Here is a 144,179-nt window from a genome sequence, read left to right as displayed (position 1 = left end):
GAGATGTTGAAAGAAAGTAAGAAGGAAGGAAAAGAAGGAAGGAAGGAGAAAAAGAGGAAGAGCAGAAAGGAAACAGAGAAAGGGAGGGAATGAAGGGGACCCAGAAAACCATCAATTTCTCCCCATCTCACTTCTCCCCCTCTGTCTGGGGTGCATTTTGAGTTCAAAATAACTTCATGGTGGCAGCGATTAAATTCTAGCAAATGAGGCACTTGTATTCATTTCTGGTAAGTGCATAGGTGGGAGCCAATCTAATGCTTCAATTTCTGTCTTCCACTTTATTGAATATAACATGCTGTGCACATCACAGTTCTTTACGACAAATGCATTTCAAAAGTAAAATTAGCCTTGAACATTGAAACTTGCAACTGCGTATATTTTACCAAATGTCAATTGCCATTTGCTGGGTAATTTGAGTTAGTCTGATTCGTTATATAATTCTAAGCCCAAGAAAGTTATTTCAAATAGAAAAAAAAAAAGAAGATTTGTCCCAAATTTTGGACGACATGCAGTTTCCAAAAGTGCAATTTAAGCCATTATCTATAATTCAGTTAAAATTTTGCTTTCTACTCCCCCGCTTCCAGCTAGGTTTCAACCTCCTGACCATAAGAAAAATTGCCTCAAGTCTTACCTTAATTCTGCCATTTGAAGATAATTTTAGATAACAGCACATATTTGTCCAAGTGTCTATTGTACCATTCTCCTTTCTCTGCTTAAATACTATACTGGATTTCTTATTATTTCAAGTTCCTCTTTAAACTTTTATCACTCTTGTTAATGATCAAATACAACATTATTTACATTATAGAAGAATTCTAGACATAAAATGCCTCAAGACGTGGGTTTTTATGTCATGATTGTCAAATTATTTTCTGAGAGAAGTTTTAAAATAACAGCGAATCAAATTAAACTTATTATTCTCTGTAACACAATAATCTACAGGATCACTACTAGCATGAATTCTGAATATGTTTTATGGCTTAGATTTGTTTCATAATAATAACATTCATTTTGTCTTTATATGTATCAGGAAATATAGTACATATGGTAAATATTGAATGAATTATCTCATTTAAATACCAAAATAACCCAAGGAGGAGTATCTTATTATATGCTTCAGATTATTTCCTTAGCTAAAACTTCAAGATGAGAGGTTTCTAGGTCACTGAATATGGGCAATTTGCAAACTCAATACATAGTTGTATCCGCAAAGATTTTATTTATGTTCGCATCAGCAACGCATGTAAATCTTCTTTTATTCTATACTTTTGTCATCATCAGGTTTGACTGTAATTCTTGTTCAAAAATCTCCTAATCTGACAAGCAAAAAATGAGACCTCCCCATTATTTAAATGTACATGCTGATAAGTTTCTTAACCTAATTTATTTCCTAATTATCTATTAGTATCTTACTCTGTTATCTATGAAGATCTCCTTAATGCTGTTGTTCTCAATTTGAATTGAATTGAATCTTTGAATACTAAAACTATTAGCCTTTGTCACATTCATTATAAATAGTTGACCCAGTTTAGCTTGCTTCTTAATTTTAATCTTTTTTATTTTGGACCTGAAGCCTTTTAATGTTCAAATAATTAAATCTATTGGTGTCAGTCTCTATAAATTCTTCCGTTATAAAGCGATCTTAAGAAAACATAAATTGTTCATGTCACTCCCCTATTTCTTTGACCTTAAGTGCCACACTCCTCAGCATAATAATCAAGACCTTTCATGATTTAGGTCTCCTTCTCTTTTATGAATCATCTTTCCTCACTTTCCCCCTCAACCCTGTGCTCTTACCTTGCCAAGTTCTTTTCGGAAAAGCAATCTGATTTTTCTTCCACCTCTGGAGCTTAGCTCTACACTCTTCTTTTGCTACCAACACTCACTATCCCCAGATCCATCCCATTTACCTGATTACCTGATTAACTCCTCCCTGTAATGACGAGATTCAAATCATATGGTCTCTTTCAGGATTCCCTTCCTAAGCCACTCACCCTAATAGAGATTGGATGATTTTCCCAGGTCATAGCATTCCAGGCTTACCTCCCTCAGAATACCTATCACAGTATGTCGTACTGTCCCCTTCCCAACCAGATGCTGGGCACCCTATGCAGATGTCTACCTATTTGCATATGTACATTATTTGTCACACACTATATGCCAAAATGTGTTTGATAAATGTATGAATGAATGACAAACGTTTGTGGTAAAGGGTACTGGCACATATTTAGAAATACTTTATTTGTAAGTATTTAAGATTTTTATTCCTAATCCATGATGTGAAGAGAAATAATTTGGGACAAACTAAACAGCTTCAAATTATTCTGTTACTTAAAAACATTTCCTGGGAAGTAAGTACAAAAGGAAAAGAGAATGCTACATGAAGAAGTATAAACATGTTTCAAAAATAATGGAACATATAATTCATACTATAGCATGTAGTTGATGTATCAGTAAAGAATAACTTATTATAGCTTTTTAGAACTTTTTTCTATTTTTCATACTATATCTATTTTATTTAACATCAAAACAGCATATTAAGTGGACTCAAATGTTGTATCGAAGCAGAACCAAAAGATAATACTCTAACAAAGACTTTTAAGAAAATAAAAAAAGAAAAATTACCAAGATAAATCTTAGGGTGTTGCAAAGAAATATCAGGTATAAAGTAATTTTAAAGGGAATTCAGATGGGTAGAAAACAAGGTTCCATTTCATTAGATACATAAACCATTTCAGAGTGAAGACCACAGATCAGAATTATGAATCTTCCCTCTGGCTGCCAGGTAAAGTAGTCACCAATATTTATTTTTTCGGTCTGCTTCATGGATTCCGGCCTGATGAAAACTTTAATTGACTCTCTGAGTCTATTCACAAATCACTAAACTGAAAAATACAGTGGGTGGCTTTGCAGGGGATGCAGGAACCTGGGTTCTTAACCAAGTTTCAAGTTTCAATAAAGGGCTTTATCAAAAATGAATACTTTGCCCTAAACAATAAAAGTGCCCTCAATAAAACAAAATATTGATACCACCTCAGTGGGAAAAGCTATAAAATCAAATAAGCATTTCATATTGTAACTGTAAAGACAAAAGTCTGGATTTCTTTAGTGTTTCTGTGAGGCACATTTCTGAAAAATAGTAAAGCAAATATGAAAGCCATAAACCTTTCCAGGGAATCCAGTTTAAAAGAGCACAATATCCAACATAAATCACTAAATATTTGTTTATCTCCAATGACTTTTACACTGGTTTAACCTCAGATCTTTGCTTATTTTTTAAATTTAACATAAATGTTGAGTCTTTGAACTGATTAACATACTATTAAGGACTTCACTAAAGCAATTGTATATTATTATTATATAAAGCTATTACATATTATTATATAAGGTTATATAACTTAAGATATATAACCTTTCTAAGGAGTTAATAATTTAATAAAAATATAATAAAGCAATAGATAACTTTAAAATCAACAATTAGAAAAGATGGTAAACCAACTCAATAATTTTACTTCGTTTAAATTAGAATTACAAAAATAAGTATTTGACCCACATGTTAAGAATTTAAAATATCTATAGCCATTTAAGAGGGCATGGAATCTCACTAACAAATTAATGAAATTTAGACCATCAGATCAGTATGTTTCATCTACCATATTGCAAAATAATAAATAAGATTTAAAATGCCCATAGTGAATGAGAATGTGAGGAAATAGACACTCTACTTTTCTGATGAGCAAAGAAATTAGTATAATTTTTATCAAAGACCATCTGACCATATTAACTGTCTATATATAATATATATACACATACATACTTATATCCTGTAACTTCAACCTTTTTCTTAATATTTTTTCAACTTTTTGGCCAAGGAGAAACCTATCTCCTAATGACACTGTTTCTTAACTGCACTGGAAGTAAAGCAGGTTTTTGTTTGTTTTCTTCTCATAGCTCCACAGACCTCAGGAGCTAGAAGCAGATTAGGCATCATCATTTTCCCTTGCCATTTCCAACTATTACTCCAGCTCCTCATTTGAAGGCACACACGCACACACCTCTATTCTTTGAAGACTATACTTTATTACCACCCCTTTTTGTTACAGTCATCTATTTTTGAAAATGTCAAGATCATATGCATGCTAAATAAATTTAAAAAGGAAAATAGCCAAAAAAAGAAAACGAAAAACGTAAATATAAAGATCACATAGCACCTTTGGTATTCCAACTACTATTTATTTTTGTTGTTTCCATTTCTCTACTGGCTATGTTGGCATCTTATGCACGCTCTCGTCTAATATGGCACTTCTGACTCCTGACAGTAGTTACTGTTTAGAGCAGGAGGCGAGTTCACCAAAAGAGTATCACCACTGGTGCTACAAGTTCATCTTTGCTGCTCACAGCAATTTTTATTAAAAAGGCCAAAAAGACCAAAGGGGTCTTTTTTATAAAAAGTGCTCAGTACATGTTTATTGTTACCATGGATATTTTTTCCATCACCATTCACCTGACCTTCAATTTCAGTTCGTAGGCTGCTATAGGATTTTATTAGGATGTGTTCAGTGATGCATATTCTCACAGAAATACATATGATGAAGCATGCTTTAAAAGAAAATATGCAGAAACTGCATAGGCAAATATTTTATTTTTCTACATCACTAAAGAAACAAATAAATCAGTAAACCTCCCACATTCCTGACCAAGGCAATGATGTTAATAAAATAACATAACATCAGACTTCCCTTCCTATGCCTGATCTAGTCCAACCAACCTAACATTTCAAAATCTGATTTATTACCACTTACCATATTTTTTCCTGAAGTCAAATTGTGTACTTTGAGTAACTGATTTCTGGAATTACAGTCTCATTACTGCAATGATTCAGCCTTTATATATATATATCATTTATAATACTATTGTGTCCATTTCATGAAACAGCTGCAATATTTTCTTCATCAATTTCTGCTGCAAATTGCAAATGTGACAAAAGCCTTCCACTTGCATATATTTCATAATGTCATCTATTGATTCTACTAATGTTTTTCAAATTTCATACCCAGAGTCACCAATTAAAAGAAGATCACTCCTTTTACTAAACTACAAAGCTTAGAAACACTTAAAATTTGGGGAAAAAAACAGTTATTAAAGATACATAGCAAAAAGTTTAACAAAAATTGTATTACCCCTAATTTATATAAAATCTTATACCAGCATATACTTGCTTCTTGGCTGTATTCTCCCTACTCACCCACCTCCCTCCCACCCCTTGAAGCAGAGAAAACATCCAGTGAATCATTCTTTTGTTGCATTTTTACCTTTGTTCCAGAAAACTATCTACTGGTCTCATAAAGAATTCTACTTCATCTTTCATAGTGTTGGCTACAACATAAGCTTTATCCAAAAGGGTCTGTCTTTGAGACTACGTAAGCTGTTACTTGACTATTGATTCTGAATGGGATTCAATGATCATGTGACTGGAAAAAAATCCTAGCACATCTTATTTATAATTCAAGGTAGTAAAGAACATGAGTTCAAATCCTGACCTTGCTAACAAAGCATTTCCTAAAGTGTCTAAGTTACACTTATCCTTCCTAAACTTAAATTTTCTCATTGATATAATGAGGATAATAACATCTATTTCAATAAGATAATGCACAGATCATGTTTAGCACAATGTCTAGCAAATAAAAAGTCCTCAGTAGTTGTTAATTATTACCATGGACATTTTTCCCATTACCATGAATCTGACATTCAATTTCATTTACTAGGCTGCTACAGTATTTTATTAGGATGTGTTCAAGGATGCATATTCTTATAGAAATACATATGATGAAGCATGCTTTGAAAGACAATATGTAGAAAGTGCATATTCGGATATTTTATTTTCCTACATCACCAAGGAAACAAATAAATAATAGACTAATTCACACACTTTGTGAAGGTTTCCAAACACCTGCAAAGGCAATATGGATGGCAAATGCAAATTTAATGGACTGATTTTCCATTTATAGGCAAGGCTAATTTATTCATTTTTTTTCAGGATAATAGGATCTTAAGACTAAAGGTACTTTCCAAAGAACTTTGAACTTGCAACAGAAATATTTAAATATAAGTTAAATTTACCTATATAGTCTTAGTACTAATATCTTAGTACATCTGCATCATAGAGTTAGGTCTCATACATGGTAACTTAATAGTAGAAGTATAAAAATAATGTAACTGACTAGTGTTTTACAGTTTAAAAAGCACTTTTCTAGTACAGGCATACCTCAGACATATTGTGGGTTCAGTTTCTAACCACCACAATAAAGCAAATATTGCAATAAAGTAGATCACACAGATTTCTTGGTTCCCCAGAGCATACTAAAGTTATGTTTACACTATACTGTACTTCATTTAAAAGGCAATAACATTATGTCAAAAAAAACTATTTATGTTCCTTAATTTAAAAATAATTTATTGCTAATAAAAATGAGAGCAATCATCTGAGCCTTCAGCAAGTCATAATCCTCTTACTGGTGGAAAGTCCTGCCTCCATGTTGATGGCTACTGATTGATCAGGGGTTGCTGAAAGTTACCATGGCTGTGGCAATTTCTTAAAATAAAACAAGAATGAAGTTTGCCACATCATTTGACTCTTTCTTTCACAAAATGTTTCTCTGTAGCATGTGATGTTGTTTGATAGCATTTTACTCACAATAGAACTTCTTTCAAAATTGCAGTCAATCCTCTCAAATTCTACCACTGCTTTATCAGCTAAGTTTATGGAAAATCCTAAATCTTTTGTTGTGACTTCAATAATGTTCATAGTATCTTCAACAGGAGAATATTCCCTCTCAAGAAACCACTTTCCTTGTTCAACCATCACTTGGACTTGGGAAGGGGAACATCACACACTGGGGCCTATCACGGGGAGGGGGTTGGGGGGAGGGATTGTATTGGGAGTTATACCTGATGTAAATGACGAGTTGATGGGTGCTGACGAGTTGATGGGTGCAGCACGCCAACATGGCACAAGTATACATATGTAACAAACCTGCACGTTATGCACATGTACCCTAGAACTTAAAGTATAATAATAAAAAAAAAAAGTAACTCCTCATTCATTAAAGTTTTATTATAACATTGCAGCAATTCAGTCATATCTTCAGTTTCCACTTCTGTTTCTCTTGCTATTTCCACCACATCTGCAGTTACTTCCTCCATTGAAGTCTTTCACCCCTCAGAATCATCCATGAAGGTTGGAATCAACTGCTCCCAAACTCCTGCTAAAGTTGATATTTTGACCTCCTCTCAGGAATCATAAATATTCTTAATGGCATCTAATGGTGCCATCTAATGGTGACTTCTTTCCAGAAGATATTCAATGTAATTCACCAAAATCCATCAGACAAATCACACCTATGGCAACTATGGCCTGAGGAAATGTATTTCCTAAATAAAACTACTTGAAATTTGAAGTTACTCTTCGATCCATGGGCTGCAGAGAGGATGTTGTGTTTGTGGGCATAAAAGCTACATTAATCTCCTTTTACATCTCCATCAGAGTTCTTGGGTGACCAGGTACGTTGTCTATGAGCAGTAATATTTTGAAAAGAATATTTTCTTCTGAGCAGGAGGTCTCAACAGTATACTTAAAATATTCAGTAAACCATGCTGTAAACACATGTGCTGTCATTCAGGCTTTATTATTTCATTTCCAGAGCACAGGCAGAGTTGAGTTAGCATAATTCTTAAGGGGCCTAAGATTTTCAGAATGGTCAATGAGCACTGGCTCCAACATAAAGTCACCAGCTTCATTGGCCCTTAACAAGAGAGTCAGTCTGTCCTTTGAAGATCTGAAGCCAGATATTGACTCTCTAGCTTTGAATATTCTAGATGACATCTTCTTCCAACAGAAGGTTTCCTCATCTACATTGAAAATCTGTTGTTCAGTGTAGCCACCTTACTCAATTATCTAGCTAGATCTTCTGGATAATTTGCTGCAGCTTCTACATCAGCACTTGCTGCTTCACCTTGTACATTTACATTATGAAAATGGCTTCTTTCCTTAAACCTTATGACCAACTTCTGCTAGCTTCCAACTTTTCTTCTGAAGCTTCCTCACCTCTCTCAGTCTCAGAATTGAAGAGCGTTAGGGCCTTGCTCTGGATTAGGCTTTGGCTTCTGGGAATGCTGTGACTGGTGTGATCTTCTATCCAGCCCACTCAAACTTTCTCCATGTCAGCAGTAAAGCTGTTTCTCTTTCTTATCATTCATGTTTTCACTGGAGTACCACTTTTAATTTTCTTCAAGAACTTTTCCTTTTATTCACAATGTGGCTAACTGTTTGGCACAAAAGGCCTAGCTTTCACCCTGTCATGGTCTTCAACATGCCTTCTTCAGTAAACGTAATCTTTTCTAGTTTTACCTTAAAGCCTTCAACATGCCTTCTTCAGTAAACTTAATCACTTCTAACTTTTGCTTTAAAGCCAGAGATGGGCAACTATTCCTTTCATTTGAACAGTTAGAAGCCATTGCAGCATTAAAATGATCTCATTTTAATATTGTTGTGTCTCAGGGAATAGGGAGGACCAAGAAAGGGGAGACTGGTAATGGCCAATTGATGGAGTAGTCGAAACACACATTTATTAAATTTGTTAAATTTGTTCATGGTGTCCTAAAACTATTAAAATAGTAACAGCAAAGATCACTGATCACAGATCACCCAGATCACCCTAAGAGATACACTAATAATGAAAAAGTTTTTAAACACTATGAGAATAACAAAATATGGCACACAGTCCCTAAGTGAGCACACGCTGTGGAAAATGCGGTGCTGATAGACTTGGGCAATGCAGAGTTGCCACAAACTGTCAATTTGTAAAACACGCAAAGACAGTGAGGTGGAATAAAGCAAAGAACAATAAAATAAGATATGCCTGTAATTGTCTTCTCATACATTCCTCAGAGTTATCCTCTGAGACGGATTTTATGTTAAACTGAAACTGATACTAATTGGGTATGTATTCATTTTCTTACTAGTGGTAGAGACTGAGCTTCCCCAAATGTTTCTTCATTCTCCTTAGTTTTAGTATAAACTGTCAAGGTTTAGCAGTGTACATGGCACCCAGGATAGAGACTCTATTTCCATTTGAGTAAGCCCTGGCCAATGGCTTGTAAGTAAAATTAAACTCTGCAACTTCTGGATCATGTCATTGAAGACTATTTCCCCCCTACTTACTCCCCTACCCTAGGCTGCAAGGTGACTGTGGTGGTGGTGGCGCCAGATTCAATCTTTGAGTGAGGACACTACACTAGGAGATGATGGATCAATGAGCTGGAAAGAGATTGGTTCTCGAGGGCCTCCTGAAGCAGAGCTGCCTCCCTTCATAGACCACAACCATCATCTTGACTGTTACATGAGAACATAAATCCCAATCCTATGTTATCTGAGACACTGTACTTTAGGTCTTTTGCTTTTTTTTTTTTTTTTTTTTTTAACATGATCTTAATGTTTTCCCCTGCCAATTTATTATTTAATGAGTTAGAGATCACATGACTGGAGGTGGAGCCTTGACTTCAGAGCCCATAATCTTTCCATACACGGTAGGGAAATAAGCAAGTGTCGCTGCAAAACCAAAAACTGCTATAGTGATTTTCTGGATCTTCTTAACATTCTCACACTCCATGAGACAGAGCACCTTGAAAGTAATAACATACGTTTCCCTTTACTTTACCAGACTTAATCTAAAAATTTTAAAAATAGAGTAGGAAGAATGATAAGACTCTCCTACTCCCACAGAAACCATTATATGCCCACTGCCAATTCTAGCAGAGGGAGCGTGGCCATCTCCACAGCAGACATGGCCTGTGTTATGGACAAGAAGCTGAGCTGCACTACAGAACTAGAAAGCTCTCATTGTGGGCGTCTTCCTGCTATACCACCCAACCTCTGTCATGAGTTGCTCCCAAGGCCATTTCCTATTCTTCATTGTTCCACCACTGCATCCATCCCTGCACAAGTCTTAATTTAGCCACACTATGTGTTTTTATGCCTCTATTTTCCTCCTTTATTCTTTCTCTAACCACAGATTTTTTTTACAATGGTGTTGTTGCCTTTTGCTGATTTGTCAACCTCAGTAAAAGAAACACAGTTTACTTTACAATATGCACAGAAGTACGCATATGAAATAAAAGTTAACAAAAAACTTATCCCAATTATTTGTGATAAAGAACATAATGAAGTTAACATCTAAAACAATTTTATTAACATTTAAATATAATGCAGCAAATAATTTCCAGTATAAACAAAAGTTTGGAGTGATTTTACTCAATAGCATGGGTAGTAGAGACGGGGTTTCACCGTGTTAACCAGGATGGTCTGGATCTCGGCCTCCCAAAGTGCTGGGATTACAGGCTTGAGCCACCGCGCCTGGCCCTGGCAAGGTTCTTTTTTAAAAAAGGCACGTACACACTTAAACCAAGTTGAAAACCTCAACACTTTGCCAATTGTGAGTCAGTTTCTTCGCACCTTGTTTCACAATGAAATGCCAATTGTGTTAATATAAAATTTAAAAATACAGTATTGGCCCAAATGTAAAATGATCAATACAGCACTGTGTTCATGAGCACAGATTATAGAGCCAAACAGCCTGGTGTTGAACCTTGCTCCTCTTCATGCTTGCTGTGGACTCTGGACATATGACTGCACCCTGCCCATTTCTTCATCTGTAAAATGGGACTAAGAAGAGTCCTTAAATCATAGATTTGCAGTCATTATTAAATAATTAACGTAGATAAAGTTCTTAGAACAGTCCCCAACACAGAATCAGGGCCTTTTTTGCATTAATTAGCTGCTGTTATTATACGCCTCAAATTCAGAAAGCTATCTGAGAGCAAAAGATTAAATCTCTTTCCAGCCAAGATAGTACATTTATAACATCTCTTCCACTAATTGTATCACACACAAATTACAAGTGGCCACAGCGTTAGTTCTGATGTGCTACAGATCTGTTCTTGCTGCAGATCTCTATGATGCACTCAACTATTTTCTATTCTTTTTTATTTGATTTTATTTACATGCTGGTCACATAAATTTTCCCTCTTGGGAATCTTACAGGCTGCTTGACTGAGACCTGGAAGCTTACAATAATAATGATGGAAATTTGGGGCATAAATATAAAAACTTCTTAATCATTTTCTTCCCCTGGAGCTATGATAAATCCCCCAAACTGCACACTTCATAATGGGACAGGAGTGGGTGGATGTTGAGAAGACCACCCCAGTATTCACTGTTGTGCATGTGTTATTGCATACCTGTGAGTAAATACCTTGGGAAATTCTCATTTTCTGATCGTTGGTTCTTAATATTGTTTAACTCCCACAATATGGCTTAAGACATATTTTAAGAAGATCTCCTAGTGTTGTTTCAGTTCCTCTGAAATGCTGCTCATAATCCACTAAATTGACTGCATGTCCCATGAATAAGTTATAATTTACAGTTTAAAAACTCTGTGCTACCCCTGTAATCCCAGCTACTCCTGAGGCTGAGGCAGGAGAACCGCTTGAACCTAGGAGGCAGAGACTGCAGTGAGTCAAGATCGGGCCACTGCACTCCGGCCTGATGACTCTGTGCCAACTGTAATAACTGAGGAAGGATTGTATGCCTACTCCAGGTTCAGCCTTACCATAAATAATGAAAAAACAAACACAAACAACACAAAGCCAGGACTTTCTTCCAGTGTTGTCATCTGTCCCTTCCTGACCTTCACTCCGTTTTATGCCTTCATCACTGCCTAATGCTTTTTGTCTCCTTTCCTAACATCATAGTGTAGTATTGAAGAACACAAACACTGGAATTAGAGACCTGAATTGAAGCTTCAGCTTTGCGCCTTACTAGTTCCGTGACATCTGCTTACCACTCTGAGCCTCAGTTTTTTTACCTGTATAAATGGGAATAAAATAATTAGCATATTAATAATATTAAAGTGAAGATGAAATGAAATAAGACATGAAGGATCTAGAACATGTTAAAGAACTCAATATATATTAACCATGATGGTTGCTATAGAAACCAACTCGCATAAGAAGATAAACTAATTACTCATTGGTATAAATGATGGTTTAATGTTTCCATTCCTGAGCACTAGAAGTCTAAAACTAAAGCAAGAAATTTCTAAGTAAAGGATGTCAAAGATTGGTGAGCCGATGAAGAAGGAATTTTTATCACCAAAGAGTGCTTTTCACGTGTCCTAAGGTCACATAACAGACATACTTGACTCTGTTATTGGTGAAAAAGAAGAAGAAAAGAAAGGAAAAAGTAAATTTTTCCTAAAGAACACTATCAAAATGTCTTTGTCTTCAGAGTTAGCCTGAAAATGTTTCAGAGTTAAATGCAGTAAGGTGAATTCTCTATCTTCTTTTAAGTCGAATATTTTAGAAAAAAAAAGAGAGAACTTTGAGAAATGATTAGACACTGAGCTCTTTTGGAAAACAAGTCAAAAAATTAATTAGCTGACTTAAAATTGTTTTTAGAACCATTAACAATCTGCATGACCCTCCAACCCTTCCCCGATGAATCTTCCAATTTGCCACATGCTATTTTATACTTTTGTTAAAATCTATTTATGCATTCACATTACTTATTCACAGCCAGGAGATCAGAGCACTAAAACAGAAATCACATTAAATGCTACAGACAGAATGTGGAAAGGCTGTAAAATTACCCATCCATAGTTATGGAGCTGTTATTAACCCTATGGCAACAAGCCAATTTAGAGAAGTTATTTAAAGTTGTCATTCAGGGAGTGTTAGCACTCCACTGTGGTTCTGTATTTTTTATACCAATTACATTTGATTTATAAGTTTTCAATTTTGTGACTCCAAACATTTGATCATTGATAGTATTGCCTTTTGCAGTTAGTTATAACTAAGTAGAAATTATATTTTATACTTGATAATAAATGCATTGAGTGGTTTTATGGTCTTGTTTTCAGTTTTACATTGTCCCTGAATTTTCAATTTTCCCCCAAAAAAGCAACTCCAGTGGCATCAGCTGCTACCCATGAGCTTGATTAGGTACTAAACTAAGGCACTCTCAGCTTGGGAGTTGGGGAGGAGGAGTGAAGGAGGAAAAGCTGAATAATTTCTAGAAACAAGAAAATAGTGAGCCGATATTCCATCCTTTAGATTCTACCTTTTTTAAAAACTGATTTGACATAGGAGTATCTTATGAGTAAATGGAATTTCAGTAAGCCTATCAGCTCTGGAATTGATTTTAATTATTTCAAGTTATTGTAGTAATATATCACTCTTTAAATTGATGCTTCATCATACTAATCATTACACAGAAATGAAATGGTTAAAGAAGACCCAACTTATGACTGGGATAAAATGGGAGCATAAAAATAATCAAAATTTTGTATGTCTTCCTAATTATTGCTGAACTTTTCCATACAATTGATTCTATTTTGAGATGAACTTGGTCTATGCTTTAAAAATCATCTCATTATACTGTAATTATTGTTCCTTCCAATATACTTATTAAAATTTTATTCCATCTTTCTTAATGGATTAAAATTAAGCTGAAGTAAATAATAGATGGAAACCAAATGCAAAGATATAGGTAGGCTACTACAGATGCCCCTTGACTTACAATGGGATTATGTCCCTGCAAACCCATGGTAAGTTGAAAATATTGTAAGTCAAAAATGCATTTAATACTCCCAACAAACCTATCATAAAATGGAAAAATCATAAGTCAAGCCATTGTAAGTCCAGATGCTCCTCTACTCACAATGGGGTTATGTCTCAATAAACCTATCATAAGGTCAAACAATTGTAAGCAGAACTATCATAAGTTGGGAACCATCTGTACTACTAATTAACTTATATCATCAACAACTCTTGAAAATGCTTTCATAATTTATAATGTTTTTATAGTAACCGTTACAAGAGTACAATTTTATAAAGCTCAAAACCAAGGAAAATTAAACGTATTATTTATCATTTATATGTGTCATAAACTATGTTTATAAAAAGCAAATGAATGACACACATTTACAACTAAACGAAAATTAGAAATAGAAATTTGAAGAGTGATCACCATTGGAAGAAAGGCAAGGATATCGGATAAAGGAAGAACACAAAGATAAAAGCTATTGTGGGTGTCTAGGTAAAGCCTTCAAACTGTGGCCCAGGGGTCAAATCCAGTTGCACCTTCTTTGGTAAAGTTTTACTTGTACACAACCGTGTGCATTTGTGCATATATTTTCAGTGGATGCTTTTGTGCTCCAACAGCAGAGTTGAATAGTTGTGAAAAAGATATGACTTGCAAATCCTAAAGTATCTGTTATATCACTCTTTAAAGAAAAATGTTGCTGACTCCTAATTTAGCCAACTAAAATTTAAAAGCCCTCTATTAAATTGTTAGTTTATGTAGAATGATATACTGACCACTTCATTCACTTCAGCTTTACTTACCCTCATCCCTAAGCAGAAATTTTTCCTTCAGCATAAAATTACATACAAGCAGTGGAAGGAGCAATCAATACTGAGAAGATCAAGTTTTTTTGTTATAGGTTTTCCAATCTGAAAAAAGAATCAAATATATTCCTTCTATCATGGAACTAGGGAAGGGTTGTTAGTTTGACCGTAATAGAATGATAGAATAATTTTCCCGTCATTCACAGAGGCTAACCCTGTATGAACTGAAACAGAAATTAATGGAAATATAAGGGAATGATTTTATATTATCCTCTAGATTTTAACTAACTTTTTTTAACTTTTATTTTTACTGTTATTTTTTATTTTGTAGGTACGTAGTATGTGTATATATTTATGGAATACATAAGCTATTTTGGTACAGATATGCAGTGTGTAATCACATCATGGAAAACTGGACATCAATTTCCTCAAGCATTTATTCTTTGTGTTACAAACAATCCAATTATACACTTTTAGTTATTTTTAAATGTATAATTAAATTATTATTGACTGTGTAGTCCCCCTGCTTTCAAATACTCGGTTTTAGATATTCTTTCTAATTTTTTGTTTTGTACCCATTAACCATCCTCACCTCCCCCTTCCCCACTACCTGTCCCAGTCTCTGGTAACCATACTTCTATTCTCTATCTCTGTGAGTTCAATTGTTTGAATTTTCAGATCCCACAAAAATGTGACAACATGTAGTGCTTGTGTTTCTGTGCTTGGCTAATTTCACTTAACATAATGAACTCCAGTTCCATCCATGTTGTTGCAAATGACAGAATCTCATTCATTTATGGCTGAATAGTACTCCATTATGTAAAAGTACTAGATTTATGTATCCATTCATCTGTTGATGGGCACTTAAGTTGCTTCCAAATCTTAGTTATTGTAAACAGTGTTGCAACAAACATGAGAGTGCAGGTATTTCTTCCATATACTGATTTCCTTTCTTTGGGATAAATACCCAGCAGTGGAATTGCTGGATCATATGATAGCTCTACTTTTAGTTATTTTGAAGAAGCGACAAACTTTTTTCCATAGTGGTCGTACTAATTTACATTCCCACCAACAGTGTACAGGGGTTCTCTTTTCTCCACATCTTCGCCAGCATTTGTTACTGCCTGACTTTTGGATAAATGGCATTTTAACTGGGGTGAGATAATATGTTAGTCTAGATTTGGTTTGCATTTCTCTGATGATCAATGATGTTGAACACATTTTCATATCCTGTTTGCCATTTGTATGTCTTCTTTCGAGAAATGTCTGTTCAAATCTTTTGCCCATTTTTTTAACTGGTTTATTAGATTTTTTCCTATAGGGTTGTTTGAGCTTCTTATATATTCTGTTTATTATTCCCTTGTTGGATGGGTAGTTTGCAAATATTTTCACCCATTCCATAGATTGTCTCTTCACTTTGTTGATTGTTACCATTGCTGTTCTGAAGCTTTTTAGCTTGATGTGATCTCATTTGTCCATTTTTGCTTTGGTTGCCTCTGCTTTAGGGTATTACTGAAGAAATTTTTGCCTAGAACAATGTCCTGTATAGTTTCCAAAGTTTTATTGTATTAGTTTTATAGTTGGAGGTCTTGATTTAAGTCTTTAATTCATTTTTGTTTGATTTTTATATAAGGTGAGAGATCGGGATCAAATTTAATTCTGCAGATGAATATCCAGTTTTCCCTGCACCATTTATTGAAGAGACTCTTTTTTCCTTAATGTATGTTCTTGGCATCTTTGTTGAAAATTAGTTCAGTGTAGATGTATAGGTTTATTTCTGGGTTCTCTCTTCTGTTTCCTAGGTATATGTGTCTGTTTTGTTGCCAGTATCATGTTGTTTTGGTTCCCATTGCTCTGTAATATAATTTAAAATAAGGTAATGTGATTCCTCCAATTTTGTTCTTTTTGCTTAGGATAGCTTTGGCTATTCTGGGTCTTTGTAGTTCCATATAAATTTTAGGATTTTTTTCTATTTCCATGAAGAATATCATTGGTATTTTGATAGGGATTGCAGTAAATCTGTAGACTGTTTTGGGTACTATGGACATTTGCCATCCGTGAACATGGAATATCTTTCCTTTTTCATATCATAATTAATTTTAAAAATCAATGTTTTATTGTTTTCATTGTAGAAATCTTTCATTTATTTGGCTAATTCCTAGATATTTTATTTGTAGTTATTGTAAAAATATGATTACTTTCTTAATTTCTTTTTTCAGATTGTTTGCTAGTGGCATATAGAAATGCTACTGATTTTTGTATGCTGGTTTGGTATCCTGCAACTTTACTGAATTTGTCAATTCTAATAGTTTTTTGGTGGCATCTTTAGGTTTTTTTAAAATGTAAGATCATATCATCTACAAACAAGGATAATTTGACTTCTTCCTTTCCAATTTGGATGCCTTTTACTTCTTTCTTTTGTCTGGCTGCTCTAGCTAGGACTTCCAGTACTATGTTGAATAACAGTAGTCAAAGTGGGCATCCTTGTCACATTCCAAATCTGAGAGTAAAGGCTTTCAGTTTTTCCACATTCAGTAAAACACTAGTTGTGGGTTTGTGATATATGACCTTTATTGAATTGAGGTATAGTCCTTCTTTACTTTGCTTTTTTGAAGGTTTTTACAGTGAAGTAATGTTGAATTTTATCAAATTCTTTTTAAGCATCAATTGAAATAATCATATGGTGTCGGTCCTTCATTCTGTTGATATGATATATCACATTGAACAATTATGTTGAATCATCCTTGCATCACTGGAATAAATCCCACTTGGTTATGATGAATGATCTTTTTAATGTATTGCTGAATTTTGTTTGCTAATATTTTGAGGAGTTTTGCATCAATATTCTACAGAGATATTCTTATAGATTATTTTTGTGATGCATCTTTGTCGGATTTTGGTATCAGGGTGTGTCTGGAATTGGTGGGTTCTTGGTCTCGCTGACTTCAAGAATGAAGCCGTGGACCTTCATAGTGAGTGTTACAGTTCTTAAAGATGTCCAGGGTTTGTTCCTTCAGATGTACAGACGTATCTGGAGCTTCTTCCTTCTGGTGGGTTCGTGGTCTCGCTGACAGGAGTGAAGCTGCAGACCTTCGCGGTGAGTATTACAGCTCTTAAAGGTGGCACGTCTGGAGTTGTTCGTTCTTCCCGGTGGGTTCATGGTCTCCCTGGCTTCAGGAGTGAAGCTGCAGAGAAACTTTGTGGTGAGTGTTACAGTTCAAAAAGGCGGCCTGGACCCAAAGAGTGAGTGGCAGCAAGATTTATTGCAAGGAGAGAAAGAACAAAACTTCCAAAGTGTGGAAGCAGACCCCAGGGAGTTGCCACTGCTAGCTTGGGCAGCCTGCTTTTATTCCCTTATCTGACCACCCCCGCCCACATCCTGCTGATTGGTCCATTTTACAGAGAGCTGATTGAACTGTTTTGACAGGGTGCTGATTGGTGCATTTACAATCTCTGAGCTAGACACAGAGTGCTGATTGGTGTATTTACAATCCCTTAGCTAGACATAAAAGTTCTCCAAGTCCCCAATAGACTCAGGAGCCCAGCTGGTTTCACCTAGTGGATCCTGCACAGGGGCTGAAGGTGAAGATGCCTGCCAGTCCCCTGCCCTGCACCCATACTCCTCAGCCCCTGGGCAGTTGATGGGACACAGTGCTGTGGAGCAGGGGACAGCACTTGTTAGGGAGGCTCTGGCCACACAGGAGCCCACCACAGGGTGGGGTTTGGGCATGGTGGGTTGCAGGTCCTGAGCCCTGCCCTGCAGGGAGGCAGCTGAGGCCCAGCAAGAACTCCAGTGCAGCACTGGAGGGCACACCCACCACAGCTGCTGGAGATGGTGCTAAGCCCCTCACTGCCCTGGGCCTGCAGAGCCAGTCTGCTGCTCTGAGTGCAGGGCCGCCAAGCCCGCCGGCCAGAACTCAGGCTGGACTGTGAGCACCACGTGCAGCCCCAGTTCCCACCCAGGCCTCTCCCTCCACACCTCCCCAGCAAGCAGAGGGAGCCGGTTCCAGCCTGGGCCAGCCCAGAGAGGGGCTCCCACAGTGCAGTGGCAGGCTGAAGGGCTCCTCAAGCACTGCCAGAGTGGATGCGGAGGTGGAAGAGGCACTGCTATCACATTGTCACCTCTCAAGGGTAATGCTAGCCTCATAGAATGAGTTTGTATTTTCTCTTCCTCTATTTTATGTAACAGTTTCCATAGGGTTAGTATTAGTTCTTCTTTAAATGTTTGGTAGAATTCAGCAGTACCCCATCAGGTACCAGGCTTTTCTTTACTGGGAGATGTTTTATTATGACTCTGATCTTATTACTTATTATTGGTCTGTTCAAGTTTTGGATTTCTTCATGATTCAAGCTTGGTAGGTTGCATGTGTCTAGGAATTTGTCCATGTTGTCTAGATTTTCCAATATATTGACATATAGTTGCTCATAACAGCCCCTAATGTTCCTTTGAAATTTCTGTGTTATCAGTTGTAATGTCTCCTTTTTCATCTCTGATGTTATTTAGATCTTTTCTTCTTAGTCTGGCTAAAGGTTTGTCAATTTTATTTTTTTTAAAAAGGTCAACTTCTGTTTCATTGATTTTTGTATTGTTTTCTTCATTGAAAATTCATTTATTTCTGCTCTGATCTTTATTATCTCTTTTCTTCTACTAATTTTGGGTTTGGTTTGCTCTTACTTTTCTCATTCTTTAAGATGCATCATTAGATTATTTATTTGAAGTTTTCTATGTAGGAACTTATAGCTATAAATGCCCCTCTTAGTACTGCTTTTGCTGTATCCCATAGGTTTTAGTATGTTGTGTTTCCATAATCATTTGTTTCAAGAAATTTTTCAGTTTCCTTTTTACTTTCTTCATTGATCCACTGTTCATTCAGGAGCATATTGTTGAAGTTCCATGTGTTTGTATAGTTTCCAAAATTTATCATTATTGATTTGTAATGTTATTCCATTGTGGTCAGAGATGTTTGGTATTATTCCAATTTTTTGAATGTTTTAAAACTCGTTTTGTGACTTAAAATATGGTCTATCCTTGAGAATGATCTATGTACTGAGGAGAAAAATGTGTATTCTGCAGTTGTTGGATGAAATATTCTGTAAATAAGTATAGGTCCACTTTTCTATAGTACAGAGTAAGTCCGATGTTTCTTTGTTGATTTTCTGTATGGGAGATCTGTCCAATGCTGAAAGTTCAATGTTGAAGTATCCAGCTATTGTTGTATTGGGGTTGATCTCTCTCTTTAGCTTTAATAATATTTGCTGTGTGTATCTGGGTGTTCCAGTCTTAGGTGCATATATATTTACAATCATTATATTTTCTTGCTGAATTGATCCCTTTATTATTATATAATGACCTTCTTCTTCTCTTCTTACAGTTTTTGTCTTGAAATCTATTTTGTCTGAGTGTAGGTACTCCTATAGGTACTCCTGAGTATAGGTACTCCTGCTCTTTCTTGGTTTCCATTTGCATGGAGTATCTTTTTCAATTTCTTTATTTTCAGTCTATGTGTATCTTTATAGATAAAGTGTGTTTCTTGTAGGCAACAGATTGTTGGATCTTGTTTTTTTCATCTATTCAGCCACTCTATGTCTTTTAATTGGGGAGTTTAATCCATTTCCATTTAATGTTATTATTGACAAGTAGGAACTTACTCCTGATATTGAGTTAGTGTTTTCTGGTTGTTCTAGTCTTTTCTTTTTTTATTTTTTCCTGTCTTCCTTTTTAGTGAAGATGATTTTCTCTAGTGGTATGCTTTAATTTCTTGCTTTGAATTTTCGTTGCATCCATTGTATGTTTTTTGATTTGAGGTTACCATGATGCTTGTAAATTCTATTTTATTTTAAACTAATAACTTAATAGTTATTGCATAAACAAAAAATATATAAAAATACAATTAAAAAAACTCTACCCTTTAATTTCATTCCTCCTAACTTTTTGTTGTTTCTCTTTATGTCTTACTGTATTGTCTATGTATTGAAAAGTTGTTGTAGCTCTTATTTTTAATTAATTCATCATTTAGTCTTTCTACTGAAGCCAGGAAAAGTTTACACAGCACCATTACAGTGTTATACTATTCTGTGTTTTTCTGTAGGCTTACTATTACCACTGACTTTTGTTTCCTCAGATGATTTCTTCCTGCTCATTGACATGCTTTCCTTTCAGATTGAAGAACTCCCTTCAGCATTTCTGGTAGGACAGCTTTGGTGTTGATGAAATCCCTCATTTTGTTTGTATGGGAAGGTCTTTATGTTTTTTGTGCTTGAAGGATATTTTTGCAGTATATACCATTCTAGGGTAAAAGTTTTTTTCTTTTTTTTCTTTTCTTTCTTTTTTTTTTTTTTTTGAGACAGAGTCTTACTCTGTAGCCTAGGCTGGAGTGCAGTGGTGAAATCTCAGCTCACTGCAACCTCTGCCTCCCAAGTTCAAGAGATTCTCCTGCCTTGACCTCCTGAGTAGCTGGGACTAAAGGTGCCCACCACCACAACTGGCTAATTTTTCTATTTTTAGTAAAGACAGGGCTTCACCATGTTGGCCAGGCTGGTTGCAAACTCCTGACCTCAGGTGATCCACCTGCGTCAGCCTCCCAAAGTGCTGGTATTACAGGCATAAGTCACCAGGCCCAGCCAAAAGTTTTTTCTTTCAGCCATTTAAATGTGTCATGCCACTCTCTCCAAGCCTATAAGGTTTCCACTAAAAAGTCTGCTGCCAGACATATTGGAGCTTCATTGTATGCTTTTTGTTTCTTCTCTCTTGCTGCTTTTAGGGATCTTTGCTTTATCCTGGACCTTTGGGAGTTTGACTATTAAATGCCTTGAGGTAGTCTTCTTTGGGTTAAATCTGCTTAGTGTTCTAGAACCTTCTTGTATTTGGGTGTTGACATCTTTCTCTAGTTTTGGGAAGTTCTCTGATAGTATTCCTTTGAGTAAAATTTCTACCTCTATCTCTTTCTCTACCACCTCTGTAAGGACAATAACTCTTGGATTTGCCTTTTAGAGGCTATTTTCTAGATCTTGTATGCATGCTTCTTTGTTTTTATTCTTTTTTATCTCCTTTGACTGTATTTTCAAATAGCTTGTCTTCAAGTTCATTGATTCTTCTATTTGATTAATTATATTAAGAGACTCTTACCTCCCCTTCCCACAGGCAGAGTAACCTCTCCATTTGGCCATCATCATTCCATGGGTGGTTCTGCCAGGCCACCACTGATGTTTGCATGAAGTCCAAGGACTCTTCCACCAGCTTATTGTGAATGCTGCCAGGCCTAGGACTCATCTTTCAGGGCAGTGGGCTTTCCCCCAGCCCAAGGAAGGTCCAGAAATGCTGTCCAAAATCCTAGGCTTGCACTCAAGGACCTCCAAAAGCCTGCTTCTTTCTCTACCCCACTGTGGATGAGCTGGTACCTAGGGTGCAATACAAAGTCCCCTTTAATTCTCCCTGTGCTTTCCTTAAACAGAAGGAGTCTTTCACCATAGCCACTGTCGCTGAGAATGTGCTGGGTCTCCTGTCAATCCAGCATGTCTCAGAGCACAAGGCCCATGAAATACTCCCTGGGTATGGCTGGTGGTTATTCAGAGCACAAGGGCTTTTTTGCCAGCAGGTGATAAATCCTGTCAGGATAGGTTCTTCCCTTTAAAATAGTGGGTTCCCTTTTGGCCCACAGTGTGTCTAGAAATGTCATCCAGGAGCTAGCATCTTGAATGTGGGCCTCACAAGTCTGCTTGGTGCTCTGTCCTACTGTGGCTGAGCTGGTAGCCAAGATGCAAGTTACTCTTTGCTCTCTTCTCCTTAAGCAGAAGGGAGGAGTCACTTTCGTTGCTATGAACTGCACTGCCTGGGCTTGTGAGAAAAATGGCATAAGCCCTCCCTTGTCCTTCCCAGCTGGTGTCTCCCTAGGTCACATGCCACACTATTTCACTGGCTGTAAGCCTAGCCTAGCACTAGGAGTTGCCTAGGAATTGCAGTGCTTGTGTCCTAGAATGCCTTTCAAGTTAACCTAGGACCCCAAAGCACTTTGGCTCGTGTTGGTGAGGCCTGCCAAGAAACTCAAGTTCTAATGATGGACAATTCCCCTCTGGCTACCGTTGGTCCAAATGCTCCCTCCATGCTGGTTCTGGCTGGACCCAGCACAGCTTTATTCTCCACTGTGATGGGGTAGCACTGAGTTCAATGTGAAGTCCCCCAATTGCTGTACTCTCCCTCCCCAGAGTACACAGATTCTCTCCCCAAGAGGCACAGCTGCTGCCAGAGGATGGGGGTAAGAGGGGTGACAACAGCAATTCAGCACCGCCTCTTTTTCCCTCCTCAATGTTTCTTTCCACAGTATGAAATTGAAACCAGGTACTACGATTGCTCACCTGATTTTTGGTTCTTGTGATGGTGTTTTCTGTACTCAGATAGTTGTCAAAGTTTGGTGTTGTTCTAGTGAGGTGAATGGTAATAAATGGTGTTGGCTTCTATTTTGCCATCTTGTGTGGACAGTCCACAGTCTCAATTAACTTCTTGATAAGATACAGTGAAAGTAAGTGGCTCTTTTTGGTACTTAGCCATCCTTGTAAAGTCTTTTAGAAAGTGAAGATTATAACAACCAAGTTATATAGAGACCAATGGTTCTCAACCAGGTACAATTTTGAAACTCTCCCAAATGAGACATTTAACAATATCTGGGGACATTTTTGGTTGTCACTGCAAATGGGAGATTTCTATTGGCATCTAGTGTGTATAGGTAAGGGATGCTGCTAAGCATCAAATAATGCAAAAGGCAGCCCAACAAAACAAAGCCTAAAATGTCACAACTGCTGAGGTTGAGACAACCTGAAATTGATTCTTGGATTGGGTATGTTGACAATTAGATTCAAGATTCTGACAATAAGTCTAAATCCCAGGTAAGTAATGCCCTTTAGAAAATTTCTTCCGCATTTGATACATATGCTACATACACTGACATATGTGCAAACCCATCCTACACACTCTAATACATACATTCTACCTAACAGGAAAACTTGAGGCAACTCTCCATAATGGAAACTACTTGGATATACGTTTTTTTAATTCAAAAATATTGTTTAGCTTAAATTATACCTAAAAATTTTCTCAGTTCTTGTATTTATTCTGTACACACAGAGATAGCATACAGAAATAATTTTTTAAATTATACTATTGCTTACACATTATCATTTCATACAGATAATTGGCCATCTTTCAAAAATATGAAATGCAAAAGGACACTTTCATGAGGTTTCTTATTTGTTATGCAGCTTTGAGTAAGGCCTTAGCATCTGCACATGCCTTAATCCACATCCAAATGATATTATTGAGCATTCTAAAAAGAGTGTCTGGAAAATTATATGTCATAAGCTTAAACAGTCTGGCTGTCACCATCAGGAGAAAAAAATGGTTTTAGCAAATGTTTCAGATGTATCCCAAAAAGGCTGTGAACATTTTCATTAAAATCAAGAATTTATTTTATAATTAGCATTCCATATGTAACCATTCCCTTCTTAATTTTAGTGGATTAATGGATATTTCTAATCTTCCCAAGAAGATATATGACAGCTTTGTTGTTCATTAAGTGTCTCATTAGTAGACTCTGGAAAAGTAGGATTCTAAACACCCAAAATTAGTAAATGTTAATAGTCAGTTCTGAAACTTTTAAAATGCATGCTCTGATGTTGATAATTACAGCTCGTATGTCCATCATTATTTATTTATAGATGCTGTTAGTAAAGATCTAGTAAAAATACCTATTAAATAAATTGGAATATTGTCTCCTCAAATGAATTAATCAATGTCTTATTCTGTGTGGTCCACTTTAAATTGCAAAACTACTAGGGTTTAAAATGTGCCTTAAATTATAGAGTACATCAAGGGAAATATAAGACATTCCCAGAATGAATCTTTATTATACCTACCGTAGCCCTATCCAGAACTAACCTAGACAAAATTATGAAACAAAGAGCCTGTATGTCAGCCTGCCTTTTGCCCAGTATATTTAGATGTCCAATGTCCTCTTTTCATTTTATCTTGTTTTAAATTAATTCCATTCCTGTTATTCCAAGCCGTTGAGGTTTTCAACAGTGCAGTTGTAAATACTGTGTGGTTCACCCTATTTCACAAAAATCACATCAACAAATCTAATCAGGTTAACCCCTTTTCTACCTTGAGTTTCTCTAGGACTACGATAGGTAAACAACCTTAAAAGATCAGCTATTTAAAAGTAAAGATTTACCTGATATTCTCTCAACATTCTTAAAGCCATGTTTTTCTTCCTGAGGAACTATTTAAATATTATATTTTATGTGAATTAGTAAAATATTGATTTTAGGCACAATGTGAAAAGCAAAGAAGAAATTATAATTCCTAAAGCAGCACTTAAGAAGTAATGCAAGACAATATGGCTAAAATGCCAGTAACTAAATTTAAAATAGAATTTTAAAAAATTCAATTTAAAGATTCAATCAAAAGATGGCCAAAAAAAGGAGGAACAGAAGAATCAAAAGCAGAAGTGGCAAATAGTAAACAAATAATAAATTGATAAAATAAATCCAACAATATTATCAATAATTAAACGTTCATGGACAACATATGCCAATTAACAAATGAAACTGTCAAATCAGATTTTTTAAAATGCAAATCCCAACTACAGTGCATATGCTGGCTTTTGCAGACATGTACTTTAAAAATAAAGAATAGATAGATCAAAAATAAGTAGATGAAAAAACATAATACCATGTTAGCAGCATAAAGAGTCTGGAGTAATGTTATATTAATGTCAGATAAAATACACTTCAAGACTAAGTGTAACTTATGTCCTGACTGATAATAAAAACATAACATGTAAAATATGTGGGATGGGCCAGGTGTGGTGGCTCACGCCTGTAATCTCAGCACTTTGGGAGGCCAAGGCGAACAGATTGCTTGAGCCTAGGAGTTTGAGACCAGCCTGGGCAACATGATAAAGCCCAATCTCTACAAAAAAATTAAAAATAAAAAAAAAATAGCTGGTGGGGTGGTGCACCTGTAGTCCCAGCTACTTTGGAGGCTGAGGTGGGAGGACTGTTTTGAGCCTGCCAGGCAGAGGCTATAGTGAACCAAGATCATCCCACTGCACTCCAGTGTGGGTGACAGAGACCTTGTCTAATAAAACACACACACACACACAAAAAAGTAAAATTTAAAAAATATATATGTAGGATAAACTGAAACAGTACATATAGGGCAATGTATAGCTTTAAATACTCATATTAGAAAATCAAAAAGGTTTAACCTAATGACCCAAATTTCTACCTGAAGGAGCTAGAAAAAGAAAAGTAAACCAAGAGTGTATCAAAGAAAGGTAGGAATAAAGAGCAGAAATGGAAGAAACAGAAAACTGACAATTGAGAAAAGTAAAAAGCCAGTTTAAAAAAAAAAAAATCCACAAAATTGATAAATTAATGACTATACTAATTCAGAAATAATGAGAGAAAGAGGGAAAATGCAAATTACCAATATCAACACTGAAAGAGAATTTGTCACTACACATCCTTAAAGATAGTAAAAGGACAATGATGAAATATTTTGAATAAAAATATGCCAACAATTTTGGCTACTTGTTAATAATCTAATGTGAAGAGCTGTTTAAAAGTATAATACATATAGGCCAGGCACGGTGGCTCACGCCTGTAATCCCAGCATATTGGGAGGCCAAGGTGGGCGGATCACCTAAGGTCAGGAGTTCACGATCAGCCTGGCCAACATGGTGAAACCCCATCTCTACTAAAAATACAGAAGCTAGCCAGGTGTGGGTGGTGGGCACCTGTAATCCCAGCTACTCAGGAGGCTGAGGCAGGAGAATTGTTGAACCTGGGAGGCGGAGGTTGCAGTGAACTGAGATCGCCCCATTGCACTCCAGCCTGAGCGACAGAGTAAGACTCCATCTCAAAATAATAATAATAATAATACATATAAAGAGAGTGTATACAAAAATGCTTATATTACACTGATACCAACTATAAGCCAGGCTTTTTGTATACCATATTTCACACATCCTAATAATTTCATGGGTAGAAATGATTTGCTCTGCTCTATAGATGAGGAAACTGGAGCTGAGAAATAGTAACTTTCCAAAATCGACACAAAGAAAAGAGTTGTTATTTGAATCCATTTTCTACTTAGCTCCAAAATGCATAATTTTAAATGATATAACATGTTGCTATAGTGATACACATGTATTTTACCTTAATTAATACTAATGATATCTTCTAAGTTTCTTTTCTCATCCTCTCTCATGTTCCAAATGCCAAAATTGTGTATTTTGATATAAAAAATAAAGCAGCTGAACTTTTTTTCTTAAAAGCAAAACATATATTACAAAGTAATGGGACGATAATCTGTGATCTGAAAGTCCTAAGAAATTATAATAACTAAGAAAGAACAAATGAGTTTTAAGTAGTATGAGCATAATATAAAATAATCATAATCACAACAACCTCCAAGTTCCCTGGGTCAGGAAGGAGATTTTATGCAGCTTCATATTTGCCATAGGAACTTTGTCAAATTCTATGTCTATATCTGAAAGTATTATACAACTTAAATGGACATGACAGAATAAAAATAAAATAAAATGATTATCAAATGAATCATATTGAAATATAATTATTTAGTAAGTTAATCAAACTTTCTATAGTATCAGACCAAAAATCATCTGATGTAAGGTTTCTTATCAGCAAGATGTGACAAGGGAACAATGTTTCAAATTTCTATAGGAAATTATACCTTTACTTCTATATCGAGACAAATTATAAATAAAACATGAGTCCAAATTAAAGATAGTTTCAGATATTCAGATGAAATAGGAGAAGTTCCCTTATCCCCCTCATAGGGCAGGCAACAGAGGTGTGGCTTGCTTCTTCAGTGACCACTGCTCAAACTCCTGAGGGGAGCATGCAGATGAGCAGGTCGTGGGGAGTGTTTGGGGGCTCTGACCCCACGACAGTGTCTAGGGTTGAGTGTTTGCAGCTCCCAAAGCCCCAGTGGGCATGTGCTGCCATGTGCTCTTTCAGCTTTGCCTTCTCCAGGTGGCTAAATCAGCTCCAGTAGACCCTCCGCCTTATCACAAGGACAGGGGGCTTTCTGTATCCCGGGTTCTTGCCCTAGTGTATCCAAGAAGTCAGATCACACATGGGCTTGGAGGATGGGTGCAAGGTTTTATTGAGTGGTGGAGGTAGCTCTCATGAGATGCATGAGGAGCCCGAAGGGGGATGGAGTGGGAAGGTGGTCTTCCCCTGGAGTCAGGTCGCCCAGTAGCCATTCTCTCCTCCAACTGCCCCCAGCCAAATTCCACATCATGCTGCTGTCTATTGCCTGATGTTGTCTGCTGGTGTCTTTCACTGTGTTCTTCTGCTCTCTTGACATCCAGCCACTTGTGTCTGTGCCTTCTAGGGTCTTGAGTTCTTGTGGGTACAGGATGGGGCACCTGGTGGGCCAAAAGGCAACTTTTGGGGCATGAAAACAGAAATGCCGGTCCTCATTTAGGTCTGTGGGTACAGGCCTGAGGGTGGAGCCCTCACCAGGGACCCCGCCCTTCTCTACCCAGCACTTCCTTGACCCCCCCATCACAAGGACTCAAAATATTAACTCTCTGGTTTTTCTAGGAAATTCATTTGACTTTGTACACTTCACGGTGAAAAACACAAAAGAAGAAGAAAGGATATGAAAAGCTGTAAGCTCTCCAAGATTCCAACAGAAGGAAGTCCCAGGATGACAGTCATGTAGCAATTCTAGAAAATAACTGAACCAAATTAGAACAGAAAGCCAGTAAGCTCCAAAAAGAAGTTCCTCATAAAGAATGCCATGAGGAGAAACACAAAAGTATGTCTGATGAAAAATTCATAGTTCAGTTATGAAGCAAATTTCAATGAGGTGTGATTTTCAACAATTAAGAATAAGATCATCCATTTGACCTCAATTCTGGTGTGATCCTTCTTCTAACAGTGAAGACTTGACAGTGGACTGTTAGGAAGAGAATTCTAGTATACCATTTGGATCTGAAGCTAAAAACATTAAAATAATAAAATTTATTTAGAATCAATCTATAAACAAATACTGAGATATTTATTAAAGTGTAGATAATTCATGGAATATTTCTGCAGATATGGATATAAATAAAGCATGGAATATTTATGTTGAACCAAGAAACAAATTAACAACAGAAGACCCAATTATATCTGCAGAGTCAAATATAAATATTATCAACATCAATAATGTGAAAGTAAAATTTTAGGTGGCAAAATTTGAAAATGAATAATAAAGTAGCAAAAAAACATGTTTTAACATTAGTTCAAAATCAAGAGTTATTGTCTGAATATGATGAAATAATACATATAAGTTTACGTACAATGTTTAAAATTACAAGGGGAGCTAATGGAATAATTTATAATACTAATCTCAATAATTGGGAGGACAGAAAGGCTTAAATAGTATGAGTTAAATATGTATCTTTCATAATAGAGACAGTAGAGTCGACATTTCAAGAAATAGCTTATTATAAGCTATGGAATCAACCAACAAATGATAATAACAGTTGAAAATGATTGCTTCTGACAAGTGAGTATGCAGAGTAGAAATTTTTTATTATAACCTTTTCCGTACTAGTTGAATTTTTAGCATGCCCATTCTGCTCTGATAAAATTAATTTTAAATAAAATGTAAGAGTATTTCATATACAGTGCTATGTAAATTTGACCAACAAATTAATGCCTTGAATATATTGCCATTGATGTGAGCCAAAGAAAGCATATAAAACCAAGAATACAGCAATTTTTAAGAGGCAGACCATGGTTATATGTCATATAAAATTTCATTCTATAGATAATTTCATAAGCAATAAAATAAAGATTAATTCAACAGGAATCATTTTACTTCTAAGTATTCTGCAAGCAATGCTCCTTTAAGCTAAAAGAAACGCAAAGCATCAAAATACTGCTAAGCAGTCATGATGTTAATGCACAGTTGAAAAGATACAAGCTATCACTAAATCAAGAACTTCAACAAAATTCTCAAAAGCATAAGAATGTTTCTATATTCCAATAATCAGAAATATAAATAATGAAAAATGTTGATCACAATCTCCAACAGAATTTCTGAGCCATCCACAATCTTCCCATTAAAATTTAGCTGTCACCAATTAAAATAATAGAGAATATTTCTCCTTCAAAGATACAATTTTAGTATTCATAAGCCCTTTTCTTCACTGGTAGTCTTTCTTACTGTATGTGGTTCAAAAGTCCAGGCTATTTTAACACAGCTTTAGAAATCTTAGACCTCAAACTTTATAAGGAAGATATAATTAAAAGTTTATAATTTTACCTTATTCGATGAACTTAGATCCTGAAAACCTCAACTGTCTTGCAGTCTTCTCAGCTTCAGCCTCCCTCCAGGCACACTGGATTCACCTGTGAACAAATCCTTTGCCTCACTAGGTCCTTGTTATTACACATTTACTTTCACCTGTGTCTTATGAATACTCTATTTCTGACCAAAGCCTTGAAGAAATAAGCATATTTTTGGCTTATACTCCATATCTACAACTTGACTTCAAGTAAAATCTACTCTTCTCACATAGCCACCTAGCAGCTAATAAATACCTTAGAGTGGTGTGTTCTAAACAACCTTTCTGCTCTGAAATGCATGTATTGACAATTACTATATATAAAGGTAGATTCTGTTATGTTAATGATTGCAGGATTATAGAACCCAGTATTTTATACAACTTGTACCAGAACTGAGAAATGGAACAGGCAGTCTCTGTAGGCATGGTTCCAGTCTTCAGGAGCCAGCCATTCTTAAATTTCCTAGAAATTGGCAGTGGGAGGAGACTTATATAGTCAGTTGAAACATGATATTAAGAGAAAAGAGTGGTAGTACATGATGATCCAAACAGCTTTGTTACTTCTTCTAAATCACTCTCAGTATAGCACAGTTGCAGACATCCAACAAAAAGTAAAAAGCAGAAATCCCAGAAACCTTGGAAAGCACAGGAGATAAGGTTAGCAGGAGGGAACATATCCAAGTCACACAGCACCAAAGTGGCCATGAATCTGTATCGGCCTGCAGCAACCTCAATTCTTGCCTCCTCAGAAGAAAGAATTCAACTGAGGGGCATAAGGCAGAAGGTGAGACCAAGGCAACTTTTACAGCAAGAGTGAAAGTTTATTAAAAATCTTTAGGCCAGGCACAGTGGCTCAGGCCTGTAATCCTAACATTTTGGGAGGCCGAGGAGGGTGGATCACCTGAGGTTGGGGGTTCGAGACCAGCCTGACCAACATGGTGAAACCCTGTCTCTACTAAAAATACAAAATTAGCCAGGCATGGTGGCACATGCCTGTAATCCCAGCTACTCGGGAGGCTGAGACGTGAGAATCACTTGAACCCGGGAGGCGGAGGTTGCAGTGAGCCGAGATGGAGACATTACACTCTAGCCTGCGCCACAAGAGCAAAACTCTGTCTCAAAAAAAAAAAGGTTTAGAGAGCCAGGCGTGGTGGCTTCCAACTGTAATCCCAGCATTTTGGGAGCAAGAATGAGAGAAAGTACATTTGGAAGAGGACCAAGCAGACTACTTGAGAGATCGAGTGTACTGTTTGACCTTTGACTTGGGGTTTTATATGTTAGCATGCTTCCAGGGACTTGCGTCCCTTCTCCCCTGATTCTTCCTTTGGGGTGGGCTGCCTGCATGTGCAATGACTTATCAGCATTTGGAAGGGGCGGCATGCACAGCGTGTTTAATGGAGTTGTACGCATGCTTACTGGAGGCGTTCTTCCCTTAGCAGTCCAAATGTTCCTAGATGGTCATATGCCAGTTAAACTCCACCTTTTTGCCTCTTAGTGTACATGCGGGAGCACACTTGCCCAGCTCCTGAGATCTTATGGGGAAACTGCTAATCACCAGTTTCAGGTGTTTCTGTTTATTGGGAGACTGCCTTTCCCTGGCACTGGCTGTGATCAATTATTATTTTAGAGAGGCAGTTTAACAACTACCTGACCATCACCAGATGGTTGCCTGACACTTCTGGTGGGACGGGGAGCCTCTCCTGCCCTGCTCATTTCTGACTAGCTACCTACCATAACAATAATAGCAATGATAACAACTATGAATTACATGTATTGCATATTTATTATGTGCCGGGTATTTTACCTTTACCATCTCAATTAAACCTCAAACCTCAAAGAATCCCCATTTTATAGATTTTTAAACCAATACTTAGAAAGGATATCTAAATTGTTCATACCTAGCAAGTGATAGGATAGGGATTTAAACCAAGGCTGTCTGATTCCAAAGCCACCATGTGTAAGCAAGCTGCTACATTGCTCAAAACAAAGATTTATGCATAAAAGAGTAAGAGTGGCAGGTAGATTTTACTAGAGCTGAGCTCAAAGATATAAACCAGGCATCAAAAGAAGAGGGTGATTTCTGGTCCTACAAAGAAAAATAAGGAAAGGGGAAGTAACAATCTGTTGGACATGTACTAAATGGAATTCAAAGGTGCCTTAATCCCTTCTGGAAACATTCTCTAAAACTCAAGATTGATACAGGAGGTAATTAGGCATAAACCACAATTAACCAGTGCATGGGAAAGGCAAAACTAAGGGTTTTAGGGAAATTGAAACTTTGCCTCTGAAAATTTGAGTCTAAGTCTGCTGAAATGATTTGACAATTGTGAAAATAAACACAATTTAAAAGCTGTTGGAACCCCTGAAACACTTTAAGCCTTAAGAAAGATGTGACTGTGATCTGAGTCACATATGGTTACAACTTCTGTTTCTCAGATTATAAATTAACTCACTTTCTTATTTATCTTGTTCTTTACAGTGACTAGACAGAATTAAATGACATCAGGGACACAAATCTCTGCCTTTTAATGACCCTTGTTATAGATTAACTTCTCCTTTGTTGTCCTGCTTTCCTTAGACCAGATGACAAAACCCATGACTATTATGCGCTCTGTAAAAAATGTTAAATGTACCCTTCCCCAAAAGAAACACCAACTGTAACCAATCTTATTGCTGTAATTATGCTCTAGCCTTGTATGTAAAATATTGTAATCCTGCTAAAAACTCATCTGTCTCTGCCTATCTAAATGAAACCTTAACTTCCCTACTTCTGAATGCTGATTCCATCCCTTAGGAGTTGGTATTTCCAAGAAGGTTATCCTCAAATTCTGCACCTGAATAAACTCTCTTTAAATTAGATTCTGACTCTTTTGATTATTTGAGGTTGGCACAATAGATTATCAGGAGAAAAAACTTATTGCATGCATAGACATGGGGGTCACACACAAAAGTATGAGACTCAGAGAAATCTCACACTTCTTTGAGAGTATTGAAGTTTTAGTACCATTTGGAAAGGAATGGAGGCTTGGAGCCTGGAGATCAGTTATGGGAGGGAGAGGGGAGGAATTGCATATCAAGTAAAAACTGTCTTGTTATGCAGATGAAATCTCTCAGGTAGCAGCTCTCAGATTAGATAATAGCCTATAGTGAAAGTTTCTCTGTTAGAGCTTCAAAAGTGTCTCTTTTTCCTAAATTAATCTTACCTAGATCAAGATAATGTAGATAAGGTCTCATGGAAATCCTGTTCCCATCTACTGTTTACTTCACTAATGTAGATTTCCTCTACAGATGTAAATCTCCTCCACAAAAGGACAACTCTTCAGAACTATTCCTGTGTCTGTAGCCCCTCTGAATATCCATCTCAAAATATACCAAAAAAGTATATTTGGGGGTGAGATACTCTACTTTCCTTCAGGGTGAACATATTTTAAGAGTTTAATTGTAAGTCATGGACATAAACATGGAAATAATAGACACTGGGGACTCCAAAAAGAAGGAGGGTGGGAGTGATAGTGAGGACTGAAAACTTACCTGTGAGGTACGATGTTCACTGTTTGAGTAATGGGTACACTAGAAGGCCAATTCCCACCGGCAGGCAATGGACCCATGTAACAAACATAAATATGTACTCCCTGAATCTAAAACAAAAAATTAAAAGTTTAAAAAAGAGTTTACTTATAAGTGATTTTAATTTATTGAGCATATTTTAATAAGACTAAATACATTTCCATAATGAATAAAGTATTAAAAAAGAAAAGGAATATAAAAACCTAAATGAATCAAAGAAGATTGACATAGAGATCTGCATGGAAAATGGAGGTGATGAAATCATGTGGTTCAATATTATATTGGTTTCAGTGAGCCATTAATATTCATTTTTATGTTCACATTGACATTTGTTTTCCTCTTTGCTATAATTGTTATGGTGGCAATTACATATTCCATGTTTGCTGACCCATGAATCAGATATCCAATGAGACCCTCAGTAGTCTGATCCAAGAAAGGAATTACCTGGTCTTTAGAGGAATAGAGAGTACAATGGACCTGACTGAAAATGACGCAAGATTCTACCACATCTGATCTATATTGGGATAGGGGTTTTAGGACCCTCTAGAATTGAAATACCATCTTCTTGGAGAATTTCATTTCCAAATTTTGTGAATGTTAAATATAATGAACCCCAAGTTTCTCTTCATATGTTCAGCTCTCTTATTCTTTGATTCTCCATTTTAAAGTTTAACTTCCTGGTTCTCTTCGCTCCCTTGCTTCTAATTTCAGTAAACAACTTTCCCACCAGTCTTAATCAGTAGTTCACATCTGTTCCCTGGTCACTGCTCCATCCTGACTCATCCTGGTCACGTGCTTTGACCTAAGTCACTCCTGGTCACCTGCTCTGACCTAAGTCACCTCTAGTTACCTGTTCCTAACCGTCCTTCCCACCAAACTACTCACCCCACCACTCTGGCTCATACCCCTGACCTCTTTAAAATAGCCAATCGGAATTAGCTTAGACTGTGCCATCCAGCCGTAGCCAATAGGGAACGACACAGCTGTAGGGGCTATCTGCATCAGGAATAAGAATTCTTTCCCCTCCCCTATCCAGGTATGCTCTTGACATTACTCCATTCGTGAGTCACACCCTTCTACAGAAGTAAAAATTGCCTTGCTGAGATAATTAAATTTATGTTCAAGTGCTATTTCTTTGCGGCACCAAGGAAAAAGCATTTTGCATTTCTCACATGAATACATTTAAATATTAAATTTATAAATAGACGGATAGGTGGAAAAGTAGATAAGTAGTCTTTCAGAGAACTTGTGAATATGCGATGTAAACTATGATGTGAGAAACTTAGTGTAATCAAAAAGAATAAATTAAACTCAAAATTTTATCCAAAATAATGCGCTTTTGAGATTATATCAGTAAATTATTTGCCCAAGTTACATAGGCCAAATGTAATATTCTATAAGACATTTCATGGCTTGTAACTTTGTATATAAAAATAAGTCTTTAACTTTCTTATTCTCTAACTTGGCTCAGTTTTTCTAAAGTTTCTCTTTTATGTGGCCATTCAACACAGCATGATTGCTGCATGTAATATAATATGACAAGATTGCCCATTAACTTGTTCTCTAAAATACCCTTAAGTAACTGAGTTAATACAATATTTAGAATGGAGCAATCAGGTGGGAAATCTCGCTCTTAACTGTACCGACTGCTGAACACGTAGATTGCAGCAGTCTCCCTTCAGCCTTTCAGTCATGAGCCTTCAGTGACAATTTGTTCCTCCAGGAATCAAGCTCTCCAAATCAAACAAAAAATTTTAAAGACAATGTTTTCTTCTTTAGAAAACACATTTTAAAATATAATAAAGAGAATAATTCTGCTTGCTTTTTCTTCCTGTATCTATGAAAATGTTCATACTAGTCTCCATTAACTGCTCAAGTGTGAAGTTCATTCAGAACTTTAAAATTAATGTAGTTAATGTGTGTTATTTCAGAAGAGGGTAAATGTTGGTCTTTTAAACCTCAATTTTTTCTTATCTAGTAAAGTGAAAATGTAGGATACATTATTAAATGGCATTTCTCTAACTACAACATAAAAGAATCAATTTTTTTATCAATAGATCATAAATATTTGTATCTACCAGACATTATATATCATTTACAACAGAGTCTCCTGAGTAGTTATTTTTAATGTAAATTTCTAGGCTGTTGTCTACATGTACTGAATCAGAATTTCTGGAAGTGAGGCAAGGTACACTACATTTTAATAAGTCTCCCAAAAGTTCTTTGGACATATTAAAATTTGAAAGTGTTTGAATTATAGATTCCATAATACCTCATCTGGATTCCTGGACTTATTTACTGAAGCTTTATGCAGTGAAAAATAAATATATTTCTACTATATACATACATATGACAAATAAGTTACCAAAATATTATATTCAGATTTTAAATGTAGACTTATTATTTATAATATATTTTTATTTTCAAATAAATGAGCCATACTGAATGAGATTTAAGGGAAATTTGATTTTTATTATTGTTAATGGTATTTTATTATTGTTAATGGTATGTGTATCAACCTTAGACCCAAAGCCAGATCAATGAAGTCATTACTTGTTTCTTCTTTAAATAATCTTATGCCAATCCTTCTACTAAGTGCTGGAGATACAAATATGTATTACACATACTCCTTCTAGTAGAAAAAAAAAGAAACAGACTGAAAACCAGATCTCAGCAATATAATGGTTTAATGCAGCACTACGGATATGCAAAAGTATTTTTGGAAGCACCAAAGAGTACAACTATCTCTTGTTGGGTGGAAAATGAATGGAAAGTATAAAGAAAGTTTCCTTGGAGATGACACAAATAGGAATTAGGTTGCACAGGATGAGAGTTAGAGGCATTCTAGGCACAGACTGTAGAATGAACAAAGATATGGAGATAAGAAATAGCATGGTATGTGTGATAAACTGAGTCATGTAGTGAACTGAAGAGAAAATTGAATGTCAGGAAATGGTTTAGATTTGAAACTTGAAAGACAGGCAAAAGCTAGATTATTAAATGCATAGTGAGAGATGTAAATTGTCTTGGACTTTAAATAATTTTTATTCTGCTTTTCCCTTCTCTGGGACTGAAAACACACATTTGATAGACTGCTTGATATTGTCCCAAAGTTCACTGAGACTGTGAAAGGAAAATAAAATTTTGGGACATCAAACTCACTGTATCAAAGGGAAGTTCAGCTTGGGAACAGAGTCACACAAAAACTATCTTCCTTTTTGTTTCTAAACAGATAACTGCAAAGATAGGAAGCCACATATCTCTCTAGTTGGCTTCCATCATAAATTCCTTCGAAGAGAATGGCTTATGGACCACAAAATCTTTACCCTAAAACATAATTTTGTTGAATTTCATCCGTGTCCCTGCAAACGACATGATCTCTTTCCTTTTTATGACTACATAGTATTCCATAGTATATATGTGCCATATTTTCTTTATTCAGTCTATCATTGATGGGCATTTGGGTTGGATCCATGTCTTTGCTATTGTAAATAGTGCTGCAATAAATATACACATGCATGTGTCTTCATAGTAAAATGATTTATATTCTTTTGGGTACATACCTGATAATGGGACTGCAGGGTCAAATGGTATTTCTGGTTCTAGATCCTTGAGGAATCGCTATACTGTCTTCTACAATAGTTGAACTAATTTACATTCCCACCAACTGTTTAAAAGTGTTACTATTTATCCACAGCCTTGCCAGCATCTATTGTTTCCTGACTTTTTAATAATCACCATTCTGACTGGTGTGGTTTTGATTTGCATTTATCTGATGATCAGTGATGTTGGGCTTTTTTTCTTGTTTGTTAGCCACATAAATGTCTTCTTTTGAGAAGTATCTGTTCATATTCTCTGCCTACTTTTTGATGGGGTTGTTTCTTTCTTGTAAATATATTTAAGTTCCTTGTAAACTCTGAATGTCAGGGTCTAGGAATTTTTGATTAGGTGACAGATATTGTGTATTTCACATTGCTGGGGGCTAGATTTTGGTCTAGCAAGCAATATATTTAGTTGATCCTTTTGAAACTTGTTTTTAAGCTTTGAAGAGAGGGTATTAAAATACTCCCTCTCAATGGATGTTCCACAAGAGAATTAAACCCTAATGTCTAAGGCAATGCTGTAGGTAATGAATTAATTTCTCACTAATGTATTTAGAATGGTATTATACCAACCTTGAGAGAATTAAGAAAATACTTATTCATATTATGTTTCATAGAACCTCAGTTGAAAAAGACAATTTAGGCACATGACTAAGGTATAGCCCCTTTGACATCGCCCCTAAAGGCCAGGTGTTCAAAAAGACTCTTGATTCTAGCTGACCAAAACTCAAACGTCTCCCGACCCTGTATGAAATCTGGAAACTTTTCAATTTACAGCTTTCTAGCAGTTTTTTTGCCTGGCCTCGGGGAGTTTCTTTGACATATGCACAGCTTAGTATTTAGCAACAAACTCTATGGGATTCCTATACAGATTTTTGACATTCTTTCTCCATGCAACTTTAACCTCTTTGTTATTCTGTTCACAAATTCCAGATACATCAATCTTCCTGTACACTAGACTCTGTCTGCTTAACTCAATGATACCACTGTGCTCTGATGGAGATAACCATCCCTGCACTGTAGTTCAGAAAGTGCCTGAAAGCAGAAAGCTGGGACTTATCTGACTATAGGCTTATCTTATTTGTTTTCCTTCTTTCAGAACTGTGCCAACTGCTTGATCAATATCCAAAACTTGTTGCTGCATATGTAGTCCAGTTTTCTAGTTGTGTGTGGAAGGATGGTAAGTCTAGTTCCAGAGTGAAAGTTTCATCTTTGACTTCAAATTATACTTGATGGAGAACCAATAAGGGATTTTAGTCAAAAGACTGCCATTGTTATATTTTTATTTCAGATCACTGTAGCAGTTCTGTGGAAGAAAAATATGAGAAAGATTAGACTGTGAAAGAGAGAAGTTCCACAATTATTTAGAAGGTAAATTTATGAGGACTATATGACACATATATATATATTTTTATTATTATTATTATACTTTAAGTTCTAGGGTACATGTACACAATGTGCAGGTTTGATACATAGGTATACATGTGCCATGTTGGTTTGCTGCACCCATCAACTCGTCATTTACATTAGGTATTTCTCCTAATGCTATCCCTCCCACAGCCCCCTACCCTGTGACAGGCCCCAGTATGTGATGTTCCCTGCCCTGTGTCCAAGTGATCTTGTTCAGTTGTTCAGCTGAACAATTCCCACCTATGAGTAAGAGCACGTGGTGTTTAGTTTTCTGTCCTTGTGATAGTTTGCTGAGAAGGATGGTTTCCAGCTTCATCCATGTCCCTGCAAAGGACATGAACTCTAGATGACTTATTGAATATAAAAAACGAGGAGAAAAAAGGAATCAGAGATAGCTCTAAGAATTCAAGTTTGGGTGTCTGAGTGTTAAAAACTTATATATGGAAGAAGATCTAGTATTGTGGCCATTTCAGTTTTGTCCATATTACCCTCAAGGCATCTGTGGAACACCCAAATAGAAATAACTTATGAAGAGTTGAATATACAAACTTGAGTTTCAAATCTGTACATTTCTGGAAAGATCTTAGGTGGAGAGATAAAATCAAGAGTAAGCAGCATATAAATGTTAGTTGAAGCTATAGAGGAAATAGTATTATTCAGGAAGAATATATAGAATCATAAGAGAGCTGAGATAAAATAAAACAACACTAACATTTAAGGCACAAAAGCAAAAGATGAAGTGAGAGGAGTTAAGTCCTGAGAAATGAAGGGAGCCAGGAGATTGTAGAGTTGTAGAATCAAGGTAGTAAAGACTCTCAAAAGGAGGGGTTAAACTATGACTTCAAATACAGTAGAAAATTCCAGGAAAATAAAGGCTGAAAGAGTGGTCACTGGCTTAGGCAATTATGAGGAAACTAGTAGCCTTTTACCCCTTTAGTAGGTGAGGATTGTTGTAAGCCAAATGGCAGCAGGTAGAGAAAATGAGAGAGAATAAATAGCAAGCGCAGATCACTTTTAAAGGACTAAAGATGCAAGAGGATTGACTAAATTGAAGCTAAAGAAAATATGGGTCAAGAGTATGTGCCTTTTAGTATATGAGACTTGAATTCTATTAAGCTGAAGAGAACTCAAAAGTGCAGGAAAGAGGGAAAAGTAAATGGATTAAAGTCCCAGAAGAGAGAAGCCAAGATAAAATCAAGAACATAGAGGAACTGTTCAGCCTTAATCCAAAGTCTTGACCCCCATTAGTATAAGAAGAAAGAACATATAGGAATAAGTATCCAAGGCCACAAACAAGGCTTGTTCTGAGCAAGAGTTCCTGTGTGGTCTCCAGAGCAATGGCAGGACCCTGATCCGTGGATGGTATACCATAGAGTTTAGGGAGGGAGAGCACGGGTCTTAGAAACTAGCATCAAGGCCTTATTTGGGGAGATGACCTTCATCCACAACCTTTAGCAGTGACAAAGACCCTGGTTGGGAACTGTTACCAAAGTGGTTTTTCGCATAACCTTAAGAGCATTTACATGAGAAGAGATAAAGAATGAGGATGTTGATAACAATGATGATGATGAAAATAGACACTCTGATGTACCCTGCCAGGTACTCCCTTCAGGACTGTATTCCCCTGGCTTCTGGGAGTACTGTTGACTGACAGCCCTCAGCTGCTAGCTTTCTCAGCAAATTAATCTCAGCTGAAGAGAGCTGCCTTCCCCAAGGTCATGATTCTCTCTTGGCTACAGTCTACACCCAATGACTGGTAAATTCTAGGACATAGAATTCAGCCTCCTTGCCCCAATTCGTGACAAAATTGAAGATGCAGCCTAACTTCAGAGTTCTCTAAAGGGCCAGCTGAGGCTAAAGACACTGTCAACTTCCTTCCCTTCCTCCACTGATAGAGTAGTCACATAAAATACAGGACACCCAGTTAAACTTTAATTTCAGATAATTGTGTCCCAAATACTGTATTTTATATTAAAAATTACTCATTGTTTACCAAAAATTTAAACTTAACTGGTAGTCCTGTATTATTATTTGCTAATATGACAAGCCTATCCGAAGGTTTAATTCTGAGCCTACTCTTGTGTTAGTCTGTTCTTGCACTGTTATAAATAAATACCTGAGACTGGGTAATTTATAAATAAAAGAGGTTTAACTGGCTCATGGTTCCAAGACTATACAAGAAGCATGACTGAAGGGGCCTCAAGAAACTTACAATCATGATGGAAAGCAAAAGGAAGTGGGCATGTCTTTACATGGCCAGAGTAGGAGGAAGAGAGAGTATGGGAAGGTGCCATACACTTTAAAACAACCAGATCTCATGAAAATGTATCAAGAGAACAGCAATGAAAGGATGGTGCTAAACTACTGGTGAAGGAGCTACACTTATGATTCAATCACTTCCCACCAGGCCCCACCTCCAACATTGAGGATTATAATTCAACATGAGATCTGAGTGGGGACATAGATTCAAACCATATCAGCTCCCTAGTAAACTTCCTTCTTGTTAATCTCAGTCTCAGAATTGACCTCCCAGGAAATCCAAACTACAATAATTACTAAATTCTGGAACTTAATCAGCTGCTGGTTGGCTGGCCATAAGGAATGCTTTTCTAAGGTTGGGAATAGGAACAAAGTGCCCAACACAAGGTAATAGCGTAGCAGCGTAAATATTAACCTCTGACTGGTGGTAAATCGGGATGACATACAAATGTAAGGAATTACACAAGCATATGGAATTTGTCAGGCCTCTGACCCCAAGCCTACACATATACATCCACATGGCCTGAAGTAACTGATGAATCACAAAAGAAGTGAAAATGGCCGGTTTCTGCCTGAACTGATGACATTACCTTGTGAAATTCCTTTTCCTGGCTTATACTGGCTCAAAAGCTCCCCCACTGAGCACCTTGTGACCCCCACCCCTGCCCACCAGAGAACAACCCCCTTTGACTGTAATTTTCCACTACCTACCCAAATCCTATAAAATGGCCCCACCCCCATCTCCCTTTGCTGACTCTCTTTTCGGACTCAGTCCACCTGCACCCAGATGAAATAAACAGCCTTGTTGCTCACACAAAGCCCGTTTGGTGGTCTCTTCACATGGATATGCATGACAGAATTAATCTACAGTTCGAGAAGTGTCGGGAAAATAGTAAAATTATAATGACAATGGAATCGGATGGCTGCTGCTGGAGACCATGCTTTAGAAAATATGATTTAAAAATAGCCGAGGGTGAGTAAATAGCAATTAAAGACTACAGGTAAAAGAAGGAGGCTTTCAAGGACATCAAGGAGATACTTGGTGGCAAGTTGACACCTTCTACCCTGGAAGAGCAATGATTTATTTTTCCTGCTATAAGGCGTATTAACATATAGGTTGCCATTTCTTTTTTCTTTCTTTCTTTTTTTTTTTTTTTTTTTTTTGAGACAGTTTCACTCTGTCACCCAGGCTGGAGTGCAGTGGCACAATCTTAGCTCACTGCAACCTCCACCTCCCGGTTTCAAACGATTCTGCTACCTCAGCCTCCTGAGTAGCTGAGATTACAGGCACATGCCACAATGCCTGGCTAATTTTGGCATTTTTTAGTAGAGACAGGATTTCAGCATGTTGGTCAGGCCGGTCTTGAACTCCTGGCCTCAGGTGATCCGCCTGCCTTGGCCTCCCAAAGTGCTGGGATTACAGGCATGAGCCACTGCCAGCTGCCATTCCTTTCTATAGGGCCTTAGACTACATTGTTATCGAAAAGTTTAAAGATGTTTGCTCTATCAACATGGAATCTCACACAAAGTCACATCTGACCAGTGGAAGCACAGCAGTAGACACATGAGCTTGAGATTCCGTGGTCTTCTCACATACAGCATTACCCAGAATTAGCCAGCCTGCTAAAGCAAAGAAAAGCCTACTCAAGAAGGTATGGCTAAGGCACCAGCTCAGAGACAATACCCTACAAGAATGGGCCACTGTTCTCCAGATTGCAATATGCACATACACACACATATACACATACACACATATACATAGATAATGGCTCTGTCCTCAAGATGTAAATGCATGGGTCTGAAAACCAAGAGATGGAAGAATAGATCATCTCACTTATATCACTCCCCATGAACCACCTCATGGGGAATTTTTGTTTCCTGCCTCACAGTGCTGGGTTCTGCAGGTTGAGAAGTCCTCACTACCAAAGAAATAAAGCTTCTACTAGGGGAAACAGCAAGAGTCCCCATGAACTTTAATCTATGGCTGTCAGTCTAGCCCTTTGGGCTTCACATAACAAAGGAGCAGCAGACAAGAAAAGTCACCTGGTTGGTAGAGGTAATTGAATTTGATTATCAGGAGGAGATAAAGCTACTAATATACAACAGAGGCAGGAAGAAGCATATTTAACACATAAGTGAGCCACTTAATGTCATCTGTTATTCCCTTGCCCAATTTTGATGGTAAATGGATAAATACAGAAGCTGTGGCCTGAAAAGGGCATAGAGACCAGGAACAGTACACTCCCTAAAAAGTACTATGACAGGATAACATAGAAGGAGCATAAAAAATAAGAAGACACAAATATTAGATGAAAGTCATGCAGAAGTCAAAACAGGCTTTCTCTAAACTCAGAGTATATATATTTCTCCTATAACTGTCAATGAAGAGTCAAACTGTGGAAAATATTTGAAAAGATTTATTCTGACCCAAATATGAGTGACCATGGCCCATGACACAGCCCTCAGAAAGTCCTGAGAACATAAGCCCAAGGTGCTCGGGCACTGCTTGATTTTACACATTTTAGAAAGGCATGAGACATCAATCAAAATACATTTAAGAAATACATTGTTTTGGTCCAGAAAGGTGGGACAACTCAAAACGGGATTGGGGGGTAGGGGGAGGCTTCCAGGCTATAGGTAAATTTAAACATTTCTAGTTGATAATTAGTTGAGTTTGTCTAAAAACCTGGGATCAGTAGAAAGGAAATGTTCAGGTTAAGATGAAAGATTGTGGTGACCAAGTTTCTTTTGAAGTCTTACAATGGCTGCCCTTAGAGACAATAGATGACAAGTGTTTCCTATCCAGATCTTTAAGAGGTGCTAGACTTTTAGTTAATCTCTTTAGGATTGGGAGGGCCTGGAAGAAAAAGATCTAGCTATGTTAACAGAGATTCTTTACAGATGCAAATTTTCTCCCACAAAGGTCAGCTTTGCAGGGCCATTTCAAGATATGGCAAAGAAATATGGTTTGGGGTTAAAAATTTTGATTTTCTTTCTTGTCTCATAATATTATGCCAGAGTCAGGTTGGAAAGTAAGTCATGATAAATAGAGTTAAATAAAACCCATCTCATAAGAATTTATAGTTTGTAGGGCATGACTCCCCAAACCCCTGAGATAGGAATTTGCGTAAGACGAAAAAAATCAGCGCTTAGTTCTCATAACCTTCACCAGATTCCCCAAGGAGTATGATCTATTATCATTGAAAAAAAAGATTATATTATAAAGAATGGAAATTAGTATTCATTGCAAATGTACTATGCGTCAGACAGTTTTCTTATATTATTTCACTTTAATGCTCGTTAAAAACCCTGTAAATTAAGTCTTAATATCCACAGATTAGTGGTGAGTTTTAAGAAATGAATAATGGAAAGACATTTTCACTACAATATATCCACATAGAAAATTAATATGAGTTTCAGACAAATAGAATAAAACCATGGAAACTGAAAACAGAACTGAGGTCAGGCACGATGGTTCACACACGTAATCCCAGACATTTGGGAGGCTGAAGTGGAAGGATCACTTGAGGCCAGGTATTTAAGGCCAGCCTGGGCAATATTGCAAGACCCTATCTCTAAAAAATAAATAAAAATAAAAATAAGAAAACAGAACTGAGATGACCAAATATAAGTACTCAAAAGTAGCACTGTGCAATATAACTTTCTAAGATGATGGGGGAATGCTTAGTTCTGTGCTGTCCAATATTCTATATATTTGTTCTGTTCAATACTGTAGCAACTAGCTACAAGAAGCTATTGAGCAATTAAAATGTGGCCAATGAAACTGATGAATTAAATTTCTAATTTTATTTAACTTTAATTATTTAAATTTGAATTTAAATTGCCACTTGTATTAGATGGTACAACTTTACAGGATCCCTGGAATTTTTCTTGTCCCTCTAATAAAATATACCCAGAGGTTAAGATGGTAATTACAAGAAAAGCAATGCAACTCTGAATTTTCAGAACAAGATTTCTAGTATCCTGATCACACTTTTTCTTCTCCCTCAAGTAAGGACAAAATTGGACACATTGGATGCCAAGCTGTAATTCTTAAATAGAGCAATTATATTATATACTTTGATGAAAGACTTTTAGCAGTCCCTGCTAAGTAGAGACACCCTATTGCACAGAAGCACTAGAGCTACTTTTCATTTTTCAGTCTGAGTACATTCTGTCCTTCTCAAAAAATGTAGTGATATGTTAATGTAAATAGCTAGTTTCCATTTTTTGTTTGTATGCCTGTTTTTGTTTAGAGGGACTAGTGTTTTGTTTTTCACAAACTCATTTTTAGATGTCTCCAGTTTATGGTCTACTGTGTGTGCAACCTCTTTCTTCTGGAATTTAGACGAAAAACATTTTTTCTGATTAGGTTGCTCATCATTATTTTCTGAGCTTCCAATTAAGTATCATCTGGCAATCTGGCAATTTCATGAAACATTACAGCAAGCTGTATTTCGATTTTTGCCTTTTATCTTTTAATTCTCATTAAGGAGAATCTATTTTGAGTCCACTGCTGAAATAAGACCTCCAAATATTTCATGAGATTTGATACCTTGCCAAATCCACAAAACCTAAATTCTGCTTAAAAGGATTTTTTAAATTGAGTCCTATGACAGACCATTTACCAAATTGAGTGTATTTAACTAATTTTCTGGCTGTGTTCATTCAATCTAATAGGTCATATTGAAATCCTTAAATTCTGCCCATTTTACAACCCCCACAAATATTTCAGAGTCAACATTCTTTTTCTTCAAGGGAAGCATGAGGTAAGAAAAACATACGACATAGAATGTTAACGATGTACCTATCCCTATCTCCACATACATATTCACTTGTCTCACCTCCTTCTTTACTGAGATGTAGAAGGACATATGGATTTTCAAAGACTAGGTATAATAAAACTGTCATATAAATGGGCCAAACTTTCACTGTCAAGTTACTGTGACTTTCAAGAATCTGGCTAGAATCCAGAAGCCACACAAAAAGCATCTACAAAATTATTTAACTCTCTAAAGCCAACAAGTCTCGGTTTTTATCTTGATTCTGTTGTTGAACATTATAAAATTATCTAATATAGCTGTACCTCTGTTTCTTCATCTATAGAGTGGAAATAATAACTATAATACCTTCTTCATAATGTTGCTTTAGTAGTTAAATGAGTTAATACTTTCAAAGCACTTCAAATAGTGTCTGGCATACAAGCAAACCAGTATAAGTTAACATAAGTATGATAGAATAATAGTATACAGCTACTAAATATAACTTTAGATGCTGTTCATTTTATGTGTAAATTTAACACTTGTATGATGTTAGAAATACTTTTTGTACCTGCTTTTGGGATTTTAGTATTTAAATTCTGAAAAAAAGCAAGAAACTTTTAAGTATTTATTTATGACCTGATATCAGCAGAATTTACTTAAAAGAGAGCTGCCATCCAATTTAGAAATTGGTATTGTGACAGTTCTGACACTGATATAAATATGAACTTTATGTTTCTAATAGAAACTATGCCTGCAATTCTCATATGATAACAACTATGGGCAGTAATGTGCCTACAGATACCATCTTCTTGATTTTGAGCAAATTTTCTTATTCAAGCAATATTACGTTATCACTTCTATTTCAGACATCCTGCTAAGTATGGGCAAAAAATATTAATGAAACTGCTTTTATACTATTTACTGTAGCAGAGGATAAGACATTAAAGAAGTCACACAAATGTGAAATTTAAATTGATATATATGAATTTGAACATATTAATTTAGGAATTTGACCGAGTCAGGAATTTTCTGTAAAGAAGAGATAAATAATAAGACTGAGTCCTAAAAGGTGAGAGAAAATTAACTAAATAGATGAAAGAAAACCATTCCTAGGAGAAGAGCATGAGCAAAATCTCATGGAATGGTGTGAAGAGAATAAAGTAAATGAGATCTTTAACAGAGCTGTCCAGTAGGTGGAGAACAGATCATGCAGAGATTACAAGGCCATGTTAAGGAGTTTTGCCCACATTCTATGACCAATGGAAAGCCATTGAAGGATTCAAACCAAGATGTGGAGAAGAGAAAAACATGACCCAGTTTACTTTTAGACAAGATCAGCCAGGCTACAATGAGACGATAAACTGATAGAGGAGTCAAGAGTTAACTATTAAATAAATCAGTTGGGAAGCTATTTCAACATGATGCCTCATCTAACAGGTGAGTGGTGAAGATGGAGAAAAGTATAAATTCAAGAGATACTTAGGTATCTTGATGATTCACTGGATGTGGAAGATGAGAAAGAAGGAAACATCAAAGATGATTTCTAAGTTTCCAACTTGTATAACTGAACCAGATTTGGGAAAAGAGGACCATTAATTTATTTTGCTTAGACATGTTGCATTTGAAATGCCTTTAAAATATTCAAGTGAATATATTAAGTTGGCGGCAGGAAAATGTCTGATTAAAAATATAATAAAGTAAGTGGTACCAGACTATTCCTCCCATGGTAAATGACTGTAAAACTGGACAATACACATAGCAATGTCGTCAGACATTAGCGAAAAGGTAGCACAAAACTCTGATCCCTGAGAAAGAGGAAACACACAAATAAGCCCCATCATTGGCCTGAATTTCTACATGGGAAATCTTTCCAGACTCTAATGCAGGGAAGCGAGTTAAGCAGAACACAGCAGTATCATTGAGCTGAGGAAGCAGAAATCAATGTTTGTAGTTGCTAAGGAGGCTGAAGTGTATGAAACTGGCTACTGCAGACAAGGAAGCCATGAAGACAAAGACCTCACAAATCTGTATAGGGGTCCTCTTACTACTTTGGCTAAATTCTAAAGCCATGCATGCACATGATGAGACTCAGGAAGATGGTAGAGAACAACTGCTAGGTATTTGTGAAGTAAAATATATATTCTTGTGGTTTCAAATTGCTGGAAGAAACAGAAATTCTGACCAGCCACCATGGAAAGACCTTGCTAAACATCCCAGGCACTCAGTTAAGACTTCTTACAAAGGCTATAGCTTAGAAGCAGAACTACTCTAGCTATAGAAGAAGATCTACCCTAGACCTTTAATAAAGTTGATATAGCTTAAAAACAGGTTTCAAAGAATTGTGATGATCCACCAGTAAATTGCCTGCCTGCCAGCTCAAAATCCAAAACTTTTAAAGAAAAAAAAATCAGACTTTTATAAATATGTTTTCCAATATCTAGTACACTATCAAAAATTACTAGATGTGAAGAAATAAGACCACAGCAGCAGAGGCTACTTTAAGATATCCCAGCAGCTAAACATAAGCCCCAATGGTAAATAAAAATAATAAAAGCACAATGCACTCAAGACAGAGAAAAAAAAAGTAACGATAAGCATAAAAAGAAGAGAAAGATCAAATAGAACATCAAAACTACTAGATCAGACAGCATCCAAAATTAAAGAACCTATAATTTAAATACATTAAGATTTCTGTGAGTCAAAAATAACTAGATATTTTTCTTTAAAAAATTAAATAGTTTAATTGAAAGAATGGCCACTATTGGGAACCCAATTAGTGTCTTTAAAGATCCAGAGGAAGACATATCTCAAAAGAAAAAAAATTACGGAGAAGGCAATCATAAGGAAAAAGAAAAAAATAGATCTAAAATACCTAATAAATAAATCATGAAATTTCAGGGAAAAAAAAGTAACAAAGAAAAAAATTAAAGAAATTATAACGAAAAAAGTTGTGATTTTTAAAAATGTTTTGAATCTGTACGTTTAAGGTTCTTACTGAGGATCAGGAAGATTTTACAAGTCACACATCAGGGCATACATGGCAATAATGGAATTTGAAGGTGTAGTATGCTGAATAATGACCCACAAAGATAGCAATTCCTAATCCCTGGCACCTATGAATATTACTTTGAATAGTAAAGTCTGCAGTTGTGATTAAATTGAGAATCTTGATGTGAGATTATATCTGGATGGGGCCTAAATGCCATCATATGTGTGTACTACACACAGACAGAAGAAAAGGCCATGTGACCACAGTGACAGAGATTGGAGTGATGTCCAGTCTCAAGGAATGCCATCAGAGCCTGGAAAACAAGATTTATTCTGAATGCTATTCATTGCTCGTCTATTTTAATGATCCCCTAAACATTTAAAGCAAATGTATGTAGCACATTGAGGAACTGGAAGAGGCAAAGGGTAGAATCTCCCCTAGAGCCTCTAGAGGGAGTGCACCTCTGCCAACACCTTGATTTCGGCCCAGTGATGCAGATTTTGGCCTTCTATTCTCCAGAACTGTAAGAAAATAATTTTTTTGTTGTTGTTTAAGCCACCCTATTTGTGCTAATTTATTACAGCAACCACCGAACACTAACACAGAAGGTAAAGAGAAAATGTTACAAGTTTTCACGGAGCAAAAACAAGTTACTCAAGATTGAAAATAAATGAAAAAATATAATTCCGTAAGAATGAAGAAAAGAGGAGAGTAGAGAACAACAAACAAGAACTGTCAAAATTATCATAAAAGATAGGAAACATAATCATGCTACAACCTACATGTAGTTCAGTGGTCAAAATATTCTAAAGATTGATAGTGAAAATCAAAAATAGTGATAAAACTACATTGAGAGGCAGTAGGAAGGGGAAGTCATGTAAATAAGATCCATCCTTAACTACAATAACAGAAGCCAATAGATACCTAAAATTAATAAAACAAAAGCTAGCAGCAGAAGCAGATTCTTTAGAAATAGTGGAAATTATACAGATGCAAAGAAGCGTATGCAGCTCTCCTCTAAGGGACAAGATCTGGGGTGGAGAGGAGCAGGATAGAAAGCTACTGTGTTTGCTGTAAGTTTTTAAACTGATTTTTACTTATGTACATGTACGGGATCAATTAAAATTCAAACATAAGAACACAATTACCACAAATAACAAGAAGCTACTGTCTTCTGACTTGTCACAGTAGTTGAGGCCTCTCTTCTCTTTCTCAATTCTAGGGGGAAATAAGCCAATAGGGCATTAGCTCATTGTGACAGCCTTAAGAGATAGGAACCTGCAAGATCCTGACAGACAGAAGTCTTTGGAAAGGCAGCAGGGGAAATGCTTTGAAAGGTCTGAGCTCTATTCACTGGCTGGCCTGCTACAGTTGGTATTACCCATCCATCAGAATGGACCTTTCTCCAACTGTCCCAGGACTGGAAAAATATCAATCCAGGCTACTCATGGCCTAGGAGGAATCACACTGGAGCTGACCAAGCTCCAGGGAGAGAATATTCTATCACTGAGGGTTCTCTGCTCTGAAGCCAAAAGTGGAAGAATGAGGCCTGAAAAACTATTCGGTCTTAGCTTTTCCTATTATGGGCTTGTGCCCACTAAATAGGATGTTTTTGTTTGTTTGTTCAAGTGCCCAATATTAAAGGGGATATTGATTTATTTGAACTAGGCAAGTAGACTAAAGTAAAGTGCAATAGTGATGGTTAATCAATAAAGTCAGCCTTCAGAAGTTATTCAACACTCCTGAGTAACTGTTTGCTATTCACAAAGTCTCACTGGAGAGTTTCTTCAGCTTCTGACCATCACAGCCTGCTTGGCATCTTCCCAGATCTCTCTTACAGCTGTCATTCTGTCAGTGTTTTAAACATGGCCATTCAAACCCAGTCCATAGACCTGCAGATAAATACCAAACCACTGGCTTTATTCTTAGCTCCTTCTCTTTCAAATGCAACATATACATACATACATACACACACACATACACACATATACATACATCAATTAGTACAAATGAATACTAGGGAGGTGTTTTCTGCATTACTGCTTTTGGAGTTCAACTCAATGAATTCAAAATATATGTGGCATGAGGAAATGAGAAATAAAGAGACAAAGAAGTGCCCTGTCAAGTACAGTAGCAAATATACATAGGGCTTACTATGTGTCAGGCACTTGGGACCTATAAGTCACCTATATTAACTAATTTAATTATCACAATTTCATGAGATAGTTATTTTCATAATCCTCATTTAAGACATAGAAATCGAAAGATAAAAGATTTAACTTGCTCAAGGTTGCACATGTAGTAAGTAACAGAAGAGGGATTTGAACTCAGGCTATCTGGCTCTAGAGTCTGTGTTCTTCATCACAATACAATACTGCCACTCGAGCCTTGTTTAGGTTCTTAACGTGATAGACTATGCATGCTTGGTTTCTCTCCAGTGGTTCCTAGCCCAATGTAATTATCCCATTGGCTCACAAAAGTGTCTAATGAAATCTGCTCAGGGGCATGGATAATTTCCATAACATCAAGTTACCTTGAAGGTTTTCAAGGATTGGTGTCATCTAGTGTGATGTCATTATCAAGACATCCCTTTCTAGAAAAATACAAGTTAATCTGAGGCCCAATAGACCTTTGCCTGGTTTGCCAGTGAAATAATCCAATTCTGACTCAAGGGCACGTTTTGGTTGAAAAATGCAGTTATGGCTTTGTAGAATTAGGGAAATGATAACTTTTCTTGATTTGTTGACTACTAGAATATGAGAAGTGAAAAAGTAAGGTGCATCTGAGATTACATGCTCAGAGAAGATGGTACAGTGTTTATGACAGCCTGACAGAAAACTGGGGAAGATGGGAAAACTTGTAAACAATGATGAGTAAGTCTGCTTTGGCTATATTGAGACTGTCAACAGAGACATCTGTTAGCTTAGTAGCTCCGTGAACTATCAGTTAAGTATTTATTGACTGCTTCTCGGGAAGATGCTCAGTGGTAAACATTCTATGAAGATAATCACATTATATAAATGCCATCAAACATGTTGGAGAGATTTCCAGCTAACCTCGCCTGAGTACATCTGAGCAGTTCATTAACATCCAGAGAAACATCCAGATCTGAAACTCCAGTCATTTTAAATCTTTCCAAAGTGAGACACTCAATAAAAAGATCCCAAAATAAAATATGTTTTGTACTATTTTGATAAATCAACAGTGCGGTGTTTTTCACAACCATCTGATTCTAGCCAGGATTTTAATGCAGCAGTTTGAGCAAACTTGGGAGCAATACTTTATTTCATTTGCTTGAGAATGCACATTGATTTCCTAGATAGACGCTCCATAGTTCATTTGATTATTTCTAAGTAATCAGGAGCACCATTTTAAACTAGACTACCCTTTTTTCATAGTCTAGTCTAAACTCTCTTTAGGATGCAAAGATTTAATTTCTATTGGTAAGAAAACAATCATTTGTATTTTATATACATAAATGAAAAAATTTTAATAATGTCTCTCAAATATTTGTTGTAAGTTAATGTCTCTATTAATAGAATAATTTACTGCATATACTGCAGTTACATACTTTATGCAATAAGGTATTGATTTTCAAACTGCTCTTCCAATGCCCAGAGTTCTAGGTTATTGAGCCTTGTTGGGTGAAAAAAAGGAGAGAACTAAAAGTGTCCAAGAAAATTGGACTCTGGGTCCACCAGCATCACTCTAATCAATTTTTAAAACTATTTCTAAGTTGCAGTTTTACATATGGTATTATTTGGCAAAAAATTCTTTCTGGCTAAAAATACATAAACCACCACTAATGGAATTTTGTCATAAAAAATTGAAAACTCATTTCCAGTCTTCACTCTTTAAAAAAGATTATTATGTTTAGTGGTTTGCAATATGCTTCAGTTATTCTCAGCTAATGGTTTATGTAATGTAATATTAAGTAAAATCTCAACTGTAACCAAGAATGACAAAATATTTGAGTCACAATTTAAGACAATATACTCTCATTCCGAAAAAAAGATAAATATTTAGATATTGTTTTCTCAAATAAGTATATTACCTTTTACAATAATTACCAAAATGGCGGGGGGGGGGGCGGGGGACGTTCTTTTTTTTAACACCTATCAACAATCGTTCTTAGTTACTTGCACTTAAATTGACTATTTCTCGCCGGGCGCGGTGGCTCAAGCCTGTAATCCCAGCACTTTGGGAGGCCGAGATGGGTGGATCACGAGGTCAGGAGATCGAGACCATCCTGGCTAACACGGTGAAACCCCATCTCTACTAAAAATACAAAAAAATTAGCCGGGCGTGGTGGCAGGCGCCTGTAGTCCCAGCTACTCGGGAGGCTGAGGCAGGAGAATGGCGTGAACCCAGGAGGCGGAGCTTGCAGTGAGCCGAGATAGTGCCACTGCACTCCAGCCTGGGCGACAGAGCAAGACTCCGCCTCAAAAAAAAAAAAAAAAAAATTGACTATTTCTCTCTAAAATATTCTACTGTCTCCACTAGTTTATGTTTCTATTCTTCCACATGAATAAAAATGAAATTATATAATTTGCCTGAAGTTCCATGATAATTTAATTTTACATTAATTCATTTGCAGTATTCCTAAATTTATTTGAAATGTTATGCTATCATACAGAAAATTTTTCCACCTTATAATGAAAACTATTTCAATAATTTTATTGATTCTTCACAATCTATTTCAAGTTATATAGGTAAGAAATATTCAAAACCTCCTAATGCAATTTCATCATAAATTTCAGTGTGTGACCAAGTAGAAAGTACATGTACATGAGAATCATTTTGTGCAAAATCATAGATTCTCTGTTATTCTTTACCACCTTCTTAAATTAAGACAAACTAATAAATTCATATTACTGAATGGAGACTTTGAAATTATTTTGCCTAACACACTTATTTATTGTTTAGCATAAAGAAGCTAAAGGCCCTACAAAGAGAAATTACTTCCTATTTAATAGTAATATTGTGACCAAAACAAAGTTTTCTATCTAAAGCCCTTTCAACAACATCATCTTGGAACACAATATTATAAGCAATAGTATATACATGTAGGTATATATGTATAATAAGGAATTATAGCTGCATGTCTAAATAGGCTTCCTTGAATTCCTCCCTAAGAAATTAAAACAATAATTAAAACACATAGTACACATTCAATTTAAATGTTTTTATACAAGATTCTAAAAATAAGTTGTCATTAACATTCAAATTAAAAACAACAAGCATTAAGGCAGTAAATATATACATTAAAGAGGAAATAGATTTAATGTTGATTATATCCAGACCCTTTTTGCTTATGCCATGCAAAATTAACCATTTTTGGAAGGTCTTTCAGTTGGGACAAAATGAAGAGAGAGACAAACAGGTTCTTGGCTTCCCTTCGCCACTGACAACATGAGGCACTAGCTCTTTCCTGTGGCACTCCTGGATCTCTTAACTTTCCCAGGGTTTTGGTTATAGGAGTCATTTCTTTTCTTTTCTTCTATTTTATTTTAGATATAAGTTATCACTATGTTGCCCAGGCTAGCTTCGAGCTCCTGGGCTCAAGTGATCCTCCTGACTCAGCCTCCCTAGTAGCTGGGACTATAGGCATATGCCACTGCAATCAGTTTTTTGTTTTTTTTTTATGTAGCAGTCATTTCCAGCTTTCAGAAAATGTGCATCTGCATCATGGGTGCATTCTCATTTGGGTACTTGATTCTCCCATTGCATCCCAAAACCTATAAGAAAAAATTTATTTGTATGACACCCATTTTGGTCACTCTAACAGTCATATATTTTCCCAATTTAAATAAATATGTTGTCTGGGCACAGTGGCTCACACCTGTAATCCCAGCACTTTGGGAGGCCGAGGCGGGCAGATTAGTTGCCATCTGGAATTCCAGACCAGCCTGGCCGATATGGTGATACCCCGCCTCTACTAAAAATATAAAAATTAGCCAGGTGGAGTGCCACACGCCCGTAATTCCATCTACTCAGGAGGCTGAGGCAGGAAAATCCTTTGAACCTGGGGGGCAGAGGTTGCAGTGAGCCAAGATCACGCCACTGCACTCCAGCCTGGGCTACACAGCAAGACTCAGTGTCAAAAAATAAATAAATATGTTTATGTTTATGGTGTTTCTGTTACCAGAGCTAGATAGAATTTTTTCAACAGACAAGTGGACAATTAGAAAGTCTAATTTAGTAAAGACACAAGATAGCATACACAAAATTCACCTGGCACTGGGGGCGGAAGACATTAGGGATAATCACTTGGAGACCAGTAAAGAAAGACATCATCTTCAAAAGCAAATACAAGTGATGTTGAATCTGAAACATGTGTGTTCACAATTGAAGAAAATATGTATTTTCAAAGACATTAGAGACCAGTGTTTAAGATGAAGAACTTCTGAACACCTCAAGAAATGGAAAATAATTCACAGGTACTCAAAAACCTGTTTGACTACCCATCAAGAGACAGTGACTGAACTTGAATAAAGAAGTAAAAATGTTAATGAGTAGTAATCATCAATCTTTGTAAGCATGTGGTGAAACTACCACATTCACATAGCTACCTGGTAGTGTATAAATTAGTACATTTTGTAAAAAACACAACTTACAAAATATTTGCTATATACAACAGAATTTATATAACGCATATATAATATTTAGAGTAATAAAACATTGTATCTACCAAAACAAGTGGGCTAGATGATCTATATTTTTGAATGAAATATCCCCTCTGTACACTATTTAAAACAACAGAAAAAAATCTTGTTCCTATTACCAACTCATATGCAAGGCCATAGACAATAATGCCAACCTAGAATTGAGTAAGTATCAGTATATAAAGTGAAATCCCTATAAGGTACTCTGGTTGGGAATTAAAGTGCATATGTCTAACTAAACCATAGTCTATACGTGGTCAATACATTGACCAATTTTCTGTGGTTTAAAGCTAAAAGCTAATATGAAACAAAGTAGTGACGATATGTTTATCATAACCCAACAATACTTGTCTTCCAAAAAGAATTTTTAATCATATAAACTTCAGTAAAATATGTTTCTAAATAAGTTCAAAAGCAAATATGAGTAACATTTCATTATTTATCTCATTTAACTTTTCAAAAATTCTTTATTTTCGCCTCTAAGAACTCATGTTTATGAGGTCCCAGAGTAGAATTTAAAATTTAAATTTAGAGAAGTTTAAATTCACCTGTCTTTTAAGTCACCCGAGGACAGGGACTCTACCTATCTCATCTTCGTGTTTCCAGCACTAGCATTTGGCAAAAAAGCATTTCTTGAATAAATGAATAAACCTAGTCCAGCCCTTTTATTCATAGCTGAGTAAATTGAGACCTAAATAGGTCATGTATATACATGTTCTCTCCTCTCTCAGAACAACTAAAATGTTGCTAAAATGAATCTGTAGTCAGTATGAATGTTTCATTAATGTGGTTTATACATGTCAATGCTTTATCAGCTACATGTACATTTTTAGTATTTGCTCTGGTAATTTAGTTTAAAATTGACAAGTACACCCAACTACATCTAGGTTCTTTCAGCTTGCATTGGTAATTTTTGCTTCTAATTAAAAGAGTTGGCTAAAAACATAAAAGAGGGAACAACAAGACGTAATCCAAGTAAAGTATGCAATCAGTTTTAGATTTATGACTTTACTATACCCTAAACCAAAACTTTTCTTTGGGACTTAATATGAGAGACACTTGGGTATAATCATATAACTTAAGTAATTCTGCATATTAAAAGCCTTTAGATAAAGGCTAAAGGCTAAGAAATTTTATGACATTGAAAGTTAGGTTGTAGTAAGACTCTGTTACTTTAATTTGTATTACTTATTACATATTATTTACTATTTATTGAACAGAAATATATACATTAAAGAGGAAATACATTTAATGTTCATTATATCCAGACCCTTTTCCTATTAAATCTTGAAATTTTTACCTAAATAATATTATCTACCAACCAGAATTGCCTACCCTCACTGGAGTTCATAATCAAAGGGGACAAAAACACATACAAAAAATAATTAAAATATAATTTTAAAGTGCTGTGATAGCTCTATATGCAGTGTTTTTAGAGTAAATATTATAAATGATTAATTCTGCCTGAGAAAACCTTAGATGACCTTTTAGAGGAGTGATTTTGAGCCAGGCTTTAGAGAATGTAGAAGAAGTTATCAGATGAAGAAAGGTGAGAAGAAGAAACAAAACTCAGAGCCTAACAAAAAACATTCACAATTATACAGAAAAGTGAAACAACCAGCAAGTATAAGGGATATCCAGAGATTTTATGTGACTACAACAGAGAATATGAACATGGGGGTGCTTATCGTCATGATTCTTGAAAGAGTGACTGGAGTCAAATTACAAAGGACTTTTTGCATCATGATAAAGAGTTTTAACTTCATGTTTTAGGTAATGGGAAGTAATTTTTAAACAGAGGAGAAATATATAATTTGATTTATACATTAAAATAGAATCAGTGGAATAATGAAGAGACTGAAGGCAGAAAAGCTGTAACAAGGCTATTTCAATCGGTCAAATGAGATGACACAAGCAGAACCAGAAGGAATGGAAAGGAGAGAACAGATCCTGGATGTCCTTGAATAATACATGCTAAAGGACTTGATAATTGATTAATTATGGACCACTAAGGAAAGAGATGAATCAAAATGTCAAAGATACCACATGTTCTCACTCATATGTGGGAGATAAAAAATTTGATCACATAGTGGTAGAGAGTAGAAAGACAGATAATAGGGACTGGGAAGTGTGTACTTGGGGAACGGGAGGGGATGAAGAGAAGTGGGTTAAAGGATACAAGCATGCAATGAGATAGAAGGAATAAATTCAATGCTTGATAGCAGAGTAGAGTAAATAAACATTTTTAAAAAGTACTGTACTCAGGTGATTAACATCCTAAACCTCCTGACTTGATCAGTACGCATTATAGACATGTAACAAAATTTTACATACACTCCATAAGTTTGTAAAAAAAAAAAATGTCTAGTGTGGACAACTGAATGGATGCTAACAATTTTAATTAAATAGATGGAAGTACACTAAAAAGAAAGAATCCAGAGGTCACAGCATGTGTAAGATGCAATAGCAATTATTTGACAACTGAAATTTGAAAACTCAACAATTGACTTATTTGATTTTTATTCACTGCTTAATCAGATGTATTTTCTCATGACTAAGTAAATCTATGTGGGGCCATATCAAGGACCTGCTCAATATTCTGCTCTTGGCAACCCCGTTAAGACATATTTTGATGTAGACATAGTTGAAATAGACAAAAGATCAGATGTATATACTCTAATTTCTCTTAATGAAACTGCAGGGAGAACAGATTATTTCCAAATTCTAACATCATCTTCCATGTGGTGGAACACTTGTTAGCTTCACACTCTTGTCCCTCTCTCTCCTTACTCGATCCTAGGAGAGATGGGGAGTTACCCAACAATATAAGTTTGGAAGTTGTGTTAGTTCAAATCCTAAGAAAACCTAAGATGGGATTAAACATGCAAGAGGTACTTTGGGGGAAACACCTGTGAAGGATGAGGGAAAGTGAGCCAAGGAAGTAGAGATGTAAGTCTGGTGCTTATTTGGTAGAATTGGGTAAGAAGAGTCTCAGATTGCAGCCTCTTGTTTCCAAGAGAGGATTGACAAGGCCAATGTGGGACCTCATAATGGGCCCATTAGAGGTGTCTGCAGGAATGGGCTAGCACAGTCCCTAAGCAGTGCTCAGTCACTGACTGGGAGTAGCCCACAAGTAGCATAGCTTCTGAGCAATTGCAGAGTTGGATCCAGAGGGGCAGAAGTTGGGGCAGTCGGTCAATTATGTTCCCTGCTGCAGAAGATGCAAGCAGTGCATTTTCCTGGCTGCCACAGGAGAAACGGCATGTGTTACCTAGCTGCTGCTTCTCTCCTTTTGGCAGCTGAATTCCTTGCAAAAGATTATGCTTTCTACCACTCCAAGTAAACATATAAGATTTACTCTAACGAAGGTGGGTAAAGAGATCAGCATTTGTTTTTAAGGGAGGAAATACCTAGTACATGAGAACAAGGTCTTTGTAACCAAAATAAGAATTGAATTTGGGGAACAGACTTAACAGCAATAGTGACTGAGGCTCTTCTAGGGTAGCTGTGATATATGGCTTCAGTTTTGAGTTTGGTGATGTATAGAAATTTATATCAGGCTTATCTAGAAGTTTGCAATTAATTTTTTGTCGTTGTTTTTTGTTTTGTTTTGTTCCTCTGCCCTGGCTTGAAAGGCTTTAAGTTTTAGGTTCCATGGTATTTTTTCATTTGGTGGTAACCACAGCCTATGGAAGCTCTTTCTTCAAGGACAGTGCCACATACACCAAGACTAAATTGGATGATCATTGTAAGAAAGGTGGGGTTGCGAGCTTCATCAAACGGTTGATCTATAGCAAACTTGGGCTGATTCAGGACAAAAGATAGTGCTGTTTCAGCTTCAACCGCTCAGGTGCAGCTTCCTAAACAGGTGTAGCTGAGGCAAAAATTCAAATGTAAGAAACACACTTTTTATACCTAGGCCTATTAAACATTAGGAGGCAGAACAACATTTGCTGCTATTGTGTGGAAAGGATTTAGCAATGCTGAATCTGAGTTTTACATGTACTACACTGTACTTGTAAGGTTCTAGGTTTACATTATCAGTGTCAGACATAGATGAACAGTACAAAGAGACATGCAAAAATAAAAGGCTATGAATATGGGATGGCAGAGGGTGTTCCCAAATAAGTTTTGCTCTCTGGAGCTTCCACCATTAAAAATTTCTAAACCTTGAAAAACAGCAGCAGTATCTCAAATGCTGAAATCTGGGAGAGGAGATAGCTCAACAAGGTAAATTGTTTCCCCCATGTACATGCTAAAATTAACCTCTTGCTGAATCCTCCCCACTGAGTTTACAAATTCTGGACAACCAGTATAAACTGGCTAACATTATAGGTAAACCAGGAATATTTTCTCAGCCTGAGCTCCTTCACCCGAATACCATTAAGCCTATGCTGTGGTATTTGGCAAAAATATTTAATTAGACTAGATCCCAGGTCCTAGATTCTGGAAACATTATTTGCCTTGCATTCTGGGACTGAAGATTGGCTCATTTCAAAATGTGTTGGGTATGGGCCTAGGGCTGTGATCATCTGATGTGTCCTATTTATCATTTGGACTCTTTAAAGTCTAGTTCGCCAATCATTGGGCATTAAGCTAATAGAACTTCTGAGGCCCTGAAGGTGCTACACCCATTTCAGTAACAGATAGCCCAGGTTGCAGCTTTTAAAAGAACTCCAACCTTACCAAGCACTTAGAAGCCCTCTAGCTGAGACTGAGCAGAATATTAAGCTAAAAAGAATGGATTTCTTTAGCATCTTACAACACAAGAGCAAGAGAATTTGATTTTTGAACTTTATTTCCTTCACTCTTCTTCTTAAATTTGAATGTATGAGCCAGATTTTTTTCTGCTTACTCCTACAGGTAGATCTACTCTATACCCTGCTCTGTCCCCCAGAGGCTGCAGTCTCCCTCCCTCTGACTTCCCACTGGATTCAGTCAGTGGAAAGCACCAACAGGATAGGAGGAAAAGTAGGTCAGGGTATTTTTTTCCCCTTGGTTCCTTCTCTGCTGGTTTACCAGGAGTTGGTGGCATCCCTCTATTTAAGGCATCATTTTCCATACAACTACACTGTTTAGATTCCAAAAATCTTTTCCTCCTCATGCCTCTTCAGGCCTAATTTATTGATAACCCAAGAGCAATGTCCATCCTTGTTGGCTTCCCTACACTGTGTCCACATCAGTGTAAACACTCCCTTTGTTAAACTCAACTGCCCAGTTTGAGTGTACCATCTGCTTCCTACTAGGACCTGGTGGATACAACTTGAAAGAGAAATCGAGTTTAAAACTTCTCCCTAGGAATTTGATAATAGGAAAGGGGTCATATTGCATGATTTGTCATTTGCTGTCTTTGAAGAACTTCTGATAGGCCATTTTGGGAATGTAGCTGAACATATTTGGGATGTCAAGTAGCATATAAGTAAACTTCAATTTTGGGTACATGGTGGTCTTGGAGGACTTAATTTAATTGCTTCTCACTGTGACCTATTGTAAGCCTCTGTATGTAAAATCCATAGGGCCTACCAGTGGTCCCAGTAGGTACTCAAAGGAGCAATGGCTAGTATTTTCAGAGCAGCCTCAAAGAAGTGGAGGAAGGAAGGGTCTTCCTGAGAGGCTGCTGCTTCCCTTTACCAGGGTATGTTCACACCTTTGGTTGAACAAAGATTTAATAGTTAAGCCCAATGGCTTAAGAAAGCAAAAGAAATTTTGATAGTGACAGATGTTTACTGCCCACTCCTGATGTTTTCTTTGATGCAGAGGGAATCCCATTTGTAAAACATTCTTGTCCTCTATCCACCCCCTCACTCATCAATTCCTTCAGAGACTTATATGACAGGTGAGTCTGGAAGGGGAAACTGGGTATGCAAAGCCCTGTCTGCATTTTTTTTTTTTTTTTGAGACAGTCTCACTCTGTCACCCAGGCTGGAGTGCAGTGATGCGATCTCAGCTCACTGCAACCTCCGCCTTTGAGGTTCAAGCGATTCTTATGCCTCAGCCTCCCAAGTAGTTGGGACTACAGGCATGCGCCACCACGCCTGACTAATTTTTTTGTTTCTTTAGTAGAGACAGGGTTTTACCATGTTGGCCAGACTGGTCTCAAACTCCTGACCTCAGGTCATCCACCCACCTCGACCTCCCAAAGTGTTGGGAATACAGGCGTGAGCCACTGTGCTTAGCCTGCTCTTTCCATTTTCTTAGGCAGGCCCTGCCTACAACGACTGGACAGTCAGCTCAGCTCCAGCCAGATTCCTGCCTCTTGGTTTATGGCATGTATGTATGCGGGACAGGATGGCTTCCTTAGTCCAGACAGCTATAACTTGGTGAGAAAATTTGCTCAATTGCACAATTCAGTATTCAAAAATAGATTTGTCTGCAAATACAGGGCACATTCTGAATATTAGCTTTACATGGGATAAAGGTAATATTCAGACTTCCATCTGCCTTGCTTCTTGGGGAAAAGAGGTAATATTTATTTTTCCTCCCAATGATCCCCAGCAGATACTAATTTAAAATTCCCTCAAATTAAATTCCATACTTTTCAGTATAATATTCTTAATAAAATAAATATCAACTTATCACCAAAACTAAGTTGTGGTTTAATTACTTGTTTTAAAAACCAAAAATACTATCATGCCCAGAAAAAATGCAAAGCCTTAAAATTCTATAGCAGTCAGTGAAATTAAAAAAAAAAAATTGTTTTGCTATTGTTTGGAAGATTTCAATATATTTAACTAAAATAAATATGTACTTTCAAAAAACTATTAAATTACAACAAATGGTAAAAAAATTCATTTAGAGTTATCTTTTCTATCTTTTCATCATTTTCTGTTTCTGCTCCTTTATCCTAAGTGTATGAAACAGAGGTCAAAATCTGAGAATACATCTCTGTGGCTAACTGTAAGTGCTGATGATAGTGTCTGGTAAAAGAGCTGCTGACACCAGGTCAGCATGAATGATAGAAGGAAACATTGCAGTCATAAAAGAGCAAGACCTTCCTGGTTTTGTGTCATGTTTGATATCCAAAGGGGCACATACAGAAAGTATTGGTTGGCAAAGATATATTATTATGTGAACACTATCAGAGTTGAAAGAGGAAAATGTACACTTGAGAGAAATAGTTTTGTATTAAACAATTGAGGTTTTGCCAGAACATGCCACTGAAGTTTTACTGACAGATATGTTCAGGGAAAGATAATGTTCAGGTGGAGGTGGGGAGAGGGGTGGATTTCCTAATGCCAATCACCATGGTAAGCCCAGCACCAGTCTTGGTGATTTTGTGACACATATCTCTTGTGGATTTCACTTTCCAATGAAACTTTCCTTTCACCAAGGTCTGTGCTGCCCTGTGCTTAAGGTCAAAAGTATAAGACCAACTTGTCCCAGGAGGGAAGTTGTTACAACATAAGTAGCACAGGCCAGAAGGAGAATGCATGGAGTAGACCAGTAAGCTACATGGCTCTGCCAAGAGAACTTGAGTTCTCTTGAAGATTCATGGCAAGTTGTTCTATGTGTGAACCACTGTGTAAAAATGAAACAATACTTGAGGGAGGAATAGATATTTCATAAGCCGAGAGTGTTTCGTGTTACCGTACTAACACTCATCAACCACAGAAAATTTTATTTAGCACAGTCTCTGCAACAGGAAACTTGCCCTAGCAAGTTCCCCAAAGGAAATAACTGTCCTGAAGGACAATATAGTAGAGGATACAGATTATATATATGTATATATGTGTATATATATATATATTTTTTTGAGGCTTGAGTCTTGCTCTATCACCCAGGCTGGGTGCAGTGGCACGATCTCGGTTCACTACCACCTCCACCTCCCAGGTTCAAGCAATTCTCGTGTTTCAGCCTCCCAAGTAACTGGGATTACAGGTGCCCACCATCACACCTGGCTAATTTTTGTATTTTTAAAAGAGACGGGGGTCTCACCATGTTGGCCAGACTGGTCTCAAACTTCTGACTTCAAGTGATCCATCCTGGCCTCGGCCTCCCAAAGTGCTGGGATTACAGGCATGGGCCACTATGCCTGGCCACAGATCCTATCTATGAAAAGACAAATAATGAAGTACTCGACATTTGTAACAAGGTGATGATGAATAAAGTTAAATACCGAAGTTTGCAAAACTATAATGATGTTAGGCTCTTATGATTATCTAATCAAGGATAGAACCAGACCACATCTTTAGGGAACAGGGTAGAGTATCTCCAAAAAGGAGCATTTTTCCTATTGTCAATGATCCTAAAAGGGGTTAAACCAGAGAATGTGAGCGGAGAGCTGGATTATAGAGGAAACTTGCCTCTTTCTAAGCAGCACCCCTTGATGAATGAAAAAAATCTGAGAATTATGGAGTGGTTCAAATGGTAGGGTTTGAGCTGTCCCTGGTCAGAGAAGAAAGGCTGAAAACAAGGCAAAAAATAAGCTCATAAGTTACCATTGTATTAGTCCATTCTCATGCTGCTAATAAAGACATGCAAAGCTGGGTAATTTATAAAGGAAAGAGATTTAATTGACTCACAGTTAAACACATCTGGGGAAGCCTAAGAAAACTTACAATCCTGGCAGAAGGGAAAGCAAACACTTCCTTCTTCACATGATGGCAGCAAGGAGAAGTACAGAGCAAAAGGGTGGAAAAAAATCCCCTTATAAAACCGCCAGATCTCATGAGAACTCACTCACTATCACGAAAACAGATGGGGGAAACCACCCCCATGATTCAATTGTCTCCACCTGGTCCCTCTTGTGACATGTGGGGATTATGGGAACTACAATTCAAGATGAGATTTAGGTGAGTACACAGCCAACCCATGTCACTACAGATGTGGGCATATTTAGGGGCAATGGTTGTTAGGAATTCTCTGATATAAACACTTCTTTTATCCATGATGCTTCATTAAAGCCTAAACAAATAGTATAATGGTCTCAGTTGTGTTGTGGATAATTAAGAAAGGCCTGCTATTTGCATTTTGGGAAGGAATGATACAAGTGAGAAAAGTTCCTTCTCTCTAGACCCTGGAAAAGCATGTGAGCATGAGGGTGGGGAGGAGAGAGTTAGAGTCAGTGGAATTGGCCAATGCAGCCGCACCAGGTGGAGTGGCCCTCTACTAAAGATCAGCGGACAGGAAGACAGAAGCATGAGGATCAAACAAAGAAGCTTGAACAGGAGAAACAGAAGGGTTTGTGCTGGACCAGATGAGAACCAGTACTCTGAGAATAGCCAGAAACAGCTAAGGTTCATTTTGATGACTCTCACTTCCTGCTAATTAAGTTGATGGGATATTTGCCCTAATAATTTTCATACAAAGATAAAGTTTGCCTTGATTTGGTAATAACAGGTTTGATCACTTACGGTTCCATTATTCATAGGGTAACCATCTGCCCCTTTGCCCAGGTCAGACTCAATCTATGCCTGTTATTTCAGTGTAATAGTCAATAGTACTCACTTTCCATATCCACAGTCCCAGCCTGAACAATGAAAATAATGTGGTCACCCTACCTAAGCACCACATCAAAGACACAGAGAAGAAACACACAAGTTCAGAAGAGGAGTTATCGCTGAAGGATAAAAGATATTACATCCTTCACTGAAGGATGAAATATGTCTTGAAGGAAAGGAGGGCTTAAACAAAGAGAAAAAAGTAATGATTTTATAGGAAAAATGAATGGTATTTAAAAGTAAAATCAATGAGGCATACCTGCCATTTTTTGCTAATATACATTGAATTCTTACCATGTACCATGCACAATTTTGTGTTTTTACATGTATTACCACTTTTACTCTGTAAAATAATCCTACAGAGTAAATATTATTACTAGTTTTTTAGTGTGGCATAATTTTTTAGTTAAATAGAGTCAATTTAACAAATGTATAAAAAGTATGCAGTGAGGAGATAGCAAAGCAAAAATTAAACATAGGCACCCTGACTCCTCAGCAATAGCTTGACTATCAGGGAATAATGACCAGATATATTTTGTTAAAGTTTTTGATGAAAAAAATTGTAGTAGACAAAGTTGGCAAGATGAATGAAAGGGTATTTTATACTATTTGTACTTTATTCCTTAAACAGTGTGGAGCTGATGAAAAGTTTTGAGAAACTGATTTGAGCAAGGCTATTTTTGGAAGATTTACATTTGAAAGCAGCATACAGAAAGAATCTGAATTAGAATCATAAGGTTGTTTTTAATCATATTGGTTTATCACCTCAAATTTATTGTTTTACCCCTTTTCTACTCATTGTTATAAACTTATGTGACAACTTTAGGAATTCTTTGCAACTAAGACTTGTGGAGAATAAGATTAACAGCCAAAACACAGAAAGAAAAGTGACCATAAAGAGAGGGTACATATGTGTATTTACACACACACATATTTTTTGTTTAGAGATATGTACTTAAAATGAAGCTCCAAAGCTCGATGTGAAAGCCTGTAGGAGAGGGTTGGGTTGAAGATGAAAGGAGAAACAAACACTAGGGCTAGAAACGAGATCAGTATTTCAGGAAAGATTAAGTCTGCTTTTTAGTAGAAAGAGGCTCAAAGGGTAGAATTTGAAGTTCTGGTTCAAAACAAAGAAAATATTTCAAACAACCACAATTTAAGGATGAATTGACTTGACATGATTCTATGAGCATTTAATCCCCAAATTCCTCTTTTCTAAATATTCAATCTATAGAACGTTATACAAAAATAGAAAAGGATAGCTAACACGGTATATATGCAGAAGATAGTATGTGTTCAGTAGAAGGAAGAGCAGCATGTACTGTGTATGTGCCATAGGTAGACTGGTAAGAGACATATTAATAGATTGGCAGATGAATCGATAGATATTTTAACTAGATAGATGGATCAATAGACAGGGAAATAAGTATTATTACATTATTTTACCAAATTTCCCAGTTTCCAAAATGTGGAAGTCATGATCAAGATAACTCCATGAGTTGAAAAGCTATGCCTCAATAATATTTGCATGGTCCATGTACTGGTAAATGGGAAAAGCAAAATGATTGAAGGCTTTAGGAATTATTTCTAACATCTGGATTTGGACAATTAGTATTTGTTCATGAGGTTATAAATTGGTACTTTTTCACATTATTAAAAAGTCTAGTGACTACTGGAGTTTAGGGAGATCATTTTCCCTAAAAGTTAAAAAATAAATGGTTGAAAGTATTTCTTCTCCCAGATGGCACATGATGGCATCTTTATAAAAGCATCAATATTTGGGACACTCAATGTCCAATGTAGTGTTTCATTCATGTTCTGGGATTGTGTTTTTAGTAGTATGTATGATATGAAAATGTAGATTATATTTCTAAAAACTGAAATTACATTCAAGTTATAAATTTAATAATTAATTTCCTGAAACTTTTATGAAAATAAACCCATAAAATCATAAACATTTTACCCCAAATATTTATGTAGTATTTTATGTATTTTTATAGTTTAACTTCTTTTGCCTAGGTAGTTTACATATCATGGTGGCCCAAATGAAAATTCTGGTAAAGAATCAGATACCTGGCCAGTTGTGGTGGCTCATGCCTGTAATCCTGATACTTTGGGAGGCTAAGGCGGGCAGATTACTTGAGACCAGCCTGGGCAACATGGCAAAACCCTGTCTGTACCAAAAAAAAAAAAAACCCCACAAAAATTAGCTGGGTGTGGTGGCACGTGCCTATAGTCCCAGCTAATCAGAAGACTGAGGTGGGAGAATTGTTTGAGCCCACGAAGTCAAGGCTGCAGTGAGCCAAGATCACGCCACTACACTCCAACCTGGGCAATAGGATGAAACACTATCTCAAAAAAAAAAAAAAAAAAAAAAAATTCCAGACACCTATCTTCTAATGTCTATATGTATATTATTTTGAAGAAATAAATGAATTCTGCAGATAAACAATACAAATATTTTCACTTTTTAAATCATTTATTTTAGCAGAAAGACAATTGAAGTTTTTTTACTTGTATTTTTGTTATATAATGAGGTCATTATTTCCAGAGAATAATTCCTCTTTCCAATTGCCTGAAACCACTGTCATAATAATTTGATTTAGATTGGAAAGAAACAATCATAGTCTCTTTTCAATTAAGAGACATACTTTATTTTCCAATTCGTCCATTTTCCTCATCTTCTCTAAAACTCATTACAACCTAAACAATTTCATTCATCCCAAACAACTTCTGAAAACACAATCAAGGGTTACAGTATAATTGTGAAGTTTTAATGTTGTCCCTTATCTTTTTCTTGGGAAAATTTATATTAACAGGTAGAAACTCCAGCTTTTTTTTTTTTTCTTTTTGAGATGGAGTCTCGCACTGTCGCCCAGGCTGGAGTGGAAACTCCAGCATTTTAAAGTATTTCTGTAAAGGAGTACATTGGCTATGAAAATAAAATATAGAAAAACCATAGCTTTTTTCTAGATATAACACTATTACATATATTTTGGAACACCCGAATATATCAAGAAACAATGATTATTGTTATGCCAAAGTATATTTTTACCAAGTAAAAGAAAACATTCATGATCCGCCAACTGAGGACAAACAAACCTTTTATGACCTAGAACCTGGAGACTGGATCTTTTGGAAATGACACCAGAGAAAGACTGCTCTTGAACCCCACTGGAAGGGACCATCCCAAGTTCTTCTCACCAGCCACACTGCAGCAAAATTTTAGGGCCTTGAGTATTAGGTCTACATTTCTTAATTGAAGAGAATCTTTCCAAACTCTTGGGACTGTACTCCTATTGGAGACCTTCAAGGTAAAACTTACCAGAGAGGTTTCTCCTCAGAATCAGACAATATCCTAGGTGTGGACAGCTTTTCCAAGGTCACAGATCAAAATTTCTCTCCTCTGTCATCATGCAACCTTTGTTATTTTTCCAGTTTGCCCTGTGTTTCTTTTCTGCTTATATGTGGCAAGCTAATGTGATAATTAAGGCTTCTGTGATTATCAACAGCTTCTACAGAGAAACGCACTAAATGTTGGATATGTCATGTTAAACCTAAATCCTTACATGATTTTAGAGATCCTTAAGTTTACCCTGTAACAAATTTCACCATTATTTTCAGTGTGACTATTTATTCAAATTTCACATCTGGTGCTTTCTATAAGGTGAGGCTTTTAGAGTCACATATTCAAGTTCCATGTTTAAATCTAACTGTTTAGAACTAACAATAGGCAAGACCCATAGTGAGGGGTTTGTAGTTAAAGTGTGCCAGAAACTTAATAAGAAAACCAAAGGAGAAATAATTTGAAAGTTTATAGACAAATTTATAACCCCAATTCCTTAATTGTCAGTGGCTTCTAATCATGCAATAATGAGGTCGGGAGTTCGAGACCAGCCTGACCAACATAGAGAAACCCCATCTCTACTAAAAATACAAAATTAGCCGGGCATGGTGGCACATACCTGTCATTCCAGCTACTCGGGAAGCTGAGGCAGGAGAATCGCTTGAACCTGAATCTGGGAGGTGGAGGTTGCTGTGAGCCGAGATCACACCATTGCACTCTAGCCTGGGCAACGAGAGTGAAACTCCGTCAAAAAAAAAAAAAAAAAAGAAAAGAAAAAGAAAGAAAGAGAAAGAAAAAGAAGCCTTGGATAAATATTACTAGTATTGCTTCCCTACTGGTGACCCCTAACACACAGGCATCCCGCAGGGAACTACCTATTGTGCCCTTCCAGGAGATATTTTATGTGTAGAGCATTTAATCATCAACTACATGCATGGACAACTTTATATCTCAGTAAGTGGAAAATAAGAGGCCAATGTGGATTAGAGGTTCTAACAGTACCATTGTCACTCCATATCGAATTGGAAACTAAATATTGGTCTACAACTCTTAATTTGCTCTATAAAATAAAGAAGAATTTGTCAGCAGTCATAAATCTCTCATGTAGAGAGATTTTGAGATTTAGAGAGCATTTTTGGTAGAATACTCCTTCCCTGGCTTGGCATAAATGTAAGTAAAGTTATGATTAAAATTCTGTCTTACACATTAGCTACTATATCTGACTCAACTGCAAAGGCTTTAGTTGCCCAGCAAACTTTAAAAATCCTCTTGCTAAGATTGTTTTAGATAACAGCATTGCTTTGGACTGCCTGTTGGCTGAACTGGGGCGGGGTGGGTGGGGAGGCTGGCAAAAGGTGGGGGGTGATGGCTAAGATCTCTTGCTGCACTTAGATACATGTGTCTGGTAGGACAGCAGCTCCATTGTAAGAAATCAACAAACAAGCTACTTGGTTAAAACAAGTAGATTCATCTTCTGGCTTATTTTTAAAAATTTGTCTGATTTTAATTTGTTTAGTTTATGAGAGTTCCTATTAGGAGTGTACTTCAGTCTCTTGCCATTATTGTCTGATAGTTTTCACAGCAGTATTCCTGGTGCACTGTATTTTCTCAAGAGTCTTAATGCTTGTATGCATCTATCCACACTGCATCACAGGGTCCCACTCCAGTTACAGCAACAAAAACACAAAGAAAACAAAAAGAATCACTCGACTGGCCTGACATGATAACTTGCGAATTCCATACCGAGACCAAACAAGTTCAATATGATGGTGACAAAGAGCTGCTGTATAACTCACAAAAACAAAAGCTCTTTGGGATTCTTTCAGTAATTTTAAAGAGCATGAAATGGTCGTGAAATCCAAAGTTTGAGAACCACTGTTCTAAGAATAATCTGTAAACTGAGAGCTGGTGAAAGGAAAATAATTAAGACTGGAGGTTGGATGAGAGAGGTGGTTTTAGAGGAAGAAGAGTTCTGAGGAATGGAAAAGAAGCAGGAACCACAGAGAGTTTTTGTTAGTGAGGAGTAACAGCAGGACCCATTGTTTTCTCTTTCTCTCATTTTCATTCCAATTCCTTCCTGCTTCTTGTGCTATGCTTCTTGCTATCTATGATATTTAGATTCCAAATCTCCCTGCTATATTTCCATGCCAGTACCTACATCATTATCACCTATCCTGACCCCATCCCCCACCATTACCAGCCAAGCACTGATATCAAATGAAATTTGGAGACCAGGAATGAAGGAAACTAGATAGGGTAGGAGAAGGGAAGGGCAGATAGTAATATGCTGAATTAACCTCAGCACTTCCAGCAAGTTTTCAAAGCGCCAGTGGAGAAAGGAAAAGAGAAAGATAGCTCTACAACGGTGTGGCTATTTATTCTTGAGTGTACATTATGAATACTCATTAAAATTGCAAATTTCCCACCACATTCAATTAAATGGGAAAGTTTTATGAAAAACTTAAAAATTTGGAATTAATTTAAAAAAGAAAAGTTTAGTTAGTTGCCAAAGCATAAGAAAGGAAATGAAGAAAAATTGCAAAGGTATCAATGGTACAATTGAACCAAAAATGAAATTTAATATTCTTGATTATTCATACAGGATTACAATTGAAGTTATGTAAATATATTGAAATATACAATATAAGCTTTATTAAAATTAAATATCAAAAAATCTAATTGAATATACTTATTAAGTTTTCATTTTTAAGGCCCACGTTAGTGCTGAAACTGAGAGTATTATGAGGCAAATGGGGCCTCTTAAATACAAATGAAATTACATTTTAAATATAAACTAGTGGGTGAGTTTATTATCATTATTATTTAAAATATAAATTCATTGGTGGATGTAGCATCTGCTGCATGTGTTACTCTAGGGTTTCTTAAATTCTCAATAAGTGACTTTGAATAATATTTGCTGTTAAAATCAACACTATATATCTCAGAAATCATTTTATCTGACTTGTATACAATATCAATACTTTCATTTTGCTATTCAATAATTTTTTCTTTAAAAATACACAAATGTGAAATACTAACTTTTGCCACAAGGTGGCTCTTCATAGACTCTAACTGTATCATCTAAGCAGCTCTTTTTAAAAATTTCCGTAAAGACTGTATTATCTCCTAAATGTTCTTTTAAAGTGAGTATTATTGATATAAAACAAGTTTTGGGAATAGAGGAAAAATCTAAGATAAATAGTTGGATTCTTTCAATGATTTCTGGTGACTGTGTGTGAGACACACACACACACACACAGAGAGAGAGAGAGAGAGAGAGACAGACAGACAGACAGACAGACAGACAGACTGCCATTATAATGTATTTATTTAGAAGATATCCAGGCTCTTGAGTTACTGTAGCAGAATGTGGTACCTCCTAAGGAAAGCAGCTCCTAAATGAAAGGCACCCTGAACAGGTACTTTGATCACTTACTTGGCAATCCATGATTGCTCTTTCTTCACTTGTATAGGCGCGTATCTCCCATTCAATATCCAATGAAGGATGACATATGAAATCATTCACTTAAGGAGTGGCTTTACTAGCATTAGATGAAAGCCCCAAATACAAAGTGTTTATCCGTTAAACAAATGTATATTGGTCTAGCCTATATTCCAGGCAGTACAATAGATAGACAGCTCAGCATAGTGGTTAAGAACATAGACCCTGGAGCCAAACTGTCAGCCCTTCAATAGTGATTACACTTATTATTATCAGTGTGGTCTTAGTAAAATACTTAACTTATTACACCTAGATTTCCTTATATGTTAAATAGGTATAATAATATAAGATTGTCATGAGGATTAGATAACTGAGTAGAAGTAAGGGCTATAGAATAATGCTCACTATATTTAAGTGTTTCGTAAGTGGTAGCTATTATTACTAGGTGCTGTAGTGGATTTAAATCATATAGGCAAATTCCTTGACACGCCATCCATCAAAAGTCTAATTCCCATTTACTCAGATGTCAGCTGGCCTTAGTGAAGCATTCCTAATGAATAGAATGCAAGGACTTCCAAGGCCAATGAGAAAAAGTGATACAACTTCAATGTGTTCTTCCCTCTCTCTTAGGATGCCCGCCCTTGGGACCCAGACACTGCTATGAGAAAACAAGGGACTAGCTCCCACTTATGTATGAGAGTATGTGGTAGGCAGTTTCTGTTCCTGCATTAATTCACTTAGGATCATAGTGTCCAGCTCCATCCATGTTGCTGCAAAGGACATGATTTTGTTCTTTTTATGGCCATGTAATATTTCAAAGTGTATATATACCATATTTTCTTTATCCAATCCACTATTGATGGGCACCTAGGTTGATTCCATTTGCTATTAAAAATAGTGTGGCAATGAATATACCAGTGAATGTGGTTTATTTGGTATAATTTATTTATATATACCTATTTTCCTTTAGGTATATATCCAAGAATGGAATTAATGGGTTAAATGGGGGTTGTTTTAAATTCATTTTAATTTTAATTTCAATTGCATTTTCTTTGTGGCTATTGTAAATGAGATCATGTTCTTGATTAGACTCTCAGCCTAGACATTACTTGTGAATAGAAATGCTACTGATTTTTGTACATTGCTTTTGTATCCTGAAACCTTGCTAAAATTGTTAATCAGTTCTAGTAGCCTTTTGGCAGAGTCTTTAGGGTTTTCTAGGTATAGAATCATATCATCAGTGAAGACAGATAGTTTAATTTCTTCTTTTACTACTTGGATGCCTTCTTTCTCTTGCCTGATTGCAGTAGCTAGGATTTCCAATATTATGTTGAATAAGACTGGTGAGAGTGGGCATCCTTGACATGTTCCAGTTTTCAAGGGAAATATAGCTTTGCCTCATTCAGTATAATGTGGGCTGGGGGGATTTCATAAACGACTCTTATTATTTTCAGGTATGTTCCTTTGATGCCTAGTCTATTGAGGGTTCTATTATAAAATGATATTGAATTTTATCCAAAGCATTTTTTTGCATCCATTGAGATGATCGCATTGTTCTTTTAATTCTGATTATGTGGTGAATCACACTTACTGATTTGGTTATTTTGAATCAGCCTTGCATCCCAGGAATAAAGCCTAATTGATCATGGTGTATTAACTTTATGATGCGCTGTTGGATTTGGTTTGCTAATATTATGTGGAGGACTTTTGCATGTATGTTCATCAGGGATATTGGCATGAAGTTTTGTTTTACTGTGTGTGTCTCTACCAGATTTTAGGATTAGGCTGATGCTGGTTTCATAAAATAGGTTAAGGAGGAGCCCGTTTTGCTCAATTTTTTGGAATGCTTTTAGTAGTATTGATACGAGCTCTTCTTTGTACATCTGGTAAAATTCAGCTATGAATTAATCTGGTCCAGGGCGGGGTTGGTTGGTAGGTATTTTATTACTGATTCAATTTCAGAGCTTAATATTGGTCTATTCAGGGCTTCAGTCTCTTCCTGATTGCATCTTGGTAGATCACATATTTCCATCTAGGTTGTCTTACTTGTGTGCATAAAGTTATTCACAGTATTCTCTGAGAATCTTTTGCATTTCTGCAGGATTGGTTGTAATGTCATCTTTGTCATTTCTGATTGTGTTTATTTGGATCTTCCCTTTCTTTTTCTTTGTTAATCTAGCTATTGTTCTATCAACCTTGTTTGTTTCTTCAAGAAATCAACTCTTGGTTTCATTGATCTTTCACGCAGATTTTTGCATCTCAATTCCATTCAGTTCTTCTCTGATTTCAGTTATTTCTTTTCCACTGATAGCTTTGGAGTTGGTTTGTTCATTTTTCTCTGGTTCCTTTAGGTGCAAAGTTACACTGTTAATTTGAGATCTTTATAACTTCTTGATGAAGGTGTTTAGCATCATAAGCTTTCCTCTTAACACTGCTTTAGCTCATCACAGAGATTTTGGTAAGTTGTTTCCCTATTTTCATTAACTTCAAAAAACTTTTTGATTTTTGTCTTAATTTTGAGTTTCACCCAGGAGTTATTAATTAGCAAATTATTTAATTTCCATGTATTTGTGTAGTATTGAGAGATTTTCTTGATATTGATTTGTATTTTTGTACTGTGATCTGAGAGTGTGCTTGGTATGATTTCAATTTTTTAAATGTATTTATTTATTTAGACAGAGTCTCGCTCTGTTGCCCAGGCTGGAGTGCAGTGGCACAATCTGGGCTCAGTGCAACCTCCACCTCCCAAGTTCAAGTGGTTCTCATGCCTCAGCCTCCCCAGTAGCTGCGATTACAGGTGCAAAAAAATAAATAAATAAATGTATTTTTACTAGAGACGGGGTTTCACCATGTTGGCCAGGCTGGTCTTAAACTTTTGACCTGAAGTTGATCCACCTACCTCAGCCTCCCAAAGTGCTGGGATTACAGGTGTGAGCCACTGTGCCTGGCCATTTTTTTTTTTTTTTTAATTTAGAGACTGACAAAGAATGTGGTAAATCTTATAATATGTTCTGTGTGCAGGTGAGAAGAATGTATATTCTGTGGTGGTTGGATACAATGTTCTGTAGATGTCTATTAAGTCCCATTGGTCAAGTGTCAAGTTTAAATCCAGAGTTTGTTAGTTTTCTACCTTGATGATCTATCCAATGCTGTCAGTGGGGTGTTGAAGTTCCTCCAGTATTATTGTATGATTATCTAAGTCTTTTTGTAGGCCAAGAAGAACTTGTTTTATGAACCTGGGTGCTCCAATGTTGGATGTGTATAAATTTAGGATAATTAAGTCTTCTTGTTGGAATGTACCCTTTGTCATTACGTAATGCACTTCTTTGTCCTTAATTTTTATTGGTTTATAATCTGTTTTATCTGATATAAAAATAGTGACTCCTGGCCAGCTGCGGTGGCTCACACCTGTAATCCCAGCACTTTGGGAGGCCGAGGCATGTGGATCACAAGGTCAAGAGATCAAGACCATCCTGGCCAATATGGTGAAATCCCGTCTCTTCTAAAAATACAAAAAATTAGCTGGGCATGGTGGCAGGTGCCTGTAGTCCCAGCTATTCAGGAGGCTGAGGCAGAAGAATCACTTGAACCCAGGAGGCAGAGATTGCACTGAGCCGAGATTGCACCACTACATTCCAGCCTGGTGACAGAGCGAGATTCTATCTTAAAAAAAAAAAAAAAAAAAAAAAGAATAGTGACTCCTGCTCTTTGCTCATTTATTTCCATTTGCATGGTAGATCCTTCTCCATTACTTTACTTTGAGCCTGTAGGTGTCATTACATGTGAGATGGATCTCCTGAAGATAATAGATGGCTGGGTCTTGTCTTTATCCAGCTTGCCACCCTAAGCCTTTTAAGTGAGGCAATTAGCCCATTTACATTCAAGGTTAATATTGATATGTGAACTTTTGATTCTGTCATTTTGTTGTTAGCTGGTTGTTATGCAGAGTTGATTGGATAATTCCTTTATAATGCCTGTAAGTTATGTGCTTAAGTGTTTTTTTGAAGTAGCAAGTGTCATTCTTTTGACTCCATATTTGGTATACCATTGAGAACTTAATGTGAGGCTGGTCTAGTTGAAATTATCCCCTGAGCATTTGCTTGTCTGAGAAAGATTTTATTTCTCCTTCACTTATGAATTTTAGTTTAGCAGGATATAAAACTCTTGGTTAGAATTTCTTTTAAGGACACTGAAAGTAGGCCCCCATCTCTTCTGGCTTGTACAGTTTCTGGTGACAGGTCTTCTGCCAGCCTGATGGGTTTCCATCTGTACATGAATTGACCCTTATCTCAAGCTGCCTTTTAGATTTTTTTTCTTTTGTATTGCCCTTGGTGAGTCTGATGACTATGTGCCTTGGGGATTGTCTCCTTGTATAGTATATAGTTAGGGTTCTCTGTTTCTTGGAATTGCATGTCAACTCTCTAGCAAGATTAGATAAATTTTCATCAACTCTATACTCAAATATATTTTCCAAGTTGCTTATTCTCTCTCCTTTTCTCTCAGGAATGCCAATGAGTCATAGATTTTGTCTCTTTACATAATCCCATACTTCTTGGAGGTTTTGTTCATTGTTCATTTTTTAAAATTCTTTTTTTGTCTGAGTCGATCTGAAGAACCAGTCTTTAAGCTCAGATTCTTTCCCCAGATTGGTTTATTATGCTGTTAATACTTCCAATTGTATTATAAAATTCTTGCAGTGAATTTTTCAACTCTAGAAGTTCAGTTTGGTTTTCTCTTAAAATAGCTATTTTGTATTTCAACTCTTGTATTATTTCACTGGATGCTTTGGATTTCTTGGATTGGGTTTCCACTTCCTTCTGATCTCAATAAGCTTCCTTTCCGCCCAGATTCTGAATTCTATGTCTTGTCATTTTAGACATTTCAATCTCATTAAGAACCATTGCTAGAGAGCTAGTGGACTTTTTGGAGGTAAGGTGACACTCTGGCTTTCTAAATTGTCAAAGTTTTTGTGCTGATTCTTTCTCATCTGGGAGAGTTGATGTTCCTCTAATTGTGATATAAGTTGAGTATAGTCAGTTGGCTTCATTTCTGGATACTTTCAGAAGGCCAGGGCTCTGTAAAGAATTTTTATATGTAAGTGAATTCTTGTACTTGGTTTCAACAATGTACATATTAGCCCAGTAATTTTTGGTGTTATAGTTTGAGCTCTGATCCCGTAGATGGTGCTTATAAGTAACGGTTGGTAGCTAGGCTAATACCTAGTTGTACAGCCTTTTTGGACTTCCTTTCATTCAAAGGCATACTCTCCAGTGTAGGGATGGGAGAGAGATGGCCCCCTAACCAGGTCTGCTTCTTAGCCTTGGGGAAGCCTCCTCCAGTCACTGGTGCCACACTTGCATATTTTTTGTTAGGTGTTCTGGGCCATGGGGCTCCCTTGGGCAAGGGCTACAATTGAAAGGCCACACCCTTTCTGGGCCAGTCCTGTGGAGGGAGGTATGCCCCACTCCTGCCCTGTTCTAGAAACCCACAAGTCTTGCCCATCTCAGTGCTCTGAGAGTGAGGGCTCCACCTCCACTTAATTGCTGGCCACAGATCTCAGCTTGGTACTCCCAAGCTGCATGCCACAGCTCTGGGGGTACCAGGATGTTCTGTGGCTTGGGGTTGGGCTCCAACTGCACTGGGGAATCTGATGTGCTTTCAGGTCACCAGAAAAGTACTCAGGTGGGGCAATGGATTCAGGTTGGGCTGTAGAGGCTGTGTTTGGTACCCACTCCTGTGAGGTGGCTAGGTATGGGCCTTGGGAGAGGCTGGTGGGCAGGAGGGCTTATGGAACAGACATGTCCCAGTCCCATGAGGCAGCCAGCCCCAGTTTCTCCTGGCTTGGTGGTCAGCTGGAGCCAGAGCCTTCCAGAAAAGGATTGGGAGCTCTGAGGAATGGGTACCTATGACTATGCTTCATCAGAGCTTCCCAGCACTCAAAAACTCCTGGGATCTCTGCTGTCCAAAATCCTGTCTCTGCCTTCTCCCAGGGGCGATTCACCTGCCAGCTCACATGCCCTTGGGGATATGGGTTCCCCTGTAGCTAGGATCCCAGATGTCTGCGGTGAGAGTGGCTCACATGCCCATGGGGATACGGGTTCCCCTGTAGCTAGGATCCCAGATGTCTGCAGTGAGAGTGAGCCACCCATCAGTTCCCTCACTCACCACTTTCCCAGAAGCCATTCAAGGCTGGGAGTTAGCCCTCGCATTCAGGTGCCCTATGCAGGGTTCCCAGCTTCCTCTTTCTTCAGCTACAGCTTCAGCATCATCTCTCCATCCACTCTTGGCATTTTCTCTCTGAAGATCTGCCCAAATTATGTTGGTTTACTCAATAATTTGGTCTTTCTTGGCAGGAGTGACACCTGCTGGCTGCATCTCATTGGCCATCTTTTCCCCAATGCCCACTAAATATCTTTCGTTGGTGAAAAGAATAAATGAGATAACACATGTAAAGTTAACTAGCTCTGATCTGATACACAATTTCCAACTCCAAGCAAAATTGCCCCTATCTTCTTTATGCTTCTTTGTGACCAGATACTCTGTTGAGAGACACATCTGAGCATCTAGAACACTTTTATCATCTTTACTGATTTAAATGCCTTTCTCTACCTAACTGCTGATTGAAGTCAATATGTACAAAGTATTTACTTTTATGTGACCAGCACCTAGAATTATTCTTCACAGACAAAATGTGTTCAGGAAATGTTGGCTGACTGAATGGGGAAACAAACATGGAAACAATTTCAATGCAGTGTGACAAAGACCAAACTCTCTACAAAAGACTAACAGAAACATAGAAGAAGAAATGTCAAGTAAGCTTGGAAAATTTGTGAAACACACACACACACACACACACACACACACACAGGATTTAAAATGTGAGCTTTATAAATGGAGGTCTTCAGAGAAGAGGAAAGAAACAGCACAGACCAAGGAAAGGAGACATTTCACATTTATGAAAAGTGATTGATCCAGGACCTGGACTAAGAGGAGAGAAAAAGAAAATAAGAATTGATATGGCTAGAGTTGGTAGGCAGGAGCCATATATAAAGGTTCTTGGGTGCCAGCTGCCAGAATAAAGGGTTTTTCATTTTATCTTCATTGGTAGAGGCTCCAACTTAAATGACTGAAATAATAAAGAATTTTGAGAGATGAATTATAATGCATGTAGGTTTGTGTTCCAGAATCCAGAATGCTCACTTTAGTAGCAAAGTCAAGAAAGGGTATCCAGTGTCTGGGAGATTAATCTGGAGCTAACTGTATGAGTCCAAGGCAATATATGTAAATACCTAAGGTATGTATTTGTGGTGAAGCTGGAAGAGAAAATAGTTTTAGCTGATATTTAGAAACCAATCAACAGGGATTGCTTATGACAAGGGGAAGTAATACAGGTAGGGAAATCTAGGACAATTCCCAAGTTTTTGACTTTGGGTGGCCTGGTAGGCAGTGATATCATCACCAAAGTAGAGAGGAGAGGGAATAGCTAGGTAGAGAGGAGAGGGCACTAAAGAAATGATTACTTTAAAGTACTGATGGAACATTCAGACAGAAACATTCAACCAGCTTTTGGAAATAAGCCTAGGTGGTGTGCTCCTTCCTGTTCTGTTCCACAGAGTGTGTCTATTCTCTTCTAGGGAAGAGAAAACTGGAGGCAGGGGCCAACATTACCATTTCTCCAGCTGAACTGTTGTGAGTGGGCAGATGATCCTCATCACTAAGCAGCTACAATAAAGTTGGTGACTCTACCAATGGATCACTATAAGGAACAGCCTTCCTCCACCTGTTCTAGATACCACCTAACCTGACTTTCCACAAATAAATACAGATGCCAGCTAAAGGGTAACAAGATCTTTATTGAGAAAGAATTCTTCAAAGCTATCCCAACCTTTCTCTAAAAGCTGCACATCTGTTACCTATTATTTGAGATACCGAATTTTTCTGCCTCTTATCTAGGACGTACATAGATCCTCACTATTGATCGCCTCTCATTAGGTCATTAACTCTCCTTGGAGGAAGCATTATTGATTGTTTTTCAACATTCATGTTCTATTCTCCCTTTCTAACAGCTTTCAGGTTTTAATTTAGATATCCATATTCGTGCCCATGTAACCTACATATTTTATGTAAAGCTGATTCAGATTCTCCAGCCTCAGGGGTAGACTTTGGTTGACCTAAAACAGCAAGCATGATCTATTCCCCTGACCAAAGTCACTGGTATATTGTTGGGCATGTGACTTAAACAGTTTAGTCAGCATGAATCTCAGGACTCTTGGTTGGCATATTTAGAAAAAAAGTTCTTTCTCCCTGGACTAACCAGAGAAACACATATGCTTGATTACTACTAGCAGTCATTCTACATCCATGAGGCTAATTAACCTAACACCACAGAAAGGGGAACAGAAAGTCTCACAATCATCCAAACCTGAAATTTGTCCTATTTCTGGACTTTTCAGAGAATTAAACCAAAAATTTTCTTACTAATGTTTCAGCAAGTTTAAGCCATAGTTTCTATTATTTACAGCCCCAAAGCATACTAATTCAGGACGTGGTATTAAAAGATGAAATGGGCTGAGTGAGAGAGGCAGGGTACAGGGCAATATCTTCTATTGAGTCGTAGGCTATCCTGATTATGAGGTAGAAAAAATAAATGTTGTTTAAACTGTTAACTGCTTTGATGGGGAAGAAATAGCCATACTTTATAAATACTGCATCCTCCAAATGGGCACACCAGCCTATATTAAGACCTCCTCTAACAGTACCTGGGTGATGTTGGTGATTGGGCCAGTTCTCTGAACTGGCACTCCTCAATACGAATTTTGGAAAATATTGGCAGATTTAACGACTTATGCACTATACTCTTAGGACATGGGGCTGCTTAGCAACTTGTATCTTCAGCTTTGTATTTTAGTTATTTCAGGACAACATAGAAATCTCATTTGTCGCCTAGTTGCATAATCTTTATCTCCATGTTTATACGTTTATCTGTACTTATAGCCATAGCCATACCTATACCTCTATGTATATGCATATACATGCTCATGTCTATATTTATGCACATATATATCCATATTTATGTATATGCCTATGTATAAATATATACATCCAGCTGCATACATAATACAGTTATGCATCACTTAGCAGCAGGTATACATTCTAATAAATGCATCATTAGGTGATTTTGTCATTGTGCAAACATAGAGTATACTTACACAAACCTAAATAGCAAGGAGGCTGAGAAAGCAAGTATATGACAATTTACAATTTTATATTGGGAAGTGGGCTCTGACCTCTTACCAAGATACATAGGGCAGAAATTCCCTAGGCACAGCAAAAGATTCAGAGAGTTGGCTACCAATAAGGTCTGTTAGAGAGTTGTTATGTGAGCTTCTGTCACACCTAGACTTGTTACACAACTAGGCTACATGGTATAGCCTATTGCTCCTGTGCTACAAACCTATACAGCATGTCACTGTACTAAATACAGGTAATTGTAGCACTACGGTGTCTGTATATAAAAACATCTCTAAATATAGAAAAGGTACTGTGTTGTGCTATGACATTATAATGGCTACAACATCTCTAGGTGATAGGAATTTTTCAGCTCCAAAATGATGTTATGGGACCACCATCGGATATGCAGTTCATCATGATCAAAACATTGTTATGAGACACATGACTATCCTGTATTGTTGTAACATTAGAACTATAATAACTGTTAAATAAAGTTAAATATAAGTAGATGCTCAATTAATATTTGTCAGATAAATAAAAGTTTCCTGCAAAATTTTAAATTTTCAATAAAGGCTAGCCATTATTATTTGCATCTATTGTATCTATCGCAGTATAGATAGTTACAGCAGAAAATCCTAACTTAAGCTTGCTTATCAGTAGAAAACATATTATCTCATGTAATTTCAAATTCAAAAGCAGAGTACACTCTAGGTACAGTACAATCAAAGGCTCAATGATATTACCTAAATGCTTTATCATTCTTCACTCTGCTGTCGTCATATTGGCTTCATTCGGAAGTGATTTCCTTGCAATTGCAAGATGACTGCCAAAGGCAATCAGGACTCTGCTTTTTTTGTTCAGATGCAATTGAAGAGAAGAGGAGAATATTCTCCCCCAAGCACAAGAAATAAGTACTTCCCTTCTCTTAGCCTCTTTCTTGGCTCTTTTCTTCACAAGCTTATGTAACAAGCAGCGAAAAGTGGCTCTGTCCTATTTAAGGAAGATATTAAAGATATTGCCTAGCTCATAGAAATTCTAGAAAGCTTGGGGACAATGCAGCCAGAAACAAAGCTTCAAACCAAACCACAAACTAGTCTTGTGAGGATGCTTTTACCACTGAACATTAGACCCTGTACTTCAGACACCAAGTAGGTTCATTTGATTAGCAATGCCTAGGGCATGTATCTATTATACATTAGCTTCAGAGGAGGCTGAGAAAGCAAGTATGTTACAATTTACAATTTTATAGTGGGAAGTGGGTTCTGACCTCTTACCAAAATAGAGAGGGCAAGTATTCCCTAGACACAAAAAAGGATTCAGAGAGTTGGCTGCCAATAAGGTCCATTTGACAGTTGTTACAGAAGCTTCTGCCAATTCAGCCACCCACATAGTATGGTGCTCCCTGAGGAAAAGAGGATTGTGAACAGAACTGAAAGAACTGGCTCACCAAACTCTGTAACACTTTAGGATTCATGTAAAAATTAAAGAAGCTTCTCCATTTCAGTTGACTTGTACTGAGTCTCCAGCTTAGTGGAGGTAGGTAGCATTACCAACAGCTTTCCAGCTTGCATCCGTAGTGTCAGAGTTGAACTCAAGAGACACTGCATGACTAATCTCTGTTAGAGCAAAGGCCAGTGCAGAGCTGTCAAGGCAAGCAGTGACTCAGCCAGCAGCAAAGGCAGTGACAGCAGCTCATCCAGCAACTGTGACAGGGAACAATAACCAGAACAGATTCCCCAGAGCATTGAATATGCCTTTTAGGGATGCCAAGAATACTCAGGAAAAGAAAAATCTACAAGGGCCTGAATTCCTTCATAAGGAAGTCAGGGTTTGAAATGAGAAGGAATTGGGTATTAAATTTAGAAATCTAATGTCTCAGGGACATATGTATCACATATGTGATTAGAGAAACATCTAGCATTTACTTCCTGGAATCAGATCTCTTACAAGAAGGAAAAGGGAGCACTTCTGATAACAAGTTTCCCTTTTTCTTGTGAGGCAGTTTTTCTGGAAGCTCAGCCACCAGATTTTTGCAAAGTTGTTTTCTTGTAGAAACTAAAATTTCAGCAGTCATGACACACTCTCAGAAAAACTTGATTTGATACCCCAATCTATAATTGCTTCACTTCCCCCACCTAAGCAACTCTTATATTACTCTATTTTATTTTCTGCAAAGAATATGAATCTAAATTCTTAAAACTTAGTTATTATGTTTATGACTGCTCCTGCATAAGCCTTCACCAGAGTCCACCAGAATATGGACCTCATGAGAACAGTGAACTTGCATATCTTGTTACTAGTAAATTCCTGCAGTTTTAGAACAATAACTGGCACATATGGTAGATGCTTGAGAAATATTTGTTAAATGAATATTAAGATCTGGCTCCTCATAGAACTAAGTCCATTATTATAACCATATAAAAATTCCAATTTTATGCTTGCAAGTCTTTATTTCAATTCAAACAATATTGTCTCATTATTAAGCAACTTCTATATAATATCCTTTACAGATTTCTGCCTGGGACACTCTGCTACCCAACTATATTCCTCATCTCCTCTCCAGAAACATGCTTCGCCTGATCAACATCTTCCAATCTGTCCAGTTAATCCAGTCTTTCAACATGGAAAATGAAAGAAGTGAGACATCAGAACTAATACCAGAGAGTAAGTCAGAAAAACAGCAGAAGACTAGAGGACAGAATAGGCACAGGATAACATCAGTTTACCAAGGTGAAATCGTTTTAGGGGCCAAAGCTAGGGTGCATAAATTATGCTAGAACTCACTAATAGTCAAAGTGAAAGAAAAAAACTGAAATCATTTGGGCTAGATACCATGTGTATTAAATGGTGTGCAGAACCCAGGGCTTCCTGGAATTAAGTTCAGAGACTTAGTTTTCAACCAGTGTCTTGCCAAGTGTGGCTTTTTAAAGGTACAGGCTCCACTTCCAAGAGTGAAGGAGAATGTAAGGTGGAGTGGGAATCTGAGCATGGGTTTTGGAGATAGACAGAACTGGTTTTGAGTCCTAACGATGTCAAACAAGATAACTTCTCAGAATAACTTTCCCAAAGGACAAGCTAATCAACCTCTCAGCAACTCAAATCTGTGAAATACAATTATATTAGTAGTACCATCTCATTGGATTATTGTGAGGGTTAAATAAATCAATGCAATGTGTTAATTTATTATGGAACTCATTTCACAACTTATACAAATATTGAATCATCATGTTGTACACCTTAAATTCATATGATTTTATGTGTCCATTGAATCTAAATAAAACCGGAAAAAAACAAATAAATAAAAGTCAGTAGGAAAAAACAGAAGTATAGGTCAAAAATTAATGGACAAGGTCAACAGCACAGTTCTCTGCTCTTAATTGCTATTTGTTCATTTAACAAATATCTATATACATTATCACTAATATTGTTTACATCTTTTAAAGTAGCTGAGTTGCCTAGTTGACTCAGGAGGTAATGATAATAGCTATTGGGTTTTTTTGGCAGCCACTTTGCTAAGCATTTAACAAGCAGGTTTGTTTTTATTTTTCAAAATAACCTCATAAGAACTATTATTGCCCCATATTTCACATGAAAAACATCAAAAGTAACCCAGACAAAAGACCTGTGGGTAAGCCAGATGTTTAAGTCCTCCCTGAAGAGGTATCAAGCTCCTCTAGAAGATAAGCGGGAATCCTGGTGTTGATGGGTTAGAGACTTGCTTCCTTTTCACGGCTGTTTTCTCCTTGGAAACTTTTTTTTTCTTTTTTGGAAGAGTCTCTTATAAACTGGGGTGTTAAAACCCCTAGCACTGGGAACTCAGAGAATGTATATATTATTCTCTACACATATGCCACGAGTTATCTCAAACTTACTTAAGACAAATACTTAAATATACAATAATGTCTGATTCATTGGTCTATTTAATTTCAGAAGTTTAAACTTTTTTAAATTTTTATTTTGGCTCTTCCTAGTGCCTTTTACGGATCTTAGCAATGCTAACTAGGCTGTAATATTTGTTTTGTTATTGACTTCAGATTTCCATTGATAGACATAAACTCATGAGTTAGATCTGAAGTGGACCTTAGAAAGTATCTATATAGTCCACTGGTTTACAAATTACTCAAATAATTAAAGGTGTTCTTTCTCTTTAACTCGAGCTGTTTCACTTTTGTTTTATGGAATGAGCTTCCATTTATTGTTTCACCAAACATAATTTCACCGAGAATGTGTGTGTTTAGGTTTATTTATATTAAACCATCACACTGATCTAATAAGAAAACTTTACTCATTTTCATTTATTTAATCATTCAGTTTAGCACCACTAAGTGCCCATGTTTCTTTCAGCCAGTGGAGAAGAAAAAAAAAAAAGACACTCTCTCAGCCTTAAGGCCTTACTGTTCTGGTCAGGAAGGCAGACATACAGAGATAACCGTATTGATGGGAGTAAGGCCATAGCAGAGGCTTACCGAAGAAATAATTTAGGCAGGAGAATAGGGTCTGGAGGCAGGGAATCTAAGGCCAATTCATGCTGACTTCCTAGAACTGAATCAAAAAGAAAACCCCACCTCTCCACACCCAAGTAACAAAAGGGTCAGAGGCTACTCCTTTGCAACATGCCCCCACTTCCACTGTGCACAGATGAAAAATGGAATGTAACTCTGATTGGTCCTCTCCCACAACCAATCAGACTGGTCATGGGCCAAATCTTCATTTACATAGGGTAAAACCAAGTAATCAACAGGAAACCTCTAGAGGGTATTTAAACCCCAGAAACTTCTATCCTGTAATTAGGGTTCTTGAGTGACTTGCTCGAGCCTGCTTCCACTCTGTGATGTGTACTTTCATTTCAATAAATCTGTGCTTTTGTTGCTTCATTCTTTCATTGCTTTGTTTGTGCATTTTGTCCAATTATTTGTTCAAAATGTCAAGAATCTGGATGACTCGTAGTCAAGACCTTCCACCAGCAACACTATGAGGACATGGTGGAGGGAGATTTGGACAAACTTTCAGAGAGGATATGACCTAGGGCTGAGCCTAATTAATAGGATGAGAGAAGTGCAAGAATTACACACAAAAGCAACAACAAAAGCTAGCAACAGAAAAAAACAGAGAGCTCAGAATGGGAAATAATTGATGTAGCTGTACTTTGAGGTTAATTGCGTATGGTAAGCCCTCAATAAATAGCTGGTTAATTCATTTACCAACTAAATTATTATTCTGGAGGAAATAAGCGTGTGAAAGTCAGTTCATGAAGGGGCTTACAGGTGTACCTAAATAATTTGGATTTATTCTCTAATCTAGGACCTGAAAATGCAAACGTCTACAGGGATCTTGTAAAAATGTGAATAAATTGGCCAGGTGTAAAAAAAAGAAAGTAATTATGAAGACTACACCTTATTATTGTCAACACATGAATGTCTCATATATACTCCTGGCACTTAGGCTACACACATAAACAAGTACAAATAATATAACATGATGATTTGTCTCCATTTATGTACCAAAAGCAATAAAATCATAGAGAAAGGCTTACTTAATTCATCTCAGGGAAGTAGGAAGATATTATTGATATGGCTACTATTATCCAGCCTACAGTAACTATGCAACAAAAACACCAAGGAAAGTTGGTAGGCATTTACTTACCTTTTGGCTGTCTTCTAAACAGGTACTTCAGGTCTTCCACAGGTTCACAGGTGTAGTGGCTGATGGAAACTTCGGGTTCCAGGTCCAAGGCTTCAGGTATCACAGACTTGATCCTTGAAAGTTGTATCCAATTATTTAATCCTAATACTTTGACCATGGAAATCATGGCCAGTACCACTGAAAATGATCCCTTTCATTTGGGCTGTAGTTGTTGAGCAGGTGATACCTCCTTCCAAGTTTTAACAAGTACCTTATCTCTTGGCCTGATTTTGGGATGCTGGTTAGCTCCTGGCATGGGGAGTCTTTGAGTTCCAAACTTTTGTTAAAGCCAGCTGAAATTGTCCGTTAACTAGGTATTTTACTAAACCAGCTGTTTCTGGATCAGTAATTAGATCATTAGTTGAGAATGGCCTCCCGTATAACATTTTGTATGGGTTTATATTAATTTTTGCTCCAGGGGTATTACAGATCCTTAAGAGGGATATAGTCAGTGAAATTTCTGATGTTTCCTAACATAGCTTACCTAATGCTTTTTTTCGAGTTTGGTTAGCCCTTTCTACTTTCCCGAAGGATTGAGGCCTCCATGCTGAATGTAAATAGTATTTGATCCTGAAGGTCTTAGCGACCCCTTGAGTTATTTGGGAGTTAAAGGATGGGCCATTATCACTTTGGAGACCCTGAGGTTACCCAAACTAGGGGACTATTTATTGTAAGAGAAACTTTATAACCTCATTAGCCTTCTTTGTTCTGGTAGGGTAAGTTTCAACCCAACCAGTAAAGGTATCTATTAGCACTAACAAAAACTTGTATCCTCTACAAGTGGGCATTTGGGTGAAGTCTAATTGACAGTCTTCCCCTGGGTAAGTTCCTCTCCTCAGGACTGATTCTATTAGAGGAAGCATTTTGTTTCCTGGACTGTTAAGTGCACACAGTGAGCAGGCTTGACAGACCTGCTTAACCACTGAATCTAAGTTAGGCCCAATGAAAAGCCTGTTAACCATGGTCAGGGTGGCATCTCCATTGGGCTGTTTGAGGGAAATTTAGTTTGATTCCATATACCACCAGGATTCTTATTTTTGTCCCCCTTGTTCCTTTATTAACTGTTCTTCCTGTAGTGTGTATTCAGGATCCACTGGGGAATTATAGAAAGGAAGCAGTGCTAGGATTTGTTGGGATTGCACCCTGAGGGATGTGGCTTTGGCTTCTCTATCAGCCCTTCTGTTCCCTTGTGCTATAGGGAGTAAGTCCCTTTGACGCCCCTACAATGGATTATAGCTACAGCCTTTGACAGGTGTATTGCTTCCAATAGCTGAGGAATTTCAGGCCCATGCTTTATTGGAGAGTATTTGCTATTTAGTAATCCCCTTTCTTTCCAGATTGTAGCATGAGCATGAAACATAAGGAATTCATATTTAGAATCTGTATATATGTTAAGCTTTTTCGTTTGTCCCAACATTAATGCTCAGGTAAGAACAATGATTTCAGTATTTTGTGCTGATGTGCCAGGGGGCAGTGACTGCTTCAATAATGGTGTTGTGATTTACTATTGCATATCCACCTCAGCGCTCCCCATTTGACACAAAACTACTGCCATCTGTGAACCAGTTATCCTCAGAATCTGGGAGAGGCTAATCTTTTAAATCAGGCCAGCTAATATATGTGTGTACAATGACCTGCTCACAGGAATGATCAGTTATTGGGCCTGTGAGTAGCAATGAAGATGGATTCAAGGTGTTACAGGTTTTAAGGGTTACATCTGGATTGTCTAGGAGCATGGCCTGGTATATGTTTAACTTTTCCTCCATCATCCACATGTGTCCTTTTATCTCTAAGACTGGCTTTACCTGATGGTGGGTTAGAACGTCCAGTGGTTGACCCAGGGTGATTTTAGTGGCTTCCTCCACAAACACAGCAGTGGCTATTGCCTGCAGGAAGCTTGGCCATCTCAAGGCTACTCCATCCAACTTCCTTGAAAAGCAGGCAGTTGGTCTGGGTTCTGGTTCTAATTTCTAGGCTAGCACTCCCACAGCTATGCCCTTCTCAGCTACATACAAGGAGAAGGGCTTAGTTATGTCTGGGATGCCAAGAGCAGGAGCCTGGGTAAGGGCCTGTTTTAGCTTGATGAAGGCTTCTCATTTCTGGGGTTGATTCCATTAGCTCATTTTCAGGCCTCCTTTTTGCTTCATATATGAGCTTTGCTACAAGCCCAAAATTTGGTACCAGTATTCTGTAAAACCCAGCCATTTCACAAAGAACAAAGCTGCTGCTTGGTGGTAGCGGGGGAACCACATATGGCTTACACTCATTCTGGGGATATTTGCCGGGTTCCCGGTGTTAAGACATACCCTAAATATTGGACCCATTGGAAGGTAATCTGAGCCTTCTTTTTGGACACTTCATATCCTCTGTCAGTCAGGAAATTCAAGGTTTTTACAGTATTTTGGTCAGAAGCCTCCTGGGTTGGGCTACACACAGTAAGTTCCTCCACATACTGGAATATACTCCTGTTCTCCAATTGCAGATCCCTCAGATCCCTCTCCACAGATCAGGCTAAGAAATCAGGGCTAAGCCAAAAACCCTGAGGGAACACTGTCCAAGTGCATTGTTTTTTTCTGGTATTAAGATTTTCCCATTCAAAGGCAAAAAGGTATTGGGATTCTGGGGCCAGAGGAATAGAGATGAAAGCATCTTTTAGGTCTAGGAGAAACATTTTGCATCCCCTGGCACCTGAGCCAGGAGGGTATATGGATCTACCACCAATGGGTGGACAGGGATAACAGTCTCACAAACTATTCCGAAATCCTGTACTAGCAGGTATTCCCTCAAGGGCTTTAGAATGGTTAGGATGGGGGTTTTTAAGAGAGAATTGCAGGGTTTTTAGAGCCCATAGATAAGTAATATCTCAACTATGAATGTTAGGCCTTTTCTTGCTTCCAGCTTAATTGGGCATTGTTTTCAATTGGGGAAATAGCTGAGGTCTTTAAATGGGTATTTTGACTGGCACTACTGTTTTAGCTTTCCCTGGTGATATGGTTTGGCTGTGTCTCCACCTAAATCTCATCTTGAATTCCCACATGTTATAGGAGACACCCAGTGGGAGGTAATTGAATCATAGGGGCAGGTTTTTCCCGTGCTGTTTTCATGATCATGAACAAGTCTCACAAGATCTGAAAGTTTTATAAGGGGGAGTTTCCCTGCACAACTTCTCTCTTTGCCTGCTACCATCCACGTAGGATGTGACTTGCTCCTCCTTGCCTTCCACCATGATTGGAGGCCTTCCCAGCTATGTGGAACTGCAAGTTCATTAAATGTATTTCTTTTGTAAATTGTCCAGTCTTAGGTTTGTCCTTATCAGCAGTGTGAAAATGGACTAATACACCTGGTTTCCCAGCATACCATGCTAGCAGGTTAACCTGTTTATTAATGTGGTCTGGGATATTGCCTGTATTTTTGACTATTAGCAATTTTACTGGGTGATGCTTAAATTGTATTAGTACCCCTATTTTAATGATAATATCTCTTCCCAACAGATGGATGGGACAGCTTGGAACTACTAAAGATTTCTGTTGGAAGATTTGTTTCTCAAATTGACAAAGGAGGAGTAAAGAATCTCATTTGTGGCTTTCCTTCCATTCCCATAACACTCTTGGACTGGGAGGAAAGTTTTCCTGCATAAGCAGTAAGGAAAGAGTAATTCTCCCCTGTATGGGGGAAAAACAATACTGAATTTAGGTGCCCATGACATCTAGTTACCCAGAGCTCTGCAATAGTAATTATGATGTTCCCGGACAGGGGCAGTGAGGAAGACTCTAGGCCCCTTCAGTCTTCATCTAATTCCTCCTTTCACACTGCTAGAGTTTTGCCTAACTGAGCCCCTTGGTGGGAGCGGGAGCAGTCAATCCTCTAGTGCCAGGGACCCCTCTTAGTCCATCAGACGTCTCTGACCTTAGATGGGTGCCAGGGACCCATTCCGATCACCACTGATGACCCACTATGAGCTTTCCCTCTTGCCCCTGGATGTAGGTCTCTACTTCTAGAATTAACTTTCAGACAAACCTGTGGATTTTTTTCCTATCCCACTTAAAACAATTCCTTAACCTTCTAAATTTGGACAAGATTAAATTGTACATAGATTCCCTTTCATGAATCCCCTCCATGAGTTACACAGACCACAAATATGCCCAAACCCTGTGACTTATCCTTAGCCAGTCGAGTAGGGGAAGGGAAGAATTTAACATAAGGAAAGAAGGCTTAAGTCACCTGAAACGTGTGTGAATTTTCCCTGGACAGGCTGCCACTGCCAATTGCATCACTCACAGGCATCAGGGACTGTAACTGGAAAAGACAGAAAAGAGTCCTTCCACCTTCTGGGCAAGGCAGCTATCCCCATTCACTCCTGGGCCTTCAGTTAACACCAGAGAGTGGCCCCGGTTGCCTTCAATTACCAAGGGGCTACTAGGAAACACCCACTGAAAGACAAAAAGAAAAGGACTCAGGTTCCTCATCTGAACCAGGTGGTGGTAGTCAGGTGCTTCCACATAGACCTTTTAGTTTCACCAGAGAGTGGCCCCAGCCAGAAACCTGCAGTTGCCTCCATGCTTAGGCACTGCCCATCAAGGGTCCCAACTTGGAAAGGAAAACAGAGAGAGAAAGAGGAAAAAGAAAAAAAACAAATCCCAAACTTTGGGCTTACCTCCTGGCTGGCTCGCCAAAATATGTTACCAGTTGAGGGTAGTTGTCCAGGTTCTTGGTGTTTTGAACAAAGAATTGGACAGAACACACAAACAAGGCAAGGAAAGCAGAGATTTATTTTAAAGGAAAGTATATTCCACAGAGGGAGAACAGGCTTAAGCAAGTGGTTCAAGAGCATCAACTACAGAATTTTCTGGCTTAAATACCCTCTAGAGATGTCCCATTGGCCCATGCCCAATCGGATTGGTTGTGGAAGGAGACCAATCAAAGTGAAAAGTAGGCCCTCAACCAGTCTGATTGGTTGTGGGAGGGGACCTATCAGAGGTACTTTCATTTTTCAACTGCCGCCGGAAGAAAAGAGGGTTGCAACTGCCATGCAGCGACTGCCACGCAGGAAAAGGAGGGGTTGAAAATGGAGTCGCCTCTGATATCCAGTCAGCATGAATCAGCCTTAGGTCCCCTGCCTCCAGACCCTATTCTCCTACCTAACATTGTTTCTATAGAATTCTATTTTTATTTCATTCACACTGAAAGGGCAGAATCTCTCAAACCAAAACCATCATCATGTCACAAACCAGACTATTTTCCAACCTTCATTTCAAAATGACCACTATCATATTTTCCCCCTCTTAGTCGGGCAGTAGAATAGGGTCTGGAAGCAGGGAACCTAAGGCCCATTCATGCTGACTTTCTAAAAGTAAATCAAAAGGAAAAGTCCAACTTTCCAAGCTCAAGCAACAAAAGGACCAGAGGCAATTCCCTTTGCAACCCCCTGCCCAACCTTCTAGGCCCTTGGTATCTGGGCCTAGTCTTCATTTGCATAGGAGAATAACTTTGTAACTTTTGCCTCGGATTGGTTGCAGGCTACTCCTTAATTTACAGAGGGTGGGAACCAAGTAACCAATGGGAAATTTCTAGAGGATATTTAAACTCCAGAAAATCCTGTAACCAGGGCTCTTGAGCCACTTGCTGGAGGCCACTCCCACTCTGTAGAGTGTATGTACTATCATTTCAATAAATCTCTGCTTTCCTTGCTTCATTCTTTCCTTGCTTTCTTTGTGCGTTTTGTCCAATTCTTTGTTCAGAACACCAATAACCTGGACGACTTGTTGTCAAGACCCTCCATGGGTAACACTGGGACTACACCAAAGCCTCACAAATCATGGAATGATTTTCCAACCACATTATCTGATTCTAATGATGAAAAGACCTGTAGACCGGTCTGAATCTTGGAATTTGCCTATCAAAAAGCTCGGCTTTCCCGACTTCATAGGTCTTCAGAAGCGCATGTCTAACAAGGCTAATATTCCATCATCAGGATCAAATTGCTCACCAGGTAGTAAAAAGACACTACAGAATTTCAGGGGTTCTCTGCCAATGAGGACTTTTGAATTATGTAAAACGGATCAGCTACTAAGCAGTGTTCTATCTTCCTACTCTTCTAATCGATTGTCATCCCTTAAAGCGCTGCTAATTCTAGAAAACAATCTATAACCTGTTAGAACCAGCGCAAGCTGGTGATAACTACAAGTCCCATGATGCAAAGTATGAGCGCGGACCAATGTTGCTCGTAGTTCCTTCTGGGAATTGTAGTCTTCTAATCTCCTGTTTTGCAAACTAGGTATTGTAGCCTCCATTTCTTAGAAGTTGGGTTGGAAAAGTAAAGATAGTGCAGAGAATGTCGACTTCCTGCCACAGGATTACGTTTATCTTCGCTATCTGAGGGCCCGGCAGGACAACTCCAGTCGCGCCTCTGGTGGGCGGGCACCCTTGGCGTGACATCACTTCCGGCAGAGCTGTCCCAAGTTCGGCCCCTCCTTCCACACGGCAGGGATCTCGGGCCCGGCGGCGGGGCAAAGACAGGCTGAGGCGGGGAGCAGCTGCTTTTGGGGCGGGGGTGTCACGTGAGGCTTCTCGCTGCTGAGGGAGGAGGTGAAAAGCTGCGGTTAAGGAGAGTCCGGTTTAACCGTCACCGGGAAGCGCGCTCGTTCGGGATCGCGGAGTGGGCTGAGGTAAGGACTGGGTTGTTACCTCAGGACAGACGGTCGCTGTCCCGGGTTCTCGTACGGGTGACACCTGCAACCTCGATGTCTGGCGGGCGGCGAGAGGCTCCGCGGGAGAGTGGAGAGGCGCCGCAGGAAGCCCAGCCACCTTCAGGCCACCGCCGACCCCACTGTGCGTCTGGGAGGCGCTGGGCGCGCACCGGGCAGCGGAGGCGGGAGAGTCTGGGAGCCCGGGGAACGGCGGGTCTCGCCGCCTGCAGTGTGGAAGACCCGTGGCCGGCGCGGACCCCGGCCTTACCTTCCGAGGGTCGAACTATGCCGGATATTTGCCTCTTTCCTCCCGCCCACGGGGTTGCTCAGAGTCGGGCCACCTCACCTGAGGTTTTCCAGAGACTGAACTGGTCGTCCTGGGAGCAACTCCGCACCAGGGCAGAGGCGAAGACGCCCCTAATGAGCACAGCACGTGTTTTGTTTTGTTTTGTTTTGTTTTGTTTTGTTTTCAACGCTTGGGTAGCGCTCACATCTTCGGACGTCAGTGGTTGTATTGATATGCGACCTTCCCCAGCCAGGCGGCCTCAGGTAGAAGAGTGGCAAAGGCCAGGTGGATCCCTGGGACCTTAAGAAGGTTGAGATTTCAGACTTAACTTATTTTGGGGGAGGCCGTCAGGTGGAACTGAGGAGCGGTGAATCAGCAGCTAAAGTTTCATAAATCTTTGATAATGGGGAAAGGTTACCGAGAGTCACTTGAGTTAAAAATCTTTTTTTTTTTTTTTTTTTTTTTTTTTTTTTTTTTTTTTTTTTTGAGATGGAGTTTCGCTCCAGCCCAGGCTGGAGTGCAATGGCACGATCTCGGCTCACCGCAACCTCCACCTCCAGGGTTCAAGCCATTCTCCTGCCTCAGCCTCCCGAGTAGCTGGGGTTACAGGTGCGCGCCACCACGCCCAGCTAATTTTTGTATTTGTAGTACAGCCGGGGTTTCACCGTGTTGTCCAGGCTAGCCAAGAACTCCTGACCTCAGGTGATCTACCCGCCTCGGCCTCCCAAAGTGCTGGGATTACAGGCGTGAGCCACCGCGCCCGGCCCAGAGTTAAAAATCTTATTTCAGCATCTTTCCAAATCCAGGCGACTCATTTCTTACCTTTCCCACTAGTAGAGTTTCGTATGAAAAGTTGGGCAGTTATTGTTGTGTGTAGTCTTGTCATTTTGTTGGTCTGTAGTTATTCCAGTTTCTTATGAGTTTATTACTTAACGTAATAGCAAACCATTTCTTCTTTGTGTTATGATACTATTTTGACACAAGATATACTAGTCCTTTTGATAACAGATCCTTGAATGTAAGTTATAAAGATTTAAATACCCTCAGTTTATCGCAGAGCAGAATTAGTGATGACCTGTAAGCTGTGAAGAACGGTTACACTTTTCACTATTTAATTTTGTTGCATATAAGTTTAATGTTCACTGGGTTTTATTTTAGTAACTTGACTAAGTGTATTTTTAATCCTGGGTTCTATAAAATTATACTATGTAGCATGTAAGTATCTGGTTCATTGTTACTACTCTGTGTAAGTTTTTGTAGTTTCACTAATTAAATTGAAAGATAATGTGAATAGATTTCCTCCCTTTCTGATTAAATCCAGAGGTAATGTAAATAGTTTTCCTCCTTTTCTTCTCTTTTTCTCTCTTGTACTGAAATGTAATACTGTCAGGATGATAAGCATGGAATAAAGCTTCAGAAGGGTCTTTACCAATCTTTCTCCTACCAACTTTTACATAGATGAAATCAGGTTAAAATGAACATTACAGAAATACTTCACAAGGGAATAAAGTAGGGGAAAAAGGGATAACATGTAACATGGGGTCAAGAAAAAAGAGTGTGAAGCAGTTTTACTCTCTCTACCTTGCAAATAGGAGTCCTTAAAGACAACTGGGATTAAAAGAAGGGGTTTGAGGTATGTTTTCTTTCCAAATAAAATAATTGAGTGTCATAAAATTGAAAAGAACATTTTTCTTTTGGATCCTGCTGCAGATTAAAGACTAATCTTTTAATATGTCCTTTTCATTTTTAGATAGTGAATTCCTAAGAAGAAAATAATGGATTGCATATTAGTTGTTCTCTAAGTGGACTCAACAGTGTGCAAGCTTGTTGCAAAAGCCAAGGGAAGATGGCAACTCCTTATGTCCCAGTTCCTATGCCCATAGGAAACTCTGCTTCCAGTTTTACGACCAACAGAAATCAAAGAAGTTCTTCTTTTGGCAGTGTCTCAACAAGCTCAAACTCTTCTAAAGGCCAGTTAGAAGATGCAAATATGGGTAATTTTAAACAGACAAGTGTTCCTGATCAAATGGATAATACTTCACCTGTCTGTAGCAGTCCCCTCATTCGGACTAAATTTACAGGTGCAGCTTCTTCCATTGAGTATTCTACTAGACCAAGAGAAACTGAAGAGCAAAATCCGGAAACAGTGATTTGGGAAGATAGACCATCTACACCTACTATACTGGGTTATGAAGTGATGGAAGAAAGAGCTAAATTTACTGTAAGTATTGACTTCTGCTGTATACCAGTACAAAGTGAAAGATTGGCTAATCTGTGTGTTTAAACCGGTGTTAAATTAATGTAAACCTGTACTTATAATTTCTTGAATATGAAATTCTAATGGTTTTTACACCACTGAATTCTATCATGTTGTTGTAAACTTTTGCTTTACCTTAATAAATTTTCACAAACCAGACACACCTATGTAACTATTAATAGCACATAAATCAAGGAAAAGGACGTTACTAGAATCTTAAATGCTCTGGGTTTTCTGCCAGTCAGGACCCATTCACCCGATACTTTTGTATAGCCTAGATCAATTTTGCCTATTTTTGTACTTTATCTAAATGGAGTTACATACTCTTTTTGCATCTGGTCTCTTTTCTTTAGCATTGCCAAATTACATGCCCAGCTTTAAAAGATATTGATGAACAGTGTTTCAGAATGGTTGTACTGATTTATACTCCTAAAAGCAGGATATAAGAGTTTCAGTTGATTCATAGCTTCTTCACATGTGATATTTTAACATTTTTATCATTTCAGCTATTCTCATGGGTATAGAGTAATTGGTTGTGGTTTTTGAATTTTCTTAATGACTAATTAAATTGGATTAAAAAAATTTTTTTTGGCTGTTTGGATATTCTCTTGTGAAATATCTGTGCATGATTTTTGTTCATTTTTCTTTTGCAAAGTCTCCTTTTTGATTTGTAGTTTTCTACGCATTTTGGATATGTTTTTTTCAGATAATGTATTACGACTATCCTTCTCACTCTGCTTTGCCTTTTCAATTCCTTGATAATACCTTTGATAAACAAAAGTTCTTAATTTTAATTTGGTTTGATTTGTTAATTTTTTTAATGGCTATCACTTTTTGAAATCTTTGCCTACTCCAAGGTTACAAAGATATTGTCCTTTGTTTTCTTCTAAAATCTTTACTGTTGGGCCTTTCACATTTGTAAACCACTGGAATTGATTTTTGTCCATGGTGTGAGATGAGGGTCAAGTATTTTTTTTTTTTTTTCCCCCAGATGGGATCAATTAATCAGACTTATTTAAAATACCTCTTTCTCCTCTTCATTTTCAGTGTTGTCTGTGTCATAAATCATGTGACCATAAATGCATGGGTCTGCTTCTGTGTTCTGTTTTTCCATCCTTTACTAATTTCACACTGTCTTAATTAGTAAAATCTTGTAATAGGTCTTGATATCTAGCAGTGTAAGTACTCTAGCTTTTTTCTTCAGGATGGCCTTGGCTATTCTTGGCCCTTTGCATTGAGATTTTGTTAGATCTATAGATTAATCTGGGGAGAACTGACATCTTTACAATACTGAGTCTTTAAATCTATGAACCTCATCCATTGACTTAAGGCTTTAATTTTTTCTAGTAATGTTTTGTTGTTTCTGGTGCAGGATTCTTACATCTTTCGGTTAGATTTGTTTCAGGTTATGGATGTTGTTTGATGTTCTTGTGAGAGACATCTATTTTTGTTTTCTATTTACTGCTATTTTATATATTTTGACCTTTTATGTTTATGTATCCAGCAACCTTGCTTAACTCACTTATTAACTCAAGAGGTTTACTTTTTTGGTAAGAGTTTGTTCTTTTAATAAAGTTTAATGTTTACTTCAATGTTTCCTGCTGCAAATTTATGACACGATAGGATGACCTCCAAGGAAAAATTGTTGGCATAATTTATGAAGAGGCAGTCTTTAAAATTATCATAAGACTGTGATATAGGAAATCTGCAGGGAACTGTCTCTCTTTTTTTTGGAAAATTTTTAGAAATTATAATAAACTGATGGCCAATTTCCTGAATTAAGGAATAGGCATTTATTGAGTTGATACTATGATCTGAATGTGTGTTCCTTCAAAATTCATATGTTGAAACCTAACCTTCAAGGTGATAGTATTAAGAGATGGAGCTTTTGGAAGCCAGTAGGTCATGGGAGCAGAGCCCCCATTAATAGGATTAGGACTCTTAAAAAGACGCCCCAGAGAGCTTTCTTGTCCTTTCCACATGTGAGGACATAGCTATAAGGCACCATCTATAAACCAGAAAGCAGGCCCTCTCCAGATACCAAATCTGTTACTGTCTTGATCTTGGACTTCTCAGACTCTAGAACTTTGAGAAATAAATTTCTGTTGTTTACAGGCTACCGAATTTGTTGTATTTTGTTATAACAGACCTAACAGACTAAGACAGATGATATGTGTGAAGATGCAGGTATGTGGCCAAATACAAGGTGGTGTTAGGAAGTAAATGACAGACATGAAATTAGTCATATTCATTTATTAACTCAACTTTTTTTTTAATTACCTATTATGCCTCAGGCACTGTTCTGGGTAGTAGTGGTACAGCAATTTGAATGAAAGCATGATAAGTAAGTAAATAACAAGACGCCTGTTATGTGACATGGTGATAAGCCCTATTGAGAGAAATAAGATAGAGAAGAAAGAAAGGGAATTTCCTCAAATCTGGGGTTGGGATTTAAATAGCACTGTCAGTCATGGCCTCACAAAAAAGATGTTAGTACTAACAGGAAATGAGCCATGAGAATGTGTTTTCAGCACAGATGGGACAACTACAAAGATCCTTGTGGCTGACAGCAGAGTAAGCTGTGGGAGGTGTAGGGAATGAGATGACAGGCAGGGAAGTGTGGCACACAGATCACATAGGGAAGGAGGCACTGTAAAGTCTTTGAATTTTACTCTGCATGAGATGGGAATCTTTGAAAAGGTTTTTAAAACAAGAGTCATGTGATCTGACTTAATGTTTTAGAAAGTTCCTTCTGGCTACTGAATTGAGACTGGTTTGGTCGAGATGGAGAACAGTCAAAGCAGGAAGCAGTTAGTAGGTTCTTGTAGCAATCCAAGGGAGACGTGATGGTATTGTGAACTGGGATGGTGGAGGAGGTCCTGAGAAGTGATCAGTTTCTAGATCTATTTTAAATGTAGAACCAGCAATATTTCCTAATGATTTGGAAGTGGAGTGTGGAAGAAAGAGAAGTCAAAGATGACTTCAAAAGTTTTGGCCTAAGCAATGGAAAGAATATGGCTGCCATTTAATTAAATGACAGGTTTTGAGGGGATGATCAAGATTTGTTTTTAGATATGCTAAATTTGATATGTCTGTTTGACATTGAAATGGAGATGTTACATGTGTTAACGTGTACACATATATATGTATTGTGTGTGTGCATACACATAAGCTGAGTTTAAGGGAGTGGTATGAGCTGGAGATACAAGCTTGATAATGTTAGGTTTGTAAAATAATTTTTTCTAGATGTAGTCTTTTGAATTGATCTCGTAACTAAAAAAGTATTAGGACTCACTGTTGATCTGATAATATATAAAGTGTCTAGTCTTTAAAAAGGATGTTTAAAGACAAAAATTGACTAGGATGGGTAGTGAGTAGGATTGGGAAGGAAGCATGCTGTAGACCTCTTTGGTAATGTTTTGTTTCTTGCTCACTGATATGGTTTGACTGTGTCCCCGCCTAAATCTCATCTTTAATTCCCATGTGTTGTGGGAGGGACCTAGTGGGAGGTAATTAGGAAGTATAGCTAACTTGCTTTTGATTTTACGAGCTGATGGGCAGAAAGGACTTACCTTGTCTCGGATGAGGGGCAAGGGGCAATCATTGGGGCAGGTCTTTCCCATACTGTTCTTGTGATAGTGAATAAGTCTCATGAGATCTGATGGGTTTAAAAATGGGAGTCTCCCTGCACAAGCTGTCTTCTCTTGTCTGCCACCATGTGAGACTTGCCTTTCACCTTCCATCATGATTATGAGGCCTCCCAGCCATGTGGAACTATAAGTCCAATAAACCTCTTTCTTTTGTAAATTGCCCAGTCTCATGTATGTCTTTATCAGCAGTGTGAAAACGGACTAATACAGTAAGTTGGTACCAGTAGAGTGGGGTGCTGCTAAAAAGATACCCGAAAATATGGAAGCGACTTTGGAACTTGGAAGAGTTTGGAGGGCTCAGAAGAAGACAGGAAAATGTGGGAAAGTTTGGAGCTTCCTAGAGACTTGTTGAATGGCTTTTCCCAAAATGCTGATAGTGATATGAACAATAAAGTCCAGGCTGAGGTAGTCTCAGTTACAGATGAGGAACTTGTTGGGAAATGGAGCAAAGGTAACTCTTGTTATGTTTTAGCAAAGAAACTGGTGACATTTTACCCCTGCCCGAGAGTTTTGTGGAACTTTGAACTTGAGAAGGATGATTTAGGGTATCTGGCGGAAGAAATTTCTAAGCAGCAAAGCATTCAAGAGGTGACTTGGGTGCTACTAAAGGCATTCAGTTTTATAAGAGAAGCAGAGCATAAAAGTTTAGAAAATGTACAGCCTGACAGTGCAATAGAAAGTAAAATCCCATTTTCTGAGGAGGAATTCAAGCTGGCTATAGAAATTTACATAAGTAATAAGGAGCCCAATGTTAATCCCCAAGACAATGGGAAAAATGTCTCCAGGGTATATGAGAGGTCTTCATGGCAGCCCCTCCCATCACAGGCCCAAAGGCCTAGGAAGAAAAAGTGGTTTTGTGGACTGGGCCCAGGGTCCCTGTGCTGTGTGCAGCCTAGAAGGCTTGGTGCCCTGCATCCCAGCTGCTCCAGCCGTGGCTGAAAGGGGCCAAGATAAATCTCAGGCCATGGCTTCAGAGGGTGCAATCCCCAAGCCTTGGCAGCTGCCACATAGTGTTGAGCCTGCAAGTACACAGAAGTCAAGAATTGAGGTTTGAGAACCTCTGCCTAGATTTCAGACGATGTATGGAAATACCTGGATGCCCAGACAGAAGTTTGCTGTAGGGGTGGGACCCTCATGAAGAACCTCTGCTAGGGCTGTGTGGAAGGAAAATGTGGGGTCAGAGCCCCCATACAGAGTCCATACTGGGGCACTGCCTAGTGGAGCTGTGAGAAGAGGGCCATTGTCCTCCAGATCCTAGAATGGTAGATCCACCAACAGCTTGCACCATGCACCTGGAAAAGCCACAGCTTATAAAAGCAGTCAGGAGGAGGGCTATACCCTGCAAAGCCACAGGGGTGGAACAGCCCAAGGCCATGGGAGCCCACTTCTTGCATCAGCATGACCTGGACATGAATGAGACATGGAGTCAAAGGAGGGTATTTTGGAGCTTTCAGATTGACTGACCCACTGAATTTCAGACTTGCATTGGGCCTGTAGCCCCTTTGTTTTGGCCAGTTTCTCCCACTCGGAATGCCTGTATTTACCCAATGCCTGTATCGCCATTGTATCTAGGAAGTAATTAGCTTGCTTTTGATTTTATGGACTCATAGGCAGAAGGGACTTCTTGTCTCGTATGAGACTTTGGACTGTGGACCTTTGAGTTAATGCTGAAATGAGTTAAGAATTTGGGGGACTGTCAGGAAGGCATGATTGGTTTTGAAATGTGAGGACATGAGATTTGAGAGGGGCCAGGGGCAGAATAATATGGTTTGGCTATGTCCCCACCCAAACCACATCTTGAGTTCCCACATGTTGTGGGAGGGACCCAGTGGGAGGTAATTGAACAATGGGGGCAGGTCTTTCCCATGCTGTTCTTGTGACAGTCTCATGAGATCTGATGGTTTTAAAAATGGGAATCTCCCTTCACAAACTCTCTTCTTTTGTCTGATGTGCCGCCTTCTTTCGAAAGAGATGTGCCTTCACTTTCTGCCATGATTATAAGGCCTCCCCAGCCACATGGAACTGTAAGTCCAGTAAACCTCTTTCTTTTGTAAATTGCCCCGTCTCAGGTATTTCTTTATCAGCAACATGAAATGGATTAATATGCTCATGGTACTAGTTACATAGGTGTGTTCATTTTGTGAAAACTTGTCAAGTTGTATGCTTATGAATTGCATACTTTTTTGTATATATTTTGTAATTCAAAAACAACTACATTAAAATAAAAACAGTAAGAGAATACATAGGAAGCTTCAAGTAAAAAGTAGAAACAACAGTTATTGGAATATAGAGAAGGGAATGATCAGTACTGTTCATAAAGTTTTCATTGAAAGCACTACTCAAACAAGCAGAAAGAGCACTTTCTGGAAGAGATAAAACACAAAAGTCTGTACTTTATCATGCCTAGAGAAACAGGGGTATTCAGTGGCCACAGTGGAGAGTAACTTATTTAGAAGAGGGAGTTCATTTTCTAAGACAAGTAAATAAAGTCAGTATGTATTATTTGTAGATAAACCTAATTATTATATGAAATGCACTTTTATGCTCTATCAGTCATTCATACTGAAAAGTTTTAAAGTCAACTTCTCTCTTCTTTTAATGAGTGACTACTAAAAAGAATTTCTTTTGTATCCCGATTGCAACTTTTTTAGATCAGAACCTTCTGCTGACTTTAATTTAAAGAGTATCCAAATAACCTTGTTTCCCACCCTTATATGTTACAAAGATAAATTGCTTATTTTTTTTACTTCAAAGCTAAATGATTAATCCTTAACTCCTCCTTATTCTCCCCTTAAAAGCTGAAAGAGAAGTTTGTATGGGAGAAAAATCAAAGGATAAGGATAATCTGTAGTCCCTAACTAATGAGTTACCTTTAGGGCAGCACTGTCCAATAGAAGTATAATGTGAGCCATAATTGTGAATCACATCTGTAATTAAATTTCTTAGGAGCCACATTAAAAACAAAAGAAATAGGTGAAATTATTTTATTAATGTATCTTATTCAACCAAATATGTCCAAAATATTATTTTAACATGTTGGTATTAGACCATTTTAATAAATGCCATTTACATCTTTTTTCACATTAAATCTTTGAAATTCAATGTATATGTTGCACTCTTAGCACATCTTAGTTTTGACTAGTGACACATTGAATGCTGAATTGCCATGTGTGACCAAAAGTGCAGCCCTAGAGCTACACTTGGAAATTATTGGACAGCAAATGTCCAGGAAAGAAGTTACTTTTTTAAAGAGATTTTCTTATCCAGCAGATAGTTATTGAATATCTCATATGTGCCTATATCTAGTTTAGTGCAAAATACCTTATCAAAAACTACTAGATGTTTCTCTGAGATTCTATCATAAATAACACTTTCTCATAATATGTTCTAAAATTATGCTTTTAAAAAATAGAATCCACTTTTTTCTTAAGCGCTTTTAAAAATATATTGACTTGCTTCAAGTTTTTCTATTCAGTAGCCTACATAATTGTACATAATTACAAAAATGTAAATTTTTTTCAATTGGGGTTTTTTGGTATTTCAAGCTTATATTTTGCCCTTTTTTACAATAATTTCAACTTTCATTTTAGATTCAAGGGTTACATGCACAGATTTATTACATAGGTATATTGTGTGATGCTGAGGTTTGAAATACTAGTGAACCCATCACCCAAGTAGTGAGCATAGTACCCAACAGTTTTTCAACTCATTCCCCTCTCATCCTCCTGACCAAGAGTCCCCAGTGTCTATTGTTGCTATCTTTATGTCCGTGAGTACCCAATATTTACCTCCCACTTATAAGTGAGAACATTATGTATTTGGTTTTCTGTTCCTGCATTAATTCGCTTAGGATAATGGCCTGTACCTCCATACATGTTCCTGCAAAGGACATGATTTCATTCTTTTATATGGCTGCATAGTATTCCATGGTGTATATGTACCATATTTTCTTTTTCAAATCCATTAGTATTCCATGGTGTGTATGTAACATATTTTCTTTATCAAATCCATCTTTGATGGACAGCTAGAATGATTCCATGTCTTTGCTATTGTGAGTAGTTCCTGCAGTGAACATGCAAGTGCATGTATCTTTTTGGTAGAACAATTTATTTTCTTTTTGGTATATACCCAGGAATGGGACTGCTTTGTCAAATGGGAGTTCTGTTTTAAGTTCTTTGAGAAATCTCCAAACTGCTTTCCACAGTGGCTGAATTAAGTTACAATTCCACCTGCAGTGTATAAGTGTCCTCTTTTCTCCATAACATCATCAACATCTGTTGTGATAATGACTGATAGCCATTCTGACTTCTGTGAAATGGTATCTCATTGTGGTTTTGATTTACATTTTTCTGATGAGTAGTATTGTTGAACATTTTTTAATGTTTCTTGGCTGTTTGTATATCTTTTAAGAAGTGTCTGTTCATGTCTTTTGCTTACTTTTAATGAGGTTATTTGTTGAATTTTTTAAGTTATTTTTATTTTTATTATTTTTTTTTTTTTTGATGGAATCTCACTCTGTCACTCACTTGAGTGCAGTAGTGTGATCTTGGCTCACTGCAACCTCTGCCTCCCAGGTTCAAGCAATTCTCCCGTCTCAGCCTCCCGAGTAGCTGGGATTACAGGCACCCACCACATCTGACTAATTTTTGTATTTTTAGTAGAGGCGGAGTTTCACCATACCATGTTGGCCAGTCTGGTCTCAAACCCCTGACCTCAAGTGACCCACCTGCCCCAGCCTCCCAAAGAACTGAGATTACAGGCGTGAGCCACTGTGCCCAGCCTTGAATTGTTTATGTTCCTTATGGATTCTGGATATTAGACCTTTCTCAGATACATAGTTTACAAATATTTTCTCCCATTCTGTAGGTTATCTCTTTACTCCATTGATAGTTTTTTTGCTGTGTAGAAACTATTTTAATTAGATCAATTTTTGTTTTTGTTGCAATTGCTTTTGAGAACTTAGTCATAAATTCTTTCCCAAGGCCAATGTCCAGAATGGTGTTTCCTAGGTTTTCTTCTGGGATTCTTACAGTTTGTGACCTTACCTTTAAATCTTTAATCCATACTGAGTTAGTTTTTATATATAGTGAAAGATAGAGCTCTGCTTTCATTTTTCTGCATAGAGCTAGCCAGTTATCCAAGCCCTATTTATTGAACAGGGGATCCTTTCCCTGTTTCTTTCTTTTGTCAACTTTGTCAGAGATCAGATGGCTGTAGGTGTGCAGTTTTATTTCTGGGTTCTCTATTCTCTTCCATTGGTTTATATGTCTGTATTTGTACCAGTACCATGCTGTTTTGGTTATTGTAGCCTTATAGTATAATTTGAAATCAGGTAATGTGATGCCACTGGCTTTGTTCTTTTCACTTAGGATTGCTTTGGCTATTTCAGCTCTTTTTTGGTGCCATGTGGATTTTAGAGTAGTTTTTTTCTAATTCTGTGGAGAATGATGTTGGTAGTTTGATAGGAATACTGTTGAATCTGTAGACTGCTCTGGGCAGTGTGGCCATTTTAACAATATTGATTCTTCCAATTCATGAGCATGGGATGTTCTTCTGTTTCTTTGTGTTGTCTGTGATTTCTTTCAGCAATGTTTTGTAGTTCTCCTTGTAGAGCTCTTTCCCCTTCATGATTAGATGTATTCCTAGGTGTTTGTGTGTGTGTGTGTGGCTACTGTAAATGGGACTGCATTCTTGATTTGGCTCTCAGCTTGAATGTTATGGGTGTATGGAAATGCTGTTCATTTTTAAACATTGATTTTATAGCCTGAAACTTTACTGAAGTCCTTTATCAGTTCTGGGAGACTTTTGGCAGAGTCTTTAGGATTTTCTAGGCATAGAATCACATAGTTTGACCTCTTTTTTCCCTGTTTGGATGCCTTTTATTTATATCTTTTGCCTGATTGCTGTGGCTAGGACTTCCATATTTTATTCTTGACAATAAAAACATTACACTTATTTGAAAACTTTGCTTGAAGTTATTAAGTTTAAACATTGTGTAGAACGAAAGTGGCTATTTTTCATAGCTTCTTCAAGTGTGATTCCTTTATCAATTTTAGAATATGTTGACATAAATAATGTTTTGGAAGCTGATGAGTTTATTGTTATGCACAGAAAAAGCATTTTGTCTCAAATCTGTTATATTTATATACCTAAGGAAAACATCTGGCTTTTGGTGCCTGCATTGATTATTTGTACTTTTGATGATTTAAATGATTTTTGATATTTTTTACATAATAATTGTTATAGACTGGGTTATCAAGTAAAAGTTTTTAAAATATTTGGCTTGAATTTTTAAATATCTTTACTTTTATATTTCTCTCTGTCTCTTTTTCTTCCTGTGCATAGGTGTACAAAATACTAGTAAAGAAAACCCCAGAAGAAAGCTGGGTAGTTTTCAGAAGATACACTGACTTCTCTAGGCTTAATGACAAAGTAAGTACTGTAATAAATCCAAACTAACATTTCAGTTTTGAATTATTTTCTATTTCCTATACTTCTGTTATATTTTTTCTTCTTTATTAATTGAGTCAATCAAATCCTTTCTAGTTCATAAGAAAATTAAATTTTTAAATTAAAAATTTTAAAAATAAAAATTTTTTATAAAAAATTTTTAGTATAAAAATATGAAACTTTAAAATTGCTAACAGAAATATAAATAATTGTGAGTTTGAAAAAGATGTGTATAAGATCTTTTGAATTAGTATAAAATTATATATGTCTATAAGATAATGAACAAAAACATATTTAACATATTACATTAGTTTCTTATTACTGAATAATAAATTACCATAAACTTTGTTGCTTAAAATGACACCTGTTGATTATTTAGTTTTTTGGGTGGGTTCAGCTGTGTTTATTGCTTAGCATCAAGCACGGTCAAAATCAAGCTGTTAGCTGTGCTAGGCACTTATATGGAGGCTCTGGGGAAGAATTACCTTCCAAGCTTATTCAGACTGTTGGCAGAATTTAGTTTCTTGAAGTTGTAGGGCCAAAGTTTCTGTTTCCTGGCTGATTGTCAGCCAAAAATCATTCATAGTTTATCATAGAGTGCCCTCCAGTCCTTGCACATAGCCCCTCCGTCTTCAAAGCCAGCAACAGTGAGCCAAGTTCTTCCTGTGCTTTGAAGCTCTCCAGCTTTCTTCTCTGCCACCAACTAGAGAAAACAGTCTAAAGGAGTCATGTGGTAAGATAAAGCTCACCCAGGTAATCTTCCTATCTTAAAGTCAATTGATTAGTAACCTTAATTACAGCTGCAAAATCCCTTTTTCTATGTAACATAATAAAATCACAGAAGTAATACCAGAGGCAAAGGTCATGGAACATCTAGAATTCTGTCTACTGTGCATACGAAACGGAATAAGAAACCTCAGTGTATTAAGAACCCTTAAAACTAAATTAGGAAAGTGAACCCCAGAATAAAAAATGCAACAAACAGTATGAGCAGGATAATTCACAGAAGAAATATAAATGACCAATAAACCTAGAAAACACTTAATATCACAGATACTCCAAGAAAAGGAAATTAAGACACTGTTTTTCACCTGTCAAGCTGACTGATATTTAAGTGATAATACCCAGTGTTAGAAGTATGAATCTTCCTAGAGGACACCCAAAAGTTTTGCATAATTTAACATTATAATCACATTTCTAGGATTTATCCTATATAAGTAGTCATAAACATGGGAAATATTTAGCTTTAAGGACACTTACCTCATTGTTTTGTATATTGTTTCGTTTATCTATGTTTTACTTTGTTTTTAGTAGTTAAAAGTTGGAAGCAACCTAAATTTCTCAAAGTGAAGAATTAAGTAAATTATTATTAGAATTTAATAGCAAAAGAAGAGCTGCCTTGTCCCCAGAGCTAGAGAAAATTTAGATGGGGCAATAGGCAGAGAGTGTGATATTTTGGAAGCCAAGTGAAAAATCATTTATCTAAAAGAAGCAAGCCATTTATTATGCTTTTGAGAGGCCAAGTAAGATGATCTTAGAACATGCAGAAATTACTCTCCAATTTTGACAGGTGTTTAATAAGAAAGTTTTACTGGTCCTGTTCTCTTCCATTTGCCACTTTTCCTTTCCTTCTCCTTTGGACTCCTTGAAACTTTAAAGTTAGTATATTTTTATAGTGTTTAGTGATGGGAAGCCCATGTAACTTTGTAGTTATTTAGCTGCCAAATTTTTCTGCCACTCTAAAAACCTCAGTTTAAATGAAAAGGTAAAATATAGAATGCTAAAATATTTTATCCATTTTAAGTTTTGGTTAAGATGCTTTCTTGTAATATGCCAAAATAAAGTGTTATTTCTAATGCATACCTACAATTATGTATGTATTTTATTTACTGTTCCTGAGCTTCATATATTATACTGATGAATTTAAAATTTATAATTCTGTACTTCTGTTAATTTTTTGAAATGACTAAATAAACAGAAAGATAAAAGCAATTCATGAAGTTACCTGATAGTTAAGTGGAATACTTAGCTTTTAATGAAATTATTACAATTTTTATCATGCAGACTGATTTCAAACAGTTTCATTGTAGACCTATTTAACCCTATGTGACATTATTTTTCTTTTCAGACTCCACTGTTATTTAGTGTTTACTTCCTATTATCTCTTTAGTTTTCATCTTTATTGCTGAAATATTTTCTTAGGCAAGCTGAAATTTAGATAAATCTTTTTGAAAAAAGATGATAGCAGTTTAATTTAAATTTAGTAAATATCTCCTTGATCCTCCAAGATGGACATTTAAAATTAACAAATGTTTATGTCGGTGTTATAGGTATCAGAAAGAGCTCTACCTGTCACTTGCTTTTAGTGGCAATATTTTGTAAAAGTATGTCAAACACCAAGAGGCACACAGTTTAAATTGTAGTTATTATTGATATAATTGTAAAAAATAAAAGCTTAGGATCTTTCATTTTATAAAATCAATCATGAAGTATTTATGAAATGAGTAGATTGAGTTCAGCATTGTACTAGGAATTTGGAGTTACTGTTATGTAGAAACTATATAGATATGACTAACTTTAAGGAATTTACATTTCACAGTTATATAGTTATGAAGTAAAAATAGCTAATTGGTGATACAAACATTATTGAACATAACTAAAATAACACTGCTTAGAAAAAGAACATTTATATAGAACATTAATATTTTCTTTTTGTTTTATTTTTATTTCCTGGGTTATGGTCTGACTTCAGCTTCTCTGAGAGTGATAAAAGCCTCTGCTGAGGAAGTCAGAGGACAAAGTCATGAGCAAATTCTGGAATGCACAGGGCTTATCAGAGTTGGGGCAACCAGGCAGGGTTTTAGGTTGGGCTGGGAGATGTATTGATTGTAGAAATATGGCCATAAGAAGTGAGTTTTTCTCTAAATTCTATTTAAAATTTAAGCTCAATATTTCTACTTCCAGGTTACAGCAGTAGGACAAAGCTGAACATTTCTGTGAGGTAAAATTACTGGTCTCAGTTGCTTCCAGGCAGCAGAGCTTAGGGAGGAGAGAGCAGGACCTTACCAACTCATTGTCAAGATATTCCAGGTTCTTATAAAAAGTCCGTGGCAGATTCAACCAGGCATTCAGTCCTCACATTACAAACAAGTTCAGTGATATTCTTCCACATGTCTGTCTCTTGAGTCACGCTGCTCTCTCTTAAACTGATCTGCCCACCATATGAGCTTCATAAGTGGCATCCTGAGATTGCCTTGAAAAAATCACCATCTTTCTGGTGATTTTTTTTTCATTTCTCTCCTTTGTTGGATCTTGTTTTCTCTATCCCTTATCTTCCTCTTCTTGAATTACCCAATTGTGGGACAACTCCTTTTCTGCGGATAATTTTTTAAGGGGCGAAAAAAATCTAACCATTTAAATTATAAAGCTTAAAATTAATAAAAAGACTATTTTCATTTCCCTCATGACTTTTGTCATTTTATTTTCTTTCCAGATACATTAAATAACAAAGCTCCAAGGCCATAAATATCTAGTTACATCTTGAAATCAAATTAACGTTTTTAGTTATCTAAGTTACTCTGTAGTTTTTGCCCTATTTGTTTTATCTTCACATGTGTATAGAAATATAGACAGAATGTTATAATTTTTCCATTTTTCCATTTTTCCACTGTTTTATCCAGTGCATTTTTCCTTTGTAGTTATGATATTCATTTTATATTTAAGTATAGAAATGCAAATGTACACGGATTCATTTCAGTCATTCATTTATTGAACATATATTGTTGACTGCTTGTTATGTCGCAGTCACTATGCTAGACATAAAAGATGCAACTATGACAAAGGCATGCATAATAATTGTAGTGTAGTAAAAGGGTTCTCAATCTTAATTACACATTGGATTCCCCTGGAAAGCTTTTTAAAATTACAATGCCCAGGCCTCATTTCAACTAATTAAATCCTAATCTATCAGAGATGGGAAACAATCATTAATATCTTTTAAAACTCCTTGGGTGATTCTAATGTGCAGCCAAAGTTTAGAATCACTGGTCTAATAAGAGAGCCTAAATTAAATGTGCTGTTTACATTGTGAATGATGTCATTAAAGAAATAAATTAATGGTTTGACAATGTGTATCAAATTGTCTTTTCTAAAAGTTACCACAGCAGTATCTTCAGTCCCATATGCTCTTCCTGAATCTTGCCACGGCCCATCAAGAGGTAGAATACATTTCCCCTCCCCTTGAACCTGGATGGTCTTGCGACTACTCAACCCAATAGAGGTCAGTGGAAATAATGCTGTGTGACTTTTAAGCCTGGATTACAAGAAGTACACAGTTTCATTCTGGCTTGCTTTTTTGGAATGCTCCCTTTTGAAGCCAGCCTCCATGCTGCAAGAAAAGTCCAAGACACCTGGAGAGTCCAGTGTTAGGCTTATGGCTGACAACCTTGGCAAAGTTCTCAGCCAGCAGCAAGCATCATCCACTATAGATATAAGTGAGTGAACTTCAGACAATTCCAGCACCCAGCCTTCAAGTCTTTCAGCTGAGGCCTGAATTCATTGTATAATAGAGATATATTGTTCTCACTGTACCTCATATGAATTATTGGCCTAAAAAAAATCTGTGAGCTTAATATTAATAAGTGGTTATCTTATATCACTGAGATTTCGGGTAATTTGTTACACATTGTGGTAACTTGAGCAGAATGTAGAAGGGAAGACTTAACCTAGTTTACAGGGTTTGGAAAGTCTTCCCTAAGAAAGTAAAATTTAAGCCGAATGTATAAAATAGGTCATAACCAAAATATAAAAGTTAAAACTAAACTTTTAGGAAAGAAACATAGAAGAAAATCTTTACAGCCTTGGAGTAAGCAAAAATTTTTTTATGATTAAAAAAAAGCATAAACCATAAAAGAAACAATGGATGAATTAAATAACATTAAAATTTAAAAAAAACATCTGCTCTGTTAAGACTTAAATTGAAAAGTCAGGGCAAGTTGGGAGAAAATATTTGTAACACATATATCTGACAGAGGACTTGTATCTGAAATATATAAAGAACTCTTCTAACTTAATAAAAAGGCAACCTAATTTTTTAAAAGGTAAGGTGCTACAAAATTTAATACATAATTCACCATTGAAGATATTCAAATGCAAATGAGCAGATGAGAAGATATTCAACAACATTTGTTAGCAAAGAAATGCAAATTACAACCAGAATGAAATGGTTCTACACCCCCAATGAAATGGTTAACATTCAAAAGATGGACAATGCCAAGTTCTGGCAAGGATGTGGAAAAACTGGAACTCTTCTGTGTACACAACTGGTAGTAAACAAGAAATAAGGCATAAAAAGCTTAACTGAATTTAATTCTTTTATTTTAAACTTATTTCATGAATAATTCATGTAGTCAACAGGATAGATTTTGTAGAATTGATAGTGCTTGAGTTAAACGTTGTATTTGCTCTTTATTTCTTTTTCAGTTAAAAGAGATGTTTCCTGGTTTTCGACTAGCACTTCCTCCAAAACGCTGGTTTAAAGACAATTACAATGCCGACTTTTTAGAAGATAGACAATTAGGATTACAAGCATTTCTTCAAAATTTAGTAGCTCACAAGGACATTGCTAACTGGTATGTAACGAATTAAAATAAGAAATTATAAAAGCATCCCAATAACTGGTGTAAATTAAAGAATAAATCTATGATCATAGTTATTTAAGCACAAAAATACAGAGTTGGAGTATAATTGTCTTCTTTAACAAAGTACTGCAAGGGATTTTCTTGCTTTCTTTCAGTAAGGACTTTATTTGACATTTCTTTTTATCATTTGACATTTCATTTTTATCAAAGCTTATTTTCAACAGTCAGTAAAGTGAAAAATCCAGTGTACTATGTACTAAAACCACCCAAAGGTAAACTTTTAGTATTTTGTATTTTAGCAATGACTTAAACAAAACCACTTACATATTAGTAAAATTTTGGTTAATATGGTAATATGTAATTGTAAGGGTAATATTCTTTATATTTCTCCAAAGTAGTGCAAAAATATTAAAATTGTGAAGTTGGCTTAATTTACATAGAAGGTAGAGTGAAAATACCAAACAGCATTAAAAAAGGAAAAGAACAGAGCTATATGGGTTTTTTGCTTCAGAGTATATTTACAAGAAAATTGCTTGGTGGTTTAGTATTAGCTGAGTATCTAATTTTGGAACTCATGTTAGCAGATAAATTAAAACTATTTCAAAAAAACAATTAGCATTTATAATGCAGCAATAGCTTATAGATAACTTGGGCCTGTAACTGTCTTGAGCAGTTTTTTACATGAGGATGGAAAACAAATTAAGAAAACCATTCTATCTAATTTTTTCTATCTCTTTTTCTCACCCTTTGCATGTATCAAGTTTTTTCCTGCAAAACACACACGCGATATATATACACACACACACACACACAAACACACATATATATATACAGATATGTATATACATATACACATCTTGCTTATCAATGTGTGCCACATAAGCCTGATGGCTTCTCAAGGTCTCTGCCCATCCTCATTTTTCTCTTAATGAAGGAACTGCAAGCCAAACCCATTCTTTCTACTCCAGATTGATATATGCAATTACCTCCTCGACATCTCCTTCAGATATCTGAAAATTACCTCAAACATAAAATACATTTGAAAGTTTAGTCTGCAGACATTTTTTCCTCCAATTTGCACAAGCAGCATCATCTACCCAGAACCTGTGAGTCATCTTTAACACATCCCTCACTACCCTTAACATTTCCCTTGCAAGTACCACTCAAGTCTGTCTACTTTTCTCCATCCCTGCCATCACTACCCTAGTCCAAGCAGGTATCCCTCACCTTAATTACTGTAGATGCTTTCTCACTGGTTTTCCTCCTCCACTGTTATTACTATAGCCCAGTAAAGCCACAGTGATCTTTGTGCTTCAGTTTGACTTAAAGTATTCTTTCTGGTCCCTGCCTACCTGCCTTCTTTCCAACCTTGGGTTTTGTTATTCCTACCCACCTCCCATTCTCTGTATATTTGCCATATTGGTCTTCTTTTAATTATCCAAAATCAGCTTGCTCCTTGTCTCTCAGAGCCTTCAAATATGCTATTTCCTGAAAAGGCAACATTTCACACTTCTACCCCACCCAACCCTGACCTCATACCTTACCCATCCTTCAGTTTTCAACACAAACTTCACTTCCTTAGGTAACTGGCCTCCTGACTGACCACTCACCACCACTACCACCACCAAACACTAGGTCAGTTCTTTATCACAGAGTCTGTACCTTCCCTTCTCAACTGGCTCTGATGCTTTAAGACACCATTCATCACCCATAGGTAATGAATTAACTTATTTCCTGTATTCTAAGATGATACTAGCTATGTGCCAGTCTCAATAGAATTGAGACAATAATCACTTAAATCATTATCAGTAGGGGTCAGTTCTCTCTTGGAATCTCAGTTGAGAAAGGCTAATTGGTACTTCACTTTCAATGCACTTCAGCTTATAATTTTTTCTGTCAATATTTGTCTTTCTCCCACCAGATTATAAGATGTATAACAACAGGTCGTGTGGCTATTTTATTCACCATCCAATCTCTAATGTTTAGCACAGTGTTAACATAGTTGGTTCTCAATAAGTACTTCTTGAATGAATGATAGAACTATTGATATTCACTGATATACTGTGTATTAGAAAAAAAAATTGAAGCCAGTGTGACAGATTTAGTGATTATGTGGTCTAGGTGGTGAGAACATAGTGCTCCCCACTTTTCTATACATATATATATATATATCTTTTTACATCTCAGAAGAAAAAAGAGAAAAGATTAGTGTTAATTCAGACATACAAAGCAGAATAAAAACCAGTAAACACCAAACTTATAGAAAAAGCCTTGGAAGAAAATATATTTGATAGCATACCATAAAAGAGGATTTTTACTACCACCAAGAAATCGACATATCCTCTCCCCTTTTCTCTTTCCCCTTGTTCAGTAAACTTTTATGTCTCTATATTTAAGATGTTGTGGTGAATTAAAATCAAATGTATTCTATAAATGAATTCTCTGTTTTTAAAATACTGATAATAGATCTTAGTTGCTAAAGTAGGGATTACTAGGGCCATTTGAGATCCTGTCATTTCTAAAGCTGCATAGCTCAGAACAGTGGTAATGGTCTTGCTCAATTCATAAAATAGGCGTTTTAGGGAAAGAAAGGTTTCTTGGCCAAATAAGTTGGGGAAGGGTTTCATTTGATATTCCTAGAGGATTAAAGGTTCTAAAAAATCTTGCATGAAAGAATCTAATATGCCTTGCATTTGTTTGCCTACCTGCCTTTGTCATATATCATCAGATATTTAGGGAATGCAGGAAGATAACTTCAATTCAATTAAAAACAGGGTACTTGTGCCTTGGTACCCACTATCTTTTTTATAGGTGATAGGTAGCATTTTTTATTTCACAATGTTAGAGACTTCTTAATAACATATTGCTTAAAATGTTAGTTGGGGAAGAGGAGGAAGGGTTACTGATACAGAGCAAATCTTATGCATTTGCCCTGTATCATAGAGTATAAAAGAGGAGATATACTCACTGATTTTAAAAATCACTTAGAAAAATAGGCTCCTGTTTGAACAAAATAATGACATTTGGGAATTGCTACTTGGTATGATACAGTTTATAAAAGTAACAAGAACTCAAAGAAGCGGGGAGATCAGTGCTGTTTGCAATGATCAAGCAATACTGGGAGTGGGATTTTGAGAGCCTGGAATGCTTAAGATTATGAGTAGGAACATGGATATGAGTCAGAAACAAATAATTAGAAAGTGTATAGAAAGTCTGAGGTTGCCAAATATTTATGAATTGATGGTTGATCCATTAAAAAACTAGCACAGTACTTGCCTACAATTTTGAGATTTTATCTTTTCATCCCTTAGTACTGTTCCTTCTATAAAATACATACCTAATTCTAAATGTATCACAGACTAAATTATTGCAGTGATTCTCTCATCAGTATTACTGTTGTACTGCATAGCCAAGATTTTAACTGTCTCTGCAATCTAAATTCAAATAGTAGTTGGAGCGTAAGGTAGTTCATCAGACAAAAGCTCCAACTACTATTTGTATCCAACAATGTAGGAGAAGAGTGAAAGAAGATTCTCTCATTTTTTACAATTGAAAAGGAAGGGGGGAAATCCCTCCTAAGGGAGAAAAGGAAAAAAGACAAAATCTCAACATTTCTTTGTGAAAACATAAAACTGCATGTAAGAATCACTACATAAAAACATCAGTTAGTTGCACTTACCTGCTGGGATGCCTGTTAGCATTTTGGTACAGTTGGAATGGCAACATAGAAAAAACTCAGTATCTTTAGCTGGCCAAATAATTATTTGATATTGTTTATACATTAATATTAATTGTTTATTAATTGTTCTTTCACTTTTTATATCCTTGTCACCTTACAACAAGGTTAATTTTTAACCTTCCTCTTGGCTAAGCACTTACCATTACACAATGGGCAACTCTTAATGTTACATATTCTCCAACTCTTAACAAAGCAGAAATGGAAGAAAATACGAACTGAATGAATATTAAGGAGTATTGATTTGAATATTTTAAAAGAATGTTGTTTCCAGATTTGTTTAGAAAGTTCAAAGTAAGGATGCAGATAAAAATATTAATATTTACATAATAAACAGATTTAGAGATTTTATCTGTTCAATAAATATTTATTTAGGACTTACTATTTAAAAGCTGTTTTGACTATATAAAAATGAGTTAGATACTCATCCTATTAAAAGAAACTGAATAGAAAGAAGACATACCCCCAGAAATCATAATGGATAGAGAATTAGACCTCTTAAAGGTGGAAAAGAGAACTTTTGACTAGGAAAAGTAGAAAAGGCTTCGCAGAGGGTGATAGTTGAACTGCACTTTAAAGAATTAGTGATAATTGGACCAGCAAGGAAAGATGAAGAAGGACTTTGCAAATGATAGGAAATATCATAATCAAAATTCAGAAGCAAGAAGGTACAGGTCTTGTACCAGTAACAACACACAAGTCAGTTTATCAAGCTGAATATAGCCTTACGTTGCACAGTCTTAGTTAAAATATAGCTATTTGTTTTACACCGTCTTGAACTACTTTTAAATTATTACATCAATCAGCACAGCAAATATTTTCCAATTCTCCATTTTTAGAAGTACTTCACATATATCTTATTTGCCATTTTTTTCTTTTTAATTTTTCAAAATTCAAAAGTTAAACTTATGTATTTGTCTTCACATTCTCATTTATCTGTAAGGGGTTCAGTACCAAAATTCAGTATTTTTATTTCCACATTTAAAAAAAAAAAAAATCAGGATCAATCTGTATTAATAGCGGTTCATGACTTTAAAGAAAAGAAAATAGTATCCAAACATTAATATGACAGAACAATTGAAAGAAATGAGAATATCCTTTTAAAAAACTACTCGGGAGCTATGATAGCCATCTTTACATGTTTGAAAGATTTGAAAGATTGTTTTTGGAAGGAAGGATTGATCATGTATATTTAAGAGTAGTGCTTCTCCAACTGCAGTGTGACTGTGAATCACCTGGGATTTGTTAATGCTGACCCTGATTCAGCAAGCTTGAACTGAAGATTTTGCATTTCTAACAGGTTTCTAGCTGATGATGAGACTGACTGATCTAATAACCTCATTTTGAATAGCAAGGCTAACATATAAAATAAGAATAATGGCAAGAAATTAGAGGAAGGCACTATCAGCTAGATTTTAAAAAGTTACCGTCATTTCAAGCTGTCCAATATAAAAATGTTCTGCCTTTTGAAAAAGTAGATTTCTCTTTATCTTAACTATTTGAAGAGAGTAAATAACTATCAGTGGTATCAAAGAGGGAATTATTAAATGGAATATGTTTGATTAGATGACAAGTTAGGTCTCTTCTACTTAAAATTCAATAATTCTCTACTTGAACAAGAATACTTAAAGATAACTTTTGTACATTTGCAACCTGAACTATCTTTTCACAGGAAATGTAATCATTAATGTCTCTAAGTTGTTTTTATTTTTTTTAATTTAAAAAAAGAAAATTTAAGATATTCAGAGAAGTTAATCTTAGTATTTATATAAAATAAAAGAAGAATTCAGTTATCTATACAGTAGTTCATATAATGCTATCTCATGAGAATCCACACATTACCAAGGTTGGTTGGATGGTTTTTGTTACAAAATGTTAGTTTGATAGAAATTAAATTACAGATAATTATAAAATTTGCAATAAAGTCAAATATGTTGTTCTTAAGAGCATAATTTGAAAATACAGTAGAACTCTTTTAAAAAAAAAAACTTTAAGAGACTCAAAGAAAGAGGTGAATTTACAATACAGATTTGCTCTGATAATTAAAACAATGCTGAGGGATACCATAGGTGGTTTCCTTACCTACCTTTAGTAAATTTAAGTCAACACCTGATCCCAATTTTAAAATAGTTTTCCCAAACACAGTAAAAATGTATTCCACGTAATAAAAGGAATAATGGCACACATAGGTAGTCAATAAATATTCACTGGATCTAAGTAAAGTTATGTAGTCAGTGATTATCAAGCAAGGATAAGGGTTTCCTTTCCTAGGGGGAAAAATGTATCAGAATTTCTAAGAAGAAAGGAATTGTTTTCTCAAATACTACCATCTTCCAGAGATTCTTGTGTGTCCTCTCCTTAGATAGAAAATAGAGTTTGAGGGTATTGACTACTTCCTTTTCTGACTGAGTCTTGCTGAAGCAGAGGAAATGTAATGAACCACTGAAAAGGTTTTATGTAAATTAAAGTTGTAAAGCCAGTTTCAAATTGTATTCTGCTACTGATTAAAGAAAGTAAAGCATAGACTATAACCTTGGAACTATATGGATAAAAACTTAGAGAATCCATCGGATTTCGTTTAAGTAGAACTCTAGTGAGCCATACATTGTAAAGATTTTTAGGGAAGGTGAATGAAACAGAATAACCACTCCAAAAACAGATTTCTCCAGCTGGATACATGGTCAACATTCACTGTTGATCTTGGCTAAATTTCTACTGTAAACCAAAGATATAAAAAGGGATATATGTGTACTCCTTTACCCACTTTTTCTTTCCTAGCAGCAGCAGTCCAATAGAGTAATTTGTAAACATAAAAATGACATTAAAGCATGAGGGAATTTGGATATAAAACTGTAAGAAAATAATGTCTCACATTTGTCATATACTGAAAGTATTAAACAGGACCCTTCTATATGTTTCTTAGCAGTTTGCTTTTAGTCTTAAGTGCTATTTCCTCAGGGTTTCATACAAATTTGACCTCTCAATCCCAGATCAATTGATTTCCTGGGAGTCATTTGTATGTAATAGCAGGTGCCCCAGTATAAATAATGGGTGGATAGAAGTATAATATCTACATCAGAAGACCTTGTTCTACTCTGTGCTATCAGACCAACTGCAGTGTTCTACTAGAGGCCACAACTAGAGAGGGATGCAGATAAATCGAATATTTTCAGAGAGAAGTGTCCAGCAAGGAGAATCCAAATGAACCAAAGTATAAGACAAAAGAATTTAAAGGTAGAAAAGGACACATATTCACACTCAGGGAACAGATTGAAGGTACAGCTCTACCACCTGCACTTTTTGACAATAGGCAAGTAATTTCACCTCTCTGAAATTTGGTATCATTTATGCAATGGAGATCCAATACTTATCGAATCTTACATGATTGTTGTGAAAATTAAATGCAGTTGAATATGTGAGTGTATTAAATACAATAGGATATGTAAAATTCCATTTATCTCTTCATGGACACCTCCTGACATCATCAAACTGTCTGGCCTAATCTGATCCCAAAAGCCCCATTCCCTTTTCAGAATAAGTTGACATCCCCTGTGTAGTATATCAAGAAATCCTGGCTGGGCACAGTGGCTTGCGTCTGTAACCTCAGCCCTTTGGGAAGTGGAGGCGGGCGGATCACCCGAGGTCAGGAGTTGGAGACCAGCCTGGCCAATATGGAGAAACCCTGTCTCTACTAAAAATACAAAAATTAGCTGGGCGTGGTGATGGGAGCCTGTAATCCCAGCTACTTGGAAGGCTGGCTGACACAGGAGAGTCGCTTGAACCCAGGAGGCAGAGGTTGCAGTGAGCCGAGATCCCATCACGACACTCCAGACTTCAGCCTGGGCAACATTGCGAGACTTGGTCTTAAAAAAAAAAAAAAAAAAAAAAAAAACCTTTGTGAAAGGAAATTTGTAAAGATTTTATTTTGCAAATCTAAAATAAGGATCCACATTTATATTTTGATGTGTACATAGAATTGTCTCTCAGTCCAGAATTGCTTTTTAGAAAGGCAGGGAAGCATTTTTATTATAAGGAAGTTTGGTTATCTACCTCCTTAACCTGTTTCTCTGATAATAGCAAAGTATAAGCATAACAATATCATTATTTTTTTATAATAATTTTAAAATTTGTGGTCATTTAGAGATAGGATGGTTAGAATTTTTTCTCTCGAACTATCTGGGGAAAATATTTAAGGAAATTTATATAATAAACATGATTGCAAGGTCAGTCTTTAACTTGTTTAAGAATAAATGCTTTTCAGTCACTTTAGAAGCATCTACTGAAACAAAAACAAGTGAGCTATAAATTAGAAATTGCATTTATTCATAAAAGGATAATGACAGACTAGTTCAGACTGATATTTCTTTGAAAATAATAAAGAGGCTATTCACTATGTTGGTCTCTTGAACCATTATTGTGAAGTATGTTTTATGTCCTATAGTTTGTATGTAACAATAAATTTGTGATATTTATGTTCTAAGATCTTAGAAAACACCTTAAGATCTTTGCATCTTCTATAGTTTTATATTTATATTTAGTTACTTGTATGAAAGCACATAACCAACTTGTTTAAAACACTGTATTGCTTCAAAGTAACTTTTGCTTTTTGCTGTCTTTTGCAAACTTACTTGTACTTCAGATAATTTTTTTTTCCTTTGAAAAGCCTTGCAGTGAGAGAATTTCTTTGTTTGGATGATCCACCGGGTCCATTTGATAGCCTAGAAGAAAGCAGGGTAAGTGCTGTATTATATAGCACATGAAAAGAGGAACAAATAATACAGTACAATAACTACATTGTTTCTTGAATGGAATAGCAAACAGCAAAATGTTATAATTTCAGGCTATGGTAGTTTTGCACAGAAAGCTTTCAATGTTTGAGTCAAAGGTTTCTTTCATTGAAATACATAGACTTAGTTCAAGGAAAAAGTAAAAATTCATACATGTCATATAGTCAATAAAGCTCTAAAATTAAATCCCCCTTTATTTATTTTTACTGTTTCAAAATAAAATGATTTGGGGAACCTTTTTATATTTAATAATACTATGTGCAAACTGAGTTTTCTTCCATTTGAGTATCAAAATAAGGAACCTACAGCTAAAATCAAATTTAAAACTTAGGGGTAGGAGTGATTGTCTTGTTATCGGTTTAGCTCATGCCTGATGCTTCTCAAATTACATTAATTGACGTGTTAAAGTGTCCTATTTCTTGAAGCAATAGCCTAGATTCACAAAACAGATTTGGTAATAGTAGATTACCTAGGATTTTGTGCAAGTTTTTTCCCCAAATGTTTAATAGTATTTAAATGGAACAGATTTAATTGGTAGGTTTGTGATGTTTTTCATTCAAGCTGAGTCAGTTCTTTGTGTTAGATTGAATGCTATGGCCTTTTTTAAAACAGCTTTATTGGAGTAAGATTTTCATCTATAGTATTCACTAATTTGTTGTTTGCTATTCTACTGAAAAGGTACAATTTAATATTTTTTAGTAAATTTATAGAGCAGTTAACACCATCATCACTGTAACCCAATTTTAGAATATTTTCATCACCTCAAAAAGAATTCCTATAAGCCATTTTGCAATCAGTCTGCAGTTCCAGCCCAAGGCAACCACTGATCTGCTTTCATTCTCTACGTTTACCCTTTCTGGATATTTCATATAAATAAAATCATACAATGTGTGTTTGTATATGTGTATTAGTTTACCATATACATAACTTTTATATATACAGTCTGCCTAATATATAGTATTATAATGTTTTACACCTGATTTATTTCACTTAGCATGCTTTTTAGGGTATTCCATGTTATCCTCTATAATTACTTCATTACTAAATGATTTTTCATTGTTTGCATATACCAGATTTTGTTTATCCAGTCACCCGTTGAGGGATACTTAGATTGTTTCCAGTTTTGTGATATTATGGGTAATGCTATGAACAATTTCATATAATGTTCTGTATGAACATATGTTTTTATTTCTCATGGACTGAGAAATTCTACTTCCCTGACAGTAGAAGTGTTTGATCATGTAACAAGTTTAACTTTTTAAAGAAACCAATAAAGTTTTTGAAAGTTCCTGTATTACATTCTCACTTGTACTGTACGAGAGTTCCAGTTTCTCTATGTCCTCACAAACATTTGATATTATCTGTCTTTTGGATTATAGCCATTCTCTTGGATAGGTATTGATATTTCATTATAGCTTTGATTTTCCTGTTTCTAATGATTTTTTGATATTGATCATCATGTCACATGCATGTTTTCTTCAATGAAATGTCTGTTCACGTCTTGCCCATTTTTTTAAAACTTGAACTGTTTATCTTATTCATTTATAAAATCTTTACTTTAGATATTAATCCTTTATCAGAGATACAATTTGTAGATATTTTTTTCCAGTCTGTAGGTGTCTTTTCATCCTCTTAATGGCATTCTTTGAAGTGCAAAAGTTTTTAATTTTAATGAAGTTTATTTTATCACTTTTTAAAATGGCTTATGCTTTTACTATTGTATTATAAAAACTCTTTGCCTAACCCAACATTACAAATATTTTCTCATTTTTTAAAATTTTATATTTTAGCTCTTACAGTTAGGTTTATGGTCTGTTTTGGGTTAATTTTTTTATAAGGTGTTAAGTAAGGGACTTAAGTTCCTATATGTATCTTAATTTTTTTTTAGTTCCTTTTGTTTAATTATGTTAACACTTCTGTCAGAAATCAAATGACCATGAAAAGAAGGGTTTGTTTCTAGACTCTTAATTCTATCTATTGATCTTTTTTCCTGTCCCTGTGCCAGTATGATACTGTCTTGTTTACTGCAACTGTATTATCGTTACTGTTTGCATAGCATATCTTTTCCCATTCTTTTACTTTCAGTCTGTTTGTATCTTTCAACTCGAGATCCATCCCTTCTACATAGCGTGTAATTGGGTCTTGATCTTTTATTCTTTCTGACATCTGTCTTTTACATCTGCCATTTTGCAATTTGTTTTCTGTTTCTCTGTCTCCATCCTGTTCCTCCTTTTATCTTGTGTAAAATAATTTTTAGTATGCCATTTTGATTCTTCTATAGAATTTTTTACTTTTTCTTATTTTTCAGTGACTGCTCAAGGTATTATATTTCAGTGAAATATAAACTTGGCTCCAATATATCTCCGTTTCCTCCCTCTTTGTGTTGCTATTGTTATCTAATTTACGTATATCTTATAAACATAACAATACAGTGCAATAATTATTTCTTTATACAATCTTTTGTGCTTTAAAGAACTTAAGAAATGGGAAAATATACTTCATGGATTATTTTATTTAATCCACATGTTTACTATTTCTGGCCCTCTTCATTTGTTCCTGTAGGTTGATGTGATCATCTGGTATCACTTCCTTTCAGTCTCATAATTTTCCTTTAGTTTTTCTTGTAAGACAGGTCTGCTAGCAACAAATTCCCAGTCTTTGTTTATCTGGAAATGATCATTTTTGAAAGATAGTTTTACTGACAAATTTTTTTCTTCCAGCACTTTGAATGTGTCATTCCACTGCCTTCTGGCCTCTATTATTTCTGAGAAAAAAAAAATCAACCTTTAATTATATTGTTTCCGTGTGCATGATGAGCCATTTTGCCCTTGCTGCTTTCAAGATATTCTGTTTGTTTGACTTTCAGCAGTTTGATTATGATGTCTTGGGATGTGGATCTCTTTCTGTTTCTCATACTTTGGCTTCATTGAGCTTTTTGGACTTGGCAGATTAATGTTTTTTATCAAACTTTGGAATTTGTTAGCCATTATTTCTTCAAATACTTTTTCACTCCCTTTTTATCTCCCTTCTCCCTCTAGGACTCTCATTACTTGTATATTTGTACACCCTATGTTGTGCAAAATGTCTCTGAAGTGGTATTCATTTTTCTCCAATTGCTTTTTTCTCTGATCTTCAGATTGGAAAATTTCTATTGATCTTCAGATTCACAGATTTATTTTTTGGTCATATTAAATCTCCTATTGAGCCCCTCTTGTTAGTTTTTCAGTTACTGTGCTTTTCAACTCCAGAATTCTCAATTGCTTATTTTTTAACTGTTCTTTCTGTTTATTGAGATTTTTCTATTTGTTGAGTCATTATCATTATCATTAATTCAATTTTTTCTAGTGTATTTCCTGTATATAATGGTTGCATTAAAAATCACTGCCTGATATGCCTAACATTTGGGACCATTTAGAGATGGCTTCAACTGACTACCTTTTTTCCTGAGTATGCTTAGATTGACCTTGTTTCTTTGAGTGTTTTATGCATTTTTTTTGAATACAAGATGTTTTCGGTGATATACTCTAGTAACTTGACTCTGATTTCTGCCTCTTATAGTGGTTGTTATTATTTTGTCTGTCTGTTTAGTAACTTGACTGGACTAAATCTGTGAAATTTGTCTCCTCAGCAATGTATGGTCACTGTTATCTTTTCTCAGTGTTTTTTTCCTCGTTTTATTTTTAAGCCTGGCTTTCTTGTGTTTCTGCATAGCTTAATGTTCAGTCAACAGTTGGTCATAAATTTTGCTTATATACCTTGAACTAGTAAGATTTTTACACTCTGGTAATGGATTTGTATATAGTCTAAGGAGTGCATTTAAGGTTAAGGTCATTTTCAGATATGCCATAGATTTTAGTTTCTGCTGAATCTTCTCCCATCTCCTATTCTATACACGTATATGGGCTCTGTTGTCCTAGGATATGTAGTCCCAGAATCTGTGGAGAGCTTATCAAGGCCCCATAGATGTATCGTTTTCCAGAACTCCCTATTAAATCCTGGCTAGATCATTGCTTCTAGGTTTCATTCAGCCTTTTGGCTACCATTTTGTCACTTCAATTCAGAATCTGTTTAGAAAATTGACTTATATTTTAAGTGAACATTGGGCTAACGAAGCTAAGGATTTTTATTTTCCAGCTCAAGGATTCCAGGATTTTTATTCCTTTAAAGTATAGCATTCTTTCTTCTTGCAAGACAGCCTTTAGTTCATTTTTAATTTTTAAATTAGCCCTTTTACAAAAATAATAATAATTTGAATATCTTTTTAGTGTTCTTAGTTCAAAATATATGCTAGTTAGTAAGTGTCAGGTATCATAATGGGCAGGGGAAGAGTGGAATCCTAACTGATTTGAGTTAGGATTTCTCATCCATGATACTGGCATTTAGAGCTGGATAACTTTTTGGTGGCCATGGCTAGGGCACAGCCTGACCTGTGCATTGAAAATATTTAGCAGCATCCTTGGCCTCTACATATTAGACACCAATAGCATACCCACTCATGACAAGTAAAAATGTCTCCAGACGTTACCACGTGTCTTCTGAGTTTAAAATCACTCCTGGTGTAGAACCACTGATTTAAATAAGTCACCAAGGCAATATTAAGTTTATATACTCAACAGAGTAATGTGGAATGTATCTCCTAGACTCTTTCTCTAAAATAAATGCATTTTCCTACAGGTGTATTTGAAAATATGTGTTTGTTTGAACAGTGAATGAAAAAATTCTGTGCTTGCTCCTCTGCTTCAAAGTAAAATCTACAGTTACCTAATGAGATATATATCTCTTTTGTCTGCAGACTTACTTAAGCAGCCTCTCATTTTAAGAAAAATCCCAAAATGACTTATTAACCCACATTTCTTGGAGTGTAAAATTAAACTTATTCAAAGGATACTCAGTTCAGCAAATCTTTAACCTACTTTTCTCTGTTCTCTATTTAAAGTAGTCATTTCTACCCCTCATATACTTGTACTAAAAGAGGGAATTAAGGTTAGGGATATAAATTAGTCTACCTTTTTTTGGGAAAATTCAAATATATTACTTGTATGGAGATAATATAATTGGAAGAAATGAGGTCTTACTGTATTAGCATTAACGAATAGATTATAATTTTTTAAAATTATAATTTTTAATATTTTATATGAATTACAAGTACAAATAAAGCAGAATTCTTAAGCCATCTATCCTCTACCTAAATTTTAATCTTCAGTTATTCTGTAGGTTAAGAACTTAATTTTCTTGTTCCTAAGTGTGAGAAACCCAGAAAGGCAGATTAAAAATGCAGTGAGAATTGTAATATGTAATTAAGCTGTTTTCTTAGAATCACTTGTTAGCAGATTTTCCAGTCCTAATGGAACTGTTTGATCTCTATCCCAGAAGGAAATTTATATCAATATAGCCTTCCAATGATTATTCTAAGGACAGTTTCCATTTCTATATACATCTTTCCTAAGGTACCTCCCTCATAGGGATGGATGTTAATCTTGAAAGAAACCCAAGGATTTATATAAGGTACTTTCCTAGGAATACAATTGTTTCATTGTTAGATATTCTCCTCTTCAGCTTCACTGCATATGCTAAAGAGTGCATTGGTTATAGCAGTTTGTACTTTTACCAGCAATATATTTTCCTTTTGCTCTATATCACCTCAAATACAATTTGTCAATCTTTTAATTTTTGTCAGTCTGATGGGTATAAAATAGTATCTTATTGTTATTTTAGCCTAATTTTCTTGATTACCAGCCAGCTCTGGCATCTTCCATAGTAGCTGTTTGAGACTTCTGTAAATTTCCTGCTCCACATTCTTTGTCACATTTTCTATGGCTCGTGTTGTTCCCTACACACCAGCACATAAAAATATTTTTCCTAAATTTCCTCCTCATGAGATTTGCTTTTCACACTTAGGTCTTTTTTTTTTTTAAGGGAATTAAATCATTTATTGATTACACCTAATAATGGATGATACACAAGCTTCATTCCCATCTATAATTTATCTGGAACCATTATTCAATTTAGATATATTGCATAGGATGTGCTAACAATCATTTTTATAACCAATAATTCCACGATTTTGCTTGGATAATCCCTTTTAATGGTGAACTTCAGGTCACAACAGTAACCATCAGTTTAACTACAACAAGGTTTCTGAAGACAATGACTTCTCCACCCAAGCAGGTTGTGTATAAATTCCAAATAGAACCTGTCATGACTCTGAAGGAAATCTAACTTCACACTGTTGGGGAAATTTACCAGGGTGGCTTCAGAGTAGACTAACCTTACACAGCACATTAAAAAAAAAAAAAAAAAGACATTTATTCAGCGTTACAGTCAGACCAGCCTGGATGCAAAATATATATATATATATACTTTAAAACCCTTTGTTGGAGTGCTTTACACTTTCTACAGAACAGAAACTAAAATAACCTGTTATACAATTAGTAAGAAATACAGTCGTCGAGTTTTTTGCCCATGCACATGAGTATTTGTCTAAAACATGTCTTCTTTGTAGCAGCTAGGCCCTGCCACCACTGTGCTTGGCTGAGTTCACAAATTTGTTGCAACCTGCAACTTCCCTGTTACTTCTCTGGCTCTCCTCTCCGACTGAGGTTTGTTTCCTAATTAAAATCTTCTGCCACTGCCATAGCTACTGCTGCTCCTGGAACCGCCATATCCACCTTGGTTTCATGGTTTGGCAAAGTATTGGCCTCCACCACCATAGGGGCCAGAGCTTCTGCCTCCAAAGCCTCCTCTCTTCATGGGTCCAAAATTTGAAAACTGATTTTTATAACTGCCAAAATCATTGTAGCTTCCACTACCTCCAAAATTGCTTCCATCATTACCAAATCCATTATAGCCATCCCCACTGCCACCATATCCACCACCACCACAGCTGCCACCAAAGCCTCCACGACCACTGAAGTTTCCTCTATGACCAAAGTTGTCATTCCCACCGAAACCACCTCCACGACCACCACCAAAGTTTCCAGAACCACTTCCACCTCTTTGGCTGGATGAAGCGCTAACTATCTCTTAATTTTACACGGCTTCCTAACTTCACAGTTGTGGCCATTCACAGTATAGTATTTCTGAATGACAGTCTTATCCACAGAGTCATGGTGGTCAGATGTTACAAAGGCAAAGCCCCTTTTCTTGCCACTGCCTCGGTCAGTCATGATTTCAATCACTTCCATTTTTCCACACTGTTCAAAATAATCTCTTAGGTGATGTTCTTCAGTGTCTTCTTTAATGCCACCAATAAATATCCTTTTCACAGTTAAGTAGGCACCTGGTCTTTGAGAATCTTCCCTTGAGACAGCTCTCTTTGGTTCCACAACTCTTCCATCCACCTTCTGTGGCCTTGCATTCACGGCTGCATCCACCTCCCCCACAGTGGCATATGTGACAAACCCAAAGCCCCTGGAGCTCCTGGTGTTTGGGTCTCTTATTACCACACAGTACGTGAGGGTTCCCCATTGCTCAAAATGGCTCCTCAGACTCTCATCGGTTGTTTCAAAGCTCAACCCTCTAATGAAGAGCTTCCTCAGCTGTTCAGGCTCTTTAGGAGACTCTGACTTAGACATGACAGCAGGGAGAAGAGAGACTTTAATGATGCTGCTTCGGCAGCATCCATGGGCAGAAAGGAGCAAGCTGACCTCAGGTCTTTTAATTGATTTAACTTTTTCTGTATGGATGACCAGTGATCCCAACCTCATTTACTTAAAAGTTCATCCCTACCTCACTGATTAGTAATGGTTCTATTCTAGATAGTTCAGTGTGAACAGGTCTGTTTATGATCACTCAGTTCTTTTTTTTTTTTGAGACAGAGTCTCTCACTGTCACCCAGGCTGGAGTGCAGTGGCACCATCTTGGCTCACTGCAACCTCTGCCTCCCAGATTCCAGTGATTCTCCTGCCTCAGCCTCCTGAGTAGCTGCGATTACAGGTGTGCACCACCACCCCCAGCTAATTTTTGTATTTTTAGTAGAGGGGGAGTTTCTTCATGTTGGCCAGGCTGGCCTTGAACTCCTGACCTCAGGTGATCTGCCTGCCTCAGCCTCCCAAAGTGCTGGGATTACAGGCATGAGCCACCATGCCTGGCCACTCAGTTCATTTTTAGTAGTCTCATCCCTCTGCTAGTACTATATTGTGTTAAGTACTATAATTAAATAATCCTATTAACTGGCAGAACAAGGGTGCCCTTGTTCTTCCAAGTTGGTTATTCACTTTTCCATATGAATTTTAGAACAACTTCGTGAGTTCCATGAAAAAACCCTATTGCCATTTTGTTTGGAATTTTAATTCATTTATTAATTTTGAAGAGCATCTTTATAGTATTGAATCCTCTTATTAATAGATCTTTGCATATAGAAGGTTTTTTTTAAGTTCTTCAATAAAAGTTTACTTTTTTTCTTAAACTTCTAGGGAAAGTCTTAGGATTTCTCATCATTTTTGTTGATGAAATAATTGGTATTTTTATTGCATTGTAAGCCATTGGTTTTATTACTGATTTTTATATATCTATTTTGTATGTCTCATTCTCTCATTAGTTTATAGATCTGTTTGGATTTTCCATATAGGTAATCATATCCCCTGCAATATTAACAATGTATTTTTTCCTAATACTTAATATCTTTCATTTCATTTTTCTGTATTATTTTGCTAGATAGGTTCTTTCAACGTTAATTGAAGCCATTATGGTGGACATCCTTTTCCTCTCATCCTAACTTTAATGAAAATGATCCTGTATTTTGCTGTTGGATATGGTGTTTTCTATTGGCTAGTGGTAGTTGTGAGTTGTGTTGATTTGTTTATCATGTTTGTTGTTTTTAGATTAAAGAAGTTCTATTTCTAGTTCGTTAAGAGGTTGTAGGGGTGTGTGTGTGTGTGTGTGTGTGTGTGTGTGTGTGTATGCGTGTGTCTGTGTGAATGCTTTCACTTGCATCTGTATAGATGATCATATGGGTTTTTTTTATTGGTATGGTAAATTACATTCATAGATTTTCATATGATAAAACATTTATGAGATTAACTCAAATTCAGCATTTTTTAAATTACTGAATTTGAATTGTAATGATTTTATTTAGAATTTTGGCATATATAATATTTGTTTCTGTTACTACCCTTTGTTGGGTCTGGCATCAAAATTATACCAGTTTTATAAAATAAGGAATAGTGCTTCTTTTTCTGTTATCCAGAACCATTTGAATAAATGCGTATTGGTTGTTCCCTAAATGTTTGTTAGAATTCACCTGTAAAACAATCTGGATTTGATATTTTCTTTAATTTGTCTTATAGTAGACTTTTAACAACTGATTCTGTTTCTTTAACGTCTGTAGTGTATTCAGATTATTTGGGGGCGGGAGTTCCAGTTTTGAAAATTTGTATTTTTCTAGAAATTGACCATTTTGTTTAGATTTTAAAATACATTTTTTTTCTTTTTTTTTTTTTCTTTTTTGAGATGGAGTCTCGCTCTGTCGCCAGGCTGGAGTGCAGTGGCGCCATCTCTGCTCACTGCAAGCTCCGCCTCCCGGGTTCACGCCATTCTCCTGCCTCAGTCTCCTGAGTAGCTGGGACTACAGGCGCCAGCCACCATGCCCAGTTAATTTTATTGTATTTTTTAGTAGAGACCGGGTTTTACCGTGTTAGGCAGGATGGTCTTGATCGCCTGACCTCGTGATCCGCCCACCTCAGCCTCCCAAAGTGCTGGGGTTACAGGCATGAGCCACCGTGAGACTGTTGTTCTTAGTAGTATCACATGAATTTTTAAAATCTCTTAAGCTATCTTTAGTTATATATCCACTTTCAATCTCACTATTGTTTCCCCTGGTCTTTTTTCCTTGGGTTGGGTGTATTTTAATAGTCTTCTCAAAGAACCGCTTTTTGCCTTTTTGATTCTCTTGATTAAATTCTTTTCCTGTCTCTCAATTCCTTTCTTATACTTGGTTTTAGTATGTTCTTTGACTTCTTGAATTGGATGCTTTCTCAGTTGTTTCTAGTATTATACAGTTCTTTTATATAACAGTCAAATTGCATCTCATAAGTCTTAATATTTTCATTATCATTCATATCTTATATTGTTCCTTCTAATATCTTGTTTGCTCCATAAATTTAGAATTCTCTTTAATTTTTCAAACATTTTTTTCATACATTCTTGACTGTTTTTTAGTCTATTTGCATTTTTTTCAGAGATTATGTTCTCTCTGACACCAGTTCTTGGTTATTGTTGACAGTGTTCTGCAGTCTTTGGGATCTGCATATATGTGATAAATTTTCTAAATTTTCCATGTGTGCTTCAAAAGAATATGTATTTCTTTCTTAATTGTTAGACTCTGAGTTCAATATATGTTCATCAGATCAAACTTACTAATTTGTATTGTTAAATTTTTTTAATCTTAACTCTTTTTTTGTTTAATCCATTAATTGCCAAGAATTATGTCAAATTTACCCCTTATAGTGTGGATTTGTTCAATTTCTTGTAATTATGCATTTAAAATATTCCTGGTGAATTATTACTCTTATTATTAGATAGAGACTCTTTGTGCCTAATAATGTTTATCATCTTGAACTGCATTCTGTCAGATATTAAGAAAATTACAACTTTTGGTAGGGGAGAAAAGGCTAACATTTGTCTGTTGCCTGATAAGTATGTTTCTACTTTTGTATTTTAAATATGTCTGTTTTAAACATCATAGTTTTTTTTAATACAATCTGAAAAATCTGTTAAGGTTTGAGTTTATTTTATATATGGTAATTACCAATATATTTGTATTTATTTCTATTATTTTGTGCTTTTTATTCTGCTTTATAAAATGCTTTTTTCCTTCTTTCTTTCCTTTCATGTTATTTAATGAGTTTTTTTCTTTGTTCTCTGCTCTTGGTTTTTAAGTTCTGTAGTCATTGTCTTTTATTTAATGGTCATATGTTCTCATATTTTGGAAACAGATTGTTTACAGCCCTCCTCAAAGTTGGCCATCATTATCATTTCACACAGTGTTTCTTTTGATTTACCTGAGTGTTTGCCACTTTTATTCCTCACCATTCCTACTTTCATCTTTCTCTTTCCTTTGGGATTCAGTTAACTTCTTCTTAAAGCATGTAATTTAATAGTTCTTTCAGTGAACGTGTATTGGTAATGTTTAGATCTTTGATGTTCAAATGTCTTTTAATTTTGTTCTCATTCCTGACGTGTGATTTAACTGAGTGTAGAATTCTACCTTGATAGTTATTTTTCTCAGTGCTTTAAAGTGTTTTCCACTGCCTTTGACATAGACTGTTTTATGACATCTATTCTCAGTCCCCTACTGTCCTACAATTTTATAGTAAACTGGTTTGTCTTCCTGGTGTTTTAGAGATCTTCTATTTGATTTTGGTATTTGCAATTTCAGTATCCTATATTTATGTATGTATTTGTTTTTATTCGTCTTCCTTGGGATACGTTATTTTTCCCAAAATCCGTACGAGGCTTTTTAGATTAGATTCTTCAGGAGAGACTTTACCTCGCCCACCTAGAAACCAGATTGAAACAAACAGTCTTTCTTGATGTATTCCTGTGTTGTTGAGTGACTTTTATTAATGGCTTTGCTCTTTAGGTTCTTTGCTTTATTCCTGAATCTACCATTTTTTGTCACTCACTTCCCAAAATGTACCTGACTCCTCATTTCTTGCACCATCCTGTTACTGCATCCCAAGTGTCAATATTACCAAAATGCTGTTACAGTAGTATGTCTACTGAGCTAATACAGATGGAATCAACCACAGTTGATTTTTTTTAAGTGTAATCATGTATGACTAGGCAAAAGTAGATTAAGGAGAATAAAAACTAAAGCAGTAGTTGCTGATTATTTTTTATCCCAGTTCTACACTAAAGGGATATCACATACTCACTTCAGGCACACTAGCTTACTACTATAAATCTTAAGAAAAAGAACTTGTAGTTATGTCCCCCTGCTGGATGGGGCTAAGAAAGTTAACATGCCAGTGACCTAAAAAGATGAGAGTAGAGAACAAATCATTTGGAGTTTCATACTTTATTTTGATTATCTATGTTCTTTGACTCTTCAATAATGCCCTTGAGAAAGATACTGCATTTGTAATTAATTGTATTCTTTTTCTGCATGTGTTTAGTTTTGTTTGTTGTTTTTTTTTAAGGCATTCTGTGAAACTTTAGAAGAGACTAACTACCGCTTACAGAAAGAACTACTTGAAAAACAAAAGGAGATGGAATCACTAAAAAAACTGCTCAGTGAGAAGCAACTTCATATAGACACTTTAGAGAACAGAATCAGGTGTGTTGTGATACTTGAATTTCTACTCTAACTAATTCAACCCTTAATACTTTGGGCTAAATGCCCTTTATATTATAATATGATTTAGGAATTTTCTGATTCTGAAAGTTGTAGGCTTTTGGCATACTTCATTGGGAAAAGTATACTTTATTTAGCATAATTTAATTTTGCTAAATAAATTTTGAACATTGAAGGATGGGAAACATCAGGAAAATAAGCCGCTAACTGTTCAACAAGATAAACATTATTCATTTTAATCATTGTTAAATCATTATTAAATAAATAATCACTATTAAATGGAATACCATTATTTTATTTAAGTGATATTTTAGTTTCTTGGCATTTATGCCAACTTTTCACATATGAAAGCTCTAGTTTGCCATCTCATCAGCATATCTTGAATTGATGCTAAAGTCATTTTAAATTAATCACAGCTACTAATTTCTCTGTTGACTTCCAGAGTGAGCTGTTTATTAGCTATGTGACTACATTAAGCCTTAACAGCTAAAGACTGCGATAGCTACATGTATTCACAACATTAAACATCATATGCCTGTTTTGTTCATAGAAAATAACTTGTTGCTATAACATACTTTTAGAACATTGTCTGTAGAACCTGAAGAATCACTGGATGTGTCAGAAACAGAAGGTGAACAGATCCTAAAGGTGAAGTCCTCTGCACTTGAGGTTGATCAGGATGTCCTGGATGAAGAATCTAGGTACATAATATTTCATTTATGATAGCTTAATCCTTTGAATAATTGGAGGAAAGTGATTCTGATACTCTATAGAGTATTTTTTTATGAACTCAGTGTTACTGTATCACGAATCTACTAAGCAAGCAGAGAATGATTGGAGATATTTTAGGTTCTTCCTAAAAAAGTATTTTTGACATCAGGCTGTAAGTTTTCTCATTACTTACTTTAGAGCTGTGTCTGCATTAACTGGCCTCTGACTTGGGTAATTAATTAATTTTTAAAATATTGACAGATTACCTTAATCTCCCTCAATATCACCCTTTTTCCATTCAAAAAATAGGATACTATAATAGCAAACTACCCTTCCTACCTAATAGGAATGATGAAAAGGTAATGTATTTAAAAGCACATAGCGTTTTTATTGCATACAAATCCAAGGTAATTGTTAATAGTTTAGTGGTAATGGTCGACTGTAATTCTGAGAACAATTTTATGTTGATAAAGGTAATTACCAAGTAGATTTTTATTAGTAAGTGGTAGTTTGGAGAGCTGAAAGTGTTTAAAACCTATCTCCAAGGGTCTTACCTGGCAATGACAACTTAAAAATATTAAATTTCTGATTGAATGTTTAAATACTCTTTTACATTAAATACTTTTACACTAAATATGTAAATATTCTTTGTATAAGGTATAAGATTTTTTTTTTTTTTTTTAATTTATTTATTATTATTAAACTTCAAGTTGTAGGGTACATGTGCACAACGTGCAGGTTTGCTACATATGTATACTTGTGCCATGTTGGTGTGCTGCACCCATCAACTCGTCATTTACATCAGGTATAACTCCCAATGCAATCCCTCCCCCCTCCCCCCTCCCCATGATAGGCCCCGGTGTGTGATGTTCCCCTTCCCGAGTCCAAGTGATCTCATTGTTCAGTTCCCACCTACGAGTGAGAACATGCGGTGTTTGGTTTTCTGTTCTTGTGATAGTTTGCTAAGAATGATGGTTTCCAGCTGCATCCATGTCCCTACAAAGGACACAAACTCATCCTTTTTTATGGCTGCATAGTATTCCATGGTGTATATGTGCCACATTTTCTTAATCCAATCTGTCACTGATGGACATTTGGGTTGATTCCAAGTCTTTGCTATTGTGAATAGTGCTGCAATAAACATACGTGTGCATGTGTCCTTATAGCAGCATAATTTATAATCCTTTGGGTATATACCCAGTAATGGGATGGCTGGGTCATATGGTACATCTAGTTCTAGATCCTTGAGGAATCGCCATACTGTTTTCCATAATGGTTGAACTAGTTTACAATCCCACCAACAGTGTAAAAGTGTTCCTATTTCTCCACATCCTCTCCAGCACCTGTTGTTTCCTGACTTTTGAATGATCGCCATTCTAACTGGTGTGAGATGGTATCTCATTGTGGTTTTGATTTGCATTTCTCTGATGGCCAGTGATGAGGAGCATTTTTTCATGTGTCTGTTGGCTGTATGAATGTCTTCTTTTGAGAAATGTCTGTTCATATCCTTTGCCCACTTTTGGATGGGGTTGTTTGTTTTTTTCTTGTAAATTTGTTTGAGTTCTTTGTAGGTTCTGGATATTAGCCCTTTGTCAGATGAGTAGATTGCAAAAATTTTCTCCCATTCTGTAGGTTGCCTGCTCACTCTGATGGTAGTTTCTTTTGCTGTGCAGAAGCTCTTTAGTTTGATGAGATCCCATTTGTCAATTTTGGCTTTTGTTGCCGTTGCTTTTGGTGTTTTAGACATGAAGTCTTTGCCCATGCCTATGTCCTGAATGGTACTACCTAGGTTTTCCTCTAGGATTTTTATGGTATTAGGTCTAACATTTAAGTCTCTAATCCATCTTGAATTAATTTTCGTATAAGGAGTAAGGAAAGGATCCAGTTTCAGCTTTCTACTTATGGCTAGCCAGTTTTCCCAGCACCATTTATTAAATAGGGAATCCTTTCCCCATTTCTTGTTTCTCTCAGGTTTGTCAAAGATCAGATGGCTGTAGATGTGTGGTATTATTTCTGAGGACTCTGTTCTGTTCCATTGGTCTATATCTCTGTTTTGGTACCAGTACCATGCTGTTTTGGTTACTGTAGCCTTGTAGTATAGTTTGAAGTCAGGTAGCGTGATGCCTCCAGCTTTGTTCTTTTGACTTAGGATTGTCTTGGAGATGCGGGCTCTTTTTTGGTTCCATATGAACTTTAAAGCAGTTTTTTCCAATTCTGTGAAGAAGCTCATTGGTAGCTTGATGGGGATGGCATTGAATCTATAAATTACCTTGGGCAGTATGGCCATTTTCACGATATTGATTCTTCCTATCCATGAGCATGGTATGTTCTTCCATTTGTTTGTGTCCTCTTTGATTTCACTGAGCAGTGGTTTGTAGTTCTCCTTGAAGAGGTCCTTTACATCCCTTGTAAGTTGGATTCCTAGGTATTTTATTCTCTTTGAAGCAATTGTGAATGGAAGTTCATTCCTGATTTGGCTCTCTGTTTGACTGTCACTGGTGTATAAGAATGCTTGTGATTTTTGCACATTAATTTTGTATCCTGAGACTTTGCTGAAGTTGCTGATCAGCTTAAGGAGATTTTGGGCTGAGACAATGGGGTTTTCTAAATATACAATCATGTCGTCTGCAAACAGGGACAATTTGACTTCTTCTTTTCCTAACTGAATCCCCTTGATTTCTTTCTCTTGCCTGATTGCCCTAGCCAGAACTTCCAACACTATGTTGAATAGGAGTGGTGAGAGAGGGCATCCCTGTCTTGTGCCAGTTTTCAAAGGGAATTTTTCCAGTTTTTGCCCATTCAGTATGATATTGGCTGTGGGTTTGTCATAAATAGCTCTTATGATTTTGAGGTACGTTCCATCAATACCGAATTTATTGAGCGTTTTTAGCATGAAGGGCTGTTGAATTTTGTCAAAAGCCTTTTCTGCATCTATTGAGATAATGATGTGGTTCTTGTCTTTGGTTCTGTTTATATGCTGGATTATGTTTATTGATTTGCGAATGTTGAACCAGCCTTGCATCCCAGGGATGAAGCCCACTTGATCATGGTGGATAAGCTTTTTGATGTGCTGCTGAATCCGGTTTGCCAGTATTTTATTGAGGATTTTTGCATCGATGTTCATCAGGGATATTGGTCTAAAATTCTCTTTTTTTGTTGTGTCTCTGCCAGGCTTTGGTATCAGGATGATGTTGGCCTCATAAAATGAGTTAGGGAGGATTCCCTCTTTTTCTATTGATTGGAATAGTTTCAGAAGGAATGGTACCAGCTCCTCCTTGTACCTCTGGTAGAATTCAGCTGTGAATCCATCTGGTCCTGGACTTTTTTTGGTTGGTAGGCTATTAATTATTGCCTCAATTTCAGAGCCTACTATTGGTCTATTCAGGGATTCAACTTCTTCCTGGTTTAGTCTTGGAAGAGTGTAAGTGTCCAGGAAATTATCCATTTCTTCTAGATTTTCCAGTTTATTTGCGTAGAGGTGTTTATAGTATTCTCTGATGGTAGTTTTTATTTCTGTGGGGTCGGTGGTGATATCCCCTTTATCATTTTTAATTGCGTCAATTTGATTCTTCTCTCTTTTCTTCTTTATTAGTCTTGCTAGTGGTCTGTCAATTTTGTTGATCTTTTCAAAAAACCAACTCCTGGATTCATTGATTTTTTGGAGGGTTTTTTGTGTCTCTATCTCCTTCAGTTCTGCTCTGATCTTAGTTATTTCTTGCCTTCTGCTAGCTTTCGAATGTGTTTGCTCTTGCTTCTCTAGTTCTTTTAATTGCGATGTTAGAGTGTCAATTTTAGATCTTTCCTGCTTTCTCTTGTGGGCATTTAGTGCTATAAATTTCCCTCTACACACTGCTTTAAATGTGTCCCAGAGATTCTGGTATGTTGTATCTTTGTTCTCATTGGTTTCAAAGAACATCTTTATTTCTGCCTTCATTTCGTTATGTACCCAGTAGTCATTCAGGAGCAGGTTGTTCAGTTTCCATGTAGTTGAGCGGTTTTGATTGAGTTTCTTAGTCCTGAGTTCTAATTTGATTGCACTGTGGTCTGAGAGACAGTTTGTTATAATTTCTGTTCTTGTACATTTGCTGAGGAGTGCTTTACTTCCAATTACGTGGTCAATTTTGGAGTAAGTACGATGTGGTGCTGAGAAGAATGTATATTCTGTTGATTTGGGGTGGAGAGTTCTATAGATGTCTATTAGGTCTGCTTGCTGCAGAGATGAGTTCAATTCCTGGATATCCTTGTTAACTTTCTGTCTCGTTGATCTGTCTAATGTTGACAGTGGAGTGTTGAAGTCTCCCATTATTATTGTATGGGAGTCTAAGTCTCTTTGTAAGTCTCTAAGGACTTGCTTTATGAATCTGGGTGCTCCTGTATTGGGTGCATATATATTTAGGATAGTTAGCTCTTCCTGTTGAATTGATCCCTTTACCATTATGTAATGGCCTTCTTTGTCTCTTTTGATCTTTGATGGTTTAAAGTCTGTTTTATCAGAGACTAGTATTGCAACCCCCGCTTTTTTGTGTTCTCCATTTGCTTGGTAAATCTTCCTCCATCCCTTTATTTTGAGCCTATGTATGTCTCTGCGTGTGAGATGGGTCTCCTGAATACAGCAGACTGATGGATATTGACTCTTTATCCAGTTTGCCAGTCTGTGTCTTTTAATTGGAGCATTTAGTCCATTTACATTTAAGGTTAAGATTGTTATGTGTGAACTTGATCCTGCCATTATGATATTAACTGGTTATTTTGCTCGTTAGTTGATGCAGTTTCTTCCTAGCCTTGATGGTCTTTACATTTTGGCATGTTTTTGCAATGGCTGGTACCGGTTGTTCCTTTCCATGTTTAGTGCTTCCTTCAGGGTCTCTTGTAAGGCAGGCCTAGTGGTGACAAAATCTCTAAGCATTTGCTTATCTGTAAAGGATTTTATTTCTCCTTCACTTATGAAACTTAGTTTGGCTGGATATAAAATTCTGGGTTTAAAATTCTTTTCTTTAAGAATGTTGAATATTGGCCCCCACTCTCTTCTGGCTTGAAGAGTTTCTGCCGAGAGATCTGCTGTTAGTCTGATGGGCTTCCCTTTGTGGGTAACCCGACCTTTCTCTCTGGCTGCCCTTAAGATTTTTTCCTTCATTTCAACTTTGGTGAATCTGGCAATTATGTGTCTTGGAGTTGCTCTTCTCGAGGAGTATCTTTGTGGCGTTCTCTGTATTTCCTGGATTTGAATGTTGGCCTGCCCTACTAGGTTGGGGAAGTTCTCCTGGATGATATCCTGAAGAGTGTTTTCCAACTTGGTTCCATTTTCCCCCTCACTTTCAGGCACCCCAATCAGACGTAGATTTGGTCTTTTTACATAATCCCATACTTCTTGCAGGCTTTGTTCATTTCTTTTTCTTCTTTTTTCTTTTGGTTTCTCTTCTCGCTTCATTTCATTCATTTGATCCTCCATCGCTGACATTCTTTCTTCCAGTTGATCGAGACGGTTACTGAAGCTTGTGCATTTGTCACGTATTTCTCGTGCCATGGTTTTCGTCTCTTTCATTTCGTTTGTGAGCTTCTCTGCATTAATTACTCTAGCCATCAATTCTTCCACTTTTTTTTCAAGATTTTTAGTTTCTTTGCGCTGGGTACGTAATTCCTCCTTTAGCTCTGAGAAATTTGATGGACTGAAGCCTTCTTCTCTCATCTCGTCGAAGTCATTCTCCGTCCAGCTTTGATCCGTTGCTGGCGATGAGCTGCGCTCCTTTGCCGGGGGAGATGCGCTCTTATTTTTTGAATTTCCAGCTTTTCTGCCCTGCTTTTTCCCCATCTTTGTGGTTTTATCTGCCTCTGGTCTTTGATGATGGTGATGTACTGATGGGGTTTTGGTGTAGGTGTCCTTCCTGTTTGATAGCTTTCCTTCTAACAGTCAGGATCCTCAGCTGTAGGTTGTAGCTGTAGGAGATTGCTTGAGGTCCACTCCAGACCCTGTTTGCCTGGGTATCAGCAGCAGAGGCTGCAGAAGATAGAATATTTCTGAACAGCGAGTGTACCTGTCTGATTCTTGCTTTGGAATCTTCCTCTCAGGGGTGTACTCCACCCTGTGAGGTGTGGTGTGTCAGACTGCCCCTAGTGGGGGATGTCTCCCAGTTAGGCTACTCAGGGGTCAGGGACCCACTTGAGCAGGGAGTCTGTCCCTTCTCAGATCTCAACCTCCGTGTTGGGAGATCCACTGCTCTCTTCAAAGCTGTCAGAAAGAGTCAGTTTGCGTCTGCAGAGCTGCTGCGTTTGTTATTATTTACTGTGCCCTGTCCCCAGAGGTGGAGTCTACAGAGACAGGCAGGGTTTCCTTGAGCTGCTGTGAGCTCCACCCAGTTCGAGCTTCCCAGCAGCTTTGTTTACCTACTTAAGCCTCAGCAATGGTGAGCGCCCCTCCCCCAGCCTCGCTGCTGCCTTGCCGGTAGATCACAGACTGCTGTGCTAGCAATGAGGGAGGCTCCGTGGGTGTGGGACACTCCCGGCCAGGTGTGGGATATGATCTCCTGGTGTGCCTGTCTGCTTAAAGCGCAGTATTGGGGTGGGAGTTACCCGATTTTCCAGGTGTTGTGTGTCTCAGTTCCCCTGGCTAGGAAAAGGGATTCCCTTCCCCCTTGCGCTTTCCAGGTGAGGCAATGCCTCGCCCTGCTTCAGCTCTCGCTGGTCGGGCTGCAGCAGCTGACCAGCACCGATCGTCTGGCACTCCCCAGTGAGATGAACCCAGTACCTCAGTTGAAAATGCAGAAATCGCCGGTCTTCTGTGTCGCTCGCGCCGGGAATTGGAGACTGGAGCTGTTCCTATTCGGCCATCTTGCTCCGCCCCGGTATAAGATTTTTAAAGGTAATAGTGAAATGAAATAATAGCATGCATCCAATCCTGTCATTGACACGTTGCCCTTTTTTTTTTTTTTTTTTTTTGCAGAGCTGATAATAAACCATGCTTAAGTTTTAGTGAACCTGAAAATGCTGTATCAGAGATAGAAGTAGCAGAAGTGGCATATGATGCTGAAGAAGACTAATATATCACAAGCGGTTCCCTCCATTTAGACTATTCAGCAAATTTAGAAGAGTGGCAAATACTATTTTAAAAGAAAAAAAGAACTGTAAAACATATAGAAAAGAGCAAGAATGCACATGTATGAAGTTTACATAAAGAATTTTTTTAAGTTATTGAGATAGAATATACATTCACTGCTGCTTTTAATTTTATCCAATTATATTTAATACACTAAAAAAAATCTTGTTGGAATTCTGTTATCAAGGCCCACATTCTTAAATACTGTGCATAAATTATTATGGTGTTTTGCCTATATATTGCTCCAAACTACTGTGTATATATGTATGTGTGTTAAATCACCAATTATATTAATCAAATGGAAATTAATTGCATGTTGCTGTCTGGGTGATATATTCTTCTTTATATCTCTGACATGACATTTTCATTAATGGTTTAAATCAGTGACCATCATAGTAAAGATAAAATTTAGTTAAGTTTTTAATGTTTACATGTTTACCATCTCTAAATGAAATTTGCTTATTTGAAATATTAATGCTCTTCAGAAAAAAAAATGACTTTCTAGTACCAAAGGAAAACTACTTGAAAGAGCTGTAATCATATAGCTAACATGATAAGAAAGCCTTGATTTTAAAAGCTGATTCATTAATGTCAAAATACTTTAATAAGTGTCATGGTTATTAATATGTTGCATTTGTTTAGTTTCCACATAATCTTTATCTCTACCTAGATTTAGTGAGTTTGCCTCTTTCAAAATACTACCTCCTTTTGTTAAGGCATATTCTTTTGAAAATATAGATTCTATATAAATAGGGGCTTATACAAAATAAATTAAAAGCCATATATACTGCAAAGTTCCTAACTGGCTTGATTCCTGACATTGCATTTTTATTTCTATATATGTGAAGATGTTATTATACTGTATTATGGCTGATTTTCTTTTTAATATATTTAGCCAAGTGATGCACTTTATGATCATTAAACTCTTTTGTGCCAAGTTTAATTGGTGGATTTCTTTAGTAAGTAGAGTTAGGAGAAAGAATTATGTAGTGCCTTTACTATTTCACTTTCTACAAAAGTCTCCTAGAGTCTATGAGTCAGCTTTATGAAAAAATGTTTGTTTATTTCAGCTTTGTGTACAGTCATTGAAAGTGCCTTGTTTCATTTTTATAGTGTGAAGTTATTTATTTTCTGTTTTCACTATTTTGCATATTGCTGTTGATATGCATTGTAATCATGCTGGCATTTTGCAATCCCAGTCGGTATGCTTTCTAAAAACTGAGGGAAACTTACTGGAGAAGTAGGATAACAACCTCCATTTTTTTCTTTACTATCTAAAAGTTTATCAGTATCTTGATGTATATATTAAGGTGTGGCTGTTTAAAATTCTACTGACATATATCAACACATCCAATGGCTGTTGTTAACCTTTGGGGTAAAAAGGTGATAACTTTTTACCAAATAACCAAAAATTTTTAATCTTTATCAAAGTGCACAGGTATGCTCTCAGAACATTTTTCACAATGTATATTAGAAATATGTTTGCTATCCTTAGAGACAGAAATGAATATAACAAGTTGATCTGCTTATTTATTAAAATTATTATTCTGGACTTGCAAAAGGCTTAAAAAGAACAATCATTTAATCAGTACAATTCTGAATCTTATATAACAGATTTTTGCCAAATTCTAGATATTATAGTGTTGCCTGTCTGTTCTAAAGTGAACCACCCACTTTTTCAATCTGGCTTTTTGGAAGATTGTATTTAAAGTTCTGCAAGGATGAAGAAAAAAATCTGTTAATTAGGTAAACCACTATTATTTATATTTATAATTTACTTTTTTTTTACTTTTGTAATGCATTTTACTCCCAGTATTATGTTCATTTAATAAATTATTTTTTCACTACAACAGTAGCAGTGTTGTTCATATGTTGAATACTGTTTTCCCCCTCCATTTTCTATATTCTCCCTATCTTTTACAATTATTGTAAATTGAATTATATTTAAGTGGTGAATTTCACAGATGTGGAATGAGTCTGATTTTCTTTTTAGGTTTACACTTTATGTTGCTGATCATTTTTTGAAAGTCTTTGTGAATAGTTGCAATGCACTTTAACATAACCTGTATTATTAATTTTAAAAATTGAATGCAACTGAAACATAACATTTTTGTGGACAATCTTTTAACTTAACCTTTTAAAAGTAAGTTTACATATAGTTAGTACAACCATAAGACAGCATTTTAAAATGTATCTACTACACTGAGATCAGCCATTTACAGCACATTTATTTAGAAAACCATGCTTAGATAAATTATGTAGTCTACTTCAGTCTGTGATATTAAAAGGGAACAGTGGCTTTAGATATAAAAAATAATTTGGTTTTGAAATGGATTTTATTACTTATAGAAACACATGAGTTTGGAGATTATGATAAGACAAGTTTGTATTCCCAACTAGCAGAGAGAGGAATCTAAATTTTATCCTCTAGGAAATCTTCAGAGAGCTACATATGTGATCCACATTTTGGCTCTTCATAGAATTACTGTTACTGCATTACACTTTGTTTCTATGCTGTTGGCTCCTAATAGCAAACACAGTCATCAAAACATATTTTCAAGACATGTGTTTTTAAGGCTAATGGCTACTATTAAATATATCACATAGTGTGCCTTTTATGAAGACCCACAGGAGAAAGTTCTCTTGGGTCTTGATCTCAGCAAAATATGTGCTTCTCCTAAACAGTTGATTTTCAGTGGGGATAGTGTGGAGGTTTTTTTCTTTGTTTTTTTTGTTTGTTTGTTTGGTTGGTTTTTTTTTTTTTGAGACGAAGTCACTTTGTCGCCCAGGCTGGAGTGCAGTGGCACAATCTTGGCTCACTGCAGCCTCCGCCTCCCAGGTTCAAACAATTCTCCTGTCTCAGCCTCCCAAGTCACTGGGACTACAGGTGCACATCACCATGTCCAACTAATTTTTGTATTTTTAGTAGAGACGGGGTCTCACCATATTGGTCAGGCTAGTCTGAAATTCCTGACCTCAGGTGATCCACCTGTCTCAACCTCCCAAAGTGCTGGGATTACAGGTGTGAGCCACTGCAACCAGCCTAATTTGTTTTTCTCTCTTTTTTCTATTAGCGGTTTTTTATTTTATTTTTATTATACTTTAAGTTCTGGAATACACATGCAGAACGTGCAGGTTTATTACATAGGTATACACGTGCCATGGTGGTTTGCCGCACCCCTCAACCCATCATCTACGTTAGGTATTTCTCCTAATGCTATCCCTCCCCTAGCCTCCCATCCCCCGACAGACCCCAGTGTGTGATGTTCCCCTCCCTGTGTCCATGTGTTCTCATTGTTCAACTCCCACTTATGAGTGAGAACACGCAGTTTTTCGTTCTCTGTTCCTGTGTTTGCTGAGAATTAGTTTCCAGCTTCATGTCCCTGCGAAGAACATGAACTCACCCTTGTTTTATGGCTGCATAGTATTCCATGGTGTATATGTGCCACATTTTCTTTATCCAGTCTATCATTGATGGGCATTTGGGATTTGTTTTCATCTTAAAAGAGTCTTTTGGTTGCTCTCTTTGTCTTTTGGGCAGCTCTCTTTGTTGCTCCTCTTTCTCTTTTGGGCAGCTCTAGGCCAAATTGTAGTTCACTTGTATAGTTATGCTTTTCTGTTGTAATCATGACTTTATTTTTTATCTTCTTCCATTTTTTTCCCCTATTTTAGTTCTATTAGAACATACATATTTTGGGGGCCAGGTGCGGTGTCTCATGCCTGTAATTCCAACACTTTGGGAGGCCAAGCTGGGTGGATTGCTTGAGCTCAGGAGACCAGCCTGGGTAGCATGCATGGAGAAACTCCATCCCTACAAAAAAACTAGTCAGATGTGGTGGCCTGTGTCTGTAGTCCCAGCTCCTGAGGTGGAAGAATCACCTGAGCACCCGAGTTGAGGCTGCAGTGAGCTGTGACTGCACCATTGCCCTCCAGCCCAGGCATCAGAGCAAAATACTATTTAAAAAAAAAAAACGCCTTGAAAGAAGATCACTGAATAATATGGAATGCACTTAGAAATGCTAGCTAATGGTAAGCTATAGGTGGATTTTTGACTAGAGCACAGTATGAAGTCACGATCATGGTTTTCAGCCTCAAAACAGACCTCACTTGTCACTTTCTTATGTATATAGTTAGAGAAAATTATATTAGTGTCATCTCAACATAAAATAATAAGCAATGCAACCAATGTGTACTCAATAATGTTTTATTATAGTAGACATGGTGAGAGTAAGTATAGACCTTAAATAATGTTTGCAGCCTAGCTAATTGTAATCAAAGACATTAGCAGTAGTCAAATAGTGATTAAGGTGTGAAATATAAAGCCCCACATTTGGGTTATTAAGCCTATAACTCTGGAGGACTCTAGAA

The 144,179-nt window shown here is 36.7% G+C and overlaps 1 protein-coding gene, 1 long non-coding RNA gene and 1 pseudogene across 3 annotated transcripts; 1 reads left to right on the top strand and 2 right to left on the bottom strand.

Annotated features, from left to right (window-relative positions):
* Positions 1 to 27,625: 27,625 nt before the first annotated feature.
* LOC119624907 (uncharacterized) lies at positions 27,626 to 92,647 on the bottom strand. The gene is made up of 3 exons (XR_005241045.2): positions 92,373 to 92,647; positions 68,489 to 68,611; positions 27,626 to 28,491 (listed from the first exon to the last, which is right to left on the bottom strand). It is a non-coding gene; the product is annotated as an uncharacterized lncRNA (long non-coding RNA).
* Positions 92,648 to 92,726: 79 nt separating this feature from the next.
* SNX16 (sorting nexin 16) lies at positions 92,727 to 141,661 on the top strand. Of its 2 annotated transcripts, XM_008000981.3 has the most exons (9): positions 92,727 to 92,889; positions 94,947 to 95,190; positions 95,278 to 95,417; positions 105,449 to 105,535; positions 111,035 to 111,183; positions 119,592 to 119,661; positions 131,856 to 131,992; positions 132,592 to 132,711; positions 139,659 to 141,661. In XM_008000981.3, the coding sequence occupies exons 2-9, from the start codon at positions 95,043 to 95,045 to the stop codon at positions 139,753 to 139,755; spliced, it is 948 nt and encodes a 315-aa protein (XP_007999172.1). In that variant the 5' UTR covers positions 92,727 to 92,889; positions 94,947 to 95,042; the 3' UTR covers positions 139,756 to 141,661. The 2 variants fall into 2 exon arrangements, with proteins under 2 accessions (XP_007999172.1, XP_007999171.1); XM_008000980.3 differs by having other exon boundaries at positions 94,947 to 95,417.
* Positions 126,134 to 127,677, bottom strand: LOC103237052 (heterogeneous nuclear ribonucleoprotein A1-like; annotated as a pseudogene).
* Positions 141,662 to 144,179: the final 2,518 nt, after the last annotated feature.

This window comes from Chlorocebus sabaeus, chromosome 8 (genome assembly GCF_047675955.1).
Source record: "Chlorocebus sabaeus isolate Y175 chromosome 8, mChlSab1.0.hap1, whole genome shotgun sequence".
NCBI lineage: Eukaryota > Metazoa > Chordata > Mammalia > Primates > Cercopithecidae > Chlorocebus > Chlorocebus sabaeus.
The sequence above is the reverse complement of the archived record's forward strand: the minus strand, read 5'-3'. Positions and strand labels throughout refer to the sequence as shown.

Coding starts and splice junctions, on each gene's coding strand:
- SNX16 (XM_008000980.3), top strand. CDS start 95,043: ATGGCAACTCCTTATGTCCCAGTTCCTATGCCCATAGGAAACTCTGCT. Junction 95,418..105,448: donor AAGAAAGAGCTAAATTTACT/GTAAGTATTGAC, acceptor TCCTGTGCATAG/GTGTACAAAATACTAGTAAA. Junction 111,184..119,591: donor CACAAGGACATTGCTAACTG/GTATGTAACGAA, acceptor TCCTTTGAAAAG/CCTTGCAGTGAGAGAATTTC.